Genomic DNA, 121,896 nt, shown 5'->3' on the forward strand with positions numbered 1-121,896 from the left:
CAAACAGGCACTGTCATGAGAGATGTGCAACACATGGCAGGCACCAGCCTCTCTCTCAAGCACTATGTTAGGGCCTCAGATCGCCTTCAGCAAATCACCCTGCCCTGCCCAGCATTTTCTAGCTCCTCCATTTCAGCCACTTGCTGCCTGAGCAGCTAAAATGACTGTCTCAGCCAGAAATGTGATTTTTTTTTCCTTTTTTTTCCTTTAATCTATCTTCATCCAAGTCCAGCTGCAACAGAAAAAGGCACATGCAGGAGAATGCAAGCATTATCTAATATATAAAAGATGGATGCAGAGAGGAAGAGAATTAAGCTGTTCATCATGCCCAGCATGGCATGATAAGAAGTAATGGGTGTGAACTGCAGGTGGGAGTTTTAGATTAGACATTAGAAATGGCTTATTTTAACAGTAGGCATAATAAGGACTTGAATAGATAGCTTGAGGAGGCTGCAAAGGATTTCAAAAACAGATTAGACAAACATTTATCAGAAATCATATTGATATACATGTTTGCAGAATGGAGCGAGGAATGGATTGTTTAAAGTCCATTTCAGTTCTATTTTTCTGTGATTTTTTGATCCAAAGATGCCTAATGACCTATTTTTTGCTAAGGATTGGTCTTAAACAAATCTCACAATCTCAAAAACCTGCCACCAAAATAATAAGAAGGACTTCTTAAAAAATAAACACTATTCCAATTTCTTCTCTTAGTCAAAAAGCCCTCCCACTCTGCAACACATTCAACTACAAAGCTGAATACAGTCAGTAAAACACTGAAAGCATTAGCAGCACTGCTAACACCACGGCAATAATACAGCAAGTGATCTGAAATCCCCATTTCTTTTGACCAACTCCTTGCCACTTGTACCTTTCTGTCCTTCTTGGCACCCCAACACAATACATAATTTTCTAAATTACTTGAGCTTTTCTGCACACTTCCATTAACATAGCAGGTGCAGTTATTTAGACCATTAGTGTCTTAGCAGTAGTGGAATTTGGGAGTGACCCCACTGCAAATTAACAGTTCAGACACAAGAGGTGAATGGTGCTTTAAAATACAGCTGGAAATCTTCCACTGTACCCAAACAGGACTTGGTCCAAGGTCCTTGTCTGAAAGCTGCCCTCTTAACACAAGTCACTTGAGTTGGAGGAGAAAAGCATTACAGATTAATTCTGGTTTGTGGAGAAAAGAGGCTCTTTTCTTCCAGCTGAAGTTAAAAGCTGCCAGCAAACATCAGCGACCTATTTGGAAATTTTGGACTGACTCCTCATGTGATTTGACCATGGACTTTTTCTCCACTTTCTATTGTATTATTTCTATGAAGTCAGTCACCAAAAGCTTCTCTGAGTCAAATACATTCTTTCTGCTCTTTCCCTTCACATTACTGTGCCACTATTTGTCTTTCCCATTCCCATCACTTCTCAGCAGTAACTTCCTTTCCAATAGTTTGAAAGAACGATAACAATATTAAGGACAAACCTGCAAGGGAATTCCCCCTATTCAACCTGTTTTGTCCGTGTTACCTTTCCATTTTGTCTCCTCTTTCTAAACTGTAAGCTTGCAGGGGCATGGACAGACATAAATTCAAACTAAGTATCTACAAAAGTAGGGCTCACTTTGCCTGGCCTGCAGGGATTACTGGTACATTAATGGTTAAAGACATTGCATTTATGTATTGTAAATAATGCAATGTAATGTAATGTCAGATTGTGGCTACTACTGCATACGTCAGGAAACAGAGAAAATAACCTCCAGGAATTCTTCTTGAAATATTACAAAAAATTATGAAAAAAAAGGAGGTGCAAAAAAGGACAGTGTGATAAATCATACTGAGAATGTGCTGGCCACATGTCAAACCACACTGACAATTACTGAATACGGAACTGGCCATGCAGTGGGGTCCCACAGCGTGTGTTTGGTAATTGCATCACCTGTGACACATATTCTGAATAACTTTGGTTGAACTACCTACCTTATTATTCATGTAACCCCATAGTTAAATGCAGGATATGGCAGCACAGCTCAGCGCAGCACTCCTACCAACTGACTCCAAAACAAGATGCTGGAGAGGTGTGTCACCAGGGCGCTCCACCCCGGATAATGAGCACAGCAGCCAGCTGGGAAGGCGGGCTGAGGTGGGAGACCTGCGTCTTCCATAGCACCAGCCCACAGACCAGTATCCCTCTGGGAATGGGAATGAGGAACAGGACAATCATTAGACCTTCTCACTTCAAAGACTTTAAAAAACAGCCTTTTGATGTCTATGTAGCACATATGGATGTAAAGATAAGATCTGTTTCTCTTTTAACTGAGAGACCTCTCTAAGTCAGATTCCAGTCCTTCTTGTTCACAACCACCCAAATGGCTCTTCTTCTGCAGAGCTAAAATGATGGCAATGTGATCAGAAGTCACAGCAAATTGAGTGTTACATTGTTGTTGATTAATTAAATCATTAAACACATCCTATTTGTTTTAGTGGACCCTATGTGGCACAAAAAATGTGCACTGAAGCCAGCAGAGCTTACACCAGTGTAAGCCAGTCTTAAAACAATGTAAATCCCATTAAAGTAAACAAAGAACAAGCCAAATATATCATCTAGCTGAATTTGTTAAAATAGCAATCTTTGCCAAATATTGCTTGGGTTAATGAGTCATACCCAGTGAACCTCATTCTGATATTCCTTGTTCTTCCTCTCATAAAACTTCCGCAGAGTAAAGAGAGCAGGATTAGGCCAAACAATTCCATGAGCTCATTTAGCTTCACACCACAAACACAAATCAGACACGCGTAAGAATAAAGAGCCAGTTTGGCAAGATACCTTGATGCCAAGTCAGGTCAGTCAGGGTATAATAATTTTTAATTAACACTCTTCCAAGTTTCAGTGTTATTTTTTTGCATGCCAGTGTCACTCAGAACAATACAATCCTCTTTCCTGCCTATGAAAACCTTGGAAAAAAACTGAAAGAAAAATGTTCAGCCTGATCTGGACAAAGAGAAATCCAATGTAATGACAAATAAAAAACCCTTAACGAAAACATCTCTAGAGGTGAGAAGACTGATATCAGTCTGACATCCACTGATAAAGAAACAAAAAGCATAAATCAGCACAAGTTGAACACCACAGAAGACATGATTTCTACTGTTCTATGTATTTTTGATTATGTTTATCCAAGCAGCAAAAATTCCCCATCTCAGAGGGTTTATATTGCCTTGCCCCTGAAAAGGCTCCCTTTTGAAATACTGCTAGTGTTATTCCCTAAGGAAGACAAAGGTCTAATGTAAAATTCAGCAGGTTGAGTATTCTAGAAGGTTTCATTAAAAAAAAGTAGTATTTTAATTATGTTTTGGAAATGCTTGATAGTGCAATAACTATGCAATATTGCTCATCAAGACTTGTTTCAAAAGCCAAGTCATGGAAGCAGATGGTGACAATCTGAATCTGCCTCAGTTTACTGTCTTCTAGTTGAAAAAATCCAGACTGAATACCCATAGGGTTTGTTCCATACATTAAATTATTTACAATTTAAATTAATGTTTATAGGTAGTCGTGTTATATAGGTAAAATGATAAAAACCATTAAAGGCTTTGAAAGGCATAGCTAAAATTTCTATTCCTATGACAAACTTCGGAACACACGTGAAGTAGCATAGTCTTTATTTTTCACATAATATTTGTAATGTATTTCATTATTAATATTTTGTTAACAATATTGATAAAACACAAATATTTAATATGTTATAAAAGTAAGATGTGGAGTAATATATTAGTTCTGTGTAGAAGACAGATTAAGGATGTTTTAGCATCAAATAACTCATAGGATTTCAAGGAAGGCATAATGTGTTTATACCAGACAATTTGGGATATCTGCATGGTCAAACTTTTTAACAATGAAGTAGATGATCCTAAGTCTCTTCTCAGTGTTGAAATAAAGCTATCAAAATATTCTTGAAGAAGTCATGCACGTATGTGTTATGAGGCAGTTGACCTCATAAAATACAAAAATTGATATGAAAAATGAATGGGTTCAGTGAACAAGTGCCTATTTTAGAGTTTTGTTGAAAAGGCTTTATTTTCAAAATGGGATACTTGTATTTCTTTATTTTTACAAAGGGTAAGAGATGGTGGGACGAAAGAAACTGCTGGCAGCTCTGTATACACAGAATGCTTACTGCATTTAATCAGGAAAGGCTTTTAAGCTTTCACCACCTTACTTTTTGTTCCTCTGATAATACTCCCACAATAATTTTAATAGTGTATATATTTTTATAACTAATTAAGCATCAGTGACTACACTTTACTGTTTAATGAACCGCACATAGGCTCTAGTTAGGCCCAAGAGTCACAAGACACATACCCTGTGGAATCAGGAGGATGGAGAGCTCTGGGAGCAGCTTCAAGATAAGATGTGGTTGGTCTAGACCCTCAGAGATCCCCAAAGGTCATCCTCAGATCCTTCCTGCTAACGTTCTTGGAGACCTTCTGCTTCTTAAGGGGACCTGTCAATACTGGCCTGAGCATCCCTGTCTGGCTGGTTTCCTCCCACAGCTGGGTCTTAGGAGCCATTATGACCTTGAGGACAGATGATGACTGATCACCAAGAAGGAATGTGATGGTACAGCTCTGCAATGCATGAGCCACAGGCTGGCTTCCCAGTAACACGGGAGTGATTTCTGCACTGCCACAGCTCACTGTGGCTGCCCATGGCACACTGGCATCTCTCAGCCAATATGACACTGTTTGGATTTCCAAATTTACAATCACAGTGGTAGAATGTAGGTCAGAATTCACCTCTTTTAACTCTGCTCACCTTCGAGTTAGTGATGTATTCTACCTTCGCTGGGCTAGGCTCCCGCAGTGTCACTGCAAGACACCAGAAAGCGACACATCCCATCCTATGATAAGGATCTGGGATGAATCACCTTTGTGGCTGCCTCCACCTCTCCTGAGGAAGCCTAGAAAAATAGCTTGGGCCAACTGCTTAACTCAGAGACGTACAAAGTCAGGCTAGATTAATGCCATGAACTATGTTTTTCAAAAAGAAAGTTCTGTCGAGGTTTTCCTTCTAACACTGTTGTTACAATAACAACTGCAAAGCAGATTTATCAAGCTACCTACTTTGCATTTGTGTCACTGCTCCTGGCAAAATGAAATTAGTTCTGTTCAGCTGTGTCTTTGGCACTGCACATCTTTGGCAGGGGACTCCTAACAACACATGGGTATTCTTTTAGCTTCAGGGAGAGGAGTCTTTGTCTTTTAGGACAGAAAGCTTGAGCTCATTTCAGGATGCATTTGTGAGGTTTTGAGAGGCCGTGGTGTGAAATATAATTAGTTGCTCTGAGGTGACAGATTTGTTATAATTCATAAAACCAGGTTCCAACTGTGAAAACGCAGTAAACAGTACTGCCCACAGAAGTATATGTCTATGCATGCACTGAAATATTTAAAAGACCAAGCCTTTGATGCTAATTTTAGGAAACTCCCCTTTCCTCCTTTCAGTTGGAACTACTTCCCACCATGCCTCCCAGCACTCACAATATCCATCAGGACACACTCCTCTTCAGAAGTGGCACTCTGAAGAAGTGCTATTAAATTGGAGTTACTGACAAAGAAGGTGTTGGTATTTATAGAAAATGAGGAACTACCTTAGAAATTCTACAGATGCAATTGTGTCTGTTGTATCAACTTGTCCTGCTGGATAAAAATAGGAATGACAATATCTAGGGTGTCCTGCCCATTAGTCCAACTGGTGATGAGTAATGCAGCCAAATGCATGTCAGTAAATCCTCCCTACCACACCATGCTTCAGAAACCCTCTTGGCACTCTTCTCTAAGAGAGAAGCCATGAAAGCATAAAGGTTTCATCTGCATGTATTTGAAATTATTATGTTATTTATGAGGCAAAATTTCAAACAAGGTATATTAGTTGCTCCAAGTATGTCTCAGTAAAAATCTATCTCTGCCTACATTCCAGAGATTGTACCCTCTCAAAAAAACCCCCAAGTATTACAGAAAATTTGGTGAATGTTACATTTTCAGTTGGAGAAATCAGGTTGGTTTAGTACAAAAGACCAAAATACATTAGTCAAAGACAAAAAAATGAAACTCTCTGATACTAAGAGCCTTTGGAAAAGGATCTGAAGAAACTCATCTGGAAATCAAAATGTAATGTTTAAAGGTTATTGGATCACATGAATTTAACACCTTACTGCCTGGTGTTAGCCTCAGACAGAACTTGTGTCTTGCATGAGTGTCCTGAAAGCCTGAGTGATCAGTCTTCAGCACCATGCAATACTCTTGCCCACTCCTGCATCTCAGGCCAGTCTAGTTCTGGAACAACACCCTTCGTCAAGCATGCAGGAAAAGTATTTTTGTGCTGGACCAGTGGTGGTGTCTTGGGTTCTTTATCAGAGTTATTTGAAACTTCCTGAGGTTTTAAGTCTGAGAGTAAGTGCCAGAGCTGATGTACCAGAAAACATTAGATGAAGTGGTGAAGACTTTTTACTACAGAAATGTATGGAGCCACACAAAGGAATCTTTTCTCTAATTTTGTGGCTCTTTATTTCTGACACTACGCACCAACAAGGAAGGAGGAGCTTGTACAGGAAATTGTATTTTAAGTAAAGGTACAGTTACAAGAAAAAAACTAATGATTTCCCTTAAAATAAGGGGCACTTAAATAGTGTAATGACATTATTGTGACACTAGCCTTTAATCTCTTGCCCAAAGTAAGATGGGTCTGGTTCATTTGCTTTTTTAAACATGGACTTGGAAAACCATATATTCCTGATTAAGAAGGGGAAAAAATTAGTAAGTAATCCCAGGGCTCCAAGGAGCTATTCACAAGCTTAATGTTAAGATATAATCTTCTGGTGATTACGTAATAATTTCCCCTCTGCCCATTCCAGAGTGCATATGAGATACGACCGTCTACATGCCTGGTCTTGAATGTTTACTGCCAGGTGTGAGAGCTCATTGCAGTTGCTTAGAGAAAGGCCAAGTATACATGTCATGCTGGGAGAGACAGGTCCTAATACCAAGGATAGGCAATAGAAGGTGGTGTGTCACCACACTCAGGGTTAGGCTCTAGGAGCCATGTGGGAGTTGGCAGACACAATTAACAAGCCTGAAATAACAATTGCCTTAAGAGCCAGCACAAAATGAAAGGCAGGGGAGCAGCCCTCAAGTAGGAAAAGTAAAATAACTGCAACAATAGCAGGACAAATCTAATCTCACATAAAAACACCAATAACCCATCTGAGACCTGGACATGAAATCGACACGCTGATATTAAGGAACACAGACCACAAGAAACAACAAGCTTGGAAACCTCCAGGGAATAAAATCAGTGATTGGCTTTTCTGTGGAATATCTGCCAGCTCCTGCTGCACACAGTGGTCAGAAGGGGATTTCATAAGTGTTAGAGTGAACATTTACACCTATCAAGATGTGGAGAAAAAAAAGAAAAATCCAAGCATGGCGTTATTCCGTCCATTGCAATCCACTGAAGCACTGACATGGCGGCCTACTGTCTTTCCAAATCCTGGCTATACATTACTTCTGAATATATCTGAAAATGCCTTATACATCACAGGATACATAGACAGATTCTGCAAGGTGATATCTAGGATAGTCCCAGACACATAAACCCTGCATGCCAAGCAAGTCTGACATGTCAGATTCACAGCATATGCAATATTGTCTTGCTCAGAGAAGCTGCACAGTAAGAACCAATCTGTCAGCACTCCCCTTGCACATGCATGTTTTATCTGTCCTTACAGAAAAGTCTGAGTTCTCCCAATACATCACATCCTGCACATCCAGAAAGACACCTGTGGCAACGGAAATACAGGGGAAGCCATGCCATGTATGCTCTTCCTATGAGAAATTGCACTGACCATGTAATAACATGGAACGCCCTGAATTAAACAGGACGTTCTGTACCACACGGGATCCTCGGCCCTTTCTGACATTTATTTTTGTGACCACACCATGCTGTGCTTACCCAGGAGAGTGCAGAGGTCAACATCAGTGTATGCACATGAATCTGGTGGACAGAAGACACTGTGTGATTACCTAATATTTAATTAGGCTGCAACAATAGCACCAGCAAGCTCAGCTACAAAGCAACATGATGGCTGTACTGAAGCTTTGGGATATAATACCAGTAACCCCTGAGACATGACGATTACCCAGTCACCAATACTGTTCCTCCCTAACACAAGGATAGTCTTGTAGAAGGTATATTTCTAATCACATCAAAATTAAAGTTGGGCAAGATATTTTGCAGGTTACTGGTTCAACCTCCTGCTCCCTCCACAGCTATCTTCAAAGACAAACTAGGTTGTTCAAAGTATTTTCCTGTCTAGTTTTGTTTCCAAGGATGGAAAATCCACAGCCACTCAGGGAAAGTGCTCTGCTACTTGGCCACTCTCACTTTGATCTTTTGTTTTCTTACACACAGTGGGAGTATCTCTGGGTGCAGCTTCTCAGTTTTGTCTCTCATCCTGCTGTGACCATCTCAGAGAGAAGCCTTGTGCCATCTTCCCTATAATCTCTCTGAGAAGGTGCACATTATAATCAGATCCTGCTGTGCCCAAATTCACTTCCTCACACAGCATGTGCTCCAGCCCCTACCACTTCATCAGCCTCTGCTGAACTGGCTGCTCCCAAACCAGACAGTGTGTATCCAGTGTGGCCTCACCAGTGCTGCACACAAAGCTCATACCTGCTGGGTATATGGATAAAGCAGCCCTGCAGGTGTTGAAATCCCATGAGGAACTTTTTTTTTTGTCCACCAGGATGGCCAGGCCCTTTTCTGCTGGGCAACTTCCAAGCCAGCTGGTTCTCAGACTATGAGGATAGTCTGTACCACATTTAGGACTTTGCCCTTGTCTCTGTTGACCAACACAAGGCTCTCGCTGGCTGCTCCTGCAGCTTGGCAAGCCTACTCTGACTGGTGGCCTCCTGTGTATCAACTGATCTCCCCAGCTTGGCAAGGGGATCAGCTGAAAACTTGCTGAGGGTGCACTCTGTACCACCCCATGTGGTGACCTTGTCAAACAAGACTTGCTCCAGTACTGATCTCTGACCCCTCCTAACGGGGCATCAGTCAAGACTTCAAACCATTGAGACACAACCTTCCAGCCTGGGGGTACAGCCAGAATTTCACACACACAGTCTGCCCACCCCACCCACATCTCCTCAGTTATAAGGTTATTGAGGAAGTACACCAAAAGCCCTCATAAAGATGAGCTTGAATGGCATCCTCTGCTTTCCCTGTGCTCCCTAAGCCCAAAGTTAGTGACACTGGATCAGACACAACTGAACTTAAATGTGTAACATTAGCCTTTGTTCAGCCACCTGTAGTCTTTTTAATGCCATGGACTTTCAAATGTCACAGGGTGTGAGCACAAAATAAAACTGGCCAGCTCCCTCAACACTCAAATTAGTGTCATGTGGTCCAATGGACTTATATATGCCCAGTTTGATAGAGTGGACTTCCTGTGGGTAGTTTTCCTCCTCTGCCCAAACCCTGCTGCCACCCACAGAAGCCTGGGAGATGTGGAAGGGCTTTTCCCCAGCAAAGTCCAAGGTGAAAGAGGTCTCTTCTTTTTCTTTGACCTTTATGGCCAGTTTAATTACCCAGTTCTGCAGCAGGCCCACATTTTCCCTGGTCTTCCTTTTGCTGCCAGTTCACCCGTAGAAGCTCTTTATGTTGTCCTTCATATCTTTCAGTTGCAACTCCAGCCAGGTTTTGGCTTTCCATATTCCACTCCTCTACTAAAATATTGACCATCCTCCTCTGCATGAAGTGATGGAATCTCAGAACAGTGTAATTTGCTTGCTATCTGCTGAATGACTTCCAGAAATGCTGTTTAAGGAAGGCGCTTATCTTTCATCCTTATCGTGTTTTTTGGAAGTTGCAAACATATCCAGGTGCCTGTTCAAGCATTTATTTAGCTGGTACTGTGGAAAATGCAACTGTTCTAAATTATTCTTTCTTTGTTCTTTGTTGTTAGTTGGTTTGTTTCCAGTAACCTCAAATTTGGTGCAGAAGAAAAGGGAAAGTATGCACACCCGATAGAGAATCAAACAATTAATTACCTTCAGCATGCAGCTTTGACTGCTAATCTATCTCTCAGGGATATTCTCTAATATTTTGTAGTATTATAGCTCTACTGAAGCAGCCCCACATGGCTATTATCAAATAACCCAGCCCTTAATGAGAGTTCCTTCCTATTATTCAGATCTGGACTATGTGCTCCATCCTCCTCTAAAGCAAAAAAAAAAAAAAAGCAGGGGGGGAAGAGGGGGGCAGAAGTGAAAAACCCCAAAAAGTAAATTAGCCAAAGTTTATTAGTGTTAGCCAGCTCATAAACAATAAATTCAAGGACTCCTTTTTCTGACTTTCCAGACATAGAAAATGGAAGTGTTTCTTGCTTTTCAAGCATTTTTATTTAGTCTAGAATGTCCCAAGACAGGTTTCTTACACTATCACTAGTTCAAAATATTCTACATTGGTAATTTCATTGGTTGCTTTTGACTGGGAGTGATTGGTCTCTTCAGTCTTCTAAACTATCACAATAAATAAGCATTTCTGCAACATTTTTTCTATTAAAGATGTGGATCTATACAATAGGAAGTTGTCTGAATTACAATAGAGTCAGAATTTTACATATTCTGCACAGTTATGTATGACACCTCTGCTTCAGTAACATGGCTGGTACTACAGCTGTATTTAAGGCTGTCAAATTTCTCTTCAAAATTCCTCTTCTGGGTGTTTATAAGTTTGCCATTTTTTATAGCTGAATTGTTGCATTAATTCTCTACTTTTGGGAACTTTAAAGATGCCTGAATATGATAAACTCACACTTCTGATATTATAATAGAGTCATCTGTCACAAGTGAGACATGTTTTGTATTTACCAGTTGATTCTCTAATTGCTAAAAAAGCTGCACACTTATTTGGATTATTAAATTTTCCCTCTCTCGTCTGGCTGCAGAACAGAATCAGATCCAAAGCAGGGCTTAGCTGATGAAAAACTGACAAAGCATGATGCCATTACCCCTTTCACAATTCTCTTTTCTCCTGTGACTGTGCCAGCTCCAGACCTGTCTTCCAAGATCCCCTCCTGGTGACTAGGGAAAGCCTAGGAGAAGTAAAAACCACAGGTGACAAAGGATGACAGGAGCAGACAGTGGGAAGGGGTTTTACCATCCCTTTCCCCTGGACACTGAAGCACAGGGCAGGAAAGAATGATGAGCAACTTTATCTTCCTGAAAACTTAGTCTTGATCTTTAAAGTTCACTTTCAGGTACCCTCACAGGGTCTGTGCTGCTCTCTGTAACTGCTCCTGCCATCTTTACCCAAGTCTTTGAATGACAAAACCAGCTGGTATCTAGGGAAGACCAAGAAAGAATACAAGAATGCTGAAAACACAGAACAATGGAGAGTATATAGAGCAGTGAAGTGGCTAAAACACAAGCCTTGTGTTCTCCAGCAATGGCTGGTGAGCTAAAAACACAAAATCAACATTCCCCTCTCTGGAAGACCGACGTTGAATTTAACCCTACAGCCACACCTGGGCAGAGGTCAGGGACAAAGCTCTTTCCAACCTCTCCCTCTGGCGTAAGAGTGCTTTGGATGTTATCAGCCAAATATCTTCTGCAGCCTCTACATAGGGCCAAGGTATCTGCTTCAGCTGGCCAGGCCTCCATGAGGTTTCATCCCCTTCTGTGGTTTCACTCCTTTCATGCATTTTGTTCCTCCACGGAGTTCTCTACTGGTTTTGGGCCTGCAGTTTCCCTCAGCTGGACTTTTTCAAAGCTCCACTCGAAACTGTTTTTCAAACTTATTAGTTTAACCTAAGCCAGTACTCCTAAAAATTCAGCTTCTGAAGGGGAAGATAATTAGATATTAACTTCAGTTTTCAATAAGAAAAAAAAGTTTTGTTATTTCCCTTTGGGTTTTGGAGAAAAGTTCGAGCATACCAAAGATAAGAATTCTAGGCTCTAAACCAAATAACATAAAACATATTATTTCAAGATGCTATTTTTAAAGACCAAGATTTCACTCATCTCATGACTTTTGACCAGAGGCTTGGCTCAGGATTTGAGTTTGCCTTCTACCACACAGGAGGGTTAGCAAGGAAAAACCACAGGGCAGAGACTGGGACCCTTGTAATTCCCACAGTCTTCTGACAGCCTGTCCTGACAAATGTGCCCCAACTCTCAACATTCTTGTAAGATCTTCAGCAAAGCTGCCATTTCCCCTTTTTCCATGCCAAAGCATGCAGTGACTAGATAAGGCTGCCAGCAGCTCTGAAACCTTCCCGTAACCAACATGTGCAACACCAGGATGCAACTTCATTTTCCTCTTTTAAAAACCCACAAACACAGAATCACAGAATCAGCGTTGGAAGTGACCTTAAAGCCCATCCTGTTCCAAGCACCCCTGCCATGGGCTGGGACATCTTCCACTAGACCAGGTTGCTCAAAGCACCATCCAACCTGGCTTTGAACACCTCCAGGGCTGGGGCATCCAAACCTCCCTGGACAACCTGTTCCAGTGTCTCATCCCTCTCACATGAAGGAATTTCTTCCACGCACCCAACCTAATTTTCCCCTCTTTCAGTTTGCACCCATTTCTCCCCGTCCAAATTGCATCAGGACACCACCTGAGGCCGGAAACCACCCGGTCACCTCCACGGTGTCCAGGGACAGCCGGTCCCACCGGGACACGTCGGGGCAGCGGGCACCCACCGCCCCTCCTGTCCTGCGCGACCACCCGGGGCTCCCTCCCAGCCCGGCGCTGCCAGGAGCGGGCACACCCCGGGCACATGCCCGGGACCCCCGGGAACGCCTCGGGCACGACGGCCCCGGCCCCCGCAGGCGCCGCGGGACCCCGCGCGGGCGGGCGGCGACCCCGGGCGGTGCCGTTGGGGCGTCCCCGTCCCCCCCGGGGGCCGCCCCGCCACCGCCCCCCGGCAGCCGTGGGGCCGTGCCCACCGCGGCCCCGGGCGGCGGAAGTGTGTGTAGGGGGCAGTGCAGGAATTTCCTGTGACGTCCCGGCCCGGACTCCATTAGGTGCAGCTGGGCTGAGAGGAGACAAACCCGGCGGGCAGCGAGCGGAGCGGGCCGGGCGCCTGGGGCTGCCGGGCGGGGGCTCAGGGCAGCGGCGGCCGCCATCGCCAGAGGGAGCCCCGAGCGGGCGGCGGCGCTGCCTCCGGGACCCCCGGCGGGCGCAGGGCCCCGCTCCGCCTCCCCTCGCCCCCGCCGCCTCCCCCTCCTCGCCCCCCCGGCTTCCCACCACGGCCGCTCTCGGCGAGGAAACTCTGGCCTCCGCTTCCTCCTCCTCCGACTCGGACACCGGCGGAGCCTCCCCGCCCCCGCGGAAGAAAGCCCGGGCCTCCCCGGCGGCGGCGGTGGAGGGAGCAGGAGAGCCCGGGGCTTCCGCGGGCAGAGCAGGCCTCACCTCGTCCCAGTCCCCCTCGGTGCCCGCCGGGCTCGCCCCCGCCGCCGCCCCGCTCAGAGGCAGCAGCAGCAGCGGCGGCATCGCTAGCAGCGCCATGCAGGCCAACGGGGCGGGAGGGGGCCAGCAGCAGCAGCAGCCGCCGCAGGGCCCGGAGCTGGGCTGCCTGGGCGCCCAGAACGGCGAGGCCTCGGCGGGCACGGCCGCCGGTGACCAGCTGGCCCACGCCAACGGGCTGCTGCCCTCGGCCAACAGCGGCGGCCCCGGCGGCGGCGGCAGCCCCGGCGGGCTCGGCGTCAACAACGGGGTGCCCGCCGCCGGGGGGCCCGGCCCGGCCGCCGCCGAGCTGGGGGGCAGCGGCGGCGGCAGCGCCCTGAAGAAGAAGAAGCGGCTCTCGCAGTCCGACGAGGACGTGATCCGGCTGATCGGGCAGCACCTCCACGGGCTGGGGCTCAAGTAAGTGGCCGCGGTGGGCGAGGGGCAGGCTCCTTCCTTCCTCCCTTGGTTTTGTGCGGCGCCCTGAGCGGAGGGACCCCCGGGGAGCGGGGCAGCCCCGCACACACGCCCGCCGCCCCCCGCTCCCTCCGCGGGGAGGGTCCGGCGCGGGGTCCCCATGGAGGATGGGCAGCCCGGAGCGGGTAGGAGGGCAGAGGAAGGTAGCCCCGGCGGGGGGGTTGGTAGCCAAAGCTGCCCCGTCGCGGCCCGGTGGTGTCCAGCAGGGGAGAGCAGTGCCCGGCTGCCAGGCAGAGCATTGGGGCAGGCCCGCTCCCGGAAAAATGGAGCCGGAGCTGTGTTTTCCAAGCCTGTGCCGGTGTCTAGCAAAGGGACAGGACAGGAGCTTACCCTGCCAGGGATGGCAATATGGAAGTCGAGTTGCACACCGATAAGGCTAGATCAATACAAATGTGTTAGTGGGGGAGAAGTTATCTGGTAAACATAATGGAGCCCGCAGCTGGGCGTGGGGGGGCGGCTTTTCGCAGATGAGCTCCAAGATTTGGCTTGTCAGCTCGGAGGAAGCGACACAAAGTAAACTGCCGCTTAAGCAGGCGGCTTGGCTTCCCTCTGGAAACCTTTGGCCCTCTAAATGGTGAAGGCCTCTCTAGATTTGTGCTGGACACGTGTTTTTGCTAATAATCTTACTTGTAAACAAGAAATGAGGATGTTGGGCCTTTCTTAAAATCAGAATAGAGAAAATAATCTCCCAGTGGAATAGGGGAAGTCTCAAGTATTTAATCATAACGCTTTGTGAGTAAAGCTAAAGCTAGCCAGTATGTCATCATTTTGGAAGGAGGGTAAAGAAGACCTGTAATGTGCTTATGTAGCCACAAAAGAAGTCTTCAAAACACTGCAGAATGGGTCAGCCATAAAGAACATATTCTATAAAATAAATTGCCTCTGACACAAGAGGCAAGTTTACAGCAGCACACAACTCGTGACTATTCATAGATGACACCACAGTAAATAAGCTATTTTTAGTATAAAAGGGGGAGGGCTACAGGTCCCTGAGTTTGTTTATTTTTTTTTAAGGAGCCAGTCTTTCAAGAAGTGATGAAGAAGTAAAAATTAGGCCTGTGCCAGATGTTGTAGCTCTCCCTGTTCTTTTAGGGGGGAGGTAGGGAGGGGGCAGGGGATGGCAGCCAGTAGCTAACAGCTTTCTAGACTCTATCTTCCTTCATGAAGTTTATCTTCTGTGCAGGGCTGGCTGTTTGTGGTGACTGGTAAGTCACATACTTTATGGTACTTCAGCAAAGCTTTCAAGCTCCTTGACAACTTGCTTTAGGTAGAGGTACCTTTTTACATATCTCAGGCAGCTGAGGTCATCTTCTTGAACAAGCATCTGAATCTGATCATCATATTCTTGTTTTATTAAAGTTACTTTAAAGTATGGTAAACTGTTATCATGGCAGGCGGTGTATTTGTGAGGGTGAAACTGGTCGGGTTTTTTTACACTGTATCTCTCCTGCAGCCAGACTGTTGATCTCCTCATGCAAGAGTCAGGATGTCGTTTAGAACATCCTTCAGCTACCAAATTCCGCAATCATGTCATGGAAGGAGAATGGGATAAGGTAACGTAGGGCTTATAGGACTGTATTAACCACTGTTGAAATTTATAGTATCTATGAGAGAATTCAAAATTCATCCTCCTTATATACTTTTTTTTTCTTATACTGATTTCTGCAGGCTGAGAACGACCTGAATGAACTTAAGGCCTTAGTGCATTCTCCGCATGCAATTGTGGTAAGAGGCACACTTGAACTCTTTCAGAGCTGTGTAGTTGGACTACTTGTAGTGGTGTAATTTTTCACTATGGAGTTGGTTGTCCATAGTTCTTTTTTTCTCTTTTTTGTTTACTTTAAGATGCTTGCATGCTATCTCAAACATGATAGTAATCTGAACTTTTAAAATTCTGTTATAGAATGTGAGATAGGCAGCCCAAAAGTATTGAGGCTAAGATTTGGTGTACTGAATGTTAAAACTCTATTAAGCATACCTAACTGATAAAATATAAATCCTGTCACAGTCCTAAAATAGGTCAGTTTCTGTAGAAACTGCCTATGTTGAATACTAATTTCAACCTTGAAATACTTCTTACAATATCTGTGTTTATAAGAGTTAGATTTTCTTGAGGGAAGATAAGTTTAGAAATAAAATGCACTAGTACTAATGTGGAGTTGGCATTGTAATAGCACATTACAAGAATATAGAGGCTGCTACAGACCATGAACAATACTGTTGCTTTTCCAGATGGCTTTTAAAGAGAAAATGCATTTGTATTGCTGTTTGTGATTTTTAGAGCTTTTTCTCTTTGGGTGGCTTTTTTTTTTAAAAAGATAAACCTGGAAATAGAAGGTTGGTGGATCCTGTGACTTGATAGCTACAATATGTGTTGTTATGATTTCATTGCTTGGAGTGAAGTGTTTTCTGTTTTGATTTTTGGATCTCAATATGAAAGTCATCACTTGGCTCTTCAAGGAGCTTGTTCTCTTGTGTTCAAACGTTTATTTTAATGAGATGAAGTTAGAACCGCTATGGTCACTTAGGAAGCAAACTGTATCAAGGCTTTCTGAAGTGTCTGTGACTGTAAACAATGAGGAATCAGCTGATGGCTGCTTAGTTCCACTTCTAGCTGATTCATTTGTTGTCAAGACAATTTCCTGTCTGGTGGGGGAGGGAGAGAAAGAGAACAGGAAATGAAGTAGGAAAAACAGATGTTTAGCAAAACATCAGTGGGTACTTGACAGAAGTTTACATTTGGTTCTATTAATTTGGTCAAAGCTTAGCACCTCTTAATTAGACCAGTAGTTCACTTTCTCTTTAGTCAAAGACCTGAAGGAGTTGAGAATATTGCGTGCAGCTTTCAATAGTTTGTGCAGTCTGAAAGTATGGAACTGCCATCTGGGAATATGAATGGTCATTTGAAAGGAATTTTCTCATGTTTCTGAAGTTACAAAGTTTGTCTGTAGTATTCAAGTGTTTTGCATGTCAGTGAGTCAAGAGGTTTGAGTTGTCAACATAGTACTTTTTGGAGAACTCAATTTGAGAATATTTCCTTCTGCCCTTCAGGGCTCCAAGAGCATTCTTTAGTATTGATGTCTTAACTGGTTCCGTAAAGCTTGGTGCAGTAAAAATGCTTGGTTTAGGCTGAACTTTACCTGAACCAATATTAACTGTTTTCTTTTTAAAGTTGACCTGCTTTATGTAAACTTGATATAATTTAAAACAGGTAACAGTTTTGACTGTCTTCCATGTGTAAGGCAGCCTTATTTGCAAGGATAAGTTGAGCTTGCATGTGTTCTGTTGCGTGCACAGAGTCTCCTCTTCCCTCCCTGTCCAGCTTTTGTGCACATGGTTGAGGTTCTGGGTGGGTGTTAGTGCTGTCAGCAGCTGGGAAGCTAGAGAAAGATCATTACAGGTAAGGAGGGATGCCTTATGCTCTGTAGGTATTCCCCCCTGCAGTAAAGTCAGAGTAATGAAAGTGATAAATGTCTTGATCGGGAAAAGTCCAAACAAGGTGCTGCTGCAGGTAGCTCTTTAAAAATAGAAAATTGGATATTGAGTTTCCTGACTTGTGACTCACACTGTGTGACTAGATGTTTTAAAAATGTGTGCATACAAGAAGAATGGGTACCTAAAAATTTAGATGACACAGAGTATTTAACTAAGTAGGGTGTGTGTTTTGTGGTTTGTTTTTGGTTTGTGGTTTGGGTGGGTTTGTTGTTTTTTTTTCCTTATAGTTAATATGACCTGGACAGAATAACCAGGATACCTAGTTGCTTTTGAAATGTCTGTTCAGTGAGGGGAAATGTGTATGTATTCTTAAAATCCTACTCGTGTTTAATTTCCTGATTTCTGCCAAGTGCTTTAAGGTGTACAGGTGAAAACACTCAATATGAAATGGCTGATGTCAATTTTTCAAGCTTTGATGCAGTGTGTTGATATGGGGGGAGGAGGGTGTGGCAGCACACGGGACAGTTTGCTATTTCTATTTGTGTTAACACAACTGAGTGCTGTACAGTATGTGATTAGTCATGTTTACTTTTCCAGCATATAAGATACAGCTGTCTTAGAAATTCTGTAGGAAAACTTTGTAATTGAATCAAGCATGATGTTTTTGCTTGAGTAACAGTTAGAAAACACCAACTTCAAGCCGCCCTGAGGTTTTGCTTACTTTGGGGCTACTCAAGCATGTGATGTCATCTGTCTTGGGTACTTAATTGCACCTAGGAAGAAACTTGGAGATTATTCCTCTACAGCTATCTAGAAAATACCTCAGTTTGTTCTCTTTACTTATTCCAGAGGTATACAGCCTGCAGCAGGCAATGCAATCTAAAAAGTGAGTTAAATATTATCATTTGAGTGAAGTGCTCCACCTGCCTGCATGATGTCCCTCTTGCTACCAGCATTAAGGGCAGTTCCCTACTGGATTTAATTACTCCCTGTGTGGAAGGACTTGATATGGTTGAAACCTCATTAAATTCCTTGCTGAATTCTGTAGAGAAGAATGTTTTCTGCCCTTTACATATCCAGGGCATTTAAGTTTTGGATTGTTTTTAAGTGCTTTCATCAGTGTTTTACAAAACTATCAAAGTGAAAGACTACAGGATAAAGAAAACTGAGTTCTTAGTCCTGCAGGCTGTAAGTAGATAGTTACTGTGTTGAGTTTGTTTTGAAACATATGCCAATAATTTCACCATGTATTTTAGTTACCTATTTAATTTCAAAGAGCAGTTATTTCAGCAATGTTTACTTATTTTGCACTCCTAGTACATGAATAAAACTGTTGTGGAGCTTGTTAAGATATGTAGGTTGAAAAATAACACCAAAATCTAGACCTAAACTTAGATTATTTTGCCTTTTGCTCATTAAATTTCTGAAGATTCACTGCTGGTTACAGTTACTGATCAGAATAGCCCAATTTCTTGTCTGTGGCTGTATGTTTGTCCTGTTCATGTCACAGTTTTGTTTGCTGAGGTTTTCACCTTTGGTTATGTGGTGATGGTGAGTTATGGTACATGCCAGACTTCCTAGAATTTAGGATTCTGGAAGAGGCTTTCCTAACGCTTAGGACAAGGATGGAGTATGGTACTAAGCATTCATGTTAGTAATCAAAAGCTGTAGATTGAAGAGAGGAAAATGCTAATACTGCATACATTGAAACAAACAAACAAAACCCTGTAAATCTGTTAACTCTTAGTTTTGCCCCAGGGTAATCCAGGTTCAATTTACACTTAAATAATAGCTTATAGAAACAACAAAGTAATGCACTTTATCCTCATCCTTTCTGCAGAGGTGAAAGGGTGAGGTAGTAATAACTGAACAAAACCAGCCAGACTGCAGTGCTGACACTTGGATTGGACTTTTCCAAGGGTCCTTCAGGGTGAGGAATCTTGGCTATAAGATAGCAATGGTGGTTTCTGAGTTTTAAATTGTTCAGCGATAATGAGTGTAATGATGTTGAATTTCCTTTGCAAACACTGAGATAACTCCCAGGCACTTGTGTTACTTTGGTATGGTTTCTATTATGATCATTTTGATTTCACTTTTTGTAAGGCAGCTAAAAAATGTGGAGGAAGAATAAGCTACTTAGTCAGTGGAGTTTGTGCTTTTGCTTTACAGCTGTCAATATTATGAGCAGTTCTCTTTGCTTCTAGAAGAGATTGTTTGGGCTGTAGAAGAGATGATGTACCCAAAATGGTCTTGGATTTTGTAGAAGGTGGTGTTGGAAGAAATTAGAAGTACTTCTAGGACAGCATAGAGGAGTTGAGAGAAATCTATTTGTTAGCAAAATCACTAATTGCACAGAAATGAGAAGCAGGAGATAGTGTGTCCCAATGTCAAAAAATGACTTGCAGTGTGATGTTACTAGAGTATGACTCTTGCCTTAAGGAAGTTGATGCCATTGTTTGAGTATGCTGTAGGGTGAGTTCTGGAGCAGTTATCAAAATAGCTTGAGTATGCTGTAGGGTGAGTTCTGGAGCAGTTATCAAAATAGCTTAAAAATTGAATTTAACTTCCCCATCAAGACTTTAGTCCCTGCCCTCTACTATCGATAAGTTACTATTTCAAGTTGCTTATCTCTTAGTCTAATTCTCCATTATGGGAACACTAGATTGCTGCATGAAATGTATAATACTTTGTTTTTCTGGAGGCCTTTATATTCCTGATATGCCTAAATCACTCATGGCACCAGTGACCTCTTTTTTAAAACATACTTTTTAGCCTAGAACTGAAATTGCACCTCTTTGGCAACAGCATTCTGAGTGGTAGTATTCCTGTAATGCTTTCATGGAGTTGCTGGGGCTGATGTATAAAACCCATGTTACAGGGTTTTTCTGCTCTCTTTACTTTTTCCTCTAACAAAATGAATTTAATGTTCCAAGTCCTGGAAGTAAGGAGGGAGGAAAGGTAGGTTATCACATTTAATGGAAATATGATATAAATTGAATAAATATTATATGCAGTGAATGGAGAAGGGGAAGATAGAGAGGGATTACAGTTTTTATTACAAACTGGAAATACCAGGCTGTTTTTTATCTGGTGGTGATCATCAGTATGAGGTGACCAAGAACAGTGAAATATAGTGTGTGTCTGCTACCTGGGCATCTCCTTGTGTCCTGGAGAGCAGGTGCATGGCTAGTGGAGGAAGTTCTTATCCCTCCTGCTGCTGGAATATAAGCAAACAGTGTGGGGTCTGCTGGCCTGCTGCATGGAGCCAACCACCGGGCTTGTAAATAATTGGGATATCTTTCATTTGGTTTTTCACATGTCAGAACATTGAAAAAATTCTCACCTGGAAGAACTGTACAGTAATGGTCTAATAATTCCAAACTCAAATAAACTAAAGAGCTGGATTGGGAGTGCAATACAGGTTTACCTGTCAGATACAGGACAGCAGAGCACTACAGACAAGTTTGAACATAAATCATCTTTACTGTGTCATGTTTTATGCTTCACAAAGCTGTGTGGTAAGTTAATGGCACTGTATGTGGAAACCTTATTCTTTTGAAGAACTGAGTGTCTCTGGAAATGAAAATGCTTTATGTTTTAACTTTGGATTTAGCATCTAGTGAGCCTTAAACTTTCATGTGAGCTTTAATAGGACAGGAACATCTTAAACTTCCCGATTATTCCTCTACTTAAGGAGGCTGGCAGTGTGTTTGAAACTAAGTAAACATTGACCAAATATGAGCATGAAAATAGTGAGGTGCCTGAGGTCTGATGAAAGCAAAGGAAACTGGTGATTGAGCTGGTGGTGCATTCATTAGAAAAGCAAATGTGGTTTGCTACACTTTATCTCCAGTCTGTCTCACCAGTTTGTCTAAGTGTGTACATTTTCCTCATTTTCCTCTTCAACCTGATGCATTTTGTGGACTAAACCTGTCATTTCTGTCTGATAACTGGAAGCAGGAAAGAATGTGTACAAACACAAGATACTTGGTTACATCCAGAAACAACCAGTGTGTTTCTACTAAAATTAGTATTAGGAATTTCTAGGCCTTCAGGTTTTTTTTTATACAGTAGCTTAATGCCTGATTTACTTTTTTTTTTTTCCAAGTTACAGATATTTGTTGTTAGAGTAGCAGGCTTGATTATTTTTTTTAAAGAAAACAACCAAAAACTGTAAAAGTGAAAGGAACACTGTGAAGTAACAGCACTTTAATTCAGTATTGAATTGACTCCTAAATATAGGAAACTATTATTTTCTGTAATCCTGAAAACAACCCTGAAGGAAAACCAGTTAACATGGAACTACAAAAAAAAACCCCAAACCTCAGGCAGTGTCAGTTTGTTACTGTTATGTTAGGCAGCTACACAAACAATCCCTGTCAACACCTGTGTAAGCAGTGTGAGAACTTGTTGAGTTGTCCTCTTGTGTTCTGTGCTGTCTTGCAGTCTTAAATATGTGAATAGCTGATTTGGGGCCCTTTTCTTGATAGAATGTTTCGCTGGAAAGCCTGTCTAATGCAGGGTTTGAAGGATGATCACTAAAGAGAGAGCAGGTGAAAAGGGGACCAGTTGTAACAGGGATCTGAGGAATGAGATAAGAAGGTACGTGGAACCCCATCAGGCAGGGAGGAAATTAATGGATAGCTTAATTACTGCAATGTTGTTGAAAAACCAACAAAAGAAATTGAGTAATGAAACATTACTTAGAGCTGTGTTTCTGAAGGGCATAGTAGAATGGTTTCTACTGTTCTGTTTAGGCTCAAACGTTTTCTGAAACTTCAGTCAACCTTTTTCCCCTGACTGCTGCTTTCTGTCATGTCAGAGGATGAAGTTTTTGCTGCTGCAGCAGAAGTACCTGGAATACCTGGAGGATGGCAAGGTCCTGGAGGCACTTCAGGTTCTACGCTGTGAACTGACGCCTCTGAAATATAATACAGAACGCATTCATGTCCTCAGTGGGTAAGTGTTTGGACTTTGAGAGCTCGTGCAGAGAAGATTTTTAAGGAATTCTGTAGCTTTTGATAGCTGATGTTGTGAAAACTCAAGCTGCATTAAAGCTACTATCCTGGTGAATAATAAGCTGTACTGAGATGTGATAAAATGCTGTTCAGTAGCCTGATGATGATTTACTTTAATATTGCTAGAACCCAAATTAGTACATAGGTATGGTCATCTGTTCTTGAGAGTTATTAGCCAGTTAACTTACAATTTAATTAAGTGGGTATAATCTGGTTTGTTCTTAGATGAAAATAACACATTTCTACCTTCCTAAAATTGCATGTGTTTTGTTTTCTTTTTTTTCTTTGTATGAGCAGTTTGCAGACATTTGTTCAGAAGACATGCATTTGTGAAATAGTTCCCTGCCTTTTCCCCTCTTGGTCTCCAGCTTAAGTTACCTGATCCCAGTTGATTAAAAATGTTATGATCTGTATGGTGCTTAAAAGTGAAAAGAACTATTCCAAAAAGACTTGGTCTGTTGGTGTATGTGCACTTTTGAAACAGGTACCTGATGTGTAGCCATGCGGAAGACTTGCGTGCAAAAGCAGAGTGGGAAGGGAAAGGAACAGCTTCCAGATCTAAACTTTTGGACAAACTCCAGAGTAAGATGTTCTAGTGTTTAGAATTTCTTCTTACCTCTGTAATTTGCACATCCCAGAGAATTGACTGTGTTTGCTGGTTGGCTGGTTTTTTATTTCTTGGTTCATGGGGATACCTTTAGATGCCTTTACCCTTTGGTCTTCTGTACCTAACCTTTTGCTGTCTCTGATAAACTGTTTATAATAAGGGCTGTTACTTCTTAGCTCTGCTGCATGCAGTAGTGATCCACTTGGTGATTAAATGTGTGGTTTAGGGAGGGGTTTGTGTGTGTGTGTTATAAATGCCAACCACAGTGAGTGGTGGAAACTAAATGTGGGCTATAATCAGTAGTGATACTGGTACTGATTGATAGTGGTCTCATACTTTGCTCTGAATTATGGTTTCTCCTCTCTTGTGGCTGTTGCTATACTCTGTACTAGAGTTATAAAACCCATTATATTCTTTATTTTCATAGTGCTGATAGAGGATTCCTTAAAGGAGCACAGCTGATGGTGTTGTTATACAACATTACAGATCTTGTTAAATACTGGGTTTTGAGTTAACTTGTGTAAATGGTGCTTGTTGGCCAGGACAACATACTCTGTAATAGCAAATACCTTGCATACAGCTCCACTTTCCAAAAGTTCATGCTTCTAATTCCAGGTGTATAGCTGTAAATTCACCAAGCTGTGTGCTATTATTTACTAAGGTCTCTTCCAAAACCACTCAAATCAAAGTATGCTGTTACTTGACACTTGCTTTTGATAAGTCTTTTTTTTCTTCATTTGTTTGTGTTTTTTTCCTTCCTAACTCCTCTGAAGCCTACCTACCCCCATCAGTGATGCTTCCTCCGAGGCGTTTACAGAACCTGCTCCGCCAGGCTGTGGAACTCCAACGGGACCGGTGCCTATATCACAACACCAAACTAGACAGCAATCTAGATTCTGTCTCGCTGCTAATAGATCACGTTTGTAGTAGGTAAGACACCTTCCTGACTTCCGAGATGGGCAGTCTTTCTTGGTCTTTTAAAATAGTCTGATTGTTAGCAGAAATGTGAAAACTGTTCTGAGCTGATTTAACAGGATTTTACTGGGGAAAAAACAGTTCTCTCTAAATGAGCAGTGGAGGTGGGGAGTAAAAAAGGTGTGTAGAGGAGATTTTGGTGTCTGGATGTGGGGTAATGGGATCAGACTGAAGCTTAAAAATTTTAATCAGATTGGTATAAAAAAGATGCTACTATGCTAATCCATAACGATTTATGTCTTGCGATTTTGGACAGCCAGTCTGTTTATTCATCACAACACAGGATTGCTGGGATTTTTCATTGGAGAATCAGTGGTGTGTTGCTTATCCAGACTCTGCCTTCAAGGTTCCTGGGATGCAGAAAGCCTGCTGAAGCATGCTTCCATTAACTCCACTTTCACCTGTAACTTTTAAGAGTGGACACAGGTGCTATTAGACACAAAGGTTAAAACAGAGAAATGTGCAATGGGTTTTTCTGAGTTATAACATGAATAATAAAAAACTATTCTCAAATTTGGAAGGTAGTAAGAATTGAGTGTCTCTTATGCCTTTTATTGGCTCTTTAGACTGGATAACCTTTTTTTTGGTGAGAAACTGGAGTCTGCTTCTGAACCTTCAAAATGCAATACTCTTAAATAGACAGGAAGATTTGTTTTTAACAAATGGCTGACTTGAGCAGTTTTTCCTCATCCAGCAAAACTTGGCTAAGGACCTAAAAACTCAGTGTAGCTTTTATGGAAAACTGCTGTGCTGTGCATGGTGGATTAAGGGAATGAGGGCTATATGGGATATCCTTATATATTTGTCCTTATATATGCAACAAGCTAACACTGGACTTACAGGGGAATTGTTTTCGGTTAAAGTTAGCTTATCTAATTAAGAACTGATAAACTTGCTTATAGAAATTTTCTGTACTCAGCTGCTTTGACTTGCATTCTTGGGTTACTTGGAATCAGTTTTTAAAGATGCAGACTTCCATAGTACTTGGCTGTAGCCATCTTAAATTTTGAAAATTACTGTCTTTCGCACTTTATGTATTCAAGTAGCCTTTTAGCTTACAATTTTGCTGCACTGCATTGTTTCAGCAGCTCTGTGTGTGTGCACACATTTGAATGTTGCCCATTTTAAGAGCTGTTGGAAATGATCATATACTGGTATTGTGGCTTCCCTCCTTCAGAAGTGAGTCTTAAAATCAGACTGCCTAGAAGAGATTTAACCTTTAAGCAAGTCCAAGAGTAGAACTGGATGTTGTGCAACAGGTTTGAAATTACTAATCAAATCCCAAGGAGCATTCAAGATAACTGTGAAGAGCTTGATTTGCTGAAACCAGGCTACAGAGAGCCAGATAAAAATGAGACTACATGCAACAAACCTGGATTTGAATTTCCCCCATCTGAATCTGTTTGCTGACACAAATGTTTTGCCATAGTTTGGGTTTTTGGTTTGTTGGTTCCTTTTTTGCCACTAAAGTAGTACTTCCTAAACTTGTGTATTTGCTGTGTATATACATACATAGATACTCATGGTTACTGTAATTTAAGAAACTCCCAACAACAACAAGAACCCCCCAAAGAGTACCCAAAAAGCCACTGGAAAAGAAAGGCTTCCATTCTGTTCTCATCCTATTGTAGCTGCCTGTTGCAGGGGTGTGAGTGCAGTTTGTGATGTGCTGTACCTGCTGCCATGCTTGGGCATAGTGAGGTGAGTTAGACAGTGGAAGCCAAATTTTGATGAAGGTGACAGAAGTAACAGTAGTCTAATAGCTTTGACAATTCAACTCCCGTGCTATTTAATTAATGGAACACTGATAAGTTTCCCTTTTTTAGTTGAAACTAAACCCTTTTGGATTTATGGCAATATTTTGGTTAAGCATGCTTGAATTGCATGAACAGGCAAAATGTTTGAGTAAAAACTCACTTGATTAAGAGCAGGAGATGTGAGTGAGGCACTACTGGGAGTGAAGGTGAAGGATTTAATCTTATTGTGCCAGAGATTTTGATAGTAGAGAATTGGTACTCCTTGGGGATGATGATTTTTGGTTTTGAGAACCTTTGGCCTAGTTGTATGTGTTGGGGTTTTTTCTGTTAATTTGGGGTTTTTTGTTGAGGAATAAATCTCTCATTGTAGGTACAGGGAATAAAAAGGTAGATATTTCGTGTTTTATTCTATAATTTTGAACCTGTGTAAATACAACAACAGGAAACTTTATTCAATGCTTTATCTCAGTAAGTTCATGACACAATTCAGGTGTTTCATGTTGCACAGAACAATTTGTAATGAAACACTTCAAAAAAGATGAAGAAAAACCTTTGAGCTTCAGTAATATCTAATTACCAAAACTAGAAGCTGTTAAGACAACTGGTTCTGGTTTCTTATTTCAAGGCTGCTGCTATTTTCTTCCGTAGCCGGGTTATTTAATGTGGTTTTGCTATCTGTGAAGTCAAACTTGTGTTTCACTAATTCAGTGAAACAGTTCAGTGGGAGCACTCTCATCTAACTGAGTTGTGAGCAGCATAATTCAGTGTTGAGATGTGTCTGCAGCAGCTCTGATACCTGTGTGTCACCCCTTCTAGGAACCTCAAGGTATCTTACTATGAAAACTGTGTGCTCCAGCATTATCCTGCTTGCTTTTCATGTCCACAAAACCTTGGCTGCTTTTCCTAAGTTTTAAGATGGAAGAGCTATTGTTCCATAGAGTACTATTTTGAAGTTAAATGTGCTGAAAAGACTTTCCTGGGACACAGCATGTCTCTTGTACTTTGTGTGAATTATGGATGCAACCTCACCTCCTAGGGAGGTTGCTGCTCTGAGCAAAAACATTAGTTTATAATATTATGGCTAAATAATAATGAAACGCTGCTCCTGTAGGTGCACATCTCTGTGTAAGGGATTGCCTACTACCTTCTAGACTTGAAGGAAAACAAAGTCTTCTTTCATGAGAGGGGCTTTTTACCTTTGGTTCAGTGTTCTTCCAGGGGCAACCAGGCAGTTCCTGGTCAGCTGAAAGCAGGAGCAGATCACACTTGAGTTTCTCTATAAACAAGTAAGAATGGACATACCCAAGGAAGCCAAATGTGTACATTTACATGTACATTTTAACCCTCTCTACATAAGACAGAAAATGAGACTGTATGGTTGCTGAGTGCTGCTTGATAGTCTTTAAGCCCAGACTAGGAAGCCTCTTCTGATAAAAGAATGTGGACTGTGAGGGTGCAGAACACTGTGTGAAGCAGAAGTTTTTCTAGCTTCAGGGAAGTAGTAGCTTTTTCAGGTGTCTGTCAGCCTGGCTACCACCAAACTGTATTTATAAACATGAATGTGAAGGAAGTAAGTTTTCTGCTTAAATTAATGGAGGGGTTGTTTGACTTTTTTCATTTTTATTTCCTTTGGTGGGTGGGTTATGATGTGTTTTTGTTGGCTTTTTGGGTTTGTTTTTTTTTAAAGACAGTTTATCTCCAGTGCTAAACACAACTGTACATTCAAGGGCACTGTCATTTTCTCAGTACCACTGTGTCCCGTCAGAGTTGTGTTGTGCTGGGTGCTGTAAAAACTCAGTTTGTGACTAAACCACTTCAGGGTCTCTGCAGCTGAAGTGTTTGTGGTTAGAGACTATCTTTTAGTGCATCTGAACAATGAATTTTTTCTTCTTGCAGTATTACTTTGAAGTAAAGAAATCTCCTGTAAAAGCCTACATTTATTCTATCTTAGCTTTGAAGTTCTTATTTGAAAGCTTGTAGGCAAGATTTAAATAAAGTAAAATTTCTCTCCAGTTCTCACCTAAATCAATAATTTGACTTTTAGGACTTTTTTGGTGTGTAACTAGAGTATTAAATAATGGCTCTAGAGGAATGTTTGGATCTTCTTCAGTCATTTATCATGTTATATGTTGCTTGATAAACACAGCATTTTATAAAATAGTTTTGATTTTTTGTGAGGTAGAACTGTTCAAGTTGAAAACTCAGTGGTATCTTGCTGGTTATACTTAGGCATTGTATGTAGTACTCTGCAAAATAAAAATGACAAAACAAAGGCAAATAAACATTAATTTATTGCAAGGTCACATTCAGGAAAAGGAACTTCTATGTAAGAATAATTTCTTAGCAAGATATAGCTAAGTGAGTTAGATACCTACAAAAACCTCATGAGTAAAAACATTGCACCTATGGTACAAAGATATCTATGCTATAGTATTTTCTATACAGCAGAGAATTACATAGTAATAAATGTTACACTCCTGATGATGTCAGTTTCATTCTAAGTTAAATGAAAGCATAACAAATTGTGAGTGAAGTAAGAGCAGTTCTATGTTCTTATGGTTAATTATGATGACTTGGTGTGAGCTTGTTGCCAGATAAGACACTTTGTTCTGTACTTACTTGAAACAACTGTTAATAGAGGGGTTTTCTATGTTGTCTGATCTTGCATTTAAATAAGGTTTTTGTTTGGGTTTTTTTTAATAGCTTGACTTTAAAAAAAATCTGCTTTCTTATTAATCTGTGAATGCATTATTTTGTTTTCCCAGGAAACAGTTTCCATGCTATACCCAACAGATCCTAACGGAGCACTGTAATGAAGTGTGGTTCTGTAAATTCTCCAATGATGGCACTAAGTTAGCAACAGGATCTAAGGACACAACTGTTATTATATGGCAGGTTGATCCAGTAAGTGTGCAAAATTTGAGAATGTGACTTGTCTTTCCCTTTCCTCTCAGTTTTCTCCTGCTAGGATGGTGTGATTCTTGCAGGACAGGCTGACATGGACTGTACCCCTGTTGTATCCCATTCCCTGTGATGTAAAAGTCTTGTAAGTCTTGTAGCTGTAGAATGTTTCATACATCTTTCCTACACCTATCTATTGGTATGTAAATAAAGAGGTTGATTGATGAATCTAATCCTGTTTTGACTTAGAGAAGCAATTATGATGTCCATGTATTTCATAATAACTGAAGACTGGGGATAAACCTGAGCATATACACAAAGCATTTGAAGTTGCTAATGCTTGTGAAACACTATCAGAAATAAGATCCCTACGGTTTTTTAACCACACAGCTGCTGGCTGTTATGTGAGGTGGAAAATGAAAGGTTTCTACACTTCCATTCTGGTGTTTGGTAGGATTTGAAAGCAGAGTTCCTTTTCTTTCACTTCAGGTTAGGAAGCCATATAATCTGAGTCCCTTTTTTGCTATTAAGATGATGGGGAGGACTTTAAAACCCTGTTCTATGTGCATAATTGTTATGTAGCTACAGAACTAACAGACACCATGGCTTGTTCAGGCATAGGACTACTGTGGTTTGTGTCATACTGGGGCCAAGAGCTGCATAGCAGCAAAGCTGACTTCTGTGTTGTTTATTTTGGAAATTATCTGTATTTTGTGTGTTGGTTTTAGGAGTCATTTAGATGAATTAAGGATCAAAAGTTTTTAACTTGTAACTTGACTGTAGATGCACATCTTCATTCTATATTGATGGGTTTTAATACCAAACATCTTGATTAACACATCTTGAAATGAATTGTTAGCTAATAGCTGCTTAGTAAAACCACATAAGTGTTTTGTGAGTATTTAGACTAAGCTTTTGACCAAGTGTTGCTAAAGAATAAAAATATATAAAAAAAAAAAGTGGGAAAGTGGTTTTGTAGGGTTTTATTGGTTTGTCTCTTTTATTTTGAGTGCTTTAAAAAAATTTAAACCCTTTCAAGCAGGTGGATGCTTAAATAGCATTAGGCCACATCAAGTGATTCATTTTCATATTTGCCAGAACATACTTCTCACATTTCCTGTAGCAGTTGTCAATGTCTTTTGACCTGTAAATTTAATCTGTTTTTCAAGACTTTAGAATAATTCTGTATATCTAATCTGTTTGCATAAACAACATGGAAACAAATGTCCAGCAATGTCTGGGCAAGTGGTGGGGGAGCCCTGTTTTGAATTAAGTGTTTGATTTTTCCACACACATTTCACATGTGTGAGAATCCTTCATTTCTCCCTTCCTTTCTTCATCACCCCTCTTGAAGTGTAAGGACACTGCTGCAATGTGTTGTCTTAATTTTATATCTTGAATTTCTTACTCTTGTCTAAGACCAAGCCACATGTCTAGACTGTCTTAACCTATGCTTGTGTTGTCATTTTTGTGTGCTAATTTCAAAGTTCTCTTGCAGACTCGGCAGCATTAAATAGTGCCTTGAGTTGACTAGGATTGTGTGGGATGCATTATTTGACTGTCAAGAAGTGTGGCAGAGTCTCTGTGGAGCACAAAGGATGAGCACATTGTGCATCACCTTGTCTAACATGCATCTTCTTTGTTAAGAGTTCTCCTTTAACTGGCTGCTTTAAAAATCCCTTCTGCACGTTCTAAAAATGGTTGACAGGTTTTTGGCATTTCAGCCAAGGAGTTCAGCTACTGCAGACTTGAGTTGATGCCTGAACAGTTGCTTGTCATACTCAACAAAAATTTGGGAAGCTGTATGTAAGGGATAGGAGTGCTGAGATTTCTTTTGGTGGTGGGTGGGAGGCAGGTTGACTACATTTGGGAATGTTTGCCTGAAATACCACTGACTGCTGTTTTAGAGCATGGTGTAGCAGCTTTATGGTATTTGGAGGGAAGTATGAGGGCAGTATGGAAGATAGTAACAGCCACAGAGTGCTATCATTACAAGAGGAATATCTTCTGTATCTTGTTCCTCATGGGTTTCAAATGCACTGAAGTGACAGGTTACCTTAATCCTGTTGTAAAAAGAAATGTATCTGTTCCAGACAAGCTCCAGGATGTGTCAGATGATGTCAGACATGACTCAGTTCCCTTAAAAATCACTTTAGCTATAGACACAAGAATATCTAATGCAGTCCAGGAATAATGATCAGAATGGCAAAGGGGTCTTGAGGAGATCCATTCATTTGCCTCTCTTTCTCTGCACTGTGAAGGTTATTCTTAACTCACTTTCTTTTGAGGAATTTGCCTTTTCTAGCCAGCAGAACCCCCAGTGCTACAGGCTGGCTGAGAGTCTCCTAATCCCTCATAGGTGATCCTGGGAAACAATCCTTCATGTCGCTCTTCCTGTGGTCCTTCTCCTTAGAATCAAGAAGTGCTCTGTTGATTAATACTGGAAAAAAAAAAGAGAGAAGGGACAATTAGAGAAATCAAGCTAGGTTTTCAAACTAGTTACCCTTTCTGAAAAGAAGTTGGAGATATAGGCATCTGCTGTGCATGGAAAAAAATGGTGGAGGGTGGGTAGAAGGAGGACTATTTGGTTGCCCTTTCCAAGAGGCTTCAAAATAAATTATTGTCAGCATTTTAGTAAGCTCTCTTCTACTTGTATATATGTATGCTGTTACCAAGAATCAGTGCTAATACTGTACTGAGGCTTGTTCCTGTATTTAGGAAGCCAGTATGTGGTTGTTTCACAGTATCTAGCTGTACTATTTATTTTTACAAGCTTCCTGAAAAGTTAAGTTCCTACGACAAGGCAGCAGTAAAACAGTTGTAATATAGAAATGATACAAGATGCTGCATGTGCCAAGTATGCTTCTTCATTCACTAAATCTGGCAGAAGACAGCTTGCTGTAGGCAACACTTCTGAAATAAGAGCACCTCTCAAGGAAGTTTTTAAAAATACTTTTCTGTAAATCTCCTTCCTTGAGCACCACACACAAGATACATGCAAGTTTATAAAAATATTGGCACTTGAAGGTTTTTCCTTGTCTGCAGCTGCGAAGATTTTGGTTCTCTATTTAACCATAACAGGTTTCCAACTTGTCTTTACTTTTAAGAGAATAACTTAATTCTATAAAACATAAATAGTACTTTAGTATTCCAGTAGATATAGAAAGACATGACACCACAGAAATCTTCTGTACTAAGGCAAATGTAATGTAAAGCTTTGTACACAGTGGTATTTCTTGAGTTGCATGTTCAGAATAACAGAAGATTAGAACAAAAATACCTATGAGTGTTTTTGTTTTGAAGACTGAAAGTTGAGGGCTTACATTTTCTGGCCCTGTAAACTAGTGAATCTGTCATGCTGTAGATGGATGCTATGGAGATGTGAAATGTGGTGGGAGTTCATTTGCATTGTCTCAAGAAAACCTCTCTTTTCCAGGACACTCACCAGCTAAAACTACTTAAGACGTTAGAAGGTCACGCGTATGGGGTCTCCTACATTGCCTGGAGTCCAGATGACAACTACCTTGTTGCCTGTGGTCCAGATGATTGTTCTGAACTTTGGCTCTGGAATGTACAAGTAAGTGGTGGCTAAGAGTGAAAAAGAAAACTTTGTGGTCAGCCTGCTGCTTTTGTTTCAATATCTAAATACTGCAGGCGTGAAAGAAGTAATTGCTGCAAACTCGTGCCAAGGTGGGAATGTAAAGAAGAGATGCTGACCTTGCTGTCCTTCTCTCAGTTTGAAAAAAGTAATTATGGCAGCCTGCAAATGCTCTTTGCACTTTGGACGGAACTGAAATTGGAGTTCAAATCTAAATGTCTGGGATTGTGCAGCAATTGTGGTGTGTGTGGTTGCTATCGTTTCTGAGAAGGGATGGCATAAATGCATAGGATGTCAGAGAGCTCCTGAAGAGGACAGCAAATGAATCAAGAGAAGCAGAGGCCATTATTATCATTGAAGGGAATTGCTCATTGATTATTTTAACAAGTAGCAAAAGTAAAAGATGCAAACCTTTTTACTTCATGTAACCCTCCCAGTGATGTTAGTGAAAAATACTTCAATTTATGATTTCAGAACTTCATCTTTCTGTCAGGCACTTGGGCATTTTGCCATTTCCTCCATGAATTTGCAAATCACTTTCTGCTGTTGAATTTTATGGGCACTTGAGTTGATATAAAAGCTTCCCTTGCCTCAGTTGAGAGCTGTATAAACTTCCTTGTGCTGTCTTGGACTCTGAACTAATTCAGTTTCCTAAAAGAAAAACACTCCCTTTCTTCACCCTTGGAACTCTTTTCTTCTGTTTAATTGACTAAATTGGCTCAGTGAGGAGCGCTACTGACAATGCCACTCATTGGTGCTCTGTCTTGTGAAACAGTGGCTTTATACACTAGGCATGAAAGCTAAATTTTGGCATGGAGAACTTCAGCTCAAGGAGGAAAACATTCTAACTACTGTGGTATTCCTAACTTCTTACTAATATGTATTTTGTCACCTCTTTTCTTCTAATCTCCCCCTGCCTCCTTTCTTTCAGTGTTTTGTTTGGGGTTTTTTTTGATAGTGCTTATCACTCTCTTGGCTTGTTCATGTAATTTCTTTTCATTCTACACAAAATCTTCTAGTTATCTGACAACCAGCTATTCCATCTCTCTTGATTTGAGAGACAAAGAAATTGTCCAGATTCACTGGATATGCTTAAGTAGTTCTACCTTTTCATTGCATTATTCATAAATACGTGTTGCTTTGTAATAAACCTGTTGAAATATATACACTTCCAAACACTATTCATGTCAGATAAAATTACCAGTGCCTTTTTGGGAAAGGGTTCTGGTGTAAGGCCCTGCTGCCTTTGTTTATTTTTCAGACTGGGGAGCTGAGGACAAAGATGAGCCAGTCTCATGAAGACAGTTTAACAAGCGTGGCCTGGAATCCTGATGGGAAGCGTTTTGTAACGGGAGGGCAGCGTGGGCAGTTCTATCAGTGTGTAAGTTCTCTCCATCTGTCCCTTTGAAAGCAAAGCAAGAAATTAAAGTTTGTTCGATGCATTTCAGGTTTTGTGTGTGTGTGTACACTAAAGCTTCTGATTGCTTGTAATTCAAAGAGGCAATACATTAATGCAGGTGATTCAGCAACACTTTTATATGGAGCAGTTTGAAGGGTTTGAGCATCTTTAGTCTGCCTCAAGGAGGATTTGTGGTCTGGAATTTTTTTTCTTAGCTGCTTCAGAAAAAAAACTCTAATAAAAAACAGTATCTTTTTCCACAGGTGTTTTTATTCCACAGAATTTTGACTACATCTTTCTTAGTTTTTTCATGCCATCTCTGCTTAGTGAAAACAGGAATATGAAACCCTCATTACTTGACTAGTATTGGTTTGGGGTGGTGGTCCACCGTTTCACCATATTCTTGATTATTTTTTCAACTGGTTCCCAGAATAATAATGTAGCATGCAGACCTCACTGTGAAGGTCAGCTCAGTAATGGGGTGCAGGTGACACGTGTCATGCATGAGAAAACAAGTGACAGAAGGGCTTCTCTGCTCTCCAGGGCAAATTCCTACAAAAGCCCTCGTTTAAGACTGCCAATTCCTAATTCATTAAACCCTCCCTTGTAAAGGGTAAGATTCCTTTTTGTAGCAGTTGTCTGAATCGAAAGTGAAAAATATTTTTGTGTCACAGCTCCTCAGAAACCTGAGACTAATGGTTGAATGTTTGTTTTTTTGGTTTTTTTTTTTCTTGCTCAGGATTTAGATGGTAATCTGCTTGACTCCTGGGAAGGGGTGAGAGTACAATGCCTTTGGTGCTTGAGTGATGGGAAAACTGTTCTAGCATCGGACACACACCAGCGAATTCGGGGTTATAACTTCGAGGATCTCACAGACAGGAACATGTAACTACCTCTCCTTTTTGTTCTGAATTCCTGCTGCTTAGTATCGGGAAAATTGAGGAAGGGTGTGGGGAACAGGATGGGGAAAGATGCTTTCAATATTAAAAAGATGGGACAAGAATTAGTGAGCAAGTTTCAGCAAGTATCAGAAATAACTTCCTAAGCACTAGAGTAGGTTTCTGGTGATGTTTTGGAATTTCTATCATCACAAGTACTTGTAATCCTCTCAATTCCTGACACATTTTAGTAGATTCTACCTTCAACTTAGGAGTTGAGGTCCAAAGTCCTTTTTGGTCCTGGTGTTTGGCCTAAGTATAAACAAGTATTGCAGAGCTGGCTTATGTTGATGTATAGATTCATACATAATTTCAGATTTGGAACTGTTTTTCCCTAATAATACTGCAGAGACAGGACATGCCTGTTGTCTTGGTGTGGCATCATTGTCTGATTATCTTGACTCTCATGTCTTATCGTTTCAGAGTACAAGAGGATCACCCTATTATGTCGTTTACTATTTCAAAAAATGGCCGTTTAGCTTTGTTAAATGTAGCAACTCAGGTGAGTTGGGGGTTTTAAAAGGAAATGAAAATAAAGCTGCTTGCAACTGCCACCTGTTTTTAAATATTTATGTGCAAGTTGGAAAGTTTGATATTAACTAGTTGTGTAATATGAAGGCCTTAATATTCATAAGTATAAAATGGAATTCTCTGACAAGAAGCTAATCTTATTATTGAGACCTGATTTTTTTTTTTGACTGATTTTTTGTCAGGAATTTTATATTGGGAAATACATACTCTTAGTATTATTATCTGACTGCTGCATTAAGAAGCCAAATACAACAAGAGTTGTGGCACTTTACATGTCTGAGGGCATGGATTTTATGTATCTATTTCTGCTTTTGAAACATTGGGTAAGAATAAAGCTTTCAGAGTGGAAGGGACCTAAGGGTGAAAGTTGAGTTTAGAAATTTGATACATTTACTCTTTTCATCTACTAACAATACTGAAATCGGCTCTAAAGTAGTGCATTTCCGTGTGTAATTTCTTTCATTGTTCAGAAGAATGCCAGTAATAATTATATTCAATGATAAAATACTGTACTTTATATTTCTTATTTCCAGGGAGTTCACTTATGGGACTTACAAGACAGAGTTTTAGTGAGAAAGTATCAAGGTGTTACACAAGGATTTTACACAATTCACTCGTGTTTTGGAGGTCATAATGAAGATTTCATTGCGAGTGGCAGTGAAGGTAACACCATTCTCCTTTGCAGAAAACTGGGACACTGTATCCTTCCTATACCTTCATTTTATAGATGACAATTGCTAACAACAATATTATAGAAGCAAACCAACTGGTTCATGAAATAAATTTGAGGTGTGCTGAGACTGTGGTATAATTCAAGAAGTAATTGTGGGCTGGCAGAAAGAATCTTCTGAGAGGATGGCAGAGGTAGAAGGCATGAATTACTCTTTTGTGTTCCTCCTCTAAAGCAAAAGCATCTGCACAGTTTTAATTAGAAGTGGGTGGGGTGTTCTTGAGGATTTTTCTTTTTGTGGTATGATATTTAGACTTCTGGTTTGAATAAAATTTACTTCTGGGCAATAACAGCTTCATTTGCCTGTTGAAAATACAGGTGTGGTGAGGTTATTTTGATTTCAGTAGAATCATTTTAATTACAGACAGAGTAGCCTCAAATTAGGCAGTTGTTGACGCAGTCTGGTAGAGTTTCTTGGTGATTAAAGGCTTTGTGGTACTTTTTATTCAGCTGTCTGTGGCAAGAGTAGAAATTTGTTAAAAGCTTATGTGTTAAATTGGTTCAGTGCTGTCACTGGTGTAGTGCCATAACCTGCCATGGAGGTCACTTAACATTCACACTTATGCAGGGCTAAGAATCACACCTGTAAGATGTAAACAAATTACTGTGAGTTCTGTGTAGCTCACAGTTCTTAGGAAACAAGGTTAGCAAAGGCATTTCCTACTATTAGTTTTTGGAAAATACAAAATATGTCTAAAATAAAACCAGATTTCACTCTCTGACTATATCCAGTGGAATATGACTGAAGGTCAGCACCTCCAGTCCTCCAATCTAGTGTGAACCTCTATGGTTGGATAAGCTTCTTGGCTTGAGACCTGAGTGCCTGAAAGTTCAGGATTTGTTTAGGCATAACTGTGTGGTTGGTTGTGTAGGTGTAGACACTGTCATGCACCAGTCCTTTTTCCCCCAGTTTATTGGCTTTCTATTGTCTTCATTGTTCAAAAATCACTGTAGTTGGAACTGATGATTCCTTAGATTTCAAGGAAGCTGTTACCTTTTTGTAATTGGCTACTGAGACTATTTTTAAAAAACAAACAATAGTAACAGGTCACATTGTCATAGCTGGCTTTAAAAAGCAGTTGATCACATTGTCATTTCCTCTTAAAACATCTTGTCAGCTGGGTAGGGGTTTTCCTGACAATTGCATCCATAGGAAGAAAATAGAGGTCTCTGTCTCAGCTACAGTAAGGCAATTCCCCTCTATCTTGTTATTTCCAAACCAAAGTGCTGCTTTGTCTTTAGGCTTTGGTTATCTGACAGAGCAGAGGTGTGTGTGAATTGTGTTGTTTGGTGAACGGTATGGATGTTTAGTCCCCTTGAAATCCTAAGTGGAGCAGAAGCACAGCCAGAACATTTGCACCAACACAAGCACATGTGAAGGTGGTACCCTCAAATGAGCTGGTTCAGCACAAGACAAGGGAGTTACCACATGGGAAAAAGGCATGAGGCTTTTCTAGCAGGGAGGTCAGCAGTATTTTATAAGGGGCTGAGAGGAGGAATAGAGAAGGGGGTTTGTTTGCTGAGCCTTCAGAGCAACATCTATGTGAAACCTTTCAGACAGATCAAAATACTTTCATTTGATTCCTAGATCCCAATACTAGGCTTCTGTGTGATACTAGCAATACATACTTGTCCAGTTTATGTAGCTCTGCCTGGAATATTCCACAGGCATTTCTAGACAGGTAGACCCACAGCCTTGTTACAGACTGCTGCTGTACAGCTGAGACAGCTCCCCCCTTCTCCCCACCTCCCATTTATTCTTAAATATGGTTGATTATAAAGAATGACTCTTCTCAAAACATTGCAGTAGGGTGTCTAACCAGTTTCCAATCTATATCTAGCTTGTTGCTAGAAGTAATTAAAAGCTTCCCATCACAAAATAGGATGTGTAGTGTTTATTTGCATCTATTTTAATATGTACAAATGAATATCTTTAAATACCACACAATAATTGGTTGTCAAAGACAGTAATAGTTCAGAATTTGAGCCATTAAGCTTTGCCCTTCCTCATTTGCTCTGTTTGCACTTTCACTGGAGTGTTGCAGGTTTTTAGTATTAAGATGTTTTTCATAAACTGTACCGCTGTGATCTTATCTGGTGCTCATTAACAGGAGATGGTTATAATTATTCTTAGTACTCATGACTTTATAATGCATTTACTAGTTTGAAAATACAATTATTTGAGGGGAAAAAAAATCCACAAGTCTTCCTTTTGAATAAGGCTACAACTCCATACCTGTAATTAAAGAGTAGTTTAGTTTCTCTTTTTAGCTTTGTATTGTTTTATAATTTGCATTGCAGTCAAATGTTTTTCTTCTAATTCCAAGTGCAGTAGACTTGCAGGTGTTAAAAAAGAATGTGTCTCTTAAAGGAAGAGCTTTGTCTGCGCTCTTTTGATCATTAGTCAAAGAAAAATTTTGTTAGTGCTGTTCCACACTGGAGACTCGGGTTTTCAATGTGGGTTTTAATGAGAGCTGTTGGTTTCCTGGGAGGGTCTGTGCAGAGCAGGGCTGCTCACGCCGCTCTCTGTGTTTGGCCCAGATCACAAAGTGTACATCTGGCACAAGCGCAGCGAGCTGCCCATCGCGGAGCTGACGGGGCACACGCGCACGGTGAACTGCGTCAGCTGGAACCCGCAGGTCCCGGCCATGATGGCCAGCGCCTCCGACGACGGCACCGTTAGGATATGGGGACCAGCGCCTTTCGTAGACAGCCAGGATATTGAAGGTAAAGTAAATGCCTTACTGGAAGATCAGTCACTGCTTTGTTTTGTTTTTTTAGTTTTTTTTTCTGGTGTATTGTTGGTTTTTATCTGAGTCACTCATTTTGTGGAATACAAAAGACACAACCATTATTTCCAACATTATTCTGACATGGCCCTATAGAAAACTGTGGTGTTACTAAGACCTTAGGATTATATTAACTTCTTTATGCAGACTCCATAGAAACTTAGCTTTCAGTGCTTAGGCTTAGTAATGTAAAATGTTATTAAAATTTAAACAGTGCATTTTAACCACACTGCAAGTTGAGTAATGGCATTGTAATGGCTACAAAAGGGATTTCCAATATCTAGAGTGAGTGTGAAGTTTTACTGGAGAAAATCTGTACAAAATTGAATCTTTACTAACCATCAGTAACCATATATGTTTAGAGGAGAGTGCTCATTTTTTTTGCTGCCAAAATGCACCCAGGTGTTCCCAGCCCTTCTTGCCTCCCCTAGGATTGTTAAAGGAGGTGACTGCTTGCGAGTTGTTGTGCACTTTATATGCTTCTGTTATTACGTATTCAGCCTTGCAGTAAGAATTTACAGGGGACATTAAAATGATATATAGTATATCCTGTTGCCACAGGACCTCATGGATGTGGCTTCACGGGGAACCTGGGCAAAGTAATCAGAGAGAAACCCATTAAGTGCTGGTAGATAAGCAAACACCTCTAGTTCAGAATGTCCCTTAGGTAAAAATGGCTGAAAGTTGGAAGGCTATTAGGAGGAAGAATTACCTCCTCTCCCTGCTCCAGTGCTTTGATACATCTGCTTCTAGTCTTGGACTAGGTGGACCAACCTGGCTAATCTGTAACACCCGGAATGCCCCCATAAGGAGTCAGAGCCTGTCCTCCAGCTGGTTTTACTCATGGCTTTGTTGTTTGGTTTTCTCCATTGAGCTGCTTGCTCACTCTTTCTTAGTTCCTCCAGAAAATGAACCAGTAAGTGCCATCAAAACCAAACCAACCGCAAATGGATTTCTCACAGCAGTGCTTTTGTGAGAGGTGTGGGTGCATGGAATAATACCTAACCACTTAGGAATCCTAAATGGGTGACAAGACAGCTCTGTAATTAGCACACTCCCCATGAACTTGTATGTAAATGTGTGTTACTACTTTTTGGAGCAGATGCTTTTTGAGTACCCACATGTAACATGCTAAAATAATGTCTAGATTGTTATGAATAATTTTATCTAAAATAAATAATTTTAAGCATGGAATTTAGCTACAAGTATAAGATTCATTAACTAGTGCATGTTAATTTATGTAAATACACAGTATTAATTACTTTATGATAGAAATACAAACAATTGCTAAGATCTTCAAGCTGTGATTTCTTTTTCTCTCTGTTTTTGTTTTTGCTCAGAGGAATGCAGTAGCATGGATAGTTGATGGCGAATTTGGAGCAGACGACTTCAGTTTAACTTAATTAGTCGTATTTTAAATGGCTTGGGATTTGGTGCAAACAAACATGATTGATAGCTGGACAGACATGCTCGTCATGAAAAAGAACCATTTCTGAAGCCCGGTTGGGGCCAAACATTTGCCACCTTTGCTTCATAGTAACCAGTCGAGATGAAGCACGTCTTTAGAACTTTGTTGGACACCGTGTTGAAATTACCCCCCCCATCGGTTGTGAAGAACTGTGCTACATTCAGGCTAACCATTGAACTCAGTATATATATTTTTCCCTCCTGCCTTTTTGTCTGGCAGGCTACTGTTCTTGTTGCTCTTCTGTGTAATGAAGTTTAAATGCTTGTTTGGAACACTTTATTTAACAGTTTAGAAGGCTTGATAGAAAGAGTGCTTTAGTCTGAAGAGTATACATTGGATAGGAAAGTATTTCCTTCTCTTGTTTCTCAAGTCTCTCTCCGCCTTACTTAGCTTGAGATCTTTGCAGCTTGGTTCATGGATTCTAGCCTTGCCCGTTGCGCAGTATATCTATCAATTGAGAGGATAAACCAATGAACTATGTCAAAAGCACTCTCAGTATCACATTTGACAAAAAGTTTTGTACTTTTCACATAGCTCGTTGCCCTGCAAAGGGGTAAACAGCACAATTTTTTAAAAATAAATTATTTATAGGATTAAAATGACTTCATTTGTATACATTTGGAATTAAAACAATGCAAGAAGTGTCGTGAAACACGGTATCACTGATGCTTTTCTGGAGTGTCCTGAGACCCAATCAAAAGCAGTGGCTGGAAGGAGATTTATGTAGGCAGTAAAGCTTGTTTCAGATGGAGGAATTCACTATCCATCTTAACAGATAAACTGTATTAGTTATGAAAAAAAAGCATTCAGACTGCACCACCAGTCTAAGAGTTTGAAACAAGACGAGGTCTTTTTGGTTTTTTAAATTACATAAATATATGCAACAATGCTGGTGTAAAAGGTAGACTACACTTAGAGGGAAGAATGAGTTGAAGGAGTCCTTTCTTCACAAAGTCAACACTTTGTATGAGTAATTTACGTACAAATCATAATTAAACACTTGTATTATGATGGAAATTTTTTCTTTATTTGCTAAACAAAGGTGGACAGATTTTTTTACTGAGAATATACTTTTAGGTTTGCAGATAAAAATGCCTCTCCCAGACCTTATTGCAAGCTGGAGCCGTGAACATCTTGACACATCTAGGAGTAGTTCCACTAATGTCCCGTGTTTAAAAAAAAAAAAAAGAAGACATTTCTAGTTTAAATATTTATTCTTTTTGACATAAACAGATGGCCTGGCATCTCTGTGCTTCTGCACTACACACAAATCCATTATGGGATGGCACTGGATTCCCTTTTGCCACCTTGGGTGGAAAGGTAGTGTTGGTACTGCTGCAGAGTAAAGAAGGAGCAGGGAAGGGCATGCCACCAGGAGTCATGTGAGCAGAAGTGTGGACTTCATCCTTTCATGAGATAATGATTTAGTGTCCTTATTAGTCACGTGTAGAAGGGTGGGGGAAGGTGTGCTGGAATTCCTGGGAAGAGACATGTAGCCACTATGATGAATGGAAGTGTGGTGTTTCCCAGAAAAACAAAGGTTAGCAGGTTAGATTTATTTTTTTCTTTTAGATTCCAGCCGTGTGTGTCTTGCCTTGTGTGCAAACTTAAATATGAGCTAGGATTCTGATAGTGTGGTTGAGACCAGCCCTGAATCTGACATGAGTCTTCTAATACCTCCAAAACCAGGTAGAGAGTTAATGTTCAGCCTTAAAACTAAGGTGAATGCTTTGATAGCAATTACTGTTTCACAGCACTGAGAATAAATGTGTGAATTTAAGATTATACTTCAGTTCCTTCTTCCTTTAGTCAGTTCTGGAGGAAGCTCTGTATTTCCCTTCCTCGTTCCAACAGTGGAAGATGAGTCAGGCCTGTGGCCTTAATGTTTCAGGAAAACAGACAAGTTCCCATGGTCAAATTTGAGTACGCTAAACCTTGGGGTTTAAGGAAAAATTAATTACCTAAATTGTCAACAGTGAATTGTAAAAGTATTTTACATGTTCAAAACATGGTATAATTCATAAGCAATGCCAGCATGTGAATCTTTGGAAGTTACTCTAGTATTGTCTTGCTCTTGGAGCTTAATGTTTTCAAACCAAACTTTGTTTAGGGAGAGTAAGGAGAATAATGGTTTTGATGTTTCTTAATGTCTCATACAGTAGTCTGTCACTATGTACTCATGGAAATAAAGTGGGAACTTTAGACAGGTAGTGAAGGCTGGATCAAAGCTCAAGTGCAGATTTCAAGTCCCTTATGCCCTTCAGGCATTTCTAATGTGGTGGCCATAACTAACCAGGTATAGCTGGGGTGGTGTGTGGGCTGGTGCCTGCTTTACACAGCAGTGCAGTTAGGAATTTAAACATAGGACCTCTGCCAAAGCACTGCCCATCTCTTCTGGACTTGGTTTGTCCCTCTGAAGGACACTTGAGGTATTTAGAAGCTGAGTTAGAGAGAAGGATGTGTGGAATCTCTGTCCGTTAGTGTCCTGGTGCAGCCATGACACGTAAAGGCAAGCTCCAAGCAGGTGGCACTGCTTCCAGAGTGTCTCTTGACAGCTTGTTGGCATCTCATGGGCCATGGGCAGGTAGGACAGAAAGGTGAGATTAATCTACATTTTGCCACACTACTCACTCCAACAGCAGCTGCCATTAGAGATGTAGCAGAGTACCATCCCAACCTGGAGATGAAAGAGCTACCTAAACTATTTCCAACACATTGCATATTCACACTATGTGGATTGAAAAGTACCAATACTTTTTGTGCACAGATGATAAAATGAGACCAGGGTGGTGGTGGGGGGCGGGGGGAGACGCAAATCAGTTTGCTCATTTGCAACACACCGATTTCCATGTGCTTAAAAATGTTTGTAGGCTGGAGTTTAAGGCTGGAACAAGTACACACCCACAATAAATTACTGTATTTACAGTCAGGCCCATGGTTTTAGAGAGAAAAATACTGTAAGTGTGTACTCATTTTGTAACTTTCTCTGGTCACCTGTTGGCTTCAAATATTCACAGTAGCCCCAGGTAATGATCAAGGCAGATATGAAAAAAAAAAGCTGAAGCATTTTATTATCTGAATGTTCTTTAGCTGTTCAGGTAAGTAATTTGGAAGGCACAATGGAACACAAAAGGGAAAATGGTAGCGCTGCTCATGTTTTGGAGGGGAGGGAAGTTGGGGAAATGACACCTTTGTTTTTAAATTCCCTCTGTCTTTTCTAAAGTTCTCCAACTTTAAAGTTAACTTCTCTTTGTGATTGGAGCAAAGATGCAAGCTAGAAATCTGCCCAGATCTTGCCAGTTACTTCTCAACTTGGCTTCAACCAGGTAATGTTTAATAAAACTTGTCTGCTGTTGGGAGTTGGTGTCTAGTTGTGTATTTTTACACTGCTAAGTGATACTCCCACCCAAAATCAATTGTAAAGACTTCCTTAGCAGGAAGCCAGGACTTGTATAATTAGCTGTAGCTTGAGGGGATATGTTGTAGATCCAAATGGGGAGGGAGGTAGAGATAAAAGAATGGACATAAAAAGCAGGATTTACTGACCAACAAACAGACTACTGTAACTCAAGGGGGAGGAGGAAAAATGCACTTTCAATAGTTTGTCCATATTTTTAGCTACAAAATACACTTGTATCTAATTCCTTTTTGAGACGACTATTAAGAGGAACACCCATCCCATAAATGGCTAATCCTCCTTTTGCCCTCCTCCTGTCTTTTCCACATTGGCTTGAGTCCATTTTCAGCTGCCATACTTGATTTTTGAAAACTGCTACTTTTAATGATGTCTAGAAAGCAAAAATCATTAACTATGACACTTTTTTTAAACAGGGTGGACTTAATTGAAGTATGCAGTGTTGAACTACTGCTGCAGTAGCTGCCTCTAGTTGAAATAAACTGTAGCCAAGTTTTCTGTCTATTCATCCAGATAATCTGGATTCAGTAAAACATCTGTGAGAGTGTTCCTCCCATCTGGTATGAGTGTGTGTGTGCATGTGTTCCACAAACAGACAGAGAACCAAATGTTCTAGGTACTTGTCATGTTTTATTGCATACTTTAAGTCGTGTGTATGTGAAGTGTCCTTTGACCAGAAGGTTTTGGTTAATATCAGTATATTTTTATAAATTTGAAATTCATTGTGCCCCATCTTTTTTCATAAACATTTTTCATTCTTAGGGTATTTGTGCTAGATTTGAACCTTAACATTTTTAGGCACAGATGGAAAAAGTTATTGGCTCCTTGAAAACATATGGGACAAAATGGATCCTCAAAGCATGTATGTACTTACAAACCAAGCTGTAGAGATCAAGAAAAGAACTTTATTGTTGATCTCAAGATTTCTAAATTGTCAAGATTTATATGGAGTTGTGGTGGAACTAGTTAACACTTAGAGCTTTTGGTATGTAATGACTATTTGCTATGGACTGATATTAAATGTTTCAAAGGATTGCGTTCTTAAACTTTCTGGATTTTTGTTACTCTCCTCAGATATTAAGTAGTTAAAATTTCTTTGCTATATTACATTAAAAACATAAGAACTTTGGGTCTCGTATTTATTTTCACTTGTTTTACTAATTATTTACAGAACACCGTTTTAACTTTTTTATTTTATAAATGTGTAGTATTTTAAACATATCTTTAAAAATTGTTCAATTGGAACTACATTAACTTCTGATTTGTTTTTATTAGGATTTTTAAAAAAAAAATACACTTTTTCCATGTTGGTGCACAGCACTTAACAGAAATGTTTGTATTCCCTTTCTTTCAATTCAATAAACAATAAATAACTGGAATGAATAGTTCTTAGTTTCCCTAACTTCACTTATATGACTGACTTGGATGTTAATTTCTTGATCATTAATTATAGATTTCTGCCGTAGTGTTTCACTTCCTTGCTAGGAAAATTAATTTGTGGCAGTGTAGCTGCAGCTGAGTCACTCAGTGCTGTGTTCAGGTTCTCCAGGCTCTGCTCTCTGGCTCTAATCCACCTCACCCTTGTGTTTGTGCTGTACTTTAGCACTTGACTTGCCCGTGTCCCAGGCTGTGCTTATCTCGCTTGCTCAATATCTGCTCCCTTGAGGCTCTGTGAAATCCGTCGTTCCTTAGTGCTGCAGCTGGCTCAAATACCAGACTCTGGTTGATGTAGGTGATCTGTGAGTTTTATGGGGTTTTTGATACTTCATAGTAAGAAGGTGCTCCTAAAGTACTTGGATCTCCTGCCTTTGTGTTCCCTCCAGCCCACCCAATCTTCTTGTCCCTCCTTCCTGGGCCTTAAATCAGAACCTCATCCTTGTCCTGCATGTTTATTCAGCTCTAGCAATTATTTTGTGTTAAAAGTTGTGCCTGAACTTCCACTCCTTGTAGCTTTCCCAAACTCAAACCTTTTGCTGATACGCATTTAATTTTTTAATTCTTTTAACTTATGTATTGATTGGAAGTCTTCACTCCCTCTAGTAGCACCTTTTGTATTAACTTTGTTCTTTCCCTTACAGTTTAGGCAGTAAATGCCAGATAACTGTGGCTTAAATGCAGCTGCCAAGAGAAGGGATTCCTTATTCCTCTGCCTGTCCTCCTTTGTGCCACTTCCCTTGGCTGCTGCTATTTGCAGGAGGGTTCTTGGGTTGCAGACCCACTTCAGCCATAAATTATTCACACAGCAGATGAAGGAAGTTACTTACCAGCCAAAAAAGCTGTGCTTCATCTGCCATCCTGTCTGCCTTTAATGGGTCAGAAGAGTGCAAGAGAAACTGGTAAATGAATTCTATGTAAGATTCAAGATTAGTAAGATTTAAGTCCTGTGGGTTTGGGGTTTGTTTTTTTTCTTTCTAATGTGTTTTTTGGGGTTTTGTTTGTTTTTTAACATAATCCAGATTATGTCAAAGAAATTCCAAAAGGAACCTGAGAGTAGGCATGTTTCTTAATTAGCTGAAATCCAAACTTTGCCTGAGGAGAGCCCTTCCTAACACCTTGTCCTGTGCTCTCTGTGCTGCCTGGTCACCTCCCTGTGTGTCTTGCACATGCCAAGGCTGTCACCTCACACCAGAAGGATAGCAGTGCCATGCCCTTAAAGTGCCCTGTCTCCTCACTTTGAAGGACCTATAATGCTCTGAAGTGAAACCACTGAGGCTTGCATGGCTCTGTTCCTACCAAAGCAGAGGTGGTGAATGTACTGATAACTGCATGGTGGTTCATAATATGTAGCCCAAACTTTCCTACTGCTACCTCCACTGTCCATCATACCCTATACTTAAAGGCATAAGTGGTCTTTTGGCACTTGTACAAAATCCTCTAGAGCTTCTTGTGAGAAAAAGGAATTAGACTAAAGCTCTGACAATCCTGAACAGATAAAGATTTGCATTTTTGGGCTTATCAGGGTTTCTGGTTGATTGCTAACATGCATGTAGAATTGTTTTTAGGGCTACTGGTCAGACCACTGAATTGTACCATGTTCCATAATACAGAACCACTTTAGAAAACCAAACCAGTCATTTACTAGATTGAGGAGGTAAGTATATTCTTTAAAAAACAGGCTCAATAACCAACAGTCTGTAACAAATGATTAATTAAGGGGAAACAGGCAATTCTACACATTTTAACTAACCCCCCAAATACAGAATTCTTAACCATTATGTAATCTCTCTGAAAACTGATGCAGGATGATCATCTTTGCAAGCTGCCCAGACTGTAGATTGTGAGTGGGGAAAAGGGCTCATCAGTTACAAGTTGGAATTCCTGCAGGACTTTGATTGATTTTCACTGGTTAGGAGTTCTCTATCAATCATAGCTAATGGTTCTTCACAAAGTTATACTTGGTATACCTCAAGTCCAGAGGGAAATAGTGAACAGAAAGGAATCTGTATTTGACCTCACACCAATTTATAGTGATAGTCAGATGTATGTTTTAAAAAATCAGTGTCAAGTTTCTAATTGTCTTGTAATCTGTATGATAAGCTTGGTTTAAGTTACCCCATTCTCTGCTTTTTTTATTTTTACCACCATAAAATTTTCTGTGCTCTGTGGTCTCCCCAGAGTGCCATAACTACAGTATACCCATTTCTAGCTAATTAATCATGTTTTTAGCTACTACAAATACATTTTTCTGTAGCTGACACTGACCTCTGTTGAAGCAGGCCCTGACCCTGTACAGTAAGAAGGCTTCAACATTACCAGTGTGGTTATTCAGTAGAATTGTGGTCTCTGAAACCTGCTGCTGAGGTTTTTACAACTCATAATGAGTTGTTGCATATAAATGAACAAAGAACTTATTAATCATGTTTTTAGAATAAGTTATCAAGTTGCTAGTTTAATTAATGGACTTAAATAAGGTTAATGCTCATATTTCTCAGTGTGAAACAAGTTTAATGAAATGTATTTACTGTCAGCAGTACAGCAAGGATTTGACTTAGGCCCTCTCTTCTAACAAAAATATGTGTAGTAGGCTTTTTTCACACACAAAATTGTTTAGTTGCCTACCATAATCTGCTACAAAAGTTACTGACTTTCTACTCTTCTGAAGTTTTATTTGCTCTCCCTTCTCCAGACCTACCTCTTGTCTGGGTTTTGGCTTTATAGGGCAGTACTTTTTGTAGTTTGAGGTTGTGCTGTCAGGTACTCAGTGACATCCAGATGGGGTAGCTGTTTCCTTAGTTATTTTCTTTAATGAGCACCATTTTCAACAGTTTTTCATCTATAACACAGCTGAACTTGGACTCCATCCATCAAAAATTTAAAGCCAAACTTCTCCTAGAACAAACACTGAACACAAGGTTATCTACAGCAATAAAGCATCAGTGTTGCCTTTTCATGGCAATCCCTGAAAACAGTTGTTGACTCCAGCTGTACACTGAAACCCCAAGCACTTAAGAAGAAAAAGCTTATAAATTTTTGGACATAATTACAGAAGTGTATCTTTTAAAAAGTGTTTTAATTGATGTGTTTGTTCCAAGAGACGTGTTTGCAAGCACATATAAAAAACTTAAAAGACAGTTATTGGACAATGAGGGTACAAACTCAGGTTTTTATGCTTATCATCAATGCAAGAGCTGCACAAAGAGGACTTGCTGGTATCATTGAAGCAGAGTCACATCAGAATTGGGATGAGGGGGTTATGGGTTACCAGACCATTTCCCTGAGCTAGATAGACTCTAGTTTCACCTACTGCCTATGCAAACAGCAGGTTCAGGGAGTAGAAACTGCAGATAGTCTTCTGCTCTGTAACCAACTCCACCCCAGTGCAATGTGTTCTTTATCTGGATCTCCATGATGTACTTCAATGACAAAATAGGAGTTGAAGGGCAAAAGCAATTATCAAATCATATTTCTTGTTTATCTGCACTCTTACGAGTGTAATGTCCACCAAAAGGATCTTAATCCATCCAAATACAAGACTTCACAGAGGTTGCTGCAGGGGAGTGGGGAAAGGGAGGAAAATATAACTTTCATTCCATTGATTTTTGGATGCAAACTGTGCTCCTGTTCCACTTTGTGAAATCTGTTCCAAGTGCTGCTTCAAATTAGGCTCTGATAGGACAGCTTGGCAGCCAGAGTCTTATCCTGACACCTCTCAGCAAGAATCAGATATCATTGCTGCACTTAAATGTGTTCTGGAGCTACCGTCATTACCAGCTCATGCTGCTGAAACAAGTTTCCCTTATCACCTTTTAATTCCTGCAAGGTCACTTCTGTAAGGAAGGATTTCATCTTACAGCAGCTCCAGCAGTTTGGCTTGTAAAGGAACAAAAACAACTGCTACACAGATCCAATGTCTTTTGAAAATATTTTATGTTAAAAATACAGAAAAATATTTCTTGTTCAAAGAGGAAAAATATACTGCATGACGACACTGATCTAGGTGTGTTCGGGAGGTGTCTGTGGCTCCACAACCAGTCACTGGAGTGATGACCCAATTTGGCAGCTAATGGTTCTCTTTCAACTTCTCAATCATTTATCAAAGCCAGAATCATACTGTGACAAAACAGAAAACATGATACCAGTGGATTACTGAAGCTTGTGCAAGCAGGAGCAGCTCTCAGTGTCACAGGAGAGCTGCACTGAGAGAACCTGAAATAGAAAGTCAAGGCACCCCTGCTGTGTGCTTTGTTTAGGAAGACAAGGCTGCAGAAGCAATACTGCAGCAGAGGAACAGCAGCTCTGCCACCTTGGAGTAAGTGGCCTTATCACAGTTTGTAACTCCACCAGATCAACTTCATTTTTTAAAAACAGAACTTGTAAAATAAATTAGGTTCTCATGAATATATCCTTTCAAAACAGGCCACTTACTGTAGGTGCTGAATGCATGTAACTCCTTACATTGGTTTTGAGAGTAAGGAATAGCCTGAGTTTCCAAACAGTGTTTGATCAGAATGAATAAAGGCATATAATGAGCCCAGAGATAGCTGTCAAAATATATTACTGAGGCTTAGCCGGATGCAAAAAGCTAAGACATGAATACCAGCAATTACACCAGTGGATTAGAGGAGATAAAAATAGCTGGCAGACAATCCCTTTGTTCCTTGGGAGCAATTTTTGAAACTAACCTGTAAAGGTACATGAAGAAACAGAGCAGATGAAAGCCCAGCTTAATCATGGCTTCTTTCATGTGTGATTTCAGTTGTCCTCGGTTATGGATCTCTGTGGGATCAAATACTCCCATGTTTCCACTTGGCACCATAATGTACCTGAAAGTTAAAGGGAAAAAAAACCAAAACAAAAACCACACAACAAAACCCATAAATGTAGTCACTGAAACATTAGGGAGTGTCAGGGCAAGAGGCAGGGGAAATCTTGCCAAGAAGGGACTTTCATCTGAAGAGTTGTTTCACAATTCAAGGTAAGGGAGTTCTGGATATTGCAGCTATCTCTGCCACTACAACCCACAAATAATAAGAGAACAAGAAGTACTAAAAACATCAACCCAGCTTCCCATGTATAAATGGGAGAGATTCCAGGTAATAGCTAATTCCAGTTCATTTTAATTGCTGTTCACAGTTAGTTGCTGTCATGGGGAGAACGCCCACCCACAGTGGAAAGATGCATTAGATGAAAGGGACTGGAAAAGAACCTAATTTAACTAAGAATCAGTAATCTGTTTAGCAAAAAACCTTAGAGACAATCACAAGCTCCACAGGTAACAATGAGATGGCATAAGCCAAGGCAAAGGATCTGTGCTGTTGCTCCTGCCCCTGTCACAGCCATCCTGGGACAGCTCAGCACAGACACTGAGGCTGACAGGGTGAGCCAGGCAGAACTGAAGATGTCAGGTTGTGCTGTCTGAACCCACATGAGAACAGCAGCTGAGTGAAGCCAAGTGCAATGTAAGCCAAGGAAGCATAAAACCAGCAAACCAAATGTTTATGTCCTGTGACAATTAAGCCAGCAGCGTGTTCTCTTGTCAGAATTTCTCCAGGGAGCACAGATCTTACTCCAGCTGAGCTCAGGCTGGAGCATCACTTCACTATGATGTTATACATGCTCTACTTTCCTGGAATCAGATTCTTTCTATACAGGATTTTAGCTCCTTCTCTTAGAGCTGGAGCAGAAACAGGGTCTCAGAAAGAACACTCGTTCAGTTTTCTTCATTTACTCCAGTGGCACCACTTGTAGTCCAAAAGGCACTTTCCTACCTCTTACAACATTCATTTCCATAACAGGAGAGGAAGGAAAGGGAGCAAGCACCAGGGGGGGTTTCTAGCAGCAGTAGGACATTGGGAAAGTAAAAGTTCAGCCCACAATACTTGTCCGTCACAGAGGCACAGAAAAGCACTGCAGCATATTTGAGTAATACCAAAGACACTTGTGTCCCATTAAAAATAGTTCATGTTAATCAATTCCAGTTTGAAATTCTCTTCTAAATTTGAAGTTTTGAATAGTTGTTCTGTTTTTTAGTGTTATAAATTGTTGTCCATTTCCAGGGAATGTAACACATTTTATTGGAATAAAAGGAGGAACACATTTCCTGTACCATTTTATTCTAGCAACAGAATGCCTAAATTTCCTTACATGTCTGGGATATGAGTGCCATTAATTTTGCTTTTTTTTAAAATGGTGACATTTAAATGATGCAACTTAATTGTGTAAGCTGTGAGGCATTTCTTCCAAGAGGCCCACAAGGCTGGACAGCCTATATTCTATATCCAGTGAACTGAGCCATGGGTACAATGCTGCTGGATGCTGACAAACCCAGCTCAAGCCATCTGTCATCCTCTACACAGGAAGAAAACTTCTGCAGCAAACAAGTGTCACCTTTAATAAATATACATGTTAGTGCCTCCAGGATTTCCATTCAGTGGAAGCTGCCACCACAGCAACATTACACTTCCCTCTAGACTTCCCAATTTTTAAAGGGATGTAGAAGTTCTGACCAGAATTTTCAGTGAATTGTAAAGATTTATTTTCTTAATTTTTTTTTACTCCTTCAGTTTTGTCTTCTTAAATGTATGGCAAGAATTTAATTATTTGGACCTATTCTCTCAAGGAGATCTACATAACAGAGAAGAAAAAAAGAGCTGAATACTTCCCTTTGAGTTTTAAAACAGGGAGAATGTAAGACAAAACTGTCTCACTGGAGACACTACAAAATTCATAAAAAAAAAAAGTTAAATATAATCTGAGTGTGCTGAATAAGAAGGGTCAGTAGGATGTTACAAGAAGCATGTCAGAAATTTGGAAGTCTCTCTTAATGCTGTTTTTGACTAATTTATCCTTCCCAGGACTTGTTTTTGATATCTTTCCTGCACAAAATCCCTTTCCTCTTGCTGAAATCCTTGAGAGAATTACTAAATTAAGTCAGTACTGCCAGTAGCTGCCATGTAATCACTGGGATTAAGGAGATTTTAAATAAAAGTGAATGAGGGGAAGAGATTATCCCACCTTTCCCTCTATCACTTACACAGCAAAGCAGGGACTTCTTCAATCTCAACAGAATTATTTTTCTTCTGTATTTCTAATCTAAATTTCCCCTCTTTTGCTTTGAACCCATTACTCCTGGTGCTATCACTACAGTTCCTACTGAGCTAAATGCTAAACCCCACACTTGCTTTTGCAGGTCTCCAACTCCTTCACTGGAGATGGGATAGTTCAGGCTATTAATGTGGGAGAAACTCCTTGATCCACAGAAAGGAGAATTAGTGATACAGGCCTAATATTTTGACTTCTTATTGCCTACACTGCACATCTAAAATTAAGGAAATGATCTTGGATTTTAGGCTATTCAGAATATTAAAGCTATGTAAAGTGAGAGCTGTCAATACAGAACAGTAATCAAAGCTTACTGCCTGACATGTAGAAATGGAAATAATTTCTCTTTTAAAACTCTCTGATCAGTTTTAGAAGGGAAAGCGAGTGGCTACTTTAAAAATTAACGGAAGTACCCAAAACGAAGCAGCAAAGTGGTAACCAGCACAAGAAATTTCAACAGCTTCAAAGAAAATGCATTCTGTCTGTGGTGTCTCAGTCTTGCCTAAATGAAACATCACACCCTAAATTTGCCAGCAAATCCCCAACCAAATACTGGTCACTGTAGGTCATAGCTGTACATAGGGAGGGTCAAACAAAACCAGGCAAAGCCATGCTCTATGTGTGTGTATTTAGGCAACATTTATTTACTAAGCATAAAGTTATACTGTCTCATGTTTCTCCAGCTTAGACACATTTGAAGGCTTTGCTGTTCTCTAGAAAACAAGGGTGATATTTATCAATATTTAAATAGCACAGCTATTTTGCCCAAGAACAATCAGGTTATCAGTACAGAGATCCTCAACTTGGTTTTAGTAAGAGCTATGAAACTCATTGTTTATCCTATCAGCAACTTAACTCATCCCTGCCAGCAGTTAGCCCTGGCATGTTCAGGAAAATAAGAATTACAGCCAGCTTTCCATACCTGTACATTTAACATCTGGGCTTTTGGGTTCCCTCAGTATAGTGACTGGAGATAATTTGTGACAAATCCACATCCAGTTTCCATCAGCTACACACCTGTGCAGGGTCAGTTCTCCACACACCAAGTGATACCAGACAAAAAGAACATGGTTTGAACTGGCAGCCCCCGTGTTGCCACATGGAAACTCCCACTGGTAACTAAACCATTTCCAAGGGTGGCAGCCCAGTGTACACAGAGCAGTAACTCTGACAGCTGTCCTAGGGTGAAAAGGCTGCAAACCTTCCCAAACACAAACCTGCAGGATGGGGGGCCAGAACCAATGCAGATGAGAGGAAGGCACAAGTCAGTAAATGAAGGAGGCTGCAGGGGACAACACCACAGCCCCATGGTTTAACCCCCACCAGCCATGCCAGCCTAAGCACTTTCATGCTGATAGCACTATCAGGAACAGCATGAAAACATTATTAACTCTGTTTCCAGTACTATTTCATAATCCCAATTAATCTGCTATGATTTCCTATGAATTTGGGAATGACCAACAAATGGAGATTCCTGGGAACTAAAGAGAATGCAAGCAAAGGCCAGAGGTTTCATGTCCTTTACACTGTTGGTTTCTTGTCATTAAAATGACACATGCAGTTAGCAGCTCAAGAACACAACTGAGACATCTCACCATGACATATTATTCATCTTTGTACTTCACTTAAGGCTAAACTAGTAACAGTGCTAAAGAGAAACCCCACAAGCCCTTGAGCACTTACCTATATATATTCCATGTGGCCACTGGCAGGTTAAGGAGAAAGATGAACCAGTGCAATGAAATAAGCATTAATACCGTGACAACAGCATGGCCAATCACCTCAGGCACCACCCACTGCAAAAAGGGGAAAGAGGAAAGAGTTACATGCACAGATGTAAATTCCTTTATGGAAAAGACATCTATTTGGGATTACAATCTGATTATAAACGTGTAAAATCGGAAGAGTTGACAGCAGAGGCACGTGGTTCCATCAGTGTGGACAAATTAATAGCTTCAGGCAGATTCCACACAAGTAAGGAGAAATCAAGCCCTGAGATACTGTAACAGAGGTGCTTTTTCCAAGCACTACAAAGATTTCTAGAGAGCAGCACAGTCTGAGCACAGCTACACTACACAAGCATTCAAGAAATAGAACTGAGAAAGCATACAGAGCTCATTTGAAATCACTGCAGAGAGCAGTGGGTTTGGGAATTCAGATAATTAAAACCTGCACAAACAGCCCCAGGCCTGGAACAGATAAGGAAGCTGATCAATATAAAAACTGGCATCGTTAAACTGGGTCAGACCCTGGCAATTACAGTTCTTGCATTGACAGGATCCTGTACCATTCTCTCTCACATTAAGAAAAAATACCTTTAAATCAAAGTGAACACACACGTGGGAAGGCCACATTGATTTAATTCTAAGAGTTTTAAGCAGATTAATTTAAAATGGTAATTTTGTGATGGAATTTGCTGAAAGATGGACATCCAAAAAAAGACAAGCAGACTGAAATAAGGGATGCATCCAAAATACTGCCAACCAAGGTTCCTCAGATCCCCATCACACCCCAGTTATTTGCAGTGCTCAGATGAAGGATGTGGTTTTCTCAAACCACAGCAAATGCAAAGAACAATTTACTTTATTGAGCTTGGAGCAGCACGATCTAGCGTTGATGTAGTCACATTCCAGATCTGATAGTGTGATTATCTGAAGTTCGGGATAAGGAAACACTGTATGGTAATTCAGAATACACAAAGCTTCACTTTTAGCCAATAAACTGAGGAAAACCCTCACCACTCGCTGCCTCGACCCACCTCGCTCTGTCAAAGGCACACTTCAATTAATTCCAACTCACTCCTACTTTGGATGGAAGGCTTGGCTACATTTTATCATCAGGCCAAGCGATTTTATTACATATTCCCAAGGGCAAGTGTTGCACAAGTGCTAAAGGTCAGCCCCTAAAACAGACCAGGGAGGCAAACTGAGTGTTTTTAGTATCAAAATTGTTACTACAACCCTAGAACCCAAAACTTAAACGGAGGGAGAAGTTAATGCATTTCAAACTCTTCTCACAAAATCGAGCAGTTTTATACAGTGAATCTACATTTTTTTTTCAACATTTAACAACATCGAATTAATTAATACTTTGCTAGGAGATAATAGAGTAACATTTCAGAAATATATTAATATTTCAGACAGAAAAGTCCTCCCAAAAAAAGGCTTAGGATGCGTGCGTGCTCCTCGCCATGCTGTCTCCTGTAGAGCCCATGGTTCTTTTCTCAAAGGAAATGAACACTAAGAGGTGTTTTCCCTATTCCTAAAAATGGGTAAAGGCTGCTCATTTAAAAAAAAAAAAAAATTATCGTTTTAGAATGATTAATTTTTTCGAGTGGTTTTGCTAACAGAGCTGGGTAGACCCTGAAAGCTCTCTATTATTGAGAGGAGTGAGGGAAAGCAACCCGTGCCTTTACACCGCACACAACGCCAGCCAGCAGAGACTGCGGGCCGGCCCTTCACAAAAGGCACGGCAATAAACCCTGCGTGCCGGGGAACTCGCAGCCCCACAGCCACCGAACAGAGCACGGCGTCCCTGCGGTAAAACACCGCCGGCCGCACGCCTCAGGCCCCGAGCAGCCCCGCTCCTTGTGCCGCGCCTCTGCCTCCTCAGCCCGGCCTCGCCCGCCCGCCCCAGGAGCCGCGGAGCCGCCGAGCAGCGAGCGCGCTCCGTGCTCACAACCCGCGCCGCCGCCGCCGCCCCGGGCCCGCCGCCATCGCCCAGCGCAGCCCCCCCACCCCGCCGCCCTCCGGCCCCGCCGCGCCTCAGCGCGCCCGGCCCGCCCCGGCGCCGCTCCCTCCCCGCGCCCCGGAGGAGCAGGATACGAAGTAGACGGAGAGGAAGATGAGGGCGCAGCAGTCGATCAGCGAGAAGATGAAGACCACCGACTCCATCCCGCCGCCGCGCCCGCCGCGCTCGGGCCCTCCCGGCCGCCGTAGGCCCCGCCCCGCCCGGGCGGGCCCGCGCAGCGCGGCATGCTGGGAAATGGAGTCCCCTCTCTCCTGGGGTGGCGGCCATGCGGTGCCGGCCCGGCCGCGTCTCCGATCCCCGGCTGAAGCAGCGCATCAAGCAGGTACCGCCCGCCTGCCGGGGCACCCCAGCACCCCCGGTACCACCGGCACCCCCGGTACCACCGGCACCGACAGCCGGTTCGTGTATCTCCTCTGGCTGAGGGGCCCTGAGCATCCGGCCCGCTCAGAGAGGACCAAACCTCGGCCCTGCCTCTGAGGGCTTTCGAAAGGTTTTAAAAAGCCTTTAGAAATGTCTACTGGCTTATTTTATTTATTTTAATTTTTTGTAAAATATTTTTTTCTCTCGTTCCTCTACCCTCTTTAGTAGCTCTGGTCTTGAGGCTGGCTGCTGCTGCTGCATGTGAAATGAATAGGGGAAAAAAATAGACTTAAAGTATTTATGTATATATGTGTATGTGTGTATATACACACACACGGTGTGTATCTGTGTGTATATATATGCGTATGTCTATATATGTATATATATACATGTAGTATATAGGTATGTGTATGTAAATATATGTATATATGTATATATTTGGACCTTAGTGAACTTCTTCAGAGAAAGGGTGGCTGGACATTGGAATGGGCTGCCCAAGAAGGTGGTGGAGTCACCGTCCCTGGAGGTGTTTAAGGAAAGCCTGGATGTGACACGGTGGTGTTCGGTCACGAGTTGGTCCCAGAGGTCTCTTCCAGCCTCATTGATCCTGCAGTTCTGTGATATTGGCAGACGCTGTTCGTATTTGGAAACAAGCACAGTGATGTTATTGAATAGCTGAGAAAAGGAGAAAATGGAATTACTTCCCAAATACATGTGGAAACTACAGGGAAAACTGTGATTCCTTCAAGTGCCACAGTGTGTCACATCTTATGATAGTTTATAATGACTTTGCATCTTGAATACCAGGTTTCTGAGCCTCTGTATAGATGTACTCCACTTCTAATTCCTTAAAATGAGACAGTGATTGCTCAAGGAAATTGACTTGGTTTGATTCACAAGATCACATTGAGTGTGTCTGCACTTTTCCAAAGTGGAAAACCCAGCTGGGTTTTTGTTAGCCTTGATGTTTTGTCCAGGGCAGGAGCTGCCCAGGGGTGATCTGAAGTGCAGCATAATTTAAAAAGCTAAATATATATGTATATGTAAATAAATTTGATTGTTTTTTGTAGAGTTATTAATTTAAATGATGGTTTGAAATACTCCTTGCTGCGACATTTGTGATACCAGATATTTTAGGATGATTCTATATTTTCTTTCCCTTTTTAAAGAAGGAACCCATCTTTATGATATCAAAAGTTCTCGCTGCTGATTTGGAGAGTGAGGGAAGGAAGCAAGTGGAGTACAGTTGTACATGAAATTTAGTACATTTTTTCACACTTTCATAATTGAGATTTGAAAATGGGTTAGATTAGCTGCTGCCAGAGCAATAAAAAGGCTTGATAGAATTCACCTTATTACTATAGTTCTCTATAGTATTCTCTGAAATGTCTTGTAGAGATTGAAGTTGTTCTTATGAGAGTATCCATGCTGATTCATGTAGATGGTTTCATTTTTAGGGAGGGAGATCTAAACCAGAAGGAGGATAACTGAGAGGAACCAAGACATTAAGATGGTGTGTGGGCTACAGAGGCAGCTTTCTTGTTAAATAAAAGAAACAGAGCTGACCCAGCAGAAGTCATCAAAGCCCCCAAATGTAGGATGCTGCCTTTCTGCAGAAAGCAGAGCTCCCCAGTAATCTGTGCTTTAAAAAACATTTCCCATTTCATTGGGAAATACCGTCTGGTGTGTTGCAAGGCAGCAGAAAGCTGATTCTGATTTTCATCTCAACTTTTAAGGAGGGCAGAATTTAAAATAGGCATATTTGTTGGAGCTGTTCTGGGGAAGTGATTGACAAAGATTTTATTCTCTGCTTAAAATTCTTCATTTCAGTATCTTGCAAGTAGCAAATGCGGGGAGTATGTTGACATTGGAATTCTAGCATCTGATTTGCAGAAAACCTACAGGTGAGACAAGATTTGTCTTCTTCTATCCTGTGTTCAAAATGTAGAATATATTAGTTTGTTCTTCTACATTCATGATTAAAGTTGTCATTTTCTTTATGTTGCCTTCATTACCAGTTGTTGAGATTGTTTGAAGCAATAAGATTTTTTCCCTCTGCTGAGATATTTAATAACTCATATTTAATTAATGCGTTGGCATTGCAAGATCTAGTTGTGGTTTGGGTTTTTTTATGGGTTGATTTTTTGTTTGTTTGTTTTAAATAAAAAGCTGCAGATTCACTGCAGCATGCTGGGGTTTACCCCAGTGAGTTTAAAATACGGGGGGAGATAACACCTCAGTGCAGACATGGCAGGGAGTAGAGGATCCAGTAAAACACACCTTGCTCGCTTGCTCAGCAGGACAATCACATTTTCACCCAGGTAGTTTCTAATAAAGAACCTGTGTGGAAGCTTGGGAATCAACTTCCCATGTACTTATTCCACTGGGAATGACACTGTGTTGAGGGAAAAATCAGTTGGTGTAACCTGTTTTTTTGGTTTTTTTCAGTGTAGATTATGGACGAAGAAAAAGAAACGCCTTTAGAATACAAGTTGCAAAAGGTACCTCTGTTAATATTGTGTTCAAGGTGCCAAATTTATTGATTATGCTTTGGCTGTTAATTCTTAACATGGTTGAACCTTTTCTTGCAGTGTTTGAAATAATCAGTAATGAAAAAGAACGCGAAGATTTGGCAGTTTTAGAATCTGAACATGTGGCAAAAAGAGCAAGACAACAAGAGAAAAATGAGTAAGAAGAATTTTTACCACTAGATCAATAATGCCATTGCTGCTACCATTTCTTTAAAGCTTTCTGGGTTTGGTTTATTACATTTTGGTTATTTCAAGGGTGCAGGTGGATCCTTGATTTCCCATAGGCTTGTTTTCTTCAGAAGTTGCCTATTGTTACTGGAGACTTTTTTGGTGCTGAAGACAAGCAGATATTAGAGCCAATCATGATTTCTCTGTGTTGGGAACATGCAACCCTGAATTAGTGGGCAACCTTATGGCTTCCTTGATAGTTTTCCACATAATACCCTGTTCCTCATGTGTTTCAGTTCCTTTGTTTTGTTCTTAATCGGTTTTGGGTGTGAGAGATACTGGGCACATCTGAGAGATGAGACTACCAGACAGGCTATTCAGAGTAAATCACCAGTGGGTGTAAGATGGGAATGAAGATTTCCTGACTCCTAACCCAGTCCACAACCTCATGGAGTGTTCTGTTTTCTCTAACCTGGGATAGATAGTAAGGATCTCATAGTAAAGTAGGACACTGTTGTCAGAGAGGTTGGTCTGGTTCGGAAGTGGTTTGCTCGTATTTCCCTTGGTGAACTGAATCAGAATTGAACCTGCATCACTTTTATACAGGTCTGTCTTTCAGACAGGTTGACAAATTGATCCAACTCATTACACACTTGGAAAGGATGCATTTTTTAACTTTCTGTGGTAGAAGATTATGAGCATGGGAGTCAGGAATTTGTCTCCAGCATTAGGCTATATACCCTGATTATGGGGAGCCACATTGCAGAAATTGCTTTTGTTTTATTTTACAGTTGTCTCACTTGCAGTTCTGCTCTGATAAATTAATGGTTTTTGTCTTCCTTCCCTGTTAAGGACTACTGGAAGTGGCACAGATGACTCTGACTATGATGATTATCCAGAAGATCTAGTAAGTTGTATTTTATTGTGATTGTGTTTGTAATACATGATTCTATGTTGTGAAACTGCACTTGAGGAGTTTAAAAGGGGAGATGGAGATAAGGTCTAGTCAGAACTGGCAATTCCAACCCAGAATCTGTGGAGGTGGAAGGAGGCTGTTTTCTGAAGGAAAAAGAGGAACTTGTGGTGGGGAATCACTTTTGGGAAGGCACACTGAGAGCCTGAACTTGACTATCAAATAGATGAAGTGATTGAAGGAATTGACATCTCCAACTACTGCCAAAAGAGGTGCCTGCCATTCACAGGAGTCATTCCAGGGTAAATTGCAAAGACTACTGCCCCTTCAACCAGCACATGTAGGTTTATATGCAGTCATTTGGTGTGGGTTGGAAGATTCATTGCCTGTTTTCTCCAGCAGTGATAATGCTGAACTATGTTTATGAAATAGTTTTCGTTGACCTCTAAGTATAAATAATCCAAGTTAAAACCTGTCCCATGTATTTTCTTTATGTGTAAATGTGTAAATCTGCAGTCTACAAATCAGATGAACAGTTCCCTGCTAAACTTATACAAGAAAGGAAATCCTGATTCTGTTCCACCCACTCCAAAAAGTGACCCAGTGGAGACCTCTCCTTGTGTGACAACAGCACCTCAGACAAGCACCCTCACACCAGGATCCAGAGGCGAAAAATGGATCTCTGATGGTGGCTGGTACATTGATAAAACTCCTGATGGGAAAGACTTCTTCATTGACCTTTCTGAGGATGGGGAAGGAGAGGAGAAGAGGCTGATTTCTGAGGTACTTTGTGTTTCACAAACCCGAGGTGTTCTAAGCAGATGCATGAATAGAATTGGCCCATTTCAAGCACGTTTGTACGGAAGGCAGAAAGTCACCAAATAATGAGTTGCTTCCAGATTTTTTTTGAGGAAAATGTAGTTCTTAGTATGAAAGAGGCCCAGATTAATGCCCATACTGAGAGAAAGATGAGTGGAATGTAACTGTTTTTTATTGCATTTGCCAGTGACCAGCCTAGCTGGCGTGTGGCTTGCTGCAGCCACAGTCTTCCTTAGTGTTCCTGAGCCAATGGTGAGGTTTTAGTGACCCTGGGGAAAACAGGAAACTTCTTTTTATTTCTTTTATCCTGTAATACTCCTTTTCTCACATGCACTTAACTTGTGCTAGCACTGAAGAATATTTTCTTATACCCCCTTCTGACTTACTGGAAATAAAAATTGTTTCCAATGGAGTAAGTACATTTGTATAGTTGTATTCACCCCAAAGTGGATTCTTCTATGGCATGCAAATAACTGGTGTCTGATTCTGGTTAGTAGTTTTGAGGGATTTTTTGGTTTTGGTTTAGTTTTTTGCTCATTTCTATGTTCTCTTAACACAAAAAAGTGACTATTGTAATTAGCCCATTTAAAAATAAGGCAAATCCAAAGTATACAAAAAAGAGTTTCTGCAAAAATAAGTGTAAGTTCCTCCCTTGCTTGTTGTGGTTTGTATAATTTGTGTAAGTTAAGCATCATAGACAAACATTTTGTTCTTTTAAGTTTTTGCAGAAGTTCACTGACTTGGAAAGTTTTGTGTATATAATTCTGCTTTTATATCCTAGAAATCAACAGAATTTTCTGTCTTGGAGAGTGAAAGAAAGAAGACAAAAGGCAGGAGAGCAAAAAGAAAAAAAGGAGAATTTCCAGATGTAGATGGAGAAATTGAATCCATGTTACTTAAGAAAGGTGAGAAACTATTTTTGTTATGTTTCTCCAAACAGAGATGGTACTAGACCATAAGGTCTGTTGCCAGAGGAGTATTTTCTGATGTGCAGAGAAATGACCCTAAACAGTTTTTAAAGGAAATTTAGCCTTAATGTTGTACTAAAAATATATTGCAGTCCTCTGTCTACTGCTAAAGAAATAATGTTACTCTGTGTGCTTAGCTTTTTGTTTAGGCTGAGTACGTTTTGTTCAGTATTAGCAAATACATTTATACCATGGCTAAATTTGTGTCTTTTCCCCCTTAACAGTAAGAAATAAGGGTTCAGAGCTTTACCACCCTTCAGTGAAGTTTGAGGATGTAGGAGGCAATGATGAAACATTAAAGGTTAGTTAAAATTTTACTGGTGGGCTACAGGATGGACTGAATAAAATGTGTCATGAAAAATTACAGAGAAGAAATATTGCAGAGTTCATCTGCATGGCACTGAGCAAAGCTGCTTATACCAACAGGAAAAAGGTTGTTGGTTTTTCTCTGGTTAAATTTTCTGTAAGCAGTCACTGAATTCAGATTGTTAAACAGAATTGGTTTTATTTTGCCCTGTCTATAAGAATAATTTCTGCAATTTAAATTGAGATTTCTCTTGTTATTAACAGGAAATATGCAAGATGCTCCTTCACATCCGTCATCCTGAGGTTTACACCCACTTAGGAGTGGTTCCACCTCGGGGCTTTCTTTTACATGGGCCACCTGGATGTGGGAAGACACTGCTGGCACAGGCAATTGCTGGGGTGAGATGGCTTCACATTTACAGTTTCTTCCTTTTTTGAGTTACTTCTAGAGGGAAAGAGAATAATCTTTCAGAACAGACTTGAGCTTTTCATTGTATCCATCCTATGATAGTCTGAAATACATTAATCCTTACTTCTTTTGTTTGCATTCCATCTGAATCTTTACTTGATAGAACCTCATACATAAAGAATCATAGTGACAAGGTTTTATGTGTGATTTAACTGTTTTGAGGCATTCCTAGAACAAAGCAACATAGGCATAGGTGCTTTGAGAAGGGTATAAAGAAAGATAATTTTGGTTACATTTACCATACTGACTCAAGTCTAGACTCAACCTTACTGCTTTTTATGAGGCATTACTTTGATTCTGTTGGGTGACATCTGTTGAACAGCTGATTTCTGAATTCCAAACTGAATCTTGCCTTGTCTGTGTCATACTGATGTTTTCAGAGCACGTGACACTATTGGTGTTGATAGTTTTGGGGTGATGGTGAAGCTGCTGTGCCACTGTTCCTGTCTTGGATATAAATTTAAGGACTTTGAAGGGCTCTCAGTGATAACCATGGACATTTATTTTTCTTAATTACAGTTGTTCCTTAACTGCTGCTGATTATAGCCTTAAATTTAGATGCGTGTAAATTACTGACTTCTGTAGTCCAGATAAAGAATGTACTGATATCTATTCTTGAAATGTTGGTTACACCCTTCTGACATTGTTTCAAATATTTCAAATGAGAAGATTCAGATGTTTTCTTTCTAATGCCATATTGTAAAATGGAACCCTTTGAATAATTTGATGATATTTAATGCTTCAGTAAGTATTTGTGTACTGGAGGAGTACACATTTGAGGAAAGAAGCATGTCACAAGTGAAAAACTTTGAAATGAAATAAATGTAATGACTACTTCTTAATTTTTTTTTCCTTAAGTAAGAGATTTTCAATAGTGCTCTTTCAGGCAAATTATCTTCTTTGAGAGCCATGGCCTTGAGTTGCAAAAATTAGGGTTCCTTTTCTCTTATATGTTAAATTAGGGATAGTTCTCTTTTATATGTAATTCCAAGAGCTTGAAATAGGCTGCAACAACCGTTTTTTTACTCTTTTAAAGTTGCAGTTTTATTTATTTACTTTTAAAGCAGAAAACTTTGAGTGTGAGCTTTACAAGTACAGTCCTGCACATATATTTCTGGAACAGGACTCTGGGAACCAAACCTGCTGGGGAATACTTTCCACACTGCTAAGCAATGCTTTGTTACCCATTTTAAGTTGGATGATGCTCCTTGTCTTTTTAAAAATTCCTAAAGATTTGATTTTTTCCTTGAGTAATTTGTAATTTGTAGGTTTAAAAGATGTCATGTTGAAAAATATTTGTCCTCAAGGACAGCCAGCATGTCTAACCTCTGGATATATCATAAAATGTTCCTTGTTTCTTCCAGGAGCTTGAGCTCCCGATGTTGAAGGTGGCAGCAACAGAGATTGTGTCTGGAGTGTCAGGGGAGTCTGAGCAGAAGCTGAGGGAACTGTTTGAGCAGGCTGTGGTAAGACACCCACTGGAAATAGCTCTGTGAATTGTTTGTCTTTCTTTGTAAAGATTCATACTTTGTTGCTGTGGTTTGAATTGGAGTAAATGTGAGTGAGTGAATCTTTATCCTGCTACACACATGACTTGTCTCCCTTTCTGTGACCAGAATTCCATTGTGCTCTCATGATGTCACAGAGCACAAAGCTTGCTATTCTGAAGCCTTGACAAAAGATGGTTCATAGCAATGTAAAGAGAGCAACATAAATTATTTACATATTTAGATCTGCTTGGCTTGGTATATAAAAGAAAAAAATTAAGAGAAGCTCATTGTGCTTTTTTGTTACAAGGGGTTTTTGCTAGTTTTGTATGGCATGGAATTTGAGTGAATGTGAGAGATTTTAGGCTTTGGCAGTCTAGGTAGAAAGCAGGAAATTTGGAACAAACATGATAAGAGCAGGAGAAAAGTTGAAGTCTTGCTTTGATGTTACTTCTGGATGTAGTGGAAAGCAAAGAGAACAAGACAGGTTGAGATAATTTTAATTTAAAGAGATGCAGATGCTTCTGGTTTTTAGTATGGGGCTGATGTTTTATTTCATGCCAGTTTTCTGTTCCTGACCTCTGAAAATGTTCTGGTTTTCCAATTTCATTTCATTTTTCTACTGTTCCTTTAAACTGTATGTAGATATTTGAAGTATACCCCTGATCAGGGCAGACAGGTTGATTGCCAAGCTGTTTGTCATGTTCCCTGTTCATACTAAATTTTAATTTTTAGAGATCCTTCTTAAGAAGTTGTTTAGAATAAAATCACATAGGTTATGGCAAGGAGTTTTTGGAAATCGCATGTTTTGTATGCGTAGTGATCAAGGGGAGGTTGCTCTAAAGTGCTGTTGCAGAAATAACATCTATTGCATAAAATATGTCTGAAATAAAATCTCGATAGTCACTTGCATTCCCTTAAGTAGCTTTTTAGCTTAGTTTTGGCAGCAGTTTTTGTGCAGGGGCGATTCCTGGTGTTTTGGGTGCTGTGGGATCCATAGGAATCCTTTCCTGCTCTGTCGCAGCAGGAACGTCCACGAGATGGCGCAGCCGGCGCCTGGGAACACCCAGTGCACCACGCGGGTTTTTTACGGCTTCTTTGGAACAAGATTCCAGTGTTTTCCTTAAGTGTTCCCTTGCACTACTAGTGCTTTTTGGGAATATTAATAATCTTACATCAGCTAAGCACCGTTATGTTAGTTACATTAATTACTAATCCATATTATTGTTGGCTTTTGACGAAGTTAATGTAATTTTAGAGCACTTGTGGGAATTTCTCACTGCTCGTTTTTGCTCTTTGAACATGGTGGGGCTCTGCAGTAATCTTGAAGTTTTTCATGACCACCTACTGCTCCTTTTGTTTCATTCAATGTGTCAGTAATTCTACTCTTGAAATTCCACAGCTTTAATGTCACTAACAAAACAAACAACAAACCAAACCAGACCTTTCTTGTGTGATTGTCGTTTATGGACTTCAGCAGGCAGTCACAATGGAATATTTAGGGGAAACATAAGGCAGCAAAGAGGTATATTTAAATTTTAGCCAGTGTGTAGAGACACTTTAAATCCCATGCCTTAATTATTCCATAGCTTCAGACAGTGAAGTTTCATAGTCTGGTGACTTTCCAGATTGTCAGCAAGAACAACAGAATAGATCCAGGAGTTGGCTGTACAGCAGATTTGCAGTAAGAGTTACAGATCAGAGATCCTGATTCTTGTATTTATGAATCTCTCTTGTTCCTTAGTCCAGTGCTCCATGTGTCCTTTTCATTGATGAGATCGATGCGATCACCCCAAAGAGAGAAGTGGCATCCAAGGACATGGAGCGCAGGATTGTAGCTCAGTTCCTGACTTGTATGGATGGTGAGTTTCAGGAGCAGCTGTGCTAAAACCAGATTATAGGTATCAGGCTCACTCTGCTTACCTTCAGTAGTGACTTGTGCTTACTTTAGAGGAGATAGTGGCAATAATTTTCCTTGTTTTGACACAGTTTGCCTGGGGAGTGGTGGGAAAATCATAGTAAATTTGAAGGGGTGTTACTACAATATTTTCATAGAGGTCTGTACATCATTATATAAACCTGTCAGTTGTATAAACAGAAATAATGGGGGAACCTGTTAAATTTATTAATAATTAATTAATCTGTTAATTTTAAATTTTTTTCTTGATTGTGCAAAATGTAAGTTATAGGTAGTATAGACAGAGATGAAAAGCATTTCAGTCCGATTGTATCTCTGCTGATAAACTGATCACACTACTATCATGAACTACTAGTAAAGAAATAAGAATGAGAGAGTCCCAGAGATGTGGGAACAAAGTTTGGACAGTGACTATGAGTACTGACTTCCTTCTTTCCCTTAGACTTGAATAATGTGGCTGCCACTACGCAGGTCCTTGTTATTGGGGCAACAAACAGACCTGACTCTCTGGACCCTGCACTGAGGAGAGCTGGGAGATTTGACAGAGAAATTTGTTTAGGGATCCCAGATGAAGGGGCAAGAGAGAAGTAAGTGTTGTGAATTTAAACTTTCTTTTTAATACATTGATAAATAAGAAAATAATGTGTAAGTTAACATAAAAATAAGGAAAAGTACTTTATTGTGTTTCGTTCTATTTGTAGCTGTACACACCTGTGGGTCAGCACACACTGAAAAGTTGCAGAAGACATTAAGTGAGCACTTATTTGTCTTGGTGGTTGTGCCTACCTTTGGAGAAATTTCTTGTGTGCAGATCTGCTTTTAACATTATGTTAATGGCTTTTCAAGTGCCTTAACATTACAGATGATGGAGTCAAATGTATCTTTTCTTGTGTTCAGGAAGTTAACATTCTGTCTTTGGTGCTCCCTGTGTAACTATTAAATTAGGAACATAAATTAAATTAAACTCATTTGTACCTTAATCAACAGGCCTGGATTCTTCCATCCCCTTCCTCGTGGAAATACACCAGTCCAGGCATAAAGCTGAGCAGCAGTCATCCTGTGTTGTGTAATTGTCCCTTTTTACTCCAAAGATTTATGACTGTCAGACTAAGTTAAAAGAAATAAATCCATTTTTGCCTTTTTAATTAAAAAGGAACTGCTACTCATTTCCTCAACAGCAAAAAACACAGGAAGGGAAGTTTGAAAAACTTCTAGCTTATCTTGTTTTGGAAAGGAAAGAAAGGTTAAAAGATGAGTGTTTTTCTGTATTTGTGTTCCTGGAGGTGTAGGCTTACAGAGGCTGATGATTTTCTATTTTAAGTTCTTCTCTCCTCCTGTTTTCTGTTTTGTTTTGTGGAAGACATGGTGGTGTTGGTTTGTTCCCTTATTTTAAAATGGAGGGGTTGCATAAACCATCTGAGTCCTCACAGTGTGCTGATTTACAGGGTGAGTCTTGCTGAAGGCAAGGTTTGAAGTGCTTAGTTGTGGTTCTGCAGCCTTAGGGGGTGGAGTGAGATGAGAAAGTGTACCTGGAGATCCTGCTTTACCTGGTGTTTTCTTGTGCAAATTCAGAATGAGCTATTTGTAGTTCTGAACTGTTTGCACTTCGACTCAATTGATTGACTACAGCTCTTGTCAGACAGGTTGAAAAAATCTTGAGAAACAGGCTACTAGTCCTAATAAAGATTGAAAGGAAAGATGATGGAACTTTTAGTGGAGAGGGAAACAGATAAAATATATTGTAATTTTAAAGTTTTGATGAGTTTAATCACTTTTTCATAACTTTCCTGTAGTTACATTATTTGATTTAGAAATAATTTGAATTAGTTTTTATTGGAAATTAGAAGTATGTTACCAATCTGGATTTCTTTGGTTTGTGCTGCCTTTTAAAAATATTTTCCCAATGAAGTGGTATTTTACTGTTGTATTCTTGTATTCTGCTTTCAGTGGTCAGGGAAAGATACTGAAGGTTAAACCAGGGCTTCTCACACAGTCTGATTTCATTTGCTGCTTGCAGAATAGCTTGTTGTGGATGTTCTTCAACAGATGAGTTTTTAAAAAGTGGCATGGAACAGGCAGTGCAGGCTTAGGTTGCTAGGAGTGCAAGGTTAAATGTGTCAGTGGATAACTCGTGGGCATCTCTGTGGTACACTGAGACCTAGCCTGTCAGTTTTGAGTATAAGTTAGGGTTGAAAGGTGACCTGTAATACACCAAAACCCCTGATTAGCAATGCTTGGCTGAGGCTGTTGGTTTGTGTTTAAGAAGTGACAGGAAGTTTATAGCACAGTTCTGTGGGTTTCAGTGTTGGTTACTTTCTACTTGAGCAAAAACTTCCCACCGTGCTGCCTCAGTTCACGTGGACTGAAAGAGACATTAAATGAAGTTTGTTTTCACATGAAAAAAAACCAAAAAAACAACCAGGTAACAACTTTTTCTCCAGCTTTATCTTTTCTTTTTTTTTTTCCCTTACTTGATTAGAATTCTTCGGACTTTGTGTCGAAAGCTGAAGCTCCCGGAGTCGTTTGAATTCCGTCATTTAGCACGGCTGACTCCGGGCTATGTGGGGGCTGATCTGATGGCCCTGTGCCGTGAGGCAGCCATGGGCACAGTCAACAGGGTCCTGATAACATCTGAGGAGCAGGGAAGGAAACACACACACTCTGGAGGGAGCACAGCTGAAAGAAGCTCAGGGACAGGAACAGACATCCTGGTGGAAGAGGGCACCAACCAACCAGAACTTCCAGCTAAGGTATGTGTTCCTTGAAGCGTGTGTTTTTAACTTCTGAAGAGTTGAGCCATTCTAGACTTACGAAAGTCATCACTCATAAATTCTCAAACATCCACAGCCAACCTAATATTAAATTTTGATTTAGAAATGGCAGCTTCTGAGGGAGGAGAAAACTCCTAATGATCCATACAGTGGGTCTGGAAAAGTGGATCCCAAACCCCAGTCCTCCTAAAAATTATGTTCGTGTGTTTTTTCCCTGGGATTTTTTTGTTTGCTTTGTGCTGTGTTGTTTTGTCTTCTAGCCGAGCAGAGTTTCAAAGAGTGGCTGTATCTCTCTTCAAAAGTGTATTGACCGTAACAGAATTTTAAAAGCATCAGACTTGCACAGAGTATTTGCACCAGCTGTTTGCTGTGCCCTCAGTGAAACGTCTGTGATGATGCCTGAGGCTCTTCCCTAACCTGGTAGAGTTACAGTAAGAGTTACAGAAGTATTTATGCAGCCTTTGTTTGCCTTCCAGCTATGTGATTACTTGAGGTAAAATCACTCATGGTGTCTAGTACCTGTAGCAGGTTTGAGGAGAGAACCTGTTAATGTGCAGCACAACTGGAACTCTGTTGCAGAAAACAGTGTTTCCCGTGCTAGAATTATTCTCTGGCCTAAGTAACATGAAGGCTAGTGAAACAGAACAACTTTATATAGAAGCCTTTGGTCCTACTTCTCAAAATTTGGAGTCTGTATATGCCTTCATTATGTGCAGGCCTTCTAAAGATTTGTCTGGAGATAAGTGGGCTTAAATGCACGTTGTGCTCAGATTCTGTTTTTAGGAGGGCTGTCAAAGAGCCCTGTTGCTGTGATGACAAAAATCAGTGTAAAAAGCTGTAGTAAGCCTTTGTACTAGTGTAACATAAGCATGGTGCTTATACCTCCCAGTGCTTCCTGAGGCCTGCTGTGGCCAAAAGAAAGTGGGGAGGGGCAGGTAGTTGCAGCTTTTATCAACATCACCATGATCAAAGGGGTCATTGAGAATGAGGAAGTCTAATCCTAGCAAAGCCATGTTTTGATAGCTGACAGGAGGTTGACATAGTCTGATACAGGGTATTGTCATTAAAACCCTTGTATTATGTTTATAATGGAAAAATAAACATGCAAAACCTTTAAAAATCATTCACACAATTTGAGTAAACAAACCCAGTGGTCTTGGCTATTTCAGAGTTTCTCTCAATGGCTCTGTTAAGAAGAGGAGGCAGGACTTAAATGGAATATCAGGCATTCTAAGCACTTTGTATTTCTTTGTGGCCAGTTGCAGAGCTATCCTAGCTGAAATTGAGATTAAGTGATACTTTTTTCCTTATACTCCTGTAGGAAAAATGTTGAAACTGAACAGAGTTTTTACATTTATTTTTATTTTCTCTATGTTATAATGAAAATCCTGATAGTTTTACTTATAGTGCAGCACCAGTTTGCTTTGATACTGCCTTTCTGATTTAGAATGGGGATGCATTTATGTTGTGAATATCTAAAGTTCTTTGATGGAGTGTTTTCTCAATTCCCAATATGGAACTGATTGCAGAAATTGTAATGTGCCTCCCTTGGTCACTGTGGTCTGCAACATGGGGCAGTGCAGAAAAGCATTACCCTGCCTCTCTGTCCTGTTAGCTCAAACTTTATCAGGGCCTGATTATACAGGGTCAGGTCTAACCAAGTTGGGGAGTTGAGTTGTTTTGAAATCAGATGGTGTTAAATAAAAGTGGATCTTCTAGAAGTGTTTTAACTGAATATTCTGCAAATTGTTGGAATTGTGCTGTCCAGCAGTTTTTCACTTTCTCTTGAAAGGAGGTTCTTGTTAAAAGCAGAATTAATATATATAAATAATACATATTTTGGAAATTTCAGCATGGAAATACCTTTCTCCTGGTCACTGTGGGAGAAGCAGTAGGAAGAACTAGAAGGCAAAATACATGTGCTAGCTCATTTTCTATAGCATCTAAATCAAGATTTTAGGCTCAGCTCAGTGCTTTCAAACCTGTCAAATGTACACAAAGCTTCCCTGAAACATTTTTGTCATTTGTAGTAATTTGCATATTTTATATGTATTGTACATTATAATGTGATTGATAGTTGAAGTAGGGCTTTGAAAAAGCTGCATAACCATTTTCTCTCCCTTTCCATGTACCTTAAGGATGAATTGCAGAGACTTCTGGATTTGCTGAAGGAGCAGGCCCCCTTGCCTGAGGAACAGCTGCAGAAGCTGTGCATTGAAATGAATGATTTTATTGTTGCACTGTCATCAGTGCAACCCTCTGCCAAGAGAGAAGGCTTTGTCACAATCCCTGATGTGACATGGGCAGACATTGGAGCCCTGCAGGATGTTCGGGAGGAGCTGACTATGGCAATATTGGTATGTCCTGACCTTCCTTCCAAAGAGATTTTGCACTCCCCCCTATGCAGGAAATAAAACTGTCTGTTTTCAATATTCATTTAAGGTATAGGGGTATTTTGCAATATCTTCATTTAAAACATTCAAGCTTGTATAATTCACTTCAGAATTTGTTTCAAGTCTGGCATTTGTATTTAGTATTTTGCTTTTTGTATTCGTGCTTTCAGTGTTTGTATTGCTTAATCTTTGAGTATTCTAGAAGTTGTGTACGAATAACCTTGGTTATGCAACTGCCATACAAAGAACTGGGGACTACTCAGCTGGAAGCTTAGCAATCTTGCTGCCTATCAGAGGGAAACTTAACACCTTTAGGTAACTTTGGTGAATAAAATCTTTGTCTCTGAATAAAGATATTTCTCCCATTTAGGGGTAATTAGCAGTGCAAGATACTAAGGTGCTAAGGAATCTTTATTCTTTTAGTCTATAAAAAATTGGAATAAAGAACTTGCTATGAATGATTTTTCATCCAGCTATAACTAAGATGAAAAGTTTCTTGTTTTCTTCATGCCAGAGATAACAATGATAATTTCTTTTTAGGCGCCTGTGCGAAACCCAGAGCAGTTTAAAGCTCTGGGCCTGACTACTCCTGCTGGTGTCCTGCTTGCAGGGCCTCCAGGGTGTGGCAAAACACTGTTAGCTAAGGTAAGGCATTTTCTAAACATCATAAAAAACACTGGAGAATCTTCTTGAAATGGATGTTTTTGTAGGATGAGTCTGGATCATAGTGCAAGAAGTGGGCCTTTTGCACCACAGTTTATCAGAAAATTAAATTTAGGCCTTTGTGCTCAAGTTATTTGATTTTTCTTGCATGAAGTCACAACTTTGCTTGAATGGAGAGGGAATCCCTGCAAAACTTGATGGAGAAAAGTTGATTAAGGAAAAAGTATCAAAGATGAGAACTCTATTGGATAACCACTCTGTTATATATTTTACTGTAACCAAATATTTTACTGTAACTAAATTATATGTTTGGGAGTATTATGCAACTTCTACTGAAAATGCTTCTGTTCTGCTTCTTGAGCATTTCAGTTCTTACCACATCTCCACATAAATGCAGATAATCATGCAAATTTCAGATTGTTTCTCATTTTGTCTTCAGGTGCTCTTGTGGAGTTGAATATCTCTAACTCCCATAGTTGTTGGACATTTTTAGCTGGTGTGAGGGGTGTGAATCTGGAACTGCCTCATCAGAGAGGGAGAGAGGATTCATTGCTAAATTCCCCGCTCCCCTCCCACTCTTAATTGCATATAATTATACTTTGTACTGTTTTCTATATTTTGCAAACAGTTGCTAACTATATTCCTCCCCTTATATTTGTTTGTCTCTCCACGGGCAAAATTAAAGCAGACATGATAAATCTGTGTGTGTTTTATCATTCTGTATCTGTATATCTGTATCTATATGGCTTTACTTTTTTCACAGGCTGTGGCAAACGAGTCTGGGCTGAACTTCATATCTGTCAAAGGTCCTGAGCTGCTAAATATGGTATGTGCTAATCATGGGGGCTTATGTTATTTATGGAATTCTTGTCCAAAATGTGGAGCAAGCAAGATTCCTGATAATTACACAACTGGTACTGGTGCAGCTGAAGTTGCCTTATTTAACCTTTCCTTAAAGTTTTTAGCAGTGTTCTCCTTAAAGTTTAACAGAAGTTGTTCATGTGAAAAGAAAACAGTCAACTGTGTAGCTTAAATATTTATCTTAGTTTAAGTTACCTGGCAGGTAGAACCTTCTTGACTTGAAGTAGGGTTTCTAAGTGACCAGCTACATACATCATCACTGCTTTTCTGTAGCATGGAGATTTTAAATGTCAACAGATAAAAGTGCTGTAGTTCAAATTTTGAAGCACTGGACTTATAAGTGCTGTGATGTAACTTCAGTCCCTTTCAGAGTCAAGGGAATGTGTTGGACTGAGCAAGGTGACTCCAGCTCCCATCTGGGGAGGCCATTATCAGTAATGTAGAAGCTGAAACCCACACTCTGGATTTCATTGATTTCTTCCCAAATATTTTTATATGTCTACTTTCAAGTACTGATACACTACTTCAAGTACTGATACAGGCAGGAAATGCAGCACTTAAGCTAATGAGGAGCTCAGCTTCCTTGTGGAGTACAGAGAAAATGGTTGGCTGTGGTTCAGAGACTGTGTTAACATATAAATTGTATCAAAGCATGTTTGTTTGGAAAAAATTCAGTGTTTGCATTTACAGCTTCACAGCCCCTGTTCTTACAATTCAGCATTCAAAGTGAAATTCTGGCTGACTTTTCAGTTCTTTTACCACCAAGCTCCTGTCTTCAGGCAACAGCTCCATGAACTTCAGATGTTCATTGTGTTCACATTGCTCATTGGTTTTATGAACAGCTGAACAGCAGGGTCCTTAATTAAGACTGTATTTGTTAATTCTCATCACCAAAATGATGGCAAGTTAGAGTTATTGCCCAGAAAAAAGGAATTCTATTAAACTCTTGATGTACTGCAAATTGTCAGAAGTCAACTGGTGACAGTTCCCATGTAAATCATGATCAGTGAGGAAACGGAGATAAGAGACTGTTGTCAGAAAAAAAAAAACAGGTTAGCAAGCTGCATTTCTCCCTTCCAAAGTACCTTAAATAGTGTTTAAAACTAATGATTTTTTTTTCCAAGCAAAATCTTCATGTCTCACAGTGTTTCAATGTTGTTTTTTTCTTACTTTTTTAGTATGTTGGTGAAAGTGAACGTGCTGTACGTCAGGTGTTCCAGCGTGCCAGGAATTCAGCCCCCTGTGTTATATTCTTTGATGAAGTTGATGCCTTGTGCCCTCGGAGGTCTGACCATGAAGTGAGTCTGCCTTGAGATATCTCCACAAATAAATACTCTGTTACAGCTTTTGGAGCATTGCAGGCAACAGAAGTACCCAGAAGGGTATCTGCCAAGAAAAGCAATCTACTAGGTTTTTATTTGAGGGAAATATATTGGTTGAGTTTTATAAAGCTTAATTCTTTTTTTTTGTGTGCACATATATAAATATATAGAATAACCAGAGAAATTCAGGTTAAGCTATTGAGTTGGTTATAGGATATCACTACTATGGAATTACTATTTACCTCTCAGTAACTCACCTGCTTAAAATGTTGTTTCAGAGGTTTCATTTTTTAAGAACTCTTTTCCCTCTAAAAACTGAATCTTGAGATACTTTGTGTCTTCTTGTTGAGGTAGATATCAGAACGACCAGTACAAGTATTTATATGTACTCCTTTAAGTGAGTCCTTTAGTTTTGAGGGCAAAGAAAAGGTTTGCCACATGTTAAAATACGTGAAGAGTGTGTTGGTAGCATGAATTTGGGATGGAGACATACTAAGAGTAGGAGAGAAGGAATCCACATTGAAGCTACATTGAAAGTGTGAAAAAGAAACCTTTTCTTTGAGGGGTATTTCAGTGCAGGGAATTAGTAGTCTTTTGCCTTGAAATATTCATGCTCCCACTGTTTCTTTGATTTTGTTGACGAATTTCTCCTTCCAAAGTCAGGAGCCAGCGTGCGGGTAGTGAACCAGCTCCTCACAGAGATGGATGGGCTGCAGAATCGGCAGCAGGTTTTCATTATGGCTGCCACCAACAGGCCAGGTAAGGACCCACAAGTCAGAAACAAGAAATCATACGTCCTTTGTTCTCTTTTAACAAAATCATGTGTTCCTAAATATTGGAGTTCTGTAACTAAGCCTGTTCTGTACCAAAAATTACAGTGTCTGCTCAAAATCCAAAGCTTTTCTGATCAGTTGATCTATTCCATCTTCATGTGGTATTGTGAGATAAAACAATCTCTTTAAAATGTGTCTCACTTAGCACCTGGTACCATAGCTGTTAAAATGCTTTGAAAGACCTTTGACTGCTGTGGATTATCTCCTTGCAATGTAGAAGGAGAAAAGAGACCTAAAACGTATTTTTTTTTCTTTTTTTACTCCTTAAATTGATTTTATATCCAAAGCAGCCTTATAGTTTTCTGCTATCTGGCTTTTTTTTGCCTTAAGACATCTATCTCCTGTTAAGTCATTTTTCCACTTGCTTATCTTTTGCTTCCTGGGCTCTATATTCCACACTTGACTCTGTTAGGAAGTTACTCTCCTGTTTCTCCATGTTCTGTCCAGCTTGGATATTGACAACTGTTCTTTGCTCCCTCACTGACTATTCAGTTTTTTGGTAGCTCTTGCAATTCCAGCAGCATCTTCTCAGTTAATAAGCCAAACACTCATGTCTGCTTTACAAATACCATGTTTTACAGGCAACTTTCTGTCTGTTTTTTGGTTTGTTTTGTATTATGAAGTCTTGTGTTTTATATATAACAAGAAACTTGTCTTTCCTGAATTTGAATTCCATGTAGAAACTGTGGCAAAGGAATTTGTTGTCAATTTAGAAAGAAACAAGCATGAAGGTGTTGCACTTCCTTGGTTATGAGCATTTTCCTGAATATTGCGACTGAAATTAAATACAGGGTTACAAGTCTGCCTTGGTGAAACCATACTGGTGTGGGTACCAGCATTCTGGAAAGAACCTTTGCACCTAGAACATGTATTTGGCAAATTTCTACCTACAGTGAGACACAGTTATTTCTTACCTGCATGTATTAAGTAAGGACAAGATGCAGGATTTTGCTGGGAAATGGCTTAAAAGGAAAAATTGTAGCATAGCTCTTTTGGATATAATTTGGAAGATGAGAAAGTTTAAATACTTGATACTGCCTGTGTTCTATAAATTAAGGAAAATTTGGTCTGAAATCATCTATCGTGGGCAACTATGAGGTGAGGGACTTTTTTCCAATGGTCAAAAATTCCAAAGATTTGGAGGAAGATTTTCCTATGTCTCAAATTCTTTGCACCATGACAGACTTTCAAGCCTTCCATGTGGTAAAGTATGAGCAGTGGGGGTTTAAATCTCTACGGGTTTGACTTAAAGTGGCAGGTTTTCCTGGCATGGGCTTGCTGGTTTGAGCTAGCTAATGCAATGCAGAATAGAAAATAAGGTATGGATAGAAAATATGTATGGATCAGTTGGATGTACCAAGAGTGTCGGTGAGAGTGTCATCGAGTTGCCTTAGGAAAGAGATCTCTCCCTTAATTAGTTGTGCTATTACAAGCATTTGTCTCAAGCAGCCCTATTTGGAAGTGTTTCTCAAGGGTTTCATATCTAATTACTGACTTGTTATTATCTCTGGTAGCTTGGGCTGGGAATTCCAGGACTTCTGAATTGGGGACACATCCAGTTGTACTTCCTGCAGTGCCTGCTCAGCCAGTTGGGCACCAGGCCAATTCTTTTTTGGGCTGCTCTGTGTCACTGTTTTGAGCTAAGGATTCCTCTCATGGAGGCAGCTGAGTGCAAGCACTCCAGCAGCTTCACCAGGGCCAGGTTAGGGTGAACATTGTCAGATGTTAATTTCAAAATATAAATATTTGTGTGTGGCAGGTTTGTCCTAACTCCCTGATCTAGGTTTACACTGATTCAGTGCTTGCTTACAGGTGTGGTGTTCATACATATGTGAAATAGACACGTGCAACTGTTAATCCCTCTCTGTATAAGCCTTATATTGGATGCATTTTTACTATTTTGTGGTTGGAAACTTACTTCTGGAATTAAGGGCAGCTGGGAAGTGTGTAAGGCATGAAACCAGCAGTGTATTATTAGTGACATCAGTGAAAAAAGTGGATTTGAGGTAAAGATGCCAAATGTAAAGAAAATGCAAAGGCAGGGATAACAAATACAATTGATTTCTATTGATTGAATTTGTAGATGAACATATATCTTTCAATTTGGTGATTTTGTCTTGATAAAGATACAAGGAGTTGTTTTGCCAACATTAATAAATTGTTTTTTTTTCGACTGGAAGTTACAGTTTGGATAGGATGGATGTCTTGCTTCAGAAGGACTGTGTGTATGAATAGCATTCTGGATAGGTTTAGACCACAAATTTTTCCTGTGATATCTGCATTTGTCAGTATGAAGAAATAGAGTTTCATCAGAACAATTTCTACTGAAATTGTGTTAAAGTTGGGGAAACTGGTTTGTCTCTCCTGTAGTTTATTCACTGTTCATAGGGCTTAGGAGGAGTTCACCAAATGGAGTTTTGCTGCTGTGGTCTGAGTAGTTGAAAGGAGCACCCTGCAGGCAGAGAACAGCGAAGTCTGTGATAGTAAAGCAGTATTAACAACCTTAAGAATGCAAAGCTGAAACAGAGACCTGTAGGACAGGCATAGCTTAGACTGGCTACTATATTGAAGTACAGTAATTTCATGATTATAAGCCACACCATTTTGACTAAAATTTTGGTCCGAGCCTGAAGTGCGGCTTATAATCAGGTGTGGCTTATATATGGACAAAGAACAAAAAGTTGCTGTTTTAGTTTGGAGGACAGGTGTCTGCTGAGAAAGGCAGGAGCTTCTCTTTGAAATGGAGAATGTAAACCCCCTCCCTCCAAATTATTATAATTTTGAAATCAAGGGGCTTTCAGGCAAAAATATGGGAATTAGGAATAACAGTTCTTTTCTAGGGAAATTACAATAGAAATACAGTACTACAAAGAAACAAACTCCAAACTCTGACAAAGTCAGAATACAATCTGACACCCCATCAGGCAGGGTGTTGGCAGCAGTCCCATTAAATGGTGGCTGCATCCTCCTGCAGTGACAGATGTGATTCAGTTGGAGCAGTGCTCCTGTAGAAGGTGCAGTTTCCCTCTAAAGGTCCAGTGGTGATGTGGAGAAATCCGGTTTTCCTCTGGAGTCCAGTGGAGAAAGGGGCTCCCTTAGTGTCCCAAAACCTCTGTTTCTATCTTGGTAAGGAATGTTGGGCTCTTCCCCCTGGCTGGAGCAACTTCCAATGGGATGCAGTAATTTTATCAGTCACACAGTGGGACTCAATGGCCATTAGCAGAAAATGACTCTCTGGAGGAAGGATGGGTTGTGAAAAGATAAAGAACAATGCTCTGCCTGGTTTCAATGGATGGCCCATTAGCAGAATATCTCCCACAGAGATAAGGCTCACTGCCCCCACCCTCAACAGATGGTGATAGAATAGATACCTGTTATCACACTCTGTATTGTAACCTGCGGCTTATAATCAGGTGTGGCTTATGTATGGACAAAGAATGAAAAGTTGCTGGCACCCGGAAGTGCGGCGTATACTCAGTGCGGCTTATAATCGTGAAATTACTGTAGTTTCCGCAAACAATTGAAGTTGTGGTGCCTGTAAAGGTTTTTAAATCTTTGTAAGAGAGATTTTTCTGTCATTGTTGTGATGAGTCGAGGTGCTGCTGGGGAGGGGAGTTGTGTAATGTAAATCTAAATAATATGTGTGTCTCAGCAGAACTTCTGCAGTCTTCCACTGAGCCAGTGCTGTGAAGTGTGAGATCTCATGGTTTTTAATCCATGTTAGTATAATTTATTGGGAGAGAAAATGGCTTTTCAAGATGCTTCTTTTTTTAGAGTGATTGCATGCGTGGTAGCTCTGATAGTTGGTGGCTGGTACTGTTCATGATTGTTGTGTTTGCTGTCAGTATTGTAGCCTGAAATCATTGTGCAATGGGAAGAGCCTTCTCTCATAAGTTATTATTACTGTTGTTATTGCTATTATTATTGTTGTTATTGTGTAGGAGTGGTTGCAGTTTGGATAGCAGTGGCTCAACCACTTTTGGCATCAGGGTACATTCCTGGCACAGTTGTTCCAGTTGGTACCTGGGACAAGATGTTACTGTGAAATGGTGGTGGTTTATACCCCATGGCAGAAGACCACCAGATTCTCTTTTATATAGCCTTTAAACACTTGGAAGGCTTTAATTCCCATTTTGGCAAAAGTGTAGGCACAATAGATTGATTCCTTTGTTTATCCTCTACAATCTGCAAGTGGTAATTCCTATTCTGGCAGTGCTGAAAAAAGCCTTTGATGTGCCCTAAAAAGCAGGATATTTGCATGTTTTTTGCACTTACTCAATGACTTTGAATGTCCTCTGGAGATATTTCTTGACTCCTTCTAAATCAGCAGGGATGCAGTATTCCCAAATCAATCTAAATGCAGAATCAATGTCAGACATTGTCTGAAGAGGATTAAACTTTTAAAGCACTCAGTATCATTAGAGAGGGGTAGGGTGGGAATAGAGGCAGAAATGTCTTGTCTTGTTAGCACCTTTATGGGTCAGAATAATTATATTCTTCTTCAGCTTTCTTCCCCAAATTCCAGTGTAAACACTACACAAGTGCCAAACACTACTGTTCAATTAAATCTATAATTTCCCACAGCTACCAGTTTGAATTTCAGGATGGGATACTGCTACTTTCTACTTTTCTCTTACTTCCCCAGGCTTTGAACATTTATAAACTCCTTAGAGAAATGCTGACCAAGGCATCAGCATCATTTCCCCTGGGAGCTAGGGAACTGTGTGTAATGTGAGGAGGACAAGACAGTGATTTTAAACTGGACATAAATTATGATGATGTCTTGCTATTATCATGACCTCCTTCTTTAGCTTTCTTAAATTAATTCTTGCAAAATTCCTCTTCTGCTGTTACCTTTCAGCACAGTCCTAATTTAAGTGAGTTCTGTTTTTGTTAGCAAGTTTATTTTCATTTTTTTAAAGCTATTCACCTGAACCACATGTTTTGAAACACAATAAAAATAATCACCAGTCTTTAACAATAGTTACAGTTTGGGTTTGGGCATTGTTTATGTTTTTACCTGTTTATACATGTTGCTGAATTAAAGGCAAGATAAGATCTAAGAAAAGCACTTAATACGTGAGGCATGGAACAATTTCTTTCATGATAGTTCTAATTCACACAAATTACATTTCTGCATTTCAGCAACCCCTGACTGTTGTGTAACTTTCACAGTAACTTCAGTTGTTAAGTGCAGCGTTCACCTGGAGTCTCAGAAAACCTTTTAGGGCTTCTGAGCCTGCATTTCAGAACATCACAAATGGGAGGGCCTAGATCTTGTCTACTTCAAATATATTTTTAAAAGCTGGAGTGAGAGAGTGGCAGAAGTTTGATGGACTTAGACAACAGCTGTGATTGCTGGTATGCATGACCTTCTGCAAATGTGCTTGGCTCCTGTACAGTTGAGATAAGACATGAATAATCAAGTGGAAATGAATGTGGGACTAAGAGATTCTAAGATAGAACAATATAATGTCACTGTGTAGGAATTCATGCAGAGATACTTTCAATGGAACATAATGATTCTGTTAAAATTTGCAGTAGTTTGAAGGGCAGTGTAGCAAGCTGAAATGTGACTTAATTCTCTAGAGGTTAGTGCCTGTTTGAACCCTTAAAAACAAAGCAAGGAATAGATGTACTGTAAATATCTTCTTATGCAATTTTTATCAAATTACTTGGAAAATTATACAACTGTCTTCTAATGACAGTCAACACCACTGACCACCTCAGAAGGGCAGGAAATTATTAACTGGACATTTCTCCCAATAGAAATATATTCTGTCTTTGAGACAACTGCCTGGAAGAGGAGTGCTGTGTTTTATCACATTTCCATGCTTCGCTTTCCTTCCAGCTTGAGGGATCATAATAATGGGCTTTGAAAGAGGTATCTGCAATAACTACCTTCATTTCAATAAAATGGTAAATGTATTTAAAATGGGTTGACTTTCTTCTGTTTAGATAAGTTTTAAGATGATATGGAGAGAGTGTTATGATTTACCAGGGTGGAATGCTTTGAAATTCCTTAAAGGAGTACCTTATTCAGTTCTTTAAATGGGTATAAAGAGCATCTAAATGAGTAAGTTTGTCCAGTGAGTAAATACTAATTTTCTGGGTTATGTGACCTGAGTTTTCAAGGACTTCAGGCCCAGGTCTGAACCAGAAGAATGAAATTAGTTAATTCATAAGGAGATGGGGAGTGTAGATCTGTGTTTCAGACTTTGGTGTGGTCTTGTTGCTGTAAACCACCATTACTGCAGCTTATCTAGTTCTGTCAGTCGCGGTAACTCTTTGAATGTGATCATTTACATACAAAAAGATAAATGCAACGTCAGACCACATTGTATCTTCATATTGTTGGACAAATGGCAAGTACCGTGTTCTCAGCCTGCAAAATGGAAACAGTATTTTCCATAGCAAGCTTAATAGTTGAAAATATTATTTAATATTTTGATATTTTATTTTTGGAATGTTAGGATGGGGAAATCAGCAAGTGCCTGGTGTTGTAATGCAGGCCCTATTGAGTGTATTTTTTTGGTGTTTGTCACAGATTCTTTGAGTGAACTTTGTCATCTCTTATTAATAATGTGACAAGAAACACAGAAACAGGAAAGTGCACTTGTGTCAAAAGCAAGAAAAAGTGTCATCTGGAAGGATGCACAGATGTATAAGTAACATGCTTTTGTCTGTGCCTTCCATGGCAGGGATTCTTGTTTCATCTGGTCTGGATTAAATCAATACAAGTAATTATTATGTTTTTTCCCCCTCACCATTCTCATCACATTTGCAGTAGATGATTTTTCTTCCATAGATGCTTCTTCCCATGACTGCTGTATCCTAGGGGAAAAAAATGCTTTTGTCCAAGAAAAAGATAAGCATAACTGAGAGCAACTTGAACAAAACCATGAGCATCTTTAACAAGTGGATCAACACCATACTGTGGTAGGATCAGGTAGTTCAAGTGTTAACAGAGTTAAGCAGACATTTTCATTTGCAAAAAAGCCATAGTTTTACCTCCCTGCTACTGCTTTAGGGCTTGGGTGGTGTCTGTTTTCTTTAGAACATCTGTACAGTAAAGATTAGCAGCCTCACTTTTCCCAGTCCTTTACCTTTAATGTACAGGAAAGCAGTAGTTTGTCAGCTCTGTTTTGTCAGGAGGGCAGAGTCAATGCAGGGTGTTGGCAGCTTCACTGGGAGGCCTTGATAATTTCCAGCTTTAGACTTAGATGGAACTATCAACTGTCACTTTTGGGAGAGGCTCTTGCAGTAGCTACCTTACACATTTATATAGTTTATATACTTTAAAATAGTCTGTTATAGTGAAAGTACAGATTTCTTAATATCTTCTGTGAGTGCTTCTGTGACTTTGATATCCTACACACCACAGTAATGTGAGGAGCAGAGAGTCATAGAATCATTTAGGTTGGAAAAGACCTCAAAGATCATGGAATCCACCAGTTAACACAGCACTGCCAGGTCCACCACTAAACCATGTCCCCAAGTGCCACACCTCCAGGGATGGTGACTCCACAGAATTCCTTAGTGAAACAGAGCCATTGGGTTTAGGTAGATGGGGAAATAGGACATCAAGAAGCATTGAGAAACATCATGCAGGCAGTTTCTGCTGAAATCCAGAGAGGAACTGAGGTTTTTCCCAGGTTATATGCCCTGCCTGTATCTCTTGCAGTATTTATATCCTGACTTACTTTGTGTACGTTCAGTATGGAAGCCTGTGGTCCTAAAAGGCAGCTACACATTTCTGTTACACTTCAGCTTGAAATGGTTTTCTAGAAACATTTGTGATAATTTTTGCTTTCTTACTTCTCCACACATAATAAAATCAGAGTCTGTAGCTCTCCCTGGGAACCAAATTCTGTACTCTGCAGCTATCTTTGGTATTTTCCTGGGATTCCTGTTTTACCGTTCAGAGAACCATTACATAGTAGGAATTAAAATTACCAATAAAATTAAGTTTGCATATGGATGGCTGTGATTGGCCCTCTGTGCTTGTTATGCTTGACTTATCATTGTCCCTTTGGGTAGAGTTCCTTCCAGTGGAACAAACTGCTGATAATTAATGTGGAATTCCTCAGCAAAAACGTTCTAATTCTGTTTTGCCAAATATAGAGTTGCTTTCTTATCTGAAGAGATGAAACTGGTATTTATGAGTCATCAATGATCAGATGTGGCTTAATTGTACTGGGTGTTAGAGACTTGACAAAAATGAAACTTTTTCAGTCAGCTCCTTTAATGTCCAGAGCTTCAGTCATGGCACAAATGCTTCTTTGAGTCTTGGTACAAATATACATGTATTGCTTCTCATGTGCAGATGTTCCTAAGGGTGCATCTCATTTCTGGATTAATTCTTTTCTATTTTTCCCCTCCCTAAGATATAATTGACCCAGCTATCCTGCGTCCTGGTAGGCTGGATAAAACACTCTATGTGGGTTTGCCACCACCTGAAGATCGACTTGCTATTTTAAAGACCATCACCAAAGTAAGTATTTGGAAATACATCCTTAATCTTGAAGCGTGATGGAATGATGTAAAACAAATTTCATGTTACAAAGAATGGTAGGATCCTGTCTCATGAAACATTTTCAGATATTCCAAGAGGTCATCAGAATAATCCCTCAGCTCATCTGCTGTTAAATTTGCTCTGGAACTGCAAAGGGTTGGTGAATCTTGAGTAAAGCAAACCTGTTAAGCATAGAAGTTGCTGCCTTTTTTAGTCACAGTTTGAACAGATTTAATTAGAAGATTCCTATCTGAGTGAGTAATGGGCCTGGAAGTGTTTTGTAAGCTTTTTTGGGGGGGTTCCAGACATTGAGCAAAATGATTCACAAGCTCCATCTTCATTTGCTCAACAGTAGTTGTGACATCTAATTGGCTTTAGGATTAAAAGAAGCTTGTGATGATCGAGGTTGTAGGTTCAAGTAAATGTGAAAATGTAAAATCTGTGCCTTCATGGGTCCTCCCTGTGGTGGACAGCACAGTCTGCCACTTCAGAGACTTGGATTACAGAATTCTGTGTGAGTGTTTCTCCAAGTGTGGCACAGCAGGAATCAAGGCCTTAAGAAAGAACATAAAAAACATTATGAATTACTTGGATATCTCCTACTTTTTTTCCAGGAAATCAACAGTGATTGTTAAGACCAGGTGTTCTCTCAGACCTTTCTTTGAGCTGCAAAGCAGACAAAGTCTCTACTAAAGAGGAAAGATAGCATTATACGAAGTCTGGCAAAAATTGTTTAGTGTACTTGTAATAAAAGATAATCCAGACTTGTATAACCTAAAGTTGTGGTGAACTTGTTCCAGCCTGTTCTTCCATACCAAAATGGATGTTCAGAGGGTGACCTCTCATTACAAATTCAGGATGTTAGACTTTCCTTCATTTGTTCTGAGCATTGCTTCATGGATGAAAATAGATTAAGTATTCTCCCATTTGCTGTACACCAATTTGTTGTTTCTAAGTTTTACAGAAATAGTTCAGTTAATACTTTTTACAACCCTGTTCTTAATGCTCTAAATGAGATGTTGAGGAATTGAGTGTAACATCTGTGGATACTGTAAGGAATCATGATTTATATTTTACCAAATTTATTTTTAAAGGTAGTTAGGGGTGTAAGGGAATAGTGCAGCAGAGCTTGGTGCTTTGCTCCCTTTCTCTCACTCTCAGGTTTCCCTTGCTCACGCTCTCAGCCACACGTAGCCTCCAATACACACCAACCCACCTGGCCAGGATCAATCATGGGCAACACAGGACAAGGAACTGTAATGAGTCCACACTTTATCTTTGAGCTTCCTCTTGTCTGTCAATGACCAGCTGGTTGTTAGGGAGAGCTGTTTGCAATTTCCCGTCAGGAACCAAGTTCAGAATTGTGTTTACTGCTGTAAATCTTGGGTGAGGTTGCTGAAAAGATGAGGTCCTTGCTCCCTTCTCCTGGGGATTTTTGTGCCTAGAGTCCTATCTTCCTGTTGGGATAACACCAAGAGGAGTGGCAATGGGATGTGGAAACCCTGTTATTATCCCGCTGCCAGAATATTTTTGTCTTCTGCTGACGAATCAGCTGTGATGTGACCTTATCTGGTTATGGGCCTTCTTGACAGAAGGAGTGCATTGCACAGTGCTTGATTTCTGTGGATCCCATCACTAGTTGCCATGTTGCTTATCCTGCTTTTTTGAATACCAGATGCTTTCATGCATGCTTAATTCACTCTAGTCTGACTGTTTTGATTACTAATCCTTGTGGTGAATGAGGAGTTAAATCTTTAAAGATGTGTAGAGTTATGTGAAAGAAGAAAATTGAGTAGGAAGAGGGTGAAAATGTATTAAATTAATTTAAATACTTTATTTTTATTAGATTTCATCTGTGCATTCTAGGTGAGGAAGTGTGAAAAATTTGAGAACACATTTGCTCAAGGCCAGGGAAAACAAAATGTTTGGCGCAGAAGTGAGTGGCTACTGAATGATGGCATGCATTCCCAGAAATCTCCAATGAATACAGGCACAACATGTGGAAGCAGAATGACTGCTGAATGAAAACATGGATACTTAGAAAGGCAGCATGAGGGATAGAAAGGGACTTGTGGGGGAGAACAGGTTGTTAGGAAGACAGACAGCCTAAATGTAGGTTGACACTTCATTGTGAAAGACTTTTATTTCAGTTAATTTGTACGAATCAGTCATTCCCAATTATGAGTATTATGCAAGAGAAGCTTGTCTTCACATGTTTCAGTTACTACTGTACTTAAACATTCCTGCAAGCTCCATCAAGCTCCTCTGCTGCACAGAGCTTGGCAGCAGAGCAGGGAGAGCAAAAAATGCCCAATGTATTTGCTCCACAAAGCAATAGGTAAAACATTTCTTTTTAGCAAAGGAGGTGTCTCTCTGGCTTGCAATTTCCTGTAAGAATTACTAAAGAATCCCATATAAAATTGTATGAAGCTTCCTTGTTTTCAAATCAGGCTGCTCCTTTATATTTTTGTTGCTGTGTTATTCTGGATTTTTTCCCTTTCTAACTGTTAAAGATTCATTCAAGATTGCTTCCTTATTCTGCCTAGTCCTTGACTGTTTCACTGTCTTTTAAGTCTTCAAGTGTTTTAACTTGCCACATACTATATAATACTTTATTTTTTTCTCTTGAAGGTATTGTAGGTATGCAGTATATTAGTTCCTCTGAAGGAGTCAGAAAATAATTATGTGAATTTGTGCATTTCTGTCAGATGAGTATCTGGCAGAAATTTATCACTGTATCATAAAAGTGTTCTTTCCTGTCAAAACTCAGATATTGTTTGATCAAAGACACATCTTGAATCTCTGTACTATCATGATAATACTTTACTGCTGTCTAAGGATAACAGGAGCATCTCCAAGCTTATAGTATTTGGAAAGTTTGTTGGCTAGTTTCAAATACCATTTATTCATTTAAGACTTTTGCTGTTGGAGATGCAAAAATAATAACAAAAGAAACCACTTCTGGGATCTTTGTGGAGGAAGCAGTAATAATATGGAAAAGTAGCATCCAAAAATCTACAGTATATCTAAAGTCCTTTGAAATCTAAATGGAAAACTTCTAAGTTTGAAAAACTATATCCAGAATATAGAAGATGTACAATTAATTTAGTCTTAAAGGTGATAAGACTAAACTGACATGCCTGTTGCTTACCTGTTTGATTTCAACACCAAGTAAAACTAGAGGAAGCTCAGCTAAACCAACCTGCTGAAGCAACCAACTATTATTAAAAATAAGCCCACATATGGAACAGTGTTGGTGTTACAATGCCCTGAGGCAGGCTTGCCATCATTTCCTTAAAGAAAATCTAATCTGTGGGTGGCAACTTAAAATTTAACATTGTTTAATATTTTCTAATGGTTTTAAGGCTGATTGTCCTTCTTGCCAGTTTAAGATTTAAAACATTTGTATTTGTGGATATTGCAGGAAACCTGTCAGACCCCTATATGACTCCTGATTAATGAAGCTTAATCACTTCAGGGATGGCAGATGTAATAAAAAATTTTTTTAAAAAGTTTTCTTACCTTCTCATTTTCCTTACCTCAACTTCTTCAGGATGGCACCCGGCCTCCCCTAGAGAGTGATGTGAGCCTGGAGGAAATTGCTTACAGTCAGCACTGTGATTGTTTCACGTGAGTATCTTCCAGTTTTGACTCTCATACTTAATGTGCAGTGCCAGCAGTCTTTGATGCATGATCAGCTGTGTTTTGCTCGTATTATTTAGAGTGTTTCTTAATTTTATAAACCTTTTCCCTTAGGATATTTTTCTTGCTTTCCCTCAGGCTTTTTTCCATTAAGTTGGTGGGAATATATGCATGCTAAAGTCTTCTTCATCTGGAATAGTCTTCACATTGCAAATACAGAACAGTGGAAGCCTTTTGGTTTTCTTTAGCTTTATTTTATAATTCTTGCATCATCTGAAGACCAAAGAGCCCTCTTTAAGTTGTGGGCCCGTACGTGGTGATGAAAGCAAATTGGTTAAACTGCCATAACCAACTTGTTGTGTCACAGAGCTGAGAGCAATCCGTTTGACAAAGTAATGAGGGCCCATTTCAGCTTGTGCTTTGGGAATAGCAAGGTGTGGCTTCAGGGAAAGCTTGATGGCCTTACCTGTCAGAATTACTGGCAGTTATGGTCCATAAAATTTACAAAGCTTTAAGCTATTCAATAATTTAGTAGTACTCAGTGTTTTTATGGAGTTCACAAAAGATAAAGTTTATGACATGCTGCTTGCCACAGTATTACTTGGAAAAGATGAGTAATTTATCTTTCTACACCTTTCACTCACTGGTTTATAGTACAGTGGTTTTTTTGTTCAGTGTGTAGGGGGTTTGGTTTGGTTTCTTGTTGTGGGGTTTTTGTGAGTTTTTGGTTTGTGGGATTTTTGATGCTTGGGTTTATCTGTATGTTCAGTTTCGGGGGTTTGTGTCTGTGTGCATGTGTTTGGGTTTTTGTTGAGGGTTTTGATGTATTTGCTTTTGGTTTATTTGGGGTTTTTCTTTTATGTGGATGGGTTTCATTTCTGATTTTTAAATACTTTATGCCTGGTTCCTCCAAGTGGAGCATGGGGAGTTAATTTTTAAATTTTGTTTTGTTTTGTTTTGATGGCTTTCACCAGCTGAAAGGCTTGTGAAAAGTTCCAGCTGTTCCAGTTCCAGAAAACTGGAAGGAAATACTTAAACTGATCTGACCATGTTTTGTGGATACTGTTATTTTAAGAGCATGTTAACTTTACTATCAATGCAGCTTTGAGCAACTCCTTTTTGTAATGGTCAGGGATTTCATTTGAATATTTCATAAGATTTATAAAAGAAAGAAGTTATGTTCCCAAGAAGTGGCACAGTATTAATCAACCCTTTGACATTTTCAAAAATGCTGAATGGGGCTTTTGCCTCTTTCATTGTTTCTCATTAATTTTATCTTAATTTTTGGCTAAAATCTGAAGGGCATCACTTCGTAATGGAGTTTGCAGACTGTGTAATCATCAGGTCTCTTTCCAGTGTTCTTAAGATGAAACTTTGTGGCAGCACAACCAAATTTTAATGTAATTTTTAGTGTCTTGTCTTTCTGTATGCCATCAGCAAAAGAGAAATTTATCCCCAAATAAGCTGTTGTTTGTATCCCTAGAGGGGCAGACCTTTCCGCTCTCGTGCGTGAGGCTTCCATTTGTGCCTTGAGACAGGAAATGGCCCTGCAGAACACTCAAAGCAAGAAGGGTAAGAAAGCTTTAAAAAAAATAATCTTAACTGAACAGTGACAAGATAAATAGAATAGGAAGTATTTGAAGTGGTTGAAGACAAGCATGAAAACAAGGCTGTGAAAGCTCTACAACACTGACTGATTGGCTTCTGAGCCAAACAAAAATTACGTCACATAAGGGGAGGAATGGGAGACTACAGGAAAAATGGTTATGCTAGAAGTCAGTATAATTTTTACTTTTAGAGAATTGAAGGCTGCAACCTTAAAGAAAAGTTTCTGTTGAATGGTTATGTAAACTGATTGTTTTCTAGACTAAATAACCCTTTGCCAATTTTCCCTGCCACCACCAAGGACTAATTATGCTGATGTATTTGGAGCAGAGCTGTAACCTGCACCTTCCCTCATCTCCTACCTTTGGCACCCAGCTGTGTTGTGTAACTGAACACGTTCATCCAGCACTGATGGAGTTGGGAAAATCTCAGTGCCACTTTTGATCTTTGGTGCTTAGCTCATCAGTGCCTCTTGCCAGAACTTTAACAGGGAGCTATAAATTGATTCAAGTATGATCTCTGCCCTTTCATTATCTGTCTGAACTGCTGGTTTAAGCTGGATTTTCCTGGGGATTTTTAAATTATAGATTGAAACTTTTATATAAAATGCCTGTCTGTTTAGATTTTTTTCCCAGTATTTTGTTTGTTATTTTATCCTTAAGTCAAAATGCAAAGCTAAGATGGAATTGTGACTTTTCAGATTCTGTCCTTGGAAAATATCATAGGCTTTCATTATGCCCCTGATTTCTAAGAGCAACACTGGTATTTTACTGGCTTTAAATTATTCTTTTTGATCTAGTACCTATCCAGTCTTGTCTGTATGTTACCTGAGCACAGTGTTTGTATTCCCTGTTCTGAGGCAACAAGCATGTTCAACTAGAGGAAAAAACCCCAAGCTATAAAAACCTTCCCTGTTGTATGACTTGGTTACCCATTTTGCTTCCTGTAGCTGGATAAAACTATTGATTTGAGGTAGAAATATCTGAGTTTATCTTGGTCATTTCTATCATTGTTCAGAATACAGCAGGCTTTATTCAAAGCTGTTCATCCCTTGAATTCAGCCTTCACAGTCAGGATTGCAGCCTAAGGACTGACTGTGTGAAAGTGTAGGCAGCCAGCAAGTCCATAATATACGTGCAGCTTGATTTGCTTGTTTATAGCAGCTGCTTGCTTGGACTGTCCTTGTGTTTCCAAGATGTCAGCCCTGATTGGTATGAAAACAGGTGAGGTGGTTTCTGATTTGAGACCTTGTTCATTTTTATCTTCAAGATAAGACTGGGGATGTTCTTCCTTCAGTGTTCAGCAGGACACGCTCAGCTGCTTCCCCTCCCACGCTCTGTTTGGCTGTGGATGGGTGCTGAGTGTCCTCCTCAGTCAATCCCTTGGAATCAGGGCTGCTCCTTTCTATTCTGGAGAAGCTGTTGCAACTTCTTGTTATACCTGATATTTTCCCTCTGGAATAAATTCAGGGGTGTGGTTTTTTTAACCCTCAGCAGTGAGTGGTTTGCTTGATGGTACTTTTAGAAAGAGAAATGCAAAGTTATCCTTTCTGTGATATTTCTTAGGAGAATTCAGAAATTCTGCTGCCAACCTGAACAGGCTTAGGCATGCTGATCATGTTAGTCACTGTGGTGTGAGAATTGGCAGACATAGAAGTCTGAAGGGGAAATTCCTAAAAATTGGGCAGATTTCCACTCTTATGAAGTGGATTTCCTCATCATTGGCCCAACATTGACTGCCCAGAAAGGTTCACTGTCATTTGCAAACTTGGAATTTCACTTCTGCCTCCCTTTTGCAAACCACTGAGGATGGTGCATAAAAGTGGTTTCAGCACCACTGTCAGAGTGGGACCCACCCTACTGCAGAAATTTTTGCAGCTTCTTAGTCAAGTTCCTCAGAAACTTTAGGACACCATGTGCTGCTGGTGACTACTTGCCCTTGACATCTTAACTCACCTGTTTGGCTTAATCTTGTCTATTTATTTGGAACAGATCTAGTTACACAGAATGTACAGAGTATGAGAAATAATAGGAGAGATTCTTGCTCCTATTCCAGCTGCAGTGACAAATACAGACCTTGTCAACTATAGCCATTTTTGTGCATTTTTATAAAAGATAGCCAGTGGTCTCCCATATCACCTGCAGTCTGTAAGACTGATCCTAAGCAAAGAATCTGAGACTTGTTGTTGGAGCAGTTAAGAGCAAGTGTGGTTTAACAAGTGAGAATAAATTTTTGCATCTTTGCAGTCGAATTTGAAAAGGAAGATCTGCTCCTTGTTTGATAGGAAACACCTATCCCTCACTCATCTGTGTAAATAGGAAAACACCAATTTCATATTTACAGTTTTCAGTACATTTCAGTCATATTTTTTAAAGATTGTACCTATTGATATACTTCATTATTTTAATTCAACAATATAAATAGTTTTAAACACTAAAATATTTGTACCTGCTTATTCAGACTAAATGGTTTTGTCATCAGAAATCGAGGCAAAGCGTGTTAATGCAAGTAGGCAAGGTCTAGATTACTCACAGCTACATTATCTACATGATGAAGCTTTGGGCAAGCTTGTATCACATAATAAGCATGAAGTAGTCTAACTTAATTGCAATGAGATTTTCTCCCTCTCTATAGCATTGTCACAGTTTGATTAAAAATTACATTTGTTTAAAAACAAAAGTGAAAGCAAAATTAAATTCTCGTTGCTTCATTTTATTGTTTTATGGAGTTTTAATGACTCAGTCTAAAAGTAATCTCTCTTCTGGGAAAGTCCCACATTGAACCTTTTTCTTACTAAATGCTAAATAGCATTTCCTTGGGGGAAACAGGTTAAATTCCCGATATTTTAAACTTGCATCTTCAAATTTTCCAGGTATAATTTTATCTGGTAATAGGAATGTTGAACATGAGCTCCAGAGAAGTGAGATGAGAGAGCAGTGAGGTGGCATGTTTAGTTCAGTGGACATTAACCTTCATCTTTACCTTTAACATAGGTAATAATAACTGTAGACTATTTGCTCTTCTGCTTAATACCTCAGACAAGGTATACTTCATTTTTAATTTACTATCTTCCATTTTCTGTTTAGTCTTTTACCATACCAGCAGAAGATTTTTGTTCAACTCAGACTCAAAATATAATAAGAGGTTTTTTTCATGTTGGCACATCCCATTTCATGTGGCAGAGGTGGAAACAAAAGCAACAATCATCCTAATGAAAGAGATGAAAAGAATGCACCAAACAAGACCACAATTTGTATTTCTCTCGTATCTGCTACCTGTGCATAGTGTTAGCTGGTAATGAATCTTTATGTAGTGGCAGCTTGGGATTCTTAAATCCAGATTAAACAAGATACTTGCTTGTGACAGCAGAGGAATCCGTGACTTGTTTGAGGTATGCTTTTGTTTTAACATACTAAGAAAACCTATTCAAAAGGTTATTATTAGGAATAATTACTGTGTATAGCTGCATTAAGGTTAAAAAGGCAATTTGCATAAACTTAAACACAGGGAGTTGTAGCAGGGAAAGCTTTCATCACTTCTGGGTAATGCCAGAGAAGGCAATAATATGAAACAAATTGCTTAGAAATTGAGTACAATTGGAATGATAGCAACATGTTTTCTAGATACTTCTTAATAACAGGGAAGCTTAATACGGAATTTATGTTTTTTAAAAAAAAAAAAAGTCCAGAAGTCCAGAACTGGAAGCAGCACAATTTGAGGGATTCACTTCCAGAAAGGTTAAGGGATTTCAGTTAGGTTTCATGAATGCTGCCTCCAAATACACAGAACAGTGATGAGTGTCACTTGTCTGCAATTTTAGTAACTTATTATGCTTTGTTGTTTAAGGAGAAATCAGGATTTCTCATAAACACTTTGAAGAAGCTTTTAGGAAAGTGAAGTCTTCAGTGTCCAAGCAGGTAAGATAACATTCCAGTGTATAAGGCTCATTACTCCCTTGGGAAGGACCCTCTTCTGATGCTGGAGACTGGTGGGAAGGGTTAAGGATGCAGCATACTTAGATGGATTTCAAACTGACACTACCTGTTTCTGCATTAAACAAAGCTGATGTTTGTCTTAAGATCAGAAATTAAAGCCTCCCTTTTCAACTGCTGATGATGCACTGCATGTAGATGGCTCACCAAGATATCAAGGTTATTTTTTTGTGTGGTGCCTTGGACTTCACTGACATTCCCAGACTGATTATTAACCTGGCACTAAGCTCTTATGGCTGCTCAGTTTTCAGTTAGAAGTCAAGGCCTTTAGAGTGCACCACATCATACCACAACCCTTCCTCCCCCCTGATGATGACACACAAAGATGTTAACCCTTTCTGCTGATGTTCAAGAAATGTCAATTTAAGATGGGACATAAAACACACTTCATTATCTTTGTTATTTCCTATCACTCTTTTCATTATTTGGATTTGTCAAGGAAGTTTGTGTAAATGTTTCCTTATGCCTTGTTCCTTTTAATGACTGAAAGGAAAGCTGTTCAATCATCTTAATTACTATAATTTTGAAGTTAATGTATAGGAATTGCTATTAGTGCAGAGCTTGTGTCTAAGGTCTTCATGTGTTGCCAAGAGTGTACTGCAACCAGAAATACATTAATGTATTCACATGTAACACTACCCAGAGAGAAGTTAGTAAATTATTTCCTTTCATTATTATTGTATTTTGATGGTCAGTGACTTTTTCATAAAAATTTAAAAGTGATCTGTGGTTCCAAGAACCTGTTTAGATGATGTTAGTTGTTGTTTTCTCTTTGCTAATCACTAAGCAAACAACCACAGAAATTCAAAACATCTCCTCTAACATGGCAACAGCTGTTAAGTTTTAGAACATATTCCTTCTGGTTAACCAGAAATGTTATTCTGCATCTCAAAGGCAGCTTAAATATCATGTGTCTGAGAGTCCTGTATTTCAATTATATTCATCTGAAGACTTTTCAGTGAGCTATTTTGAAATATGTTTTCCAGTACAAGATACTCATTTCCTGTTTCCAGCTGCTACTTCCTATCTGCTAGATGAATTTAGTCTGACAAAAATTCTTGCTATGAATACTGGAAAACTAAAATAAAAAAGGCTAAAAATGCTGCATCTTACAGATGTAGTGCATCCTACTCCATACACATCTCTGTTTTGCTTTAATTGGTTGACTCAAGATAAACAACAATTCTTAAAGCTGTGGACGGACATCACTTTCTGAAGCCAGTTATTTCATTGGAAGTACTCTGCTCCTCAAAACTCTCATTTTGATTGTCCAGTGAAAAGGGTTAAGGAACAGTTAAGTTAGACTAGCAAAGGATGATCTTGTCTGTCCATTGTGCAGAACTAGATAGGGGAGAAAAGTGTCAGTTCAGCAGCTCCTGTGACCACGAGGGCAGTGCCTTCTCAGTGAAGCTGCCATCGAACCTGGCATGGCAACAGGAACTGTAAGAACTCTGCCTGAGGCCTCTGGGAATTACACACCTGGAGAACCTCATTTATGAGCCAAGCTAGTGGGGGTTTGCCTTATTCAGGTTTTTGTTTGTAAATGTTCTAAAATGCAGCTAGTGACTCATAGAGCTGATTTGTTTCACTTGCTTAAATAATACACACTCACTTTTAAATATTGTGTAATTTTTTTACCATGGTCTGAGGTATTTTTCCTTTTCTCTTGCCACTGTTAGGATCAAATAATGTATGAAGAACTGCGTCGGTCACTGTGCAGCTGACACATTTGGACAATTCTCAAAAGCTACTAACTCTGCACTGGTGAAGAGTTCTGCAGTTCCTGTGCCTGTTTTCAAGAGCAGGTTGGAAAGAAGCTGTACTAAATCAATGTCTCAACTTTTTATACTGCATTTGGAAAAAAGGTCATCACAACCTACTGCTCTAAAGCATCCTTAATTTAACTGCCTCCAGAATAAAAGATAAAATACATGCTTCCTTCTTATAACCAACTGCATTTTCCAAATGACTGCTTCTAGTGCTAAAAAGCTAATAGTATTCTGATTTATTTGGTGCCCTGAATCAGCAATCTCTGAGGCACAGGCTAACCCTTCCAAGTGTTTACACTGCTCAAATAGCTGTTTTCAATCATCAGAGAAAATGGCTGTGTTTTCCAGAACAAGGACACTGAAAGAAGCTGAGAGGACAGAGCTGGGAAAGTGCTGCACTGGATGTTATCACACCATTAATCATGCATTTTCCAAGTACAGTGACACATGATTGTGCCAGCACAGGTTCTCAGAGCTGCTAACAGCTTCCTTCCACCTCACCAAAATAAACTGCCCACAGAAGGAAAGCTGGGAGGGTTACCTAGGAGAGAGTAAAGTTTGGAAAGTGGAGAAGTGCTATGATACTATGATTCAACCTAGGAAACAGTTCAGAGGTGCTTAACAAGCTGCTTCTTAATTACTTTTCTTAAAGTATCCAAGTTAAGACAAAACACTGAAAAGTGACAGAGCCTACAACCTACAAGCCCAATGAAATAGTTTTTGTAAGCAACATCTAATCTGTAAGCATCCCCCCCTACCTATTTAAACACATTAAGAGGGAGATGATTTAATCTCCTACTTGAATTCATTTAAACAAATACCCTGAACAACCAGATCTAACTTTAAGACTGACCTTGATAGAGAATAGTACCTTACATCTTAAATTCTAACAAGAAATCTTGCTGCACCTTTTTACCCAAAGGTCCATGTTGAAGGTTATCACATGAAACTTCCCACCACAGACTTTATTAAAAAATATCAACAACAGCTTGTTCTTACCAGTGGGATTTTTGCTTAACATGGGATGACACTCCCTTCCTCTCTTAAGGAAGCTGGAGCCTCAGTGACTCAAACTTTGACTCATAAGACTAACAAATTAAGTCCCTGTATGTAAAGCAGATGATGATGATGGTGATGTGCCTGCTTTTAATTGTAAAACATGCTTGAAGCTTCAGCTATGATTCCCAAAATCCAAGATAAGCATCATCATTTTCAATCAATACCAGGCTGGAGTCTAGACATGATGGCCCAGCACCCTGTCCAGCTAAACCTTACAAGTGTCTGACTTTGGAGAATCCACCACTTCCCTGGGGAGATTTTTCACAATGAAAATCAACTAGTGGAATAGTTTTTCTCATTTCCAATTGGAAGCACCCCTTACCGCTCATCTTTTCCATGTCAAACTTGTATGAAGGGAATCTCCATCTTCTTTGTAACCACCCCTGGAACATGGTACTAATTTCTCTCCCTAAGCTTTGTTTTCTTGAGGCTGCACAAACACAGTTCTCTCAGCTTATAATACTACAACAGTATAATAATAATAATGATACATTCAAGTCACTGGAGTGGCTGAATAGACCAATGAAAAGAATAAGTGATTTCTCCTTTGTGGATATACAGAGAAAATTCCAGCTACTGTACTTGAGCATAGCTGCAAATGATGAGATCAGGCAGGAGTGGACTCCTCAAGCCCTGGCATATCCACCTAAGAATGTTCCTTTCCTTTTATGACGATACTCCCGTGTATGGAACAAGAGAGCTAAGTAGGATTTGAAAGGCAAGATCAGGGAAGAAATGCTATCACAGAGTAGTAATAGCACTACAGTCTCATCAAGAGTGCCAGCACAAAACATCAAGGTGGCTCATGATTATTCTTCGTAATGGGTGGCAGAGGAAGCAGGATGTGGGAGGGTTTGAATGCACAAGAAAATCTGAAGTTAAGGTGACAGACAGAAAGAGCCAGGTCAGTCAAGTGTCTGCTCACCTTGTCTGGGCTCCCTGTGCAGCAAGAAGCAGGCAGGGGTAGGCAGCTGAATTCCATTTGCCTGCTCACATGCGAGTGTTGCACCCACACTGCTCCTTGTGGGAAATTCTGCTTAGGCTATAGTATGTATCACTAAAAATACAATGATCCTTTGTACAGAAAAGATCCTTTGTACACAGAAAATGGGAACGAGCCTTTTCACCCAAAAGAGACAAATATTTTGTTCTGCATATGCGGCTACGCCCCTCCTAGCAGACATGCCTCGAGGTTTTGCCTCCAGTCATCTTGTTTCTGTTGTGACAAGATCAAGAAATTGTTCATCATGCCATTCTCCTCTCCCTTTTCCTGAGGCTAGCAAGATATTGAAACCACAAGAATGAGCCTGTCCCAGAGCATAGCAGATGCTAACTTAAGCATGGATAGAGGGCAGAAGCAGTGCAGAGGCCTGTTAAAAAGAGAAAAGAAAAATGCTGTCTTCATTCTTGGCTGAATAGGAAACTTTTTCCACATCTCTGTCCTCACTAAAGTCTCGTAATCCACTTCAGGTTTGATTGTGAAATAGAAGATTTGCTAGAGAAAAGATAGTTGCATGGACTTGCAGGTTGCTGTGCTAAAGGCAGATCCACATAATGCAGGCACACCTATTTATCAGATTGTTTCCCTAGGACCTTGCAGAAGCAAGGCTGGCAGACCCAGAAGTGGCTCATGTGCCTTGCAGTGTGCAAGCTCAACAGCAGAACTTGCTTTGCTGTAAGTCTTTGGAGACTTCCAAATTACAGAGCACAGTTTCCAAAAGCTGTGCCAAACTACTTACACAAGGTTGCTGCTTCAAAGTCACTTTTCCTCCTCTTAGCCCAACAGGAGTAGGGCAGGCTGCAGTCTGCAGCATTGATGTTATCACCTGTTGAACCTCATCATTAAAGAAGGAATGAGCAGCTTTTAAATTCTGCTATGGCATGCCACTTCATCTGATAGAAGGAATAAATGTCAGGGAGGCAGAGGCAGGCCACTGCCCTCAGCATGACAGTGGCCACTTACCATGAACAGATCCACGTCTCAACACCTGGAGACCTTTGACTTAGGTGCTCAATTAATGAGCTCACCAGAGGAGTTCCAAGACACACAACTGGAAGTCTCAACTGACCTCTGGTTCCAGGGGGGAAGCCCTGGCCTGGGTCTCAAACATGGAGCTCTGCAACCAGACAGATGCACCCATTTAGCATGTTAATGTTGGGAAGCAGACAGGTTCAACAGCAAACCGGGAATGCCAGAGGCAAGGGTTGTTCTGAAAGAGAATACCCACGCCTGTCCTGTGGGAAAACTAATGCCTAGCACAATCAGATTCCAGGATGCATTACTTATTCCACTTAAGCAGCTCCACATAATTGGGGGCAGAGAGCATTAAAAGCCATGCAAGGAAATTTATTCTGAAAACTACACATTATTCTGAAAGCTTTGCATAAATTCTGCACAATTTAACTGCAACTAAAATACTTGGGTGACAGTCAAGATTCCTGATTGATTTCCCATAATGGAGATCTTTTCCAAAGTGACAGGAACTAACCCTAATAAACATGTAGAAACAAAGTTAACTCATTCAATCTGTACAGATCTAGAAAAAACAATTGGTTTAACTATCAGGGTTCTTGATACTCTTTGGGTTTATTTGTTCTTCACCAGTTACCAAAGCTCCCTCCAACTTTCAGATAAAATGTTTCAAAGATTATACTAAGCCCCTTCTGCCAGGTAAGTTTTACTTGTAGTAATGAAAATTATTTAATTCCTTAAAACAATAACTAGATAGTTCACGTGTTTTTTAAAAACAATGTTAGTGTTTCATATTTCTATATCATGCCTTTGGAGTAAACACCATGCTTTCTCCAGTCATACTTAAATTTGTTGTTCATTTAGAATCTATCAAGTCAAGTAGTGCCAGCTGGTCCTAATTACTTTTACCAGGGGTCCAGAAATGCTTCTAATTTTTTTAGGGATGAAACTATGCTGAGTACTTTTCAAATTATGTGCTTTTGGCAGTTCTTACTATTTATGTTAGCTGCTAAGGCTTTTTATGTATTACACAGGAATTCTGTGCCTAAGAAGGGTCATTACCAATGCTTGCAAGAATCAGACCATTCTTTAGATCCAAACTTAAATCTCACTGGCTCAGATTAACTTAATACAGTAAATAGATCTCCAGTAGATAGTCATTAGCAGATGTTTCAGAAAGATTGCGGCAAGCACAGATATCTCCCTCAGAATTCTCCACTGTTCAGTACCTCCTGAAGTGAAAATAATGTATTTATAATTTGAGTTGGAATGAAAAATCATAGTCAGAGCACCTTAAAGCAATACTTGCAACTTTAAACAAGAAAGATGGTGACTTCAGCCCTGTCTAAAAGCACAAATTCCATGAAATAGGTAACTAACTACAAAATTTTTATTCTGAACTCTACTTATCTTAAATAGTCATGTAGGATAACTGAATTTCTTAACTTCAGCTCTTAGCCATAAAACTTTACAGACACTTTCCATCCTTCATCCAGCTATGAGAAATCATCAACACCAAAGATAATATCAGAAATGAAGAGTGATATTAAGCAGCTTTAAAAGAAACTGGTTTGCAACTTCTTAAGCCTTTGCAAGTATTTCAACCCAAGTCAGTTTTCCTGTGAGCAGGGAGGAAAGGCACTTATTCTTTACAGGTCATCTGTATCACCACTCGATAGAAAAAGGTCTCAAACCTGCTTTAGAGATACCAGATTTCTCTAAAGCTTAAGTCCTTCAGCATAAGGGGACCAATCAAAAATTCATCCAGTATTACTTTAATCTTTGCTTTTCAATTACATGTAAAAATACTGGACAAAGTCTGTTTTGACATCACACTCCACCCTGAGCAACACACTGGCTACCTCACAGGTTATGGGCACAATGAAGTCACTCTGTAGGTGGCTGGCAGACTTCCATACCACTGCTACTGCTTAGCCACAGATAAGGGCCCACACTTAAACAGAACACACATTAAAACAGCACCACAGTCGAGACCAAGTTAAGATGGACCAGTACAATCTTTCCAGGCACTCACCTTTAAAAAAAAAAAAACAACAAACACCCCAAAATACAGGAGTTTGGGGCATCTAAAATTCAGTTACAGCAGCTACAACTTCCACCTTCCTCAGCTTCCATCGATCAGATTAATGAAGAACAACATATCACAGAGCCACTATTTGAGATTTAAGGGTAACGTGTAGCCAGTTTTGACTGCTTAAAGCCATCATCAATGCATTAGAGGGCAGAAGGCAAATCTACTGTGCTGAGATATGGAAAGGTTCTTCACTGTCCAGCCAAGTCTATCTGTTCCTAATGAACAATTTCCTAAGCAGGAAGTTTGATATCACCACCTCTCACCACATTTTAATATGTAAGGACAAGTATTTATGGAGGGCACTGTAGGTTTAGGGGGGAAAAAAACCAAACAAGATTATTTAACAACCTTTCTGTGTACACAAATGACTAATGTGCTAATAGGCAGTATTGTTAGTGGTTGTAGCAAGACTTGTTCGCCAGAATAGAATGTGTTTCAATCCATTTACTTTTCCATAGAAGCCAAATTTCCAAATATGTGCAAATATTTATATTTGAAAACATAGTAACATAGAAATTTTTCTTCAAAGAAGAGAAAACCTCCAAACTCTGTAACAAGATTTTTCCAACATGAAACCCCACATCAGATATATTAAGTTACCAAAATGCCACCTGCTCACACCACATGCCAACAGAAGCAAATCAGGCAGTAGATGGTTCCCTTTGAGTTGGCAATACCCATGAATTCCCCACTTTTTTTTTTTAACAAAGAAGTCACAGAAGCCATCTCAAAGATACCAGTTTCATTCTCATAAATTGCTCCTTTGAGGTACTCTCAGTAGAAAATTGGAACTTTAAAGCATTGCTTCAAATGACACATATTTAAACAAAAGCAGACTGAACATTTCTGTGCAAATTTAGTTCTTCCAACCATCAGTTTGGAAACATTTTCAACAGAGTGTTTAAGTTAACAAATCATGTTTGTTTAGAATTAACAAGTAAGTACAGCATTTTAAAACTAGCCATCTAAATAGCACATTGAGGGCAGTATACTACATTGAGAACTTTTAAACTGTTATGAGCCAGACATTTTATATAGATTTAACACCTACCAAAGTAAATTCTGTAACAAAGTGATTTTGCATTATATGTATAACACTGATCCTTAGGCAAACAGAGACACATTAAACCAATGAATCTGAGAGCTGTGAGGAATGTTATAGCTGGTAGGAGTCTGCTACAAATCCTTAAGGATGCATTGCTATGTTGCTGTACATCTTAATTCAGGACACAGGTGAACAGCTTAAGCAGGAAACCTTTATACCAGCCACTTTAAAGCAAGCAGACATTTTAAAGTTTTTTGGTTGCCAGAAGTTTAATCTTGCTTCACTTCACCCTTTAATTTTCTTTTCATGCGTGAATATGGGCTGATTGTGTCATCCATCACGAAGTCATACAGTACTTTTATCCAAGAGTTATATTGGGGCAGGTTGTCATAGTATTCAGCTGCTATTTTCTTCACCTGAAGGAGAGATATGAGGTTTATTTACTGGTTATATTAACATCAGTTGTGACAGCTTTACAACCCTCAGTGTGTAACAGCGCAGGTTAGATCCTACAGGAAAGGCCACTTCTGCCACAATGTGAACATTCCTCGAAAGAAAAAGCAATTCCCTAGTTATTAAGTAAATCTGTGAAGTTTTTGGAGCTGGCCAGAACAAACTGAACTAAGTCCCTTCACCATACTACCTACAGGCTGATGGGGGCTCACAAAGCAAGTAGTTTGGTTGCTGTTGGAAGTGACTCAGTTCCGTGCTGACTCACAGATACACAAGTAGCAGTAAAAAGGATGTTTTAAATTCTGGGAAGAGCTGTTTAGCACAGCTATTTTTAAATTTAAGTTTCAAATCTCATTACTCAAAAAAAAAAAAAAGGGCATTTTATTTCTGAGGAATATTTTGTGTCTGAAGACAGACTCCAAAGAACAAATATAAACTGCTTCCAAAGACTGTTCTCAGTTGTTAACTGGAGCACTATCTAAACTGAGAGCAGCAGGTTCAGTTAGGTGCCTGTACTGCCATTTAGGGCCAACCACTTAAAGCCTTAAAACCATGAACAGAACAAAAAGGATTTTTCACTAAATTCCGTAGCTTTAGTCCAAAGAATAGTATCAATCCATATAAAAAACAAACAAACCCAAGGTGTTACATGGCTGGTTTGAAGGCAAAACTTGTTTTGACCCATCACCACACTACAGAATAGTGCACCTAGGCAATGTGCTCTTACTCAACAGTAGTAACTCTCAGCTCACCAGTGCTGAGGAATCAAGTGTTCAGTACTTAGGGATCTTTAGCACACAGCAGAGTCCAATCCAAACAAATTAACTGCACTGTTACAAAAGAAGGCTTTGTTTTCTTATCAGAGCTGTGGATTACGAGTCCTGCAGCAGAACTGGGTATCTACCCCTAGAATTAAATACTTGGAAAAATTCATGCCCTACTTACAGCTAAGGTACTTGTCCAAGAAGTGAAATGCTGGTTTACAGCACAGACCCGAGTATCAAAGGGGAGTTAAAGCAACTTTTGCTGTATTTGAAAGATTTAAATCTATGACTAAAAGCAATCATCTATCTAAAACCAAACAAAAAACCCACAAAGCCTCAACAACCCAACTGCAAGATCTACCTGCCCTGGTAACAGTGCTGGCTCAGTTATTTCAGTTGCAGTTCCACCACTGATAACAGAAATACCAATTAAGTTCAGACCTCACTGGAGGTATGATCTTACAAGGTCTCACTATTGCCAAAGGCAATAACAAAGCTGTAAGACCAACACCACAGCTGCTGTAACTGAAGATTCAGATGTAACCCTAAAGCCTGTGTTCCCATGCTTCAATTGGGAAACACGGATACTGTGAAACAGAAGCTCCTGCCTGTAGTAAGCAAAAGCTGAAGTGAGAAACTTCACCTCTGCTACTCATGCAGGCATAGCAGGTCTAAGTCCTGGTTTAGAACTCTTAATTCTGCCTGTCCTACACTGCCAACGTACAGCTTAGGGTTCAAAGGCTCCTGCTAGACGAAACTGAATTGCTCCAGACTAGAGAAGTAATTAAACATTTGTCAACAGTACAACAAACATTAACGGTACCTCAAACCCTTTCTTTCCCCCACCAGAGGATGTCCCTGGTAAGAGACTGAGGGGTAGGCACACATTACAAAACCGTCCTTAACGTTTCAATGACAGAGATAACAAATCTCCAGAGTTATCTGCAACCTCTTAACTACTTCTCTGCATACTTACAAAGAAGAATTCAGAAGACAGGTTGTAATTACGGAATGCTAAAGTTAGTGCAAAGCATAAGACATGCGTTCCCTCCCCTCTCCATTTATGGAAGAGGACTGAGCAGCAGCAAACTGGAAGCTTGTTCAGGGTACCACTAAAATGCTAAACAATTACCTCCTTTATCGCTCAACTTATATTGTGAGGTTTTATTTCTTTTTAATCTCCCAAATTCCATTCTTCTGTCAGTGTTCTACCTTACTTTCTTGTTAAAGTAAGCCTTAATTTAAGAAAAAGCAATAACCTTTTAAGTTAACTTACCAGTGGAAGGCTCTTGCCAGGAATATTGGGGAAGTCATGATGTTCATTGTGATAGCCAACATTAAAAGTGAGCAAATTAAGTGGCCCATAGTAGGAATAGGTCTCATGTCCTTTTAAAAACATGTAATGTTCAGCTATGAAGTGTCCTGAAATTGGGTGCAACCCAAGACCAAGTACTGAACCAGCAAGCATGTAAAACATGGATTTGACTCCCCATAAATAATATATCACCACATCAAAGATGAGCTGAGCCAATAAATTGATTAGTTCAAGTCGAGTAATGGGTTTAGGATTGATGCAAAGAGGTCTAATGGCATAGAAAAAAGGCTGAAGAACAATCCATATGAACTTCCTAAACCGGGTGCAGAAAAACCAGCCCTCAAAGTTGGTAGGAATATCCACATCGATGCCATCACCACCCAAGTACCGATGATGATCCATGTGGTATCTCTTGAAGGATATGGAGTAGGGCAGACCAAGAGGGAGGTTGGCAAATATTCCAAACCAGCGATTCCACATGGCTTTGCTGTTGCCAAAGGCACTGTTGTGGGAGATCTCATGAATAGCCAGAGTCATGGAGTGACTAATACAGCTTCCAAAAACGTAAGCCCAGAAGACCACCCATTTCCAGTCCAAGTCTTTAACCAGATAGAATGCAGTCAGCTGTGCCAGAACCATCAGCACAACCACCCAGATCAGGTTGTAGTCTGGCTTCATCAATGCTTTTATCTCTGGGTGTTTAGCTAGACGGGGGAAAAATTAAATTAAAAAGAAGTTATTTCAAAGCTCTCCTCACAGCTAACTATCCCAATTAGATTACACTTTTTTTTCCCTTTGTCCCAATTACGAGTTGTCCGCAAATGCAATGAAAACGCGTGACCTTGCCACTTGAGATATTTACTGCTGTAATGAATCATTTGGAATCAAGTCATTTTAGCACTTTTACGTTGCTCAGCAACCAGACACGTACATGGCAAGCACCAGTACCTCATCCAGCCTCCTCAGGAAGGAAATGGCTCTGAGCCGACAACCCATCCGTAATTCAGAAGAGCTCCAGAAGGCTCAGATGCCGCTACCCGCCAGCGCGGTGCCCTGTGCGCACATTGGCCCCAGACACCGCCTCACCGCCCGTCCCGCCGGCAGGGGAGCGGCCCGGGGCCGCCGGGCAGCCCGGGCTCCCATTCCGCCGCTCGGGAGGGCAGCCCGGGCCGCCGCCGCCACCCCGCGCCTCGGCCCGGCCCCCCGCCTCCTTCCTCCGCTCCTTCCCCCGCTCCTTCCCTTCCCCTCCCCCGCCAGCGCCGCCAAGGCGGCGGCTCTCGCCTCCACGTACGCGGGCCCGGCCCCACCGCAGCCGCCCCGCCGGGAGGCTCCGGGGCCCCGCCGCCCCCCGGCCAGGGCGGCCATCTTGTGGGGTGCCCGCGTGCCTCCCCCCCGCTCCGCCACGCAGCCCGCGGCAAAAAGCGGCGGCACCGCGACGCCTCACCCAGGATCTCCTTGCGGCGGTCGGCGTGGGGCTGGTCCGTGTAGACCCACTCGAAATCCTCTCTAGCCACAGTATTCCCCATGGCTGCAGGGAAAAATCCCCCGCCCGGCTGTCCGCCCGCTGCGCGGAGCCCCCGGTACCGCACTTTATAGCGCGGCGGAGGCGGCCCGGGGCCACGCCCCCGCCCCGCCCTCGCCGCCCATTGGCCGCCGCCGGCTGCCGGGCGCCCCCTGCCGGCGGGGCGGGGCGGCCCTGAGGGGAACGAGGAGCCCTCAGAGCCCTCAGAACCCCCAGAGATCGGCGCTTTCGGAGCCCTCAGATTCCGCGGAGCCCTCAGAGGTCGGTGCCCTCAGAACCCTCGGAGCCCTCAGAGCCGTCGGTGCCCTCAGAACCCTCGGAGCCCTCCGAGCGGGGCCGCCGGCAGCGGGAGCAGCGGTGCGGGCTCCTCAAGCCGCGTTCCCTGCGCTGCTGTCCCGCTGTGACCCCGCGCTTACAGACCCCTAACGCGGCTGAGCTACAGCGCCAAGCGGCTGCACCAAAGTCTCCGCTTCCTTTTGTGGAAAGGTATTTGAAGAACTTCTTTGACAAACTCCTCTGTGAACTTCCCTCCATTTAATCTGTCATTGCATAAATTTGTTATAAAACATAGACTGTGGGCAGTTCAGTGAGAAAGATTATCCTACGTAGAAATTACTTCTCTGGAATTTTAGTTGTCCACTCATAATAATCTTAATTGGTAGATCAAAAATCCACTCAAATTAATCTAAATCAGCAGTAGTGATAAAAACAATGGAGGCTATTACCGCAAAGTAAATTATACCTTATCTCTTCATGTAATATTAGTATCTCACGGTTATGATTCATCATTTACATTTTACTGTTATAACGAGTACAAAAGGCTTATGCCTACAAGCTGCTGGAAATTCCAGGTGCAACAAGGCTATTGGAGGGGAAATTCAATCCCTACCTGGAAATGTTTGCAATGTGAAGTAGTGGACAAAGCACAGGATCCATAAAACGGAATGCTTTTGTGAATAGTTTGGTTTGCATGCATTTTAATTAGTGCACATTAGGGTGGGATTTAGAAGTGAAAAATGCAGGTGAGACACAGAAAAGGGTTTGCTCAACCTTTCCCTCCTCAGCCACAGAATTAGAATTGTGCAGACTGTCAAGACTGGTGCAGTGTAAGAGGCAAAGCAGATGTCTAGATTTCACTGAGGCACTGACCTTGCCAGGTTTACTTTTTGGTCAGTGACCATTTCACAATAAACCAAGAAGCTTTGGGGTTGCCAGTGCAGCCACTGACTGCAGAATTGCCAGGGTCACAAGTGTTTCACTCAGCAGAACTCCAAACACCACATATAACTTATCTGATAGCGTTCCCTTCTGATTGGAGTTCAAATGTTGGCACTGCTATCCACCACTGTGCTGAAGGCCTCCTCATCCATGGGAAGGATCCTGCCAAAAGGAGGAGTGTGGCAGCCAGTGACAGTACTGGAGGAGTGACAGCACATCAGTTCAGTACACAGAGGCAGGCTTACAGCACTACCAACAGATTTGTAAATGGTCACGAATTTCAGTAGGGCAATTAAACAGAAGATCCCAGATCTATAAACTAAACATCCCAGAGCAGTTTAAAAAGGTTTAAACAACAAAAAAAACCTCTATATTAAATAGGAAGCCTTGGACAATTCAATTGCCCAAGTGTACTGGAGAGCAAAGTGTCTTTCCTATTTAATTACTGCATTTAATCAGTCTGGTTTAAGCAGTCTGTGTAAAAAATCCAGATTTTTTAGGTCTTCAGAAAGCCAACAGTTTTTGTATCTGACATTTTTCATTCCAGAGACAGTGAGATCCAGTACCTACAGTACCTACTGCGTCTTCAGCTGGCACAAAGCTTGAACAAAAATCCTGGAATGTTCACTTACGTGTAAACCAAAGCCAGGACTGCATCCTTAGAATGAGGAAGGTGAGATCCAGAAAGGAGAACTGCAAGAGTGGAGAGCACACGGACAAGCGAGCTGGCCCAGGTACAGTGCAAAGTAGCACAGAAATGCAGTTGGAGTCAAACAGAATCGTTCACAACTAGCAGACAAGTTGCTGTAAAATAGTCCAAACTGAATTTATTTATTCATGAACTAACAACCTATCCCTGTAATTTGCTAGCTACCCTCCTAAAACTATCAGGAACATTGAGGAGTCAGAATCCAGTGCTGAGACACATTCCACTGTATCCTACATCACCCTATTTTCAAGAGGCTCTTCACGTTACAAATTCCTTTGGCAATCCTAGTGCTCTCCCAATTCACTGTTAGAAGATCTGAGTAAGAGCAACTAAGTTTCTGTTCAGTTCTGTGTTACCTGTTACCTTAAGAACCTAAACGCAGGCATCCTCTGCAGCATTAATGAATTCGGTGATTAACGTGCAATGCTGAGTATCAGGAACTGACAAAGTTCCATTTGTTTCCATCTGTTCTTTAATCTGTTAAATTTATCTTGTTAAGCAGGAAATCTTTCTTCTTTCAGCACTTTCACCTGTTACATCCATTAGCCCAGGTTTGGAGGGTCCTCACACACTGTAGTTACATAGAAGCTGTTTCAATTTAGGAAGCAAGACCTTGTTGTAAGCAACTTTTCCCTCAAAAAAGCACCATGATGGTGTCTTTTGGTGTGATTTTCATCATGTTCACTAGGTACCCAAACTTGTAAAAAAATCCCCAACCTTATTATGAAACAAAAAGCAGTTTCTAAGCAAGTGCTGTTTCTAGAAAAGCAGTAAAGCTGGCCTCAGTAGTTTTAAGTTAATTTAAGAAACTAAATATAAGGCACTTAAAATTGCTTTCCCTGTCAGCTCTAACCTTTCTTTCAGTTTCACTCCTTGATAAAAGTACTAAAACTGAACAGCAGCTCCAATAAACCAATACTTCATGTAACTTTGCAAACTACATCTCAGTCTCACTGGTTTAAGGCTCTCCTTTGAACAGATGATACAATCACTAATCAGTGCCAACACTACTTCGAGGCTGATACACCAACTCACATAAATGTGCACAGGCAGTGAGAGTGAACAGATTTAGTTTCACTTCAGGTGATTCATCAGCTTGTTCATATATTGCAAAATTCATCCTTTTTATTTAACGAGGGACAATATGGTGTCAGAAATTAATGTTCCAGCTATTTTGTCCAAAGAATTACTTCAGTCTGTTATTCCCATGTGTATATTTTTCTGGTGTACATTCCAAGCAAGAGCCATCTGACATTTCCCTCTCTGGGATGTGAAATAGAAAACACTGGTGTGTACCTTTATTGTGGAATTTCCCAAAGCTGCCTTGTAAACATCCCCTCTCCCCCTTAATTTTCACCAGGCTCATTCCATTTCACTATCAGCACATGGAGGAGCAGGATGCACCTGCAATCCCGGAGCACTTGATACTTCCTTGAGCTGAAGGTTCCAAGTTGGCACTGTTCCCAGAGAACATTTCCCCTAACAACTGGCTGTTGTTTTCCAGCTCAGTTTAGGAATAGCCAGAGATTCCCCAACACATCCAGAAATGCTACTCTGGAGTAACCTGAAACTAAACTGAAAAATTTTCAAAATGTATGAATAAACCTTTTCAGGAAATTCAATTCACAAGTTTATATTTGTTTGGAAGTATTTAACCACAAATAGATGGTAGTTAGTCCATTACAGGAATTTTTTATCACAAATAACCATTCACTGAATTTATATCACACAGTAATTGTAGCTATCATGCTGACCCTTTGACTCAAAATTGTCCTTTATAAGTTAAGGTATATGCCGATATTTTTAAGCTGAATAGAAGGTATCTATCTATCTTCAAGACTTACCTGTAAAAAACATTCTGAGCTGTAGAAAACCAGTACAAGCAAGTGCTCGTTCAACTGTTTGACTCTGCTCTTAGACAGCCTTTTATGATTTCCTTGATGCTCCAGAAAAATGCCCTTTTTTTGGAAAAGGCTCAAACTACTCGAGAAGTTTATTTGAAAGCTAAATGTCTGTCAAATATTAGGCATTTGCAGTGTTACTTCTGGTATGAGCTACTATGTTTTAGAAGTAAAAATGGTAGCTTAGCTTTCAGGAAAAACGTCAGTTTTCCGCAACTGCATAACATCTGGCCAGACAAGTTCTGATTTGTTTGGTGCTTTAAATATAACCACTAGGTTATGCTGACAGCCTAATGAACTTGCATTTAACCCACAGCAGTAACACCAAGACTGTGAACAGCTACAAATGCAGCGTTTGCATTTTCAGTGCCATACCAAGTTGGATTCAGAACCACCTAAAGACAAAGGAGCAGATGGTTTAAAAAAGAAAACGTAAGTCAAATTATAAAGCTACATAGTTTAGTACATTAAAACAAAACCAAGGACAATGGTATTTGTATAAGATTCCAAAAATATACAGATGGCAGGGGGGAATAATCACTGTACACAACTCTGAGGTGGTTAAAGTGACCAGAGAGACTGAACAGTGCAAGACATGCTTTTCCAGTTACAAGCTCAAAACAGAAGTGCAAAAGAAATTAAAGCTTTGAAGTGATTTACCTTTTCAGTGAAGTCTGAAGTGATTTACCTTTTAGGATAAGGAAAGCTTAGAATATTGTCATCAGTGTTACAGAGAAATTTCCACCCTAACCCCAACACAGACACACAAAATAAGTTTAAGTTTTCCCATAATACAGCATTTCACTCAAATGGTGTTCCCAGAGCTCGGTGACTCCAGGGACGATTTGCAGGTGTTTGGTGTTGGCCTTTGACCCAAGTGATGCACAGGCAGCCTCTCCATTCTCCAGCTTTGGCTAACAGTAAATCCCTGCCTTCCAGGCAGGGCGAGTGGCAGCCACACAGCCCAGGCTCAAACGCTCCTGCCGCTCGCCTCCCCAGACCGCCGCGCTGCAAGGAAGCCGCTGTGCTGAAAGCAGAGACTGAGTTATGGCTGAGGAACAAAGGAATTGCTTGACACGTCTCTGTGCTCTCTCCCAGAGTTTGGAACAGTTTCAGGCAAGTGCTTTTGGCAGGCTGACTAAGCTGTACATGCATCTATCCATGCAAATGTAGAATATGGCTCCCAAGACCTAGAACCAGGGTGTGTGCATGTGAAGACTGGATAGAAGGCCCTTCCATGGAAGTTTACAAAAATATATAGCCAATACTGCAGCTTAAGAAGTCAGTTTTACTCATTACAGAGAACCCCAAAAAGTATTAACTACTTTTCAGACATTCCAGACAAGGTCACTTGTAACAAAAAAGGTCAAGTTCTCAAAAACAAGGTTTTTAAAAGCGGATCTTTCCTTCAAGTGAGCAGGACATCTGTTTTTACTCTTAACCATTTAGTCAGTTAAGACAATTTATTTAAGATTTCATGTGAACATATGCATAAACACAAATAAGTTTACTTTAAACACATCTGCACGGAAAAAAAGGTTAACCCTTCAAAACATAACAGAGCAGGTCTGGTTAGTATGTAGCTATTGCAAATCTTAAAGATTCTGTGCATTAGGCCCACCCATATAGAAAGCAGGGGAAAAGTCGATGAAAGAAAATTACTGTTCAAGTCGAAGTGGTGTTTTGAAGAGCCAGCAGCCTAAGTGACACCATGAAGCTGGTCACAGTATCCAAACAAGCAGGCCTGCTTGGGCTACTAGAGCAGTGTATCCTCCTGAAGGCGCCATTTCCTCCCCAGTTATTTTCTGTTCCGAAGGCGTTTAGATTTCCTAGGACAGTCCGTGGAATCCACCGCCTTCCTCCTTTTCCTGGGAGATTGTTCATTTGAGCCGGAACCCGAAGAATTCCCTACTGTGCTCTCCATCACCTCTCGCAGCTTGCGCTCCAGCTCGGCCAAGCGGGCGTTCTGCTCCCCAATGATTTGGGTTTGCTCAAGCAGTTTCTGGTCTTGATCCTGGAGCTGCTTCTGCTGCTCCTGCACTTTGACGCGCAGCTCCGAGATCTCCCGCTTTAGCGCCGTCAGCCCTGTGCCGTTGGCTTTCACCTGCTGCTGCAGCTTGGTGACCTCCTGCCTGGAAGGGCTCTGCTTGGAGAACAGCTGCATTGTTGTCAGTGCTGCAGAAGGCCCTGGAACTTCAGAGAGAACTGTGATTAATACTCGGCATTTTACGGGCACAAACGGGGTCCCAGTGTTGATGTTTTGCTTATCCCTACTCCCCACACATGAATCTGAATACCCATGGCAAGTTATGTGAGCAGGTTAAACAGATTTACAGTCACTTAAGTGTCTAACAAGAACATGTGGTAATCTCAGAGCAAAACCAGTTTAATTTAAAATACTTACAGCTTTTCAGTAGTCTGGAAAAAAGTACATAATTGATTTCCTGTACATAAGCCCCCCTCCTCTTGCTGTATCAAAAACTGTGTACAACTATTGTGTTGTCATCTAGATTTAGTGCCACAGATATTAAGACAAAACCCCACAAAGCATCTATAAATTAATTAACATGAAATAGTTAAGGCTGGATAAAGATCTTTCATTAGACCAGCAAAATTCCACTGTCTTAGTTGCAGACAGCTAAAGTTCTAAAAATTTGTAGTTTGGAACTTAATAAGGTATTTCAGCATAACTTACATTTTAGAAGAAAGGAATTTATTTTCCATGCTTCTTTAGAATCACTCCTCCTAAGCACTAAAACCATACTGGAATCTGAGCTTGGAACTGTTGATTCTAATAAAGTTCCTGCAAATCAAGGAGACTAACAGCTACTGTATAATTTCTTTCACTTTTTCTGCCATAAAAGATATCTATCGCTTTTGCTGTCATTATACTCTTCTAGCAACGCTGTGCAAGCAAGGTGCAACTTTAAGTGCCCTACAGAAAGAAGAGTCTGAACAGCCATCCTTCTTTTCCTGCTTTTTTCCTGTTAGGAAATGCCAGCACAGCTGCCATTAGGTGACACTAAGGGGTTGCTATTGGAGAGGTTATGCCCTTCCCTCAACAAGAGAGAAGCATTTCATGCACCACAAAGCCTTGGCCTTGAAAAGTCGATTGACATCAGCTGTGGGTTTGGGCAATACTTCCTCAGTATATATTAACACATATAATTAAAAGAAAAATTTAAACCCATATATAATTAAAAAGGTATATAATTTAAAAAATGAAAGTATAACTAACAGGATATAATTAAAAGGCGGCATACACACAGCTAAAAGGATGGACAGGACATACAAGAAACAAAAGCATCTGCACTTAGGCCTATTGTTTTTGCTTAAGATGTGTTTTTCCCCCAATTTCTACTGTTATTTTTCTAGAGAGTTAAATTTCACAGTTCCTAAAGTGTGAACACATCCTGTATAGGGGAAACTCTACAATTTTACCAATCTTTTGCTCTTTACCATTAGGATAATTTTGGCCATGAGGCAACTACCTTAGAGTTTGGTTCAAAAAAGTTCTGGAAAGTCTGACAGAATATACGAAGGACCAGTTTAATGGCTTATTTATAGACTGTTATTTTAATTGCCTTTTCACTACTATCTGTAGCTATTTTGCTGGTTAGTGCATAAAATAGTACCCCCAGTAAAGTAAAAAAAGCCCATTCTAGCCCACTGTGTACTACTACAGCTTAGACAAATTCATCAGCAGCTTGTCCTACAAATAAAAGGCATCAAGTTGTCATCTCATGTGCCAAATTTCAACCAAATGCAGTGATAAAGTCTCATTCATTGGTGGCACAAAAGCATTTGTTTAAAGAATACACACTATGCATAATTCTAACATACATTCAAGTGACTGTTCTTTTGGTAGTACAAAGGCTCCTTAAATTTCAAAGCAAATGAATTTCAGTTAGCATTCTTAAGAAACAAGTATTATCAATATTTATGTAATAAAGCTCCCATTTAAAGGAGGGAGCTCTGAAAACATACAGTGCTGTGATGTTTTTAAGAAAAACTAAATAAAACTTAACTATATGTTGGAATTAATACCTGGGGCAGTTCCTATTAGACGTCCCGATACATCTGACCCAGGCATCTTTCTTTTCAGTATTGGAACAATCTTCTCATCAAAATATTCCATAGCCATGGAGGAAATGTCCCTTAGTTCTTGAAGAACTTCATGAGCTCTCTGAGGAGCTCTTGTAGAGTTTACATATCTTAGCACTCGATAAATTTCATCTATTACCTAAAACATTTAAGAAGAATTAGGATTTTCTGATAAAGGCAAGATTATTTCAGTTTGTTCAGGGGTTTTTACCACATAACAGTTGCACACTACTCTGTGTTTTAGTTCCAGATCAGCTTTTTGAAGTGCTGTTCATGATATATCAGAGAAACTATTAATTTAACCTATCACAACAGCTCTCTTCAAAGTCATGAAATAATGCTCATTGGGTGAAATTTGAAGTACAGCCATAGTGGCTTGCAGGTTACATAATCTATACTCAGCAGAGCATGGCTATTTCCTTCAGGAGAACCTGAAGCAAGAAGCCCCAAAGCAGAGCAGTCACTACCCCTGCCATTTAAGAAACAGAATTGGAATAGCAAGAATTAGCATTATGTCAGCCTGAAGAGCTGTAAATATTGACTCAAGTCCACTTCCATAAATATAAAATACTGCAAATTCAGGTTAAGTCCAAAATATATTAATTTACAAAACATCAGTCTGCTACTGACATAGAACAAAACTCTCTTGAAAGGTTTGGGAAATAAAGCCCTTTGGTTAGGAGATATACAGAGATGAAGGGTGTCTCACTAATTCATGAATTAAAGTCTGAGGCAGGTCAAGACAGGAGTGCTGGTCTCTTAGACAAAGCTACACAGGTATTTTGTCCAGGATTAAGAATGAAGAGTTTCCTGAAGAACACACATAATAAGGACCTTGTAATACAGTTGCACCTTCTCTTCTGATAAAGGAAGCTGAGCTAAAAAGTCCCAAAAGCTAAACAAGACCCAAGTTTCTCATCAAGCAACAAAAGACTTCTCTAATTTTATCTACTTTACATCCTGTTCGCAACAACATCATCAATATAAAACCTTGCAGCAGTGCTCTGCTATCACACAGAATGCTGAACCTCAAACCAGATTAGCATATTCTGACACAAATTCCCTCCTGGCAGTTCTGAGTAAAATTTCCTGAGGGAAGCAAAGCAGGTGGGAGGGAAACCACAGACTGTAAGTGAACACTAAGCCATGAATCTGATTGACCAAAATATTAATTAATGGGTGAACTGGTAACTGTGCTGAGAGAGCAGCAGTGCTAGCAAGCTAACACACTAAGTAAATAATTAAAAAAAAACACCACAAACTTTTTAGCAGTTGTATCAAAATAAAATCAAGGTCCTTACAAGATGGTGCCTACAAGGAAAAGCAAGCACAACTCCTGCACACCTCAGGTCTAGGGTGAGTACTGCCTTTCATTCTACTCTTCAAAACAGTAGGGCAACATTTTTTTAATGTATCTCATTTACGACATAAATATAGGGAGTTAAGTTCATTTGACTCTGTTATATTAATTTTTTAAAAATACATGGTATATAAAAAAATAAAATCAAATAAAAATATAATTTAAAATTAATTAATTATCAAGTCGACAGGAGTGTACAGAAATAGTTACTTCTTCAAGATAAGAATACATTCCATGCCTACAGCTAATCCTACCACTGGATGCATAAATGCCTTCATGCTTCCCCAGAATCCAAGAGGTAAGTTTTCCATTCATCTCACTGCAATTCAGTTCTCTGCCCACAAAAAAGTAACACCAACATATCCAAACCTTACATAGAAAGATCAATGAACAGAGCATTAGGATAATGTTCACTGATCTCATTTAATCCCTGAGCTGTACCAATCTTCCTCTGAGCATGATTTTGTCAATTCCCCTGTGGACCAGTGATTTCACAGCTTATAAAACATCAGTATCTCCAATGTACATCTTGCCTGCATAATTTATATTTAATGCTGGGCTGGTATTCTAAAAGACCAGAACTTGAGTGACATTCCCATTTAACACACTTTGCACCTACTGTACAAAAATATACCATCCACTGTAATACTGAACCGTGTTTTCACATACTAAACACCTCAATTCAATTAACCTGAAGTACTGAAACCCTTAAGAAAGGTGCCTAAAATCTTGATTGACTGAGTGTTTAATGTTATGTGTTGTCTCAATTACTACATTTTCAGATGGCCTGATCACACGTTTTGTCTAAAAGGTTGTAGAGGATGAGTAAACCACAAGTCAAACGTCAGAATCAAGAGAGAATCTAAGGGCAAGCAGAAATCACATTTGAAATAATTAATATTTAAATACAGCCTGGTTCATTCAGTTCATTCAGACTGACTGGTAAAACAGAGTATTGGCTTGTACGTTTGTTTGCAAGTATATATATATATATATGTATATACACACACACACAATATCAATTTTCCCCGGCTGTGCCAGGTTAAGTTACACAATCCTATTTTTTAAACACAGATACATATTCACATAATATAGTCTACATTTTACCTTTCCAGGTATGAAGCAACAGAGATTGGAATCCACATACTTCATGAAAGTCATATTTAAGAGAGAGAGCCTCGTTTCTACAGCAGCGAGGATGTCTGCATGGCGAGCTAATGAATGGTTTCTCCTTTCTGACTCTCGTCTGGAAAACAGACCACAAGGTGACACTGATTTAACAAGGACACAAAAATCAAACTGTAACATTTATGAAGGTAATTTCACCCTTAAAATCCTGTAACCACTAACATTTGTCTTCATGGAAATGGAAGATACTGACTGAGACCCAGCTAGTAAAGCATACTACACTTTCTTAGACAAAATTTGTTCTCTAAATAATTACTATGCCTTATGTCCTCCAAAAATTTTGCATGTAATTTAGGACTATTTAACAACAAGGTTGCAGTACTAACTAGCAGCAGACCCTGAGTCAGAGTGAATATTTTTATCCCACTCACTCATATGGTCAGTACTTGAATGCAATTGAAATAATAAATGTAATATATTAGTAGTGAAGTCTACATAGCGAAGAACTACAATGAAGTTTAGGTTGAGATAGAAATGTTCTCTGACAAAGGATCTCTATGCTAAGCATTTCGTTTCTTCACTCTGGCTGGGAAATCTGATAGGATACAGCAGCAGCTGCACTTATTCACCAGAAATAGGAAGAAAGACATTGATGTAGTGAGAAACCAGTTTCCAGTAATGCTCACATGTCAGATCCCTCCTCCTTGTTCCCATTTACTCCTTGCCAGTGAAAAACCTTGCCCTTTTTTTTAAAGCAGAGTCTTTGATAAATCATGAGTGAAGGCAGTTGATCTTGAAAAGGAATGGCATTTATTCATTCCCAGGAATCCTCACTTGATTTGCCAGAAGTGTTCAGTAATACAGAACCCAGACTTCTCTGTTTGAAATACCAGACACACTTTTCACACCGCTATTCTGTAATTAAATCTTTGGTTCTTTGGTACTTTTAGGAAAAAAAAATGAAATAAAGGTAAACATGACTCAAATTTTCAAGATATCTAAGAGGAATTAGCCAGAAAGTAATTCCTTTTTGATAATCTGCTTAAATGAATCTAACACAATTAAATTTAATTCCAGGGTTAACTGGTACATACCTTGGAAGTTGAGCTTTGACTTGCTTTTGACACAAGTTGTGGTATCTTTCCACTTTCAGAAATCCCTGATTTAACATTCTCTGGCAAACCAAGTCCATTCGTTTACAAACCTGTATTTAAGTAAAAAGAAATCTTAAGGCTCAATTAAGGCCACAAGCCACTTTTACCATTATCTTAACCCTACCTGCCAGGTAGCAAAAGATTATCTTACTGTTTTTTGCTCCATTTCAACAAGCAAAAATTGCAGTTGAGATTAAGGCATCCCATCTCCATCAAAGATCACCAAAAACACACCAAAAAGGAGCAGCTACGTTTCACTCAGTTCACAAATAAATCTATTGATTTTTGTCTAACAAGAGACAGTAGGCTGAATGCCACCTATTAGAAGCAAATACCATTTCCTCTGATTTTAATGGAAGTTGCAAATGCCCATGCCTGGCTTTTAGCATGGTTTCCAGAGTGATTCTGGTAGATGAAATTAATATTTTGTACTCTCAAAAACAGAAATCTTTAAAGATAAGAAATGATGGTGGTTTTCTTCCAACATTTAAGGCTTATGTTTTTGAAGTCAACCACAATTAAATTTAAAAACACACTTAAAACATTGCACATGGAACAAGATTCTCCTTTTTGTATAGAAAGGTCTTTTCTTCTCTGTTTAAAGGAATCCTTTATTTCCTATGCTGGACACTAATAGTCTCAGGGTTTTTTTGCCCCACAGATTTAGGAAGAAGGGACACCAAGAGCTGCAGAAGATGTAATAAACTACTAAAGTCAAACCTTCACAATGTTACCAGTTATAGGACAAAGCCAACTCACACAAAAGTTTAAAGCAATTGCTATTCAGTTCTGAAGATGCAAGAGCCTAATGACCCAACTGTTCTTTGAAATTGCTTTGGTTTTGTTGGGGTTTTTCAGGTACTTAAGTCCACAGCTCCCCCTGTGACCTCACTTGCCAGTAAATACACTTTTTTTTTTTTTAATAAGCACTCCTTTCCTCCATACACGCCTCATTTCATAACTTTAAAGTTTATACCTTCAGGAGGAAGATTCTCTGCTCTCCCAGAGAAACCTGCAATTACTTTGTGTAATGCCTTCTGTATAAAAAGAAAGAAGTTGTGCTTTGCGTCACAGCTGGCTGAAGTTCTGTAGAACTGACCACTTTCAGACAGATCTGTATGGACAGGCCATTAAGCAGTGACTGTGGATCTGCCTGTGCTCCTCAGCATTAGATCCTTCTGGTTAACAAAGAAGGATCAGACAGGCAAACTGCAGAGGGAGAGTTTCAGCACACTCTGCCCCACATCCAGTGATTCAATTAAATCATCTCCTTTGTATAAGGAAAAATGCTGGTCCTTCCTACAGGAAGGAAGAGATCGTTCTTTCCTCCCTGAGCTTGCAGCTCCAGGGGCGCTCAGATTTAAATGGTTTTTGAGTCCCAGGCTTTGCAGCTTTCTCGCAGCTCTGTGGCAGCGGATCCCTGAAGCAGGAACTGGGACCTGCTCAGGGCTATGCAGCCCTGGCGGCAGCGGGCACAAAAGGAAAACATCTCCAGCCCCGCGCAGGGAGGGCTTTAACCTCGCTCACAGTGACCCCTGCCGGCACAGCTGCCCTCGCAGGGATATACAAATATCCTTGCATTTGCAATTTTGGTGAAAATTTCCTTATTTTAGTCACAGAGCTGAAAGAGGCTATGTTTCCTCAAAGGATAAGTCCAACCAAGCCCTGTGTTCAAGTTTCAGGGTTAGAGAAGTATTCCAAGTCCATGTAAAAAGCAGAGAGGTTGCTTCTTCGTGTGCTGACTTTTGTGTGATAACAGCTTTCTATGATCCTATTAACTCGTTTTCCACTTCATTTGCAAACACAATCTATTAATTTCTGTTTCCACAAGAATGTCTTATTTCTTCCAAGCTTCACTACCAGATAACAAACTCCAAAACAAATATAAAATATCCTAGAGTATTTAGATTCAATATATGTTGTTTTTCTTAGATGGTACACTGACACCATGTTCTATAAAATGCCTTTTTTAGAGTAAAGTAAGTAGCAAAATGCTTATAACTTCATCAAGAAACTTTAGAATACAAATGCCTGTAAATACAGACTGACTGAAACTAGGAATATTAAAGCCATGCTGTCCAAAAGCTATCAGTCCTTACTTATGCTGTGCAGGAAATAAATACAAGTTTGATGCAGAATCTAAGCAATTCTGACACATGTCAGAATCCAAGATAACCTTCTTAGAGTGTTCATGGAAGGAGGTTGTGGATTGTGTGATTTTAATCATGCTTGTTATAGTAACAGCCTGAATGGGAGTGCCTTTCCAAGCTCAGACATGTGACTCAAAAAGAAACTGGAATCTAAGAATTACATTATTATCCCACTGAGGTAAAAATTTCAAAGCTTTTGCAAGTCACTAAAAATATCCCAGTAAAAGGAGCTTTCAAAAGCTGGAAGATAGTGAGAAGATAGTGAGCTTCCCTGTCAGCATGCACAGAGCATTACAGCTTCAGACACTGGGATCTCTGGGGTTTTCTGTATTTCTCTCATGGGGATCATCAGAGGAAGTATATGAAGTAAATACTCAAAAGGGCTGAAAGCAAAATGCTGCTGCTTTTCCTCTCATTCATTTTGTCTGAACAAAAGTTTGAGAGCTCAAGATTTCCCTCATTTCAGACATGACTCTTCCCTGAATACCCATTGTTTAGTCTCTGTTCCTTGCAACTACTTCACTGCTTAACCAGTAGGTGCTTCAGTGATGCTTTCAGAGGCAGTAACCCCAGGAATAGCAGAAAGCATTATGCTCAGGAAAGCAAGTGCTTTTTGCACAATGAGGGGCCCATGGTCTTGCCTTGCCTGATGGCAATCATCACAAGCAGGAAATGTCCTTCACCTCATCCTTTGGTCACAGAAAAAGACTTCTGGATCTCATGCCTGAGATAATGCTCCTCATTATGCTCTACATAAACAATGTTCCTATCTCCATTTCAATCTGAAAACATTCTGGTGTTCTATATCCTCCCACCCAGCCAACTCCTAGGTCTGTTGTCTTGTGTACACTGTAGATCCAAAACCCAATTCTACTCAGAGAATTTTTCTTTTTTTTTTTTTTTTAATGGATCACTGAGCTAAGGTGATCCAAAATAAAAAGTGCATTATGACATCCATTCCTTCCATGCTGGGATCCAGAGAATGCATCAAAATGATGTGTTTAGGGAATCCACATTTTTTTGTTCTAAACATGTATGATCAAACTTTGTTTAGGTCAATTGATATCCTGGATTTTCCTGCCTTCCTCAAGATGCTTTATCCCATGGAATCCCAGATTCTAAGAGGTAATGACGCTGTTTTTGGGAATGTTTCTAATATGCATGAGACCTGGGCAGTTTAATACCTGTCATTCAATTAATGTGCTCCTGCAATGTATCTTCAGCACAATACTCCTTATCATAAGATACACTCATTCACCTTTGATAAACAGCTCAAGTCAGTTCTCCAGAAAACTAAAGTTTAGTGTTTGTGCACAGCAGCTCTTAGAGCAGGAACACACAGGTCTTTCCAAAGGCTACTTACCACCTTTAAAAATCCCCAAGCAATGAAATTTCATTATGAATTTATGCCTGGGCATTGCTATTTTTAAAGGCTACCTTAATTCTCTGAGGAGAATTAAGCACCTGGAGCTATGAAGAACATTCAGTGCCTCTCAGTGAGCTGCCAAAAGAACACCTTCAGCTCTGAACAGCCACCTGAAAGACCCAGCTGATCAAGCTTATGGGCTCAAGCCAGAAAGGCTTTGATTCTTTACATTACTGCTGTTTAACAAAAGGCTACTTTCTTCTCAGAAGAATGCTCATAATGCCTTCTGATGTGCTTAAGGGAACAGTTAGGAATTTGATGGAGATTAATTTTCTTGGCTGTCACTGACTCAAAAACTCAAAACAGGGAAAGACCAACTGAATAGCTTCCTTCATTTTATGCCCAGTATTGTTCTATGTATGTTTCAAAGTCGGTACCTGCACATTTCTCAAAGTTCTGAAAGAGGCAGTCCTCTTCTGGGAAAAGGAACTTGGAGGTGCCATACAAGACAACATAAAAGTGGCACATTTTACTTCCTAAGTGCCAGTGAGAGTTAAACAGCTGGTTTAGTCCTGACACCATCACCTCTCCTACTCTCACCTTCACTCCCAACACAGCATTGCTTACACTTAGTGCTGAAGAAAGAAAAAGCCTTGTGTTGATTTGTGAGAGCTCCCACAAGCACTACCATTCATAAGATGCAACGGGAAAGGTGCAGCCACAGGCTGTGCCTGACATTGCAATTCCGAGCCTGAAACGTGGCACATCCAAACACCATGTGATGTCCTTCCCTTCCCTTCCCTGTGGTCAAACTGCAAGTACCACCTGTGATCTTGGGGATGTCCTGCGCAGGACTGGGAGCTGGACTTTCATGATCCTTGTGGCTCCCTTCTAACTCAGGCAATTCTGTGGTTCTCAAAGTACATCTTTTTTACAGATCCACTACCTACTCTCACAGAAAAAGCTGAAGTCTTCAGGGGACTGACAGCACACACTTAGGCACTGGTGTGCTTGGAGCAGTATAAATGAGAACAGATTTTTGCTGGAAGAGCTTTTGGTTTAAAGTTACAGTCAGGATGCAACACTTCAGGTTGCTGATCCAGGACACAGGTAGTCCAATTTCCTGCAGAAATACACTTGTAATATTACCCAGTTTAGACTAATCGAGTTCTTAAAATAGGAACAGTACAGTGCATGCACGTTTACTGAGAGTTACATAAGCTGCATTAATTCCCTCACTATTATTCCATTTACAACCTCGTAGGAGATTCAGTAAGACAGCAGCTTATCATAATATGACATGGTTTACATCAAGCTCCTTATGCAGGCAGTTAAATATTGATATACATTGATCTCCTCACTGACAGCTGAGGGGTTTTTTGGCATTATCAAGTTCAGAGGTGCAGATACTATATGTTATTAATTACAAATCCACTAAGACTGGAAGAAGGCAGACTTTTTTTTTTTTTACGTCTTTTTTGACCCACATTTCTAGATAGGGGAGGATTCTTGGAGCAGCAGGCTTACCACCTCCTACACTTGTAGGTTTAAACCTTATAAGTAAAAATAAACACACATATGAGACACAATAGACTGCCCGCCCCAACCAGTCACTAGGAGAAATGAGCCTCCAGCAGCCCGGTGCTTTCTCACAGAGCGCGAAAGGAATGAAAGAAGTAAGAGACGGTAAAAAGAGCTTTAGGAATGCGTGCATGGAAGCGCACACCGACAGCGGAGAAGGGATAAAGCCCCATCCCACCCCATCCAGCCCCTTCCCCGGCGAGCGCAGCAGCTCGGCGGGGCACGCCAGGGCCGCCGCCCCCCGCAGCTGCCCCGGGCCAGGCGGGCCGAGCCCGGTCCCGGCCGCAGCGCGGCCCCCGCCCCGCCGCCTCCCCTCCGCGGCCCCTACCAGGCGCAGCTGGCTCGTCTCATCGTAGGACAGGAAGCTGAGGATGCTCTCGATAGCCACAATGGGCAGCCCCATGAGCGTGTTGCTCTGAGGCGGCGGCTCCATGGGCGTCAGCGGCTCGGCGGCCTCCGGCAGCGGGGCCGGGGAGAGCCGCGCCGAGCCCGGGGCGCCGCCTTCGCCCTCCGACACGAGCCGCTCCTCCGGCGCCGCCATCTTGGAGCCCGTCCTTCCTCCGCGGGAGAACGGCACCGCCTCTCTGTGACGCCTCTTCCGCAGCCGTCACGGGGGGCCCCGCCCCGGCGTTCCCGCAGGGAATGGGGCGAATGGAACCGGGAGCTCGGCTGCGACGCCTGGGGGCGTGGGCCGCTCCCCTGCCCTCAGGGGAGCCGTCAGAGGGATGGCGTCCGGTTCTCTTCGGTGGTGCCTAGAGAAGCGAGGGCCGTAGACTAAAACACGAGAAGTTCGCCAACCTGAGGGAGAATTTTTGAAGCTGAGGGTGGCAGAGCGCTGGCACAGCTGCCCAGGG

At 40.3% G+C, this 121,896-nt stretch overlaps 5 protein-coding genes across 6 annotated transcripts; 2 read left to right on the forward strand and 3 right to left on the reverse strand.

Annotated features, from left to right (window-relative positions):
* The first annotated feature begins 13,284 nt into the window (after positions 1-13,284).
* Positions 13,285-44,929, forward strand: WDR26 (WD repeat domain 26). The gene is made up of 14 exons (XM_033053940.2): positions 13,285-13,932; positions 15,443-15,542; positions 15,658-15,714; positions 22,247-22,383; positions 22,927-23,024; positions 23,823-23,979; positions 28,547-28,685; positions 32,119-32,259; positions 33,542-33,661; positions 34,419-34,564; positions 35,041-35,119; positions 35,682-35,811; positions 38,420-38,605; positions 40,008-44,929. The coding sequence occupies exons 1-14, from the start codon at positions 13,574-13,576 to the stop codon at positions 40,031-40,033; spliced, it is 1,875 nt and encodes a 624-aa protein (XP_032909831.1). The 5' UTR covers positions 13,285-13,573; the 3' UTR covers positions 40,034-44,929.
* CNIH4 (cornichon family AMPA receptor auxiliary protein 4) lies at positions 28,694-56,047 on the reverse strand. Of its 2 annotated transcripts, none has more exons than XM_033053942.1 (5): positions 55,916-56,031; positions 54,674-54,742; positions 53,775-53,887; positions 49,673-49,813; positions 28,694-31,122 (listed from the first exon to the last, which is right to left on the reverse strand). In XM_033053942.1, exons 1-5 carry the CDS (start codon positions 55,982-55,984, stop codon positions 31,098-31,100), a joined length of 417 nt encoding a protein of 138 aa, XP_032909833.1. In that variant the 5' UTR covers positions 55,985-56,031; the 3' UTR covers positions 28,694-31,097. The 2 variants fall into 2 exon arrangements, with proteins under 2 accessions (XP_032909833.1, XP_032909832.1); XM_033053941.2 differs by lacking the exon at positions 28,694-31,122 and adding an exon at positions 48,040-49,100 and having other exon boundaries at positions 55,916-56,047.
* Positions 56,048-56,064: 17 nt separating this feature from the next.
* On the forward strand, positions 56,065-94,309 carry NVL (nuclear VCP like). Its single transcript, XM_033053943.2, has 23 exons — positions 56,065-56,163; positions 58,032-58,105; positions 58,650-58,702; positions 58,793-58,889; positions 59,753-59,807; positions 60,330-60,596; positions 61,414-61,537; positions 61,825-61,901; positions 62,171-62,305; positions 63,740-63,841; positions 65,607-65,724; positions 66,223-66,367; positions 68,260-68,530; positions 70,690-70,908; positions 71,485-71,589; positions 72,371-72,433; positions 73,647-73,766; positions 74,450-74,549; positions 83,011-83,117; positions 86,692-86,768; positions 88,264-88,352; positions 92,232-92,302; positions 94,057-94,309. Exons 1-23 carry the CDS (start codon positions 56,107-56,109, stop codon positions 94,099-94,101), a joined length of 2,571 nt encoding a protein of 856 aa, XP_032909834.1. The 5' UTR covers positions 56,065-56,106; the 3' UTR covers positions 94,102-94,309.
* Positions 94,310-99,701: 5,392 nt separating this feature from the next.
* On the reverse strand, positions 99,702-104,475 carry DEGS1 (delta 4-desaturase, sphingolipid 1). Its single transcript, XM_033053946.2, has 3 exons — positions 104,294-104,475; positions 102,811-103,553; positions 99,702-100,733 (listed from the first exon to the last, which is right to left on the reverse strand). The coding sequence occupies exons 1-3, from the start codon at positions 104,373-104,375 to the stop codon at positions 100,587-100,589; spliced, it is 972 nt and encodes a 323-aa protein (XP_032909837.1). The 5' UTR covers positions 104,376-104,475; the 3' UTR covers positions 99,702-100,586.
* Positions 104,476-108,644: 4,169 nt separating this feature from the next.
* Positions 108,645-121,591, reverse strand: FBXO28 (F-box protein 28). Its single transcript, XM_033055976.2, has 5 exons — positions 121,371-121,591; positions 115,886-115,995; positions 114,771-114,909; positions 112,247-112,442; positions 108,645-110,392 (listed from the first exon to the last, which is right to left on the reverse strand). Exons 1-5 carry the CDS (start codon positions 121,581-121,583, stop codon positions 109,998-110,000), a joined length of 1,053 nt encoding a protein of 350 aa, XP_032911867.1. The 5' UTR covers positions 121,584-121,591; the 3' UTR covers positions 108,645-109,997.
* Positions 121,592-121,896: the final 305 nt, after the last annotated feature.

The sequence above is a fragment of the Catharus ustulatus genome, chromosome 3 (genome assembly GCF_009819885.2).
Source record: "Catharus ustulatus isolate bCatUst1 chromosome 3, bCatUst1.pri.v2, whole genome shotgun sequence".
Lineage (NCBI taxonomy): Eukaryota > Metazoa > Chordata > Aves > Passeriformes > Turdidae > Catharus > Catharus ustulatus.

Coding starts and splice junctions, on each gene's coding strand:
- CNIH4 (XM_033053941.2), bottom strand. CDS start 55,984: ATGGAGTCGGTGGTCTTCATCTTCTCGCTGATCGACTGCTGCGCCCTC. Junction 53,888..54,673: donor GCTGCTCCAAGCTCAATAAA/GTAAATTGTTCT, acceptor CCCTTTTTGCAG/TGGGTGGTGCCTGAGGTGAT. Junction 49,101..49,672: donor TTCTTCATGTACCTTTACAG/GTTAGTTTCAAA, acceptor GTTTTGTCACAG/TATGATTCTGGCTTTGATAA.
- DEGS1 (XM_033053946.2), bottom strand. CDS start 104,375: ATGGGGAATACTGTGGCTAGAGAGGATTTCGAGTGGGTCTACACGGAC. Junction 103,554..104,293: donor CCGCCGCAAGGAGATCCTGG/GTGAGGCGTCGC, acceptor TCCCCCGTCTAG/CTAAACACCCAGAGATAAAA. Junction 100,734..102,810: donor CTGGCAAGAGCCTTCCACTG/GTAAGTTAACTT, acceptor TCTCTCCTTCAG/GTGAAGAAAATAGCAGCTGA.
- FBXO28 (XM_033055976.2), bottom strand. CDS start 121,583: ATGGCGGCGCCGGAGGAGCGGCTCGTGTCGGAGGGCGAAGGCGGCGCC. Junction 115,996..121,370: donor AGACGAGCCAGCTGCGCCTG/GTAGGGGCCGCG, acceptor ACTTAAATACAG/GTTTGTAAACGAATGGACTT. Junction 112,443..114,770: donor GTTGCTTCATACCTGGAAAG/GTAAAATGTAGA, acceptor TAAATGTTTTAG/GTAATAGATGAAATTTATCG.
- WDR26 (XM_033053940.2), top strand. CDS start 13,574: ATGCAGGCCAACGGGGCGGGAGGGGGCCAGCAGCAGCAGCAGCCGCCG. Junction 15,543..15,657: donor TGGAAGGAGAATGGGATAAG/GTAACGTAGGGC, acceptor TGATTTCTGCAG/GCTGAGAACGACCTGAATGA. Junction 33,662..34,418: donor GTGGGCAGTTCTATCAGTGT/GTAAGTTCTCTC, acceptor TTTCTTGCTCAG/GATTTAGATGGTAATCTGCT.
- NVL (XM_033053943.2), top strand. CDS start 56,107: ATGCGGTGCCGGCCCGGCCGCGTCTCCGATCCCCGGCTGAAGCAGCGC. Junction 86,769..88,263: donor CAGCACTGTGATTGTTTCAC/GTGAGTATCTTC, acceptor TTGTATCCCTAG/AGGGGCAGACCTTTCCGCTC. Junction 88,353..92,231: donor GAACACTCAAAGCAAGAAGG/GTAAGAAAGCTT, acceptor TTGTTGTTTAAG/GAGAAATCAGGATTTCTCAT.